Source organism: Vitis riparia, chromosome 19 (assembly GCF_004353265.1).
Source record: "Vitis riparia cultivar Riparia Gloire de Montpellier isolate 1030 chromosome 19, EGFV_Vit.rip_1.0, whole genome shotgun sequence".
NCBI classification, from domain to species: Eukaryota; Viridiplantae; Streptophyta; class Magnoliopsida; order Vitales; family Vitaceae; genus Vitis; species Vitis riparia.
In genome coordinates, this window is record NC_048449.1 from 4,472,156 (window position 1) to 4,616,334 (window position 144,179).

General features: G+C 33.8%; 10 protein-coding genes, 2 long non-coding RNA genes and 1 other non-coding gene across 16 annotated transcripts; 5 read left to right on the top strand and 8 right to left on the bottom strand.

Annotated features, from left to right (window-relative positions):
* The first annotated feature begins 1,871 nt into the window (after nucleotides 1-1,871).
* Nucleotides 1,872-3,560, top strand: LOC117909588 (transcription initiation factor TFIID subunit 11). 2 transcript variants are annotated; one of them, XM_034823647.1, is made up of 2 exons: nucleotides 1,872-2,692; nucleotides 3,064-3,560. In XM_034823647.1, the coding sequence occupies exons 1-2, from the start codon at nucleotides 2,123-2,125 to the stop codon at nucleotides 3,391-3,393; spliced, it is 900 nt and encodes a 299-aa protein (XP_034679538.1). In that variant the 5' UTR covers nucleotides 1,872-2,122; the 3' UTR covers nucleotides 3,394-3,560. The 2 variants fall into 2 exon arrangements, with proteins under 2 accessions (XP_034679538.1, XP_034679539.1); XM_034823648.1 differs by having other exon boundaries at nucleotides 1,876-2,692; nucleotides 3,067-3,560.
* Nucleotides 3,561-5,866: 2,306 nt separating this feature from the next.
* Nucleotides 5,867-9,208, bottom strand: LOC117908686 (disease resistance RPP13-like protein 4). Of its 2 annotated transcripts, XM_034822363.1 has the most exons (3): nucleotides 9,069-9,208; nucleotides 7,325-8,527; nucleotides 6,978-7,058 (listed from the first exon to the last, which is right to left on the bottom strand). In XM_034822363.1, exons 2-3 carry the CDS (start codon nucleotides 8,522-8,524, stop codon nucleotides 7,050-7,052), a joined length of 1,209 nt encoding a protein of 402 aa, XP_034678254.1. In that variant the 5' UTR covers nucleotides 8,525-8,527; nucleotides 9,069-9,208; the 3' UTR covers nucleotides 6,978-7,049. The 2 variants fall into 2 exon arrangements, with proteins under 2 accessions (XP_034678253.1, XP_034678254.1); XM_034822362.1 differs by having other exon boundaries at nucleotides 5,867-8,527.
* A 3,658-nt stretch (nucleotides 9,209-12,866) lies between these two features.
* Nucleotides 12,867-12,948, top strand: TRNAS-AGA. The gene has a single exon. It is a non-coding gene; the product is annotated as a tRNA-Ser (tRNA).
* Nucleotides 12,949-14,652: 1,704 nt separating this feature from the next.
* Nucleotides 14,653-15,783, bottom strand: LOC117908537 (protein SPOROCYTELESS). The gene is made up of 3 exons (XM_034822175.1): nucleotides 15,703-15,783; nucleotides 15,172-15,351; nucleotides 14,653-15,027 (listed from the first exon to the last, which is right to left on the bottom strand). The coding sequence occupies exons 1-3, from the start codon at nucleotides 15,748-15,750 to the stop codon at nucleotides 14,800-14,802; spliced, it is 456 nt and encodes a 151-aa protein (XP_034678066.1). The 5' UTR covers nucleotides 15,751-15,783; the 3' UTR covers nucleotides 14,653-14,799.
* An 8,735-nt stretch (nucleotides 15,784-24,518) lies between these two features.
* On the bottom strand, nucleotides 24,519-35,038 carry LOC117909218 (tRNA (guanine(37)-N1)-methyltransferase 1). The gene is made up of 9 exons (XM_034823163.1): nucleotides 34,107-35,038; nucleotides 32,024-32,122; nucleotides 30,368-30,487; nucleotides 30,116-30,282; nucleotides 26,749-26,819; nucleotides 25,799-25,941; nucleotides 25,188-25,299; nucleotides 24,940-25,052; nucleotides 24,519-24,800 (listed from the first exon to the last, which is right to left on the bottom strand). The coding sequence occupies exons 1-9, from the start codon at nucleotides 34,962-34,964 to the stop codon at nucleotides 24,657-24,659; spliced, it is 1,827 nt and encodes a 608-aa protein (XP_034679054.1). The 5' UTR covers nucleotides 34,965-35,038; the 3' UTR covers nucleotides 24,519-24,656.
* A 601-nt stretch (nucleotides 35,039-35,639) lies between these two features.
* LOC117909351 (uncharacterized protein At5g23160) lies at nucleotides 35,640-37,122 on the bottom strand. Its single transcript, XM_034823363.1, has 2 exons — nucleotides 36,701-37,122; nucleotides 35,640-36,601 (listed from the first exon to the last, which is right to left on the bottom strand). The coding sequence occupies exons 1-2, from the start codon at nucleotides 37,001-37,003 to the stop codon at nucleotides 36,041-36,043; spliced, it is 864 nt and encodes a 287-aa protein (XP_034679254.1). The 5' UTR covers nucleotides 37,004-37,122; the 3' UTR covers nucleotides 35,640-36,040.
* Nucleotides 37,123-42,998: 5,876 nt separating this feature from the next.
* LOC117909638 (ubiquitin carboxyl-terminal hydrolase 14) lies at nucleotides 42,999-78,864 on the top strand. The gene is made up of 20 exons (XM_034823724.1): nucleotides 42,999-43,294; nucleotides 44,431-44,602; nucleotides 45,583-45,695; nucleotides 45,801-46,137; nucleotides 50,418-50,512; nucleotides 66,403-66,536; nucleotides 66,715-66,771; nucleotides 66,913-66,990; nucleotides 68,246-68,300; nucleotides 68,383-68,424; nucleotides 68,851-68,931; nucleotides 73,317-73,515; nucleotides 73,593-73,650; nucleotides 73,871-73,993; nucleotides 74,478-74,566; nucleotides 74,691-74,780; nucleotides 76,771-76,941; nucleotides 77,090-77,220; nucleotides 77,322-77,448; nucleotides 78,257-78,864. The coding sequence occupies exons 1-20, from the start codon at nucleotides 43,187-43,189 to the stop codon at nucleotides 78,433-78,435; spliced, it is 2,439 nt and encodes an 812-aa protein (XP_034679615.1). The 5' UTR covers nucleotides 42,999-43,186; the 3' UTR covers nucleotides 78,436-78,864.
* A 361-nt stretch (nucleotides 78,865-79,225) lies between these two features.
* LOC117909639 (basic proline-rich protein-like) lies at nucleotides 79,226-84,962 on the bottom strand. Of its 2 annotated transcripts, XM_034823725.1 has the most exons (3): nucleotides 83,992-84,962; nucleotides 80,593-80,689; nucleotides 79,226-80,233 (listed from the first exon to the last, which is right to left on the bottom strand). In XM_034823725.1, exons 2-3 carry the CDS (start codon nucleotides 80,611-80,613, stop codon nucleotides 79,319-79,321), a joined length of 936 nt encoding a protein of 311 aa, XP_034679616.1. In that variant the 5' UTR covers nucleotides 80,614-80,689; nucleotides 83,992-84,962; the 3' UTR covers nucleotides 79,226-79,318. The 2 variants fall into 2 exon arrangements, with proteins under 2 accessions (XP_034679616.1, XP_034679617.1); XM_034823726.1 differs by lacking the exon at nucleotides 83,992-84,962 and having other exon boundaries at nucleotides 80,593-81,307.
* Nucleotides 84,963-88,386: 3,424 nt separating this feature from the next.
* LOC117909097 (formin-like protein 5) lies at nucleotides 88,387-89,466 on the bottom strand. Its single transcript, XM_034822998.1, has one exon. It carries the CDS (start codon nucleotides 89,464-89,466, stop codon nucleotides 88,387-88,389), a length of 1,080 nt encoding a protein of 359 aa, XP_034678889.1.
* Nucleotides 89,467-94,539: 5,073 nt separating this feature from the next.
* Nucleotides 94,540-95,400, top strand: LOC117908659 (formin-like protein 16). Its single transcript, XM_034822326.1, has 3 exons — nucleotides 94,540-94,689; nucleotides 94,781-94,841; nucleotides 94,997-95,400. Exons 1-3 carry the CDS (start codon nucleotides 94,570-94,572, stop codon nucleotides 95,356-95,358), a joined length of 543 nt encoding a protein of 180 aa, XP_034678217.1. The 5' UTR covers nucleotides 94,540-94,569; the 3' UTR covers nucleotides 95,359-95,400.
* Nucleotides 95,401-99,590: 4,190 nt separating this feature from the next.
* LOC117908661 lies at nucleotides 99,591-101,013 on the bottom strand. The gene is made up of 2 exons (XR_004650234.1): nucleotides 100,894-101,013; nucleotides 99,591-100,835 (listed from the first exon to the last, which is right to left on the bottom strand). It is a non-coding gene; the product is annotated as an uncharacterized LOC117908661 (long non-coding RNA).
* A 20,461-nt stretch (nucleotides 101,014-121,474) lies between these two features.
* LOC117909099 (basic proline-rich protein-like) lies at nucleotides 121,475-123,396 on the top strand. Its single transcript, XM_034823001.1, has 4 exons — nucleotides 121,475-121,560; nucleotides 121,652-121,712; nucleotides 121,868-121,992; nucleotides 122,356-123,396. Exons 1-4 carry the CDS (start codon nucleotides 121,540-121,542, stop codon nucleotides 123,394-123,396), a joined length of 1,248 nt encoding a protein of 415 aa, XP_034678892.1. The 5' UTR covers nucleotides 121,475-121,539.
* Nucleotides 123,397-127,132: 3,736 nt separating this feature from the next.
* Nucleotides 127,133-128,389, bottom strand: LOC117908660. Its single transcript, XR_004650233.1, has 2 exons — nucleotides 128,219-128,389; nucleotides 127,133-128,093 (listed from the first exon to the last, which is right to left on the bottom strand). It is a non-coding gene; the product is annotated as an uncharacterized LOC117908660 (long non-coding RNA).
* Nucleotides 128,390-144,179: the final 15,790 nt, after the last annotated feature.

Sequence of the window (144,179 nt, forward strand, 5' to 3'; positions counted from 1 at the left end):
TAGGCCCCAAAAAGGAAAGGAAAAAAAAAGTAGTAATTAATTAATAACCCACTTGACATAATTTTGATATTATGATATCATTTGATTTTTTTTTCTATTTTTAAAAATAGAAAAGTATAAGTTTTTGGAGACTTACTTTAAAAATATTTCAAATTTAAAAATTATTTTTAAAAAATTTACTATTTCAAATTTTAAAATATATTTTTTTAATTGCATAAGATAAGTTCATGTTTTTATATAAAAATTATTATTATTATTTAAGACAGCAAAATGGAAAAGGTCTCCAAACATAGCTTTTCATGTTGGGCTACTTGGCCTACTTTTACTTAAAACCAATTTAAATATGTGATATTTGAAGCAACAACTCAACGTGAGACATTTTAATTAACATTTGTTTGGATTATATTCTGATAAAAGAACTTTGAGCTTCTACCACTTTTATTGATAAACCTTCCACCCAAAATGCTTTTAGAATGTTTTTTTTATTATAAAATATTTTTATAATACTTTTGGTAATATGTCCCATAAAAATTATTTATCAAATGTTAATTAATGAAATTCTCTATGTTTTTAAATATCTAGGCCTTATTTAATAACCACTTTCAAAAACAATTTTTGAAAACTATCATTTGATGTCTCGTTGAATAAATATCAAATCTCAAATGTCTTTTAACCTATTTTCTATATTTTTAAATATATTTTAGTGTTTTATTTTTAATTATTTTTTATATTTATATAATTATTTTTTAAAATAATGATCAAGTGAAAACAATTACAAGATATTATAAAAAACTATTTTATATTTTATATTTTCTAATTTTCAAACATATTTCTAGATAACTAAAAATTATTTTCAAAAACAGTTATCAAACGGATACTAATTTTTTTAAATAAAAATATTTCCAATATTATCAAAATCATTTTTAAATATCTTATAAAATTATTGTTGCAAGTGAAATATTTCAATTACCACCCATATTTAGAGGTGGATGACGATTAACATCTAATATAAGTATATGAGTAGGTATCATAGAATAGAAATTTCATGGAAAAAAAAAAGAAATAAGAAATTGGATAATGATGGATATATATATATATTTAATAAATAAAATAATAATAAGAAATTAGAATGTGGAGAATGGAAAATGGAGAGTGGAGATTAGGTGTGGGGCACACACCACACCAGTGTGGACATCAACTTTGAGTAGTCTCATCTTTGGAATTTGAAACCTGCCATGCCATGCACCTGTCTGGGTGCATGGAACCTAACGTCTCTCCCCCTCCACACAATCCCCTCTGCCTCTCCATCTCCCACACCCACACATTCTTCATTTATTTCTCTCCCTCTCTCTCTCACGTAACCTACCAGTTCCACCTCACCACTCCTCTACCCCTACACTCAATCACCTCCTCCCACGTAGGACTCCTTCACGTGCTTTCGCCACGTGGCTAAATTTCGCAATCCCTGGAAGATGCCCTGAACGTGGCGGTGCTGCTGCCACGACTGTCTGCCCAGCCCGCCAGCCCATGCCTGTGGAGTTTTTTATTTTTTATGGGAGGGGATAGAGTATAAAATTTGGAAAAAGGAATTGAAGATTTGAATAAAGGAATTATTGACGGCCGAAAGACGAGGTGTGGTGTGGATAACAGTAAGGGTGGGGGCCACGGGTACACGTCGGATGCTGAGTGGAGGCTCAGGTGGGTTTCACGTGGGTATCCCCCACGGTCCACCTGCTTAATTAGTAATTGGAATTTATAATAAAGTTTTTATGGGCAGGCAAAGCAGATATTGGATTGATAAAATATCAAGAGAGCAGGATTATGAGTAAAAACACGGAATAGTAATAATAAGGTTGTGGGAAAATGGTCATGTGCCTGGCACATGGCGTGCCCAAAATCAGGCTATTGACCCCTTTGCCTCCCCAACCTGCTTTGAACAAGTAACTGACTCTGAAACAGCCGCTGAGATTTTTATTCCCAAATGACAGCGCCAGGCCATTTAATCCCTTGCATACCGCGTAATTAACCCATGTAAAATTTGGGAGAATCTAGGATATTTCTGTGAATTGAGGAAAGCCTCTTCTTTCATCTTGGAGTTACAGACGAAAGCGGATTGAGAGAGATGAAGGAGATGAAGGAGTGCGAGCTGTGTAGCTTTCCGGCCAGGATGTTCTGCGAGTCGGATCAGGCGAGGCTGTGCTGGGACTGCGACGAGAAGGTTCATGGGGCCAACTTCCTAGTGGCCAGACACTCCAGGAGCCTCCTCTGCCACGCTTGTCAAGCTCCCACTCCCTGGAAAGCCTCCGGCACCCGCCTCGCCCCCACCGTCTCTGTCTGCGAAGCCTGCGTTCTCCGTTGCGACAAAGACCGACATCGGAGCTCCGGTGAAGACCGGGAGAGTGAAGGAGGTAATACCGATGACGAGGAGGATGATGGTGATGACCGCGATGACGATGATGAGAACGATGGCGATGAAGGTGATGAAGATGATGATGTTGAAGAAGAGGAAGATGGAGAAAATCAAGTGGTTCCTTTGTCATCATCTGCGGCGTCTCTGCCTCTCCCTCCCGATGCCAGTTCTTCGAGCAGCGAAGATGGGGAGGCCTCGAGCAGGTTCTCTGCCAGAGGCCGCGGAGGTGTTTCGGCGCTGAAGAGGACGCGTCAGAATGCAGATCTTGATCTCGATTCCGAGGTATGCTTCTCGTTTTCATCCTCTTACCAACGTTACTGCTTCTTAGATCTGTTTTAATTTTCCGATTCCAAAATGCATTTGTGGTGTTGAAGACCTTTTCCTGTCACCCCGACCCTTGGTGTCTCTTGTTTGACTCTGTTTGGTGTGCGAGAAAATACCGGCACCTGAAAGAAAATGAATTTCTGTATCTTAAGACTTCATTATCTAGAATATGACTAGAGAAAACGAAAGCTGTTAGGCTCAGCTGAGTTGGCTATTTCTTTAATTTTGTAGAGACGGAGACAAAATTTTCTTCTCTTTTCTCAAGCTTTCTCGGGAACCAAACTGAGTACTCTTCAACACCTAACAGTCAGTTTGTTCTTTGACTAAAGCAGGATGACATTGGCTGCTGCTCCTGGCAACACAACCACAAAGCTTCGAGAACAGCGTACGACGAAGAAGATACTTCTTTGAGCTCCCGGAGGCCATGTTACGAACGGCAACCTACAGAGCTGAACCGATCGCTAAAGCTCGAAGACCAAGGCGAAACAGAGTCAACATCGACGGCGATCATAGGCTCCATCAAGAAGTTCCAGAAGAGCATTATCTCCGGCGACGAAGCGCCGGCCATGATTCTCGGAATCTGCAAGTTAAGCAAAGATCCCAGGGCCGTTGATCTTCGTCCTACCGCTAACCCGACAATTCCTTCCCGTACAGTTTGAGGTTGCTTTTTTTCTTTTTCTTTTTCTTTTTTTTTTTTGTTATAAAAAAAATAGGCTAATTTATCTGTTAATTTTTATCCCTAATTAAAGTTGATATACCTCTGTAACACTCTCTAAATCATTTGTTTCTTCTGAAATGGTTAATGTTTGTAATCGTTTGCCTTGTATCTAAAATTTCTCCCTTCTAAATCCCTAATAATTTTTTATTTAAATTCAAAAATTCCACCCAGCTTTCGCCTACAACAACCCTCTGACAGACTTATTAAGTTCCGTGTTATGATGTGTAATGAGTAATTCCAAGAAAATTGATTGCAAAATAGGAAAAAGAAGGGTAGGCATCTGACATGGGCCACAACGCAAGGTGGCAAAACCTGGGCCATCTATGCAGAACAAAAATGGGGTCAGGCGCAGGAGTGGTGGGGTGGGTGCAGTGGTGGGTGTGCCAAACGTCGCACAAGGGCTGGAACCCGGGATCTCTCTCCTAATCTCCCACGCAGCAAGAGAGGCCCACAATCCCCACAACCCAAGCAGCAAATTGCAATGTCGTTTTGAATTTTAAGCGTCATCATTATTGCACTTGCACCCAAGCTTCCTGGTTGGTTCATGGCTGGGAGCTGCAGGATGGTGTCTGGTGTCCACCCTACGCTACTGGTAATGTGAGGTTCAGGAAAAGGGGAAATAAAAAACCCAAAATTGTGTGGCTCACACTCCTCCACTTGAATATGAATAAACAATGAGTAGAAATCAATTTAATTAAGTTTAATCATGGGTCCTTGTGAATCTTGTGATCAGGCTTTCTTTTGGCTTAGTCGCGAGATATTTTATGGGTTTTTTTAATAAGGTAAAATATCTCGGGATTGGGTTGATCATCTCCATCCCAATACGCAGGCTAGATAAGATTGAGCAACAGTTAGCTGCTGTCTACCATGGGTTTTATGCTTTTATTCTAATAAGAATATTATATTAAAGGGGTTTGGTTGTGTGGCCAGCAATCACATCAGGTGGAATTCACAAAGGTCCATGTTCCTCCCCCCTTTTTTTATGACTCTCCACCGTCCTATCTTAACCGACCATTACATTTAGTTCCAAGGACATCTCAGTAGCTTAATGCAATGAGTATAATTAGTACTCCAATTTCCTTAAATTTGGTTGTACGACTGAATGTTGAGTTCAGAGCTTGAAAGGGATTAGAAATTGATCTGAAGTAGATGTGAGGGAGGGCGTGGTAATTGTCTTTGAATAGGGAAGGACAGTGGCGATGGGTCCAAAGAGAAGTTGGTGGAGGCGTCTACAAGAAGTCCATGGGGGAACAAACTTTGCCCAAATGCCTCATGAGTAGTGGGCAGGTTCAAAAAATGGTAGGTTCTCATTCATTTGGGAAGTGTTTTCCACATCTCGCCCTCTTTAATCAGAAGACCCGTTCACGTTGAAATTTATGGCAATGCCTCACATGGTGGTCCCTTCCATAACCTACTCTTTGCAAATTGCAACTCCATGTCCTGTTTAAAAAAAAAAAAATTCATTCGAATCTATACCAAGTACTGCAAGAATGTGGATTGGGAAAGATATTTGTTGACCCATTTCATTCGAATGTATAATCTCAGGAACCTTCTCAGAACAAGCAGCCCCATTATTTGTCACATTTCTTTACGTTTGGAAGTGAACACGTTTTGAATCAAGTGGGGGAAAACACTAAACATCATCATTGGGCCATGACGCGTACATAGAAAAGAAGACAATGAAGCTTTTGGATTAGCATGGACAAATAATTGTACAATTTTGAATTAAGCATCTAAAACACGTTCTCTTCTCTGTCAGTTCTCCTCGTACCAAAATGGAAGCCATCCCTCCAATGGGTCGAACTTAAAACATGGGCGACCTCAGTTCTCAGAAGAGACCAAGAAACAGCAACTGAACAGTGTAGCATGAAGCAGAGGAAACCAAAAGGCAATTCAAATCTTTAGATATTAGCATCTTTCATTGGACTATTTAGACGGTGGGGCACAGCCAATGCGGTGAAGCCACTACCTAGGTCTCATTGTCGACCAATTAAGAGAAGTCACATGTACATTGAAGGCAGGTCTCATTGTTGTGTACTTAGTCGTGCATCTAGTTATCATTATTGTACAACCAATTACGTGAAGTCACATGTGCATTTAAGCCTACATGTGCATTTAAGCCTCATTGTTGTGTATTGAGTTTGATCTTTTGTTTTTTTTTTTTTTTTTTTTTTTGATAACTATGGATGTCCGGACCAGCTTACGCACACCTCGACTAATCCCACGGGACCCTGAAATTAACAATCGGGTAAACCTCCAGTGACCCTTAGGGGACTCCAATTGGTGACTATTGGGGAGCAAACCCAAGATCGGACCAACTGAGCTACCCTTCAGGGTTGTATTAAGTTTGATCTTATTGTTTTTAGCTAATTTCGTTCTTTTCTATCTTGATTCCATTATTTACATGAAGAGCATAAAACAACTTGATTTTATGAGTTCATAAATGTGATGAAAAGAAGCATGATTCTACAAGATAAATGACTTGAGTGATGATCTTTCAAGTTTCATCCTTTCTTCCATTGCCCCTCTCGGGTAACATCAAAGGGAAAAAGCTTGAGCTTGGGACACACTTGAACCTTCATATGTTTCAAAAATGGCATTGCCCCTTTTATCATAGGCCATTCCTCATCCAGTTCATCCAGATACATAAGCACAAACACCTCTAGTTTCCATTTCACATTCTGGGTGTCCCAGAAAATGGGGTTCAAGTGCACAAGTCTCTCCGAGAAAACAATTGAAAGATGTGGCAAGTTGGGAAGGGAAGTTGGATTGAGCCATGTTGGAGTGGTAACTCCTTGTAAACCATGAAGCCTCAATTTTTCCAGCTGTTGGAGGGAAGAAAACCAACCATTAATCTTACCAGCCAATCCACTGCTTCCATTACTGGCTTTAATCTTCAAGTCTTGCAGTTGTGATAATACGTTCAACTCACCTTCTACAATTTGATCCTCTGACTTTATTTCAATGAAAAGAGTTTTGAGTTGATTGAGATGCCTCAGCTCTGCAACCCGGCATCCATCTTTGTGTCTCCAACTTCCAGGTGTAAATCCCCACAGAATTTGAAGGTTATGGAGGTTACTGAACCCCTTTGGCATGCATTCCAATGAATCACAACCAAATATCTGCATTATGTTCAGTTGTTCCAAAGTAGTAACGCTCGGTGGGAGTCTTCTCAAATTAGGCCAATTGTACAGGCGTAGAATTCGAAGCTTGCGAAGATTTGTGATTGAATTTGGGAGCTTTTTCATTCTACAATTTTCTATTTTGAGACAAATCAGATGCTGCAGCAACCCAATCCTGCTTAAAACATTCTCATCAATAAGATCAGCATCAGATGTTGCTGAGAGTAAAAGGTCTAAAACCCTCAACCTCTTCAGTTGGGACATGTTTTGACCCATAGTTTTGAGGACAGAGGGCTCTATGTGCATTCCAACCAAAGTCCTGAGCGACTTGGAATTGACCTCAAAGCTCTCCAAATTTATGCTCCTCAATATGCCTCCTCTGCGTGATTGAACACACAACGAAGGCTGTCCTTTGTCATCCAGGCACATGAAATTTTCTTCTCTTGCAATTTTTATGACCATGTCTCTTACCATGTCATGCAATCTGCAGTTAAAGAAATTAGTTTCAAATATAGTTTTGGATGAGCCTAGTAATAGACATCTGCAGAACAGTTCATTAATGCATTCTTCTCCAATCTCAAATGCTGTCTTTCCATCCCTTTCCCTAATGAAGCCCTCACCAATCCACCAATGTATCATTGTATGCACAAAAATTTCAGTGTCCTCAGGAAACATGGCAAAGGACAGAAAGCAAGGTTTCAAATGTGTAGGCAACTCCTCATAGCTCAAACTAAGTGTGGAGAAAATCACCTTATCTTTATTATGAGTAGCCAACTCTTGTTTTAGATGCTTTGATATTTGACTCCATCTGTGGGCACTTTTTTCTTTACCCACCATCATTCCCCCAGCAATCTTAATTGCCAGGGGAAGACCCCTGCATTGGGAAACTATCTCCTTTCCAATAACCTCCAAATCCATATTTGGGCATTGACCCCCATCTCTTTCAAAGACCACTTTAGAGAACAGTGACCAGCCATTCTCCTCTGAGAGGAGTCTGAGATGATGTATGCATCTGTGGGTGGCACCCATTGATCTAGCTACTTCCTCATCCCTTGTCGTGACAATGACACAGCTACCAGCTCTGTGAGGAAAACCTGACTTCAAGCTTTCCCACCACAACCCTTCATCGGCTCCCCAAACATTGTCCAATATAATCAAGTATTTCTTGTCCAGCTTGCTATGCAATGTCCTTAACAGATCAGCAGTATCTCCTCTCATGGAATCTTCACTCTCATTCAATTTTCTTAGCATAGTCCTGATGAGCTCTTTTAGTTCAAAACTTTGGGAGACAGTAAGGAAGATTGTGTATCCATATTGTTCTTTCAAGCTCCTATCATTGTAAATTTGTTGTGCAAGGGTGGTTTTCCCTGTTCCACCCATTCCAACAATTCCAATCACTGTCAAATGGCCACTTGCTTCCAGCAAACACTCTCCAATCTTCCATTGGTCCTCTGCTAGCCCAACTGTTCCAGCTTCATCAACTAGTATTGGGTTTCTTAACGGTTGCCTTCCCCATTCTGGCCATTGACTTGGGAGGGCTAGAGCACACCCCAAGTATGGGGTCATTCTTCCTCTAGCTTTGGTCATTCTTTCTCTCACCATCCGCAACCTCTTTCCTATTTCAAAATAGAACTTCATTGAGGACAATGAAGAAAAGCCCATGCAGTGCAGCTTATATCCTCCATGGCATTTTAAGCGGTGAAGCTCAAAGTCTTCCATTATGTCTTCAACATCATACACCATCTCCCTCAAGTCTTGCATAATGGTTCTCAGCATTTCCATCTGATTCACCTGCTTGACCTTCTCAGCATCTTTGAGAAAGCTGTTGATGTATAGAAGCTCAGTCCTCGCTTCCTCAAACTCCCTATCAAATTTGATGAACTGAAGGCCTTGGCTTGTGAGCACTTGCAGTAAACGATCCAAAGCTACTGCAACAACAGCATCCACCATTCTCTGCACAACTCAAATCATGAGATCATTCCAGAAGAAATGAAAGAGTGGAAAATCAAAATCCATCTTCATAATCTGAAAGTCCACACTATTTTCAAACAACAATCTAAGAGAAGCAAGAAAAATGGTGTTGACACATACTGTTCCGAGTATTTCCAAAATTTTCCAAAGGATCAAATACCTTCCCAATATATGATTCTCTGAATCACCAGGTTCAAAACATTTTCATGAAATTAAGGGGAATATCTACTTGAAAATCTATCATATCTCCTCAGATAGCTTCAGCAACAATAATAAACATTTTCATATCTACAATTTAACTTTCCCCCATTACAAAATTTTCCTGGAAAAACTTGTCATTTGATGTATATACACACATATATGCTGTGGAATTCAATTACAGCAAGCACTTAAAACAGACATTAAAGGGCAACACCATCAGAGAAGTTCTCAAAATCAAGTAAAACGAAGCAGAAATCACCAAACTGTAAAAGAAAATATACCCAGAAAACTACATAGGAAAAACAACTTGCTCTTAACTCACCTTCAAATAAGCAAATCTTATGAAGTTTATGCTTGTACGTAACCCATCAAATGACCAATCTGCAACGACCCAAATCCTCAAGTCGTTTGAGAGAATGGTATGATATTAAAAGAATAGAAGAAAGAAGGGAAAAAATGGGTAAAGTGAATTTTAATTTGAATAGGAGACAAAGGTTGACTTCTGTATTTTTGTTGAGGCAGTCTACGTTTCTCTTCATATAGTAATGGTAGCTCAATCCTTCTTTGCAGTTATATATATATATATATATATATATATATGATATTTTTAATTTTTATTAGTATTATTTTTCTTTTTTATCTTTCTTTTCTCTCCCCTCTCTCTTTCCCACTTACCCCCACCTGCTCCCATTCTCTCCCCTCCCATACCTCACCCAAAATCCCCTAGACCACCTCCCAACTCCTTTCCCCGACTTTTCTATTTTTACTTTATTTTATTTTTTCTTCTTGAAGCTACCTACTTCTCTTCTTTTTTTGCCCACAGATTTTCTTCCCTTTCCTTCCTCACCCATACTTCCTCCACCCACACGACCTCTTCCTTCTCTCCCCGATTTTCTCCCATTCTCCATCCACCCACTTGCAGAGAGACACCTCACAGGGACACCACCCTTCCTTTTTCTCCACCCCTCTTCTCCCATTTTCCTCCTCCCATTTTTTCATTATTTTTTTTATTTTGTTTTTTGTTTTTTCAAAAAGCGATCAACTCTTACTATACAGAACCATCAACCAGTCATTGTCGACGAGTCATCGTTGGCGAGCGATCCCTTTCTCTCTTCTCGCATTCTCTCCTCCCCTCACTTTCCCATTTCACCCATTTTCCATTAGTATTATTATTATTATCATTATTTTATTCATCTTTCTTTTTCCAATTCTACTGGCAATTTTTTCCCACCGATGCATTCATGGTCTCAAAAAACGTGTGGATTTATTTTATGTATTTTTTATTTTATTTCATTTTTTATTTAGATTTAATAATAATTGTTGTGTTTGTGATTTAGATTATTAAATTAATATGAAATTTATGCTTTGGAATTTTGGTTAATTTATATGGAATTTTGATTAATTTATTATTGGTAAATTAATATGAAATTTTAGTTCATTTATTGTTAATGAATTAATTTAGAATTTATTCATTTGGGATTAGATTAGTTGATAATTTATACGATCGATTGAATTATTTAATTTGAATATAACATAACATTGTAGTATATTTTTGTTACATTTGAGTTATATACGTTAAATTGGGTTGATTTTTATTATAGATTTGAGTTTGTTTATTAAATTGGGCTTGAATGATGAAATATTAAGTTTAAGCTTAATGGAATTTATTTTAGTTTATCATATTTTAGGTTTAATTAATTAAGTTTATATTTTGGTTATTAATTATGACTCATTTTGATTGATGAAATTTATTGGACTGATTTAAAATTTGAATTTGAGTTTGAATATTTATTTTAGATTTTGTATATTCACACTTGGACTATTTTTATTTTTATATGAACTCATTTTGTAATTTTGAAGCACGAAATTTTATAAAAGAAAGTAAAACTCGAAAAGTTATAGGAATATATTAAACTTGTTGTTAACTTATTGGTAAATACGTTTTATTTTCCAATACTATTTGGTTTATTTTTATTACTTTCTATAAAGGACTGAATAAGTAGTCAAGTATTCATTTATTATTATCATGTAATAATAAGATTATTTTTAAATGGTTAAATAAGTAGTTCAAGCGGAATATCCCCAAATATTTAATTTTTTTATAAGGGTTTTAATTATTTTAATAATTATAATGATTGTGATTACAAGTTGATACTCTCATATAAAAATAAAATTAATCACATAAATGAACTTTGGATTTAATATGAAAAAATTAAGTGTTCGACTTCTCATAAACTCCGTAAATGTAAAAAACCATACAAACTTAAACCATCGCAAGTAAATCCACTAAATATGTACAATTTTATTTGATTTGTTGCACTTACTCCTTGAGATCTTATACCAAATAAAACTTTCATTAATCTTTCACATTCTTGATGCAGCACCTCCACTCCATGTTGAAGCTAGTCGACAGAACACCTTATTTTCGTCACTCAAGAGTTCTTTCAAAATCCTTTTTGAAATGTTCAGAGGGAATACTATAAAGACCAAGAAATAGCTAGCTATGCTAGTTTTCTTTTTATTTTGACTAGAAAACAATCATATTTATACTAAAAACCTATGTTACAGTTTTTGAAGAGCAATTCTAATTTAAATTTTACAAAAATACACTTGAAAATATGAAAAACAAGCTTAAAACGCATAAAATAGGCTTGATTATATGAATTTGGAGGGTCAAGCATTTGAACGAGGAAATGTCCAAATGCTAGGTAAAACGTTTAGATATTCTTTTATAAGAAATTGCCCAACCAATAGAGATTGCCAACACTACTACTAGAATTCGTGTATCAACCTAATAAACCATAGATCGAGCCCAAGCATCTAGCCTAGGGGTAGAGTTAGTGGCCTGGGTCTTGTTGAGGGGCAAGTGCCCCACTGAAATTAAAAAAAAAATCTCCACTTCTTAAAATGGGGGACTCACCTACCTCTTGAAAAGGGGAAATTCCACTCCTTATCATAAGGACTTGAATCCAAGACAACTTCTGAGGCAATTGTTGCAGAGGTATAGTTACACCTTAGTATAGGCAGTTAGAGGCAATCCACGTTGGTATGGGTACTTAGACATAGGGATAACAATAAGTCGAGTTTGGGATGGGTCACCTTCATCCTAACCTCGTCTCGTTTATTCAAAATAATTCACATCTTCATCCCATTTTAAAAATAAAACGGGATGGGGTGGGATGAGTATAATAAATTCTCATACCCGCTTTTTTTTTTTAATTTTAATTTTTTTTAAAAAAATTACTTTTAAAATTTTTAATTACATTAAAATAAATATATTTTATAAATAATTAAATTATTATATTTTTATAACTTATTTTATTAAAAATATTTTTTTATTATCTATATATTAAAAATAGTAAAATAAAAATTAAATTAAATTAATTTTATATATAATTAAACTGGGCAAGACGGGATAGGGGCAATACTCAGACCCGTCCCGGGTTTTAAAAAAAATTTCAAATTCATCACAAACCCATTTATTAAAATTGAACTCCGTCTTATTAGGGGCGGGACGGATACCGGAAAAAACCCCCCCTTGTCATCCCTACTTAGACACCATAGAAGTATCAATTAGTCCCTATGCAAGGCAATACACCTTAGTATGGGCACTTAGAGGTAATAGAAGTAGCAACCAATCACCATCCAATATTGTTGGATCAAATTAGAAAATGACATTGTCGACGAGTCCTTGCACCAACAATAATAAAGAGATATATTTTCTCTTTTATTTTTTTCATCATTCTCTTAATTGAAATAATTAGGCTAAAAGCTCATGAAGAATTTATGTTGAATTTTAAGCTTCTATTCATTCCGTGTAGGGTTCTTTGGAATAAAATAATTTCGAAACTTATAAAAACAAAAAAAAAAATAATGCCACAAAAATATCGTATCGAAATTTTGTATCCTAGTCATGGTGATCTTATTCTTACCCTAATCACATTATGCTTATCATTTGAATCAATGCTCAAAAAACCAAAGCGTAGCTGTTTCATTCAGTTAAAAAGACGAAGCTCAATGACTTTTGAAAACAAATTACAATGAGTACAGCATTCGGTTTGGACATTTCCTTTTGAAAAATTTTAGATTGATAATCTGTGAGAAGCCCCACAACACAAAAGTGGACGTGCCGGAGTGGTTATCGGGCATGACTAGAAATCATGTGGGCTCTGCCCGCGCAGGTTCGAATCCTGCCGTCCACGTCTTTTTGGCGCTGTATTCCCACAGTTCCACGAACTTATGAGCCTGTTCCAAAACAGGCTTCCTATATTAGCTTTTTTGCATGATGAACAGATTTTTCATGGCTCAGTCTGTTGATCACTTTTTTCTTGACAATCAGGCTTCAGCATTTTCAAGGCTGATTCTGTTGATCACTTTTTCCTTGTCACTATGAATAATGAGTTTGAATCTGCATTTTTCTCGGTAATATTAATTTTGTTTGCATGATAAACAGGCTTTTCATGGCTGATTCTGTTTTCACTTTTTTCTTGACAAACAAGCTTCATAAATTAACTTTTTGCATGATAAACAGCATTTTCATGGCTGATTCTGCTGCTCGCTTTTTTCTTATTAGCACTATGAATAATGAGGTTGAATCTGCATTCATCACCCAAAACGGCTGAAGGAGCAACACCCACATGAAAATGCCATAGCCATTTCTGTAAAAGAAATGAAGGAGGAATGAAAAAGCTGATCACTGGTGTGCTGGTCATGAGTCTGGTGACTGAACCTCCAATCAGAAGGGAATACAAAAGGGGCTTCCAAACACCGGCCATACTTCCACTGAGAGATTACAGACTAGCAGTCTCATGCATATTCACATACCCGATCCAGAATGTGCTGTTGGGGTTTGTGCTGGTGTGCCCGGAATCAGCCTCATCCACTGACTCATCATATAAACACCACCCTAAGAAGGTTATAACTTATAACCCACTCTCCTCTTCTACTTTTCTCCTTGTTTTTCCTCTCTATCTGCTTTCACTTTTTTCAAAGCATTCCAGAAGGATTTATTCACTCCCATAAACAGAAATGTAGAGATGGGTTCCTTGCGTTTCAGAACTTAGAGAGATTAAAATCAAACTCTAAAACAGCAAACCCTACCAACCCCAGAAACAGCAAGACAGTGTTTCTTACTAGGGTTTTGAACTTTGTAGTAAAAGCTTCTTTCTTCTATCTAAACCATGGAAGCTAGCTGTGGGTTTATTGACATATCTCAAAGAAAAACTTCTTACTAATCTCCATTAGAAATCACTTCAAAGAGCTGAATTTACTCCAGGGTGGTCTTCTGTCCAATCTGCATAACAGTTTATCAGTTCTAGCTAGGCTTGACCTCTTTTCCAAATTGGGATTTATCAACTTAACCGACCCATCTTTGTTTATAAACACATAAATTTAATGGGCATATAAGAATCTAAAAAACTGTTTCCATCTCTGAAGAAACCTGCAGGCTCCTTGCTTTATATTAATTGAGTACAGAGTTCCGCCTAAGTGACTGCAGACAGATAATGAAGCACCCAAGAAAGGGAAACTGAAGCGAGGGGGAAAATCATAATGAGGTTTGCTAACTCATTCAACATCAGTTGGTATCATACAATGATGAATGTTATGCCATGAAAATACTGCCTACTTCATGGAGACAAGCCATTAAGGTTATTACTAAAAGCAAGTATAAGCAATCAACAAACAAATGATCAAACAACATTAGCACATTAATTTTATGTGACATAAAAGTGGTTGGAATTATGGTACATACCTATCCAGAGCCATAACAGATTCAAAAGAACAATATGGATTAAATGAGAAATAAAGGCAAGATCATAAAAGGCCTACTCACTGACACAATCAGAGAGAGAGAGAGAGAGAGAGAGAGAGAGATTTTGCCAAGAATCAGAATATGTATTGGTCAATTTGGGTAGGGGTATTAGCTTTTCACAAGAAAAGGGTAATGAGAAAGCTGTGAGGTTGGGTTCTGGATCACATGCATTACACACAAAAGTGAAAACATGATAAAACACAAAAGCAAAAACAACAAAAACAGATCCTTCTTTTGGCTTCTAATATGAAAGCTTGAGGGACAAATCAACAACATTAGAAGCATTCCTACTACTAGTGGTAGTAGCAGCTTCAGCGGTTGGTATTGCAAGAGAAGCTTCACCACCACCACCACCACCACCAACCACTGAAGTTGAAGGTTCTCCTTTCCCCGGAAAAAACTCATACTCCATAAAAATTCTTCCATTCACAGAGTTTCCCTTCCTATGAACTGCAACAACCTCCGCATCCTACAGTACCAATCACACATACCCTATTCAAAATTCATGATAAACAGATGAAGCAATCAAGAAGGAATTACCCATAAAAGATGAGCAATCAAATTCTTGAAAACTTTCTAAACAAGCTTCAATGAAAGCCATTCAATGATTCACCTCGCTGTGGTTGTAACAAGCGTAAGTAGCAGTCATGGGTGATCGTCTACGGCTTAAATCTCGGTTCTCGTCATTGGCCATGTCCAATCCCAGAAAATCAAAGCTGTTGATGGGTGGTGTCTCTGCATACTTCTCTCTTCCTCCACTAAACCCTAAATTGTCAGCATTCATTCTCTTCTTCTGCAAAAGAATAACAAAACCTTAACTAAAGAAAAAATAAATATGGGAATATAAGGAAGAGGAAATGCCTTAAACCCCAATTCTCTTGCTTGGTTGCTGAGAAAACGTAGGACACTTGGGATCTTAAACTTTTGAGTATTTAGACTTAAAACCCAAGAAAAATCGAAAACTCAATTGAGCCTAGACCAACTTTTTGCCTGAGCTGTGTTTTCTCCGTTTTGCTTTTTCTCCTCAAACCCAAACAATATCATAAAATATAAGATTGAAAAGATCATTTTCCTTGCTTTTCCGCGTTTTCTCGGCAGCCAAACTTAGGTATTAACTACCAGCACTGAGAAACGAACTCATCACCTTAAAGCAGACATCACAGCGATCAAAAACACAATCCATCTTTGGCATTGAAGAGAGCTCTCTCGAGGCCTCCGTTACAGTCCCCACAGCTCCATCATTTCTGTACGGATCCACCACCCTGAACCCACCACCACCACTAAACCCATGAAACCCACCACCCCCAAACCTTGGAACCCACCCCGGCGAGCCCAACCCCGGCTGCACCGGACCACTGGCCGGCGCCGGAGGCGGCTCCGCAAACTGGTAGGGAATCTGATACCGAAAATGACCGGGAAGACTCATTGGTTGGAGATGGGTGATCCCAGTCATCTTCTTCCACTCTTCCACCCTCAACCTCTCCAACTGGGCCACACCCATTCCTCTCTGGGGCTGCTTCTTCTGCGCTGAAGCGGCCTTTCTTGCCCGCGATGTTGAAGAACGGTTGGGCATGGTGGGTTCTGTAGAAGCCATGAGAAGTAATGAAGTGGCCAGTGCTTCCTGTGGGTTTTGTATAGAGAGAAAAGTAGAGTTGATTTGGTATTTATACAGGAAGATAGAGGTCCCAGTTGCCATTGATGCACACCTTTTTCTTCCCAGGTTTTTCCTCCCCTTTTTTTTTTCAAAACAAATAAATTATATTTTCGAAAAATTCCCCTTTGTCCACAGCACCCCGGACACAAGTATCTTAGAAGAAAAAAGAAAAGCTGTTCATGATGAGATGTGATACGATACTGGCGGTGATCAAGTGGTGTGATCATTGGGGGTATGATTGTTATGGTGGGGTGCGCAACATTTGAGAAAAGTCTGTTGCAATCATATATACTAAGATTTAGTCATGAAGATGTGATTCCCCCTATCCTATAGGTCTGTAATCAATAATCAGTTTCTGAATACAAGCCAAAACCTTCAACCTCATGCGCCACCTTCCATTTTCGGAATAATTTCAAAAAAAAAAACTCATAAATTTTAAATTTCCTCCCTTACTCATTGGTTTTGTGTGGGAAATAATTTTAAATGTTTTGACTATTTGTGAGAGAGTTGGTACTCCATATGTTTAAATAGAGATTTTTTTCCTAAAATATCAATGTCTGAATTTGTTTCATATTTAATTAGAAACCAAATAGCTCTAGAAAGTAAAAATAAATAAATAAATAAATTCATTTTTGTGTTAAGAAAAATATCAAAAAATAAAACTTAAATAATCTTGTTGATCCGTTTCACTAAATTTTTATGATTTTGTTTCCTTTACAAATTGAATCTTTCAATAATCATATGAGACTAGTCAAATATGAACATGTGAACATAACTTATTTGTTACATAAATGATACCACATTGAGAAAAAAAGGCTAAGTTGGATTATATATGAGTTGATCAAATAACCCGTTTATATGATTCTAACCGATTAAACTCATTAGGATAATTTTAATCCATTAAACCTATTAAACATGGCAATAAAATTAATACTCGTTTAACTTATTTAACATTTTAAATTTATAAATATAATATCTAAAAATGCTTTTTAGTTGCTTTATCAAGTTTAATTTTTATTATATTATGTTTATAATATAAAAAGTAAATTAAAATTTTAGTTTTCATTTGTTTATTAGTTTATTTAATGTTTTAATTATAAAATAATTATATATATATATATATATATATAATTAGTTATGGCCAATTTTAGATGATTAATAAACAAGACTCAAAATTTAGACATTTATGAGTAATGAAATACCTGTTGAAATATTAGAATTTAGAAAAGTGGATTGAGGCATAATTAAAAAATAAAAAATAAAATTCTAAATAGGAAAATCGATCAATTCAAATACCACTATAATTACATCGCTAAAAAGCTAATTCTAAGATGATAACAACCCCAATGAAAAACCACCACATTAGTAGTCAAGGTCATCAAAGCCAAAAGATTTTGAGAAAAATCCAAACCACGTGAACAACCAAAGTGTGGGGTCTTTGCATCCCTCTACCATGGCATTTCCTATGCAATGTGCATCCTTACCCGTATAAGAAATTGGACGACAAAAAACAACTTGAGCACCATTTATTGCTATTTGGCGGATATTAAATACTAAAGCTCTAAATATTGTAACCATTAAATCGTGGGGCTATTCATGAGCATAAATGTATGATGTTAAAGAAATTGTTATGCACAAGCCAGTTATTAGCCTTAAAAACATGGGAAATGCTACAACTTGACTAAGATAAATAGCCATTAAACATTAGAATCCAAGTATGCACCAAGTTCCCAAAAAAAAAATTTGTCCATCTCTTCCCTAGACTAACTTAAGCTTTGAAAGGCGTGCCTGAAAAAACCATCTAGACACTCTTTGTTATAGGTACATTTGTCATTCACTCAAAGGACACTAGCCGAACGTAACATTGTTGGTTATGCACCAACACAACACATTTTGTTGATATACACCGTACAACTCAATAAGAAACAATGTCGTTTTCAGGGTTAGAAATGAATCTAAATGTAATTAAGTTTTGTGGGGCAAGTGGACTGTAATATGAACAATATGGTGGAGGTGGTTGTACGAAGAAGGTGGATAAAGGCGGTTGGGTAAGAGTGACATTAAGCAGAATGGCAGACGAATGGTGAGAAGACACGTGGGAGACAAGGGGAGTTGGTTTAGGGCACATGGTGGATTTTGGGGTTTTTTGAGAACAAGATATGTCACTACTTGGAATGATTGGGGCGACTCTATTTTGGGCTCCACTTTACACTTGCCCTTCTTTGAAATTACAAAAATATTTTCTAATTTTACTTTTTAAAAGTTCAAACTTGAAATTTAAAAACCCTTCAAACAATGTCATTATTCTTCGAGTGCGTTTGTTAATGATTTTAGGAAATATTTTTAATTTTTTTAATATTTAAAAAATTTTTTATCTTTTAAATAATAGAAAAACTAAAAACACTTGCTAAACAAGATTTAAAATTTAAATGTTTATGAGTAATGAAATATTGGTTTTTAATATTGCTATTATTGCATGGCTAAAGGCTAATTCTAAGATGGTAACAACCCCAATGAAAAATAGTCACGTTAGTAGGGAGTTGTTGATACACATTGGAAAACTCAGCAAGGAACGATGTCGTTATTGGGATTGGAAAGGAAACTGAATGCAATTGAGTTTTGTAAGGTGCGAGGACCATAATGAGGACGGTGTGGTGGAGGTAGTCACATGACATAAAAGCGACATTAAGGAGGATGGCAAATGAATAGTGGGAAGACACATGAAAAATAGAGGGTGTTGGTTTAAGGTAGACATGGTGGATTCTCGGGTTTTCTGAGAACAAGATATGGCCCTACCTGGAATGATTGAGAGACGGCTCTACTCCAAGCCCTACTTTACACGTGCCCTTCAAATAATGTCATTATTCTTTATCCATTTCCTTGGTTGAAACAGTTTTAACTTCTACAATTAGAGATGTTTTTTAATATATATTTTATAAATTTTAATTTAAAAATAAAATGATTGATTTTTATTTTTATTTTTTACCAAATTCTTCAATTAGATTAATGGATTTTTTTTTTTTTTTTTTTTGTGATTTGTATATATTATGAAACCTTCTCAGAGGATTAGTTTTAGCTTGTAATAATTGACAACCCACAACCCAAACTAGTGAATCACACTGCATTTGGAGGATAACATCAACAATGAATTCCAAACTATAGCCAAATAAATAAATAAAAATGAAAATTTTGGGAAGAGAGTGGGGAATAGGGAATGGGTTACCGAAAGAAAAGTTGAGGATAGAGTAACTATAAGATCTGCCTTTATGCAACTAGTGTACAACTCATTTCAAATTTGGATCAAATATATCAAGATTCCCCTACTTCATCTATTTCTTAGCCTTTTCCCATATTTCTTATAATTGAAACAACCAAAGAGACCTAGAATCACCCTCAGGAAGAGGCCTAATAATTAATATATGAGTCCAAAACTCGAAGATACTCTCCAATCTCTCTATTTTTCTCTCTCATCTTTTATTTATCATTTTGCCCTCTTACCAAAACATTAGGACAATTAAATCTAAACCATCTAAAAGAGTCAAATTTTCCCAAAAGCCAAATATATGATTTTGGGTGTTTAATGAAATACTCGTTGAAAGATTAGAATTCAAGAAAGTGGATTGAGGTATAATTAAAACATAAAAAAATCAAAATAGGAAAAGCAATCAATTTAAATACCGTTATAATTGCATGGCTAAAAGACCGATTCTAAGATGGTAACAACCCTAATGGAAAACAACCACATCACTAAGGATTCCAATTCAAACCATCGAAGCCAAATGATTTTGAGAAAAATCCAAACTGCATGAATAACCAAAGTGTGGGGTCCTTGCATGAGAAACACTATTTGGGCACCATTTATTGCTATTTGGCGGACAATAAATATTAAAACTCTTAATGTTGTAACCATGAAATCATGGGCTATTCATTAGCATAAATGTCTGATTTTAAAGAAACTATTATGCACAAGCCAATTATTGGCATTAAAGACGGCTAAGGCATATGGGAAGCCTTACAACTTAACTAAGATAAATAGTCATCAGACATCAAAATCCAAGTATGCACCAAGTTCCTAAAAAATTTATACCCATATCTTCGTTAAATTAATTTAAGCTTCAAATAGGCATGCTCGGAAAAACCATCTGAACACTCCTTGTTGCAGGTGCATGCGTTGTTCACTCAGAGAAGGCTAGTCGAATAGAACATTGTTGGTCATGTACCAACACAATGCATTCTATTGATATATGTCATACAACTCAACAAGCAACGACGTCGTTTTCGAGATTAGAAAAGAATTTGAATGTAATTGAGTTTTGTGAAGCGAGAAGACCGTAACAAGGACGCTATGGTAGAGGTGGTCATATGAAGAAAGTGAATAGAGGCAGTTGGGTAACAACAATAAGGAGAAGGATAGCAGATGAATGGTAAGGGGTGGAAGGAGAGAATTGTTGGTTTAAGCCACACATGGTGGATTTTGGGGTTTTTTGAAAACAAGATATAGCCCTACTTTGAATGATTGGGGGTAGCTTTACTATGGGCCCCATTTTACACTTGCTCTTCTTTGAAATTACAAAAATATTTTCTAATTTTACTTTAAAAGTTAAAACTTAAAACTCAAAACTCAAAAACCCTTCAAACAATGTCATTATCCTTCGAGTGCATTTGTTAGTGATTTTAGAAAGTGTTTTTAATCTTTTTAACAGTTAAAATTTTTTATCTTTTAAATAATAGAAAAACTAAAAACACTTGCTAAACAAAATTCAAAATTCAGATGATTATGGGTAATGAAATATTAATTTTTAACACTGTTATATAACAACCCCAATGAAAAATAGTCACATCAATAGGGAGTCCGATTAAGCCCGCAGAAGCTAAAAGATTTTGAAAAAAATCCAAACGAATAACCAAAGCATTCTACTAATACACATCGGACAACTCAGCAAGGAATGACGCCGTTTTCAATATTGGAAAGAAAACTGAATGCAATTGAGTTTTGTGGGGCGAGATGACCACAATGAGGACAATGTATGGAGGTAACCATACCAAGTAAAAACGATATTAAGGAATATGGCAAACAATTGGTAGAAAGACATGTGGAAGACGAGGGGTGCTGGTTAAAGGCAAACATGGTGGATTTTGGGGTTTTCTGAGAACAAGATATGGCCCTACTTGGAATGATCAAAGAGCAGCTCTACTCCGAGCCCCACTTTACCCGTGCCCTTCAAATAGTGTCATTATTCTTCATTCCTTTTCTTGGTTGAAACGGTTTTAACTTTTACAATTAAAGATGTTTTTTTTATATATTTTATAAAATTTAATTTAAAAATAAAATGATTGATTTTTTTTTTTTTTTACCAAATTCTTGAATTGGGTTAGTAGATTTTTTTTTTATGATTTTTATATATTATGAAGCCTTGTCAAAAGACTAGTTTTAGCTTGTAATATTTGACGGTCCACAACCCAAACTAGTGAATCGCACAACATTTTGAGAATAACACCAACAATGAATTCCAAATTAAAGCCAAATAAAAAAAGATTGAAATTTTGGGAAGGTAATGGGAAATCAGGAGTGAGTTACCAAAAGGAATGAAAGGATAGAGTAATTTAAAGGTCTGCCTTTATGCAACTAGTATACAACCTATTTCCAATTTGGGTCAAATATATCAAAATCCCCTTCCTCTAACCAAAACACTAGGACAACTAAATCTAAACCATCCAAAAGGGACAAATCTGCCCAAAAGCCAAATATATGTGTTCGGGTGTTTTATGAAATACCCGTTGAAATATTAGAATTTAGAAAAGCGGATTGAAGCATAATTAAAACATAAAAAATAAAATTCAAAATAGGAAAAACAATCAATTTAAATACCACTATAATTGCATGGCTAAAAGGTTTATTCTAAGATGATAACAACCCCAATGAAAAACAACCACATCAATAAGAAGTCTGGTCAAGATTGTCGAAGCCAAAAGATTTTGAGAAAAATCCAAAACACATGAACAACCGAAGTGTGGGGTCCTTGCATCCGTCTAGCATAGCCTTTCTTGTGCAATGTGCAGCCTTACCTGTCTAAGAAACTGGACGATGAAACACTATCCATGCACCATTTATTACTATCAAACATTAAATACTAAAGCTTTGAATGTTTTAACCTTTAAATCGTGGGACTATTCATGAGCATAAATGTCTGATCTTAAAGAAATTGCTATGCACAAGCCAATTAGTGGCATTAAAGATAGTTAAGGCATATGGGAAATGTTACAACTTGATTAAGATAAATAGCCATCAAGCATCAAAATCCAAGTACACACCAAGTTCCCAAAAAATTTATATTCGTCTCTTTCTTAGATTAACTTAAGCTACGAATGTGCATACTCGAAAAAACCATCTGAACACTCCTTGTTGCAGGTGCATTCATCATTCACTCAAATAAGGCTAGTTGGACATAACATTATTGGACGTGCACCAACATAATGCATTCTATTGATATACGTCGTACAGTTCAGTAAGAAACAATGTTATTTTTGGGATTATAAAGTAATTTGAATGTAATTCAGTTTTGTGGGGCGAGGGGACTATAATGAGGATGGTATGGTGGAGGTGGTCATACAAAGAAGGTGGATAAAGGCGTATGGGTAAAAGTGGCATTGAGAAAGATGGACAAATGGTGAAAAAACACCTGGGAGACAAGGGGTGTTGTTTTAGGGCACACATGGTGGATTCTAGGGTTTTTTTACAATAAGATATGACCCTACTTGAAATGATTGGAGGTGGCTCTACTTGGGGCCCCACTTTACACTTTGAAATTACAAAAATATTTTCTAATTTTACTTTTTAAAAGTTAAAACTTAAAACTTAAAAACCTGTCATTATTCTTCCAGTGCACTTGTTAGTGATTTTAGGAAGTGTTTTAAATTTTTTAAATATTTAAAAAAAAATTTCTTTTAAATAATTGAACGACTAAAAACACTTACTAAACAAGATTCAAAATTTAGATGTTTATGAGTAAGGAAATATTGGTTTTTAATACCGCTATAATTGCATGACTAAAAGGCTCGTTCCAAGATGGTAACAACCCCAATGAAAAACAGTCATGTCAGTAGAAGTCAAAAGATTTAAAAAAATCCAAACTGTGTGAACAACCAAAGCATTTTATCGATACATCGTACAACTCAACAAGGAACGACATCACTTTTAGGGTTGGAAAGGAAACTGAATGCAATTGAGTTTTGTGGCGCGAAGGGATCGCAATGAGGACGGCATGGTGGAAGTAGTCATACGAGGTAAAAACGAGATAAGTCAGATTAAGGAGGATGGCGGACGAATGGTGGGGAGACGGATGGAAGATGGGAGGTGTTGGTTTTGGGCAAGCATGATGGATTTTGGGGGTTTATGAGAACAAGATATGACCCAATGATTGAGAGGCAGCTCTACTCCAAGCCCCACTTTACACATGCCCTTCAAATAATGTCATTATTCATCTCTTTCCTTAGTTGAAAGGATTTTAACTTTTACAATTAGAAATGTTTTTTTATATATATTTTATAAAATTTAATTTAAAAATAAAATGATTGATTTTTTTCTTCTTTTTTTTACCAAATTCTTCAATTGGGTTAATGGATTTTATGTTTTATTTTTTTTGTGATTTGTATATATTATGAAACCTTAGCTTGTAATAGTTGACGGTCCACAACCCAAACTAGTGAATCATACTGCATTTGGAGAATAACACAGACAATGAATTCCAAATTAAAGCCAAATAAAATAAATAAATAAACTAATAAAAGGAAATGAAAATTTTGGGAAGGTAGTGGGGAGTAGGGGATGGGGGGTTACCAAAAGGGAAGTAGGGGATAGAGTAACGGTATGGTTTTACTTTATGCAACCAGTGTACAACCCATTTCCAATTTGGATCAAATATATCAAGATTCCCTACTTCCTTTATTTCTCAGCCTTTTCCCATGTCTTACAACCAAAAGGACCTAGGACCACCCTCAGGAAGAGGCCTAATAATTAAGATATGAGTCAAGGACGCGGATACTCTCCGGTCTTTCTCTCATCTTTTATTTACCATTTTGCCCTCCTACCAAAACACTAGGACGACTAAATCTATACCATCCAAAAGGGTCAAATCTACCCAAAAGCCAAATATGTACGTTTGGGTGTTTTATGCTTTACATAGCCATCCTGCTTCTCTCTTTCTTTTCTTTTTTTCTTTTTCCTTTTCTTTCCACTTAAAGACAAACCCAAAAAAATTTGTACAACTTTTCTGTAACTAGGCCTAATGAGGGCCTGCACATTCCCATTTGTACAACAAGCATTATTATTTAATTGTCAAGTATAAAAATAAGGAACAATAATGAAGTCAATTAATTTGATTGGCAAACCAGATTATGGAACAAAGCTCTAGTTTATGATTCCCCTTATTCTAAATCTAATCTACTTACATATATAACACTGCTTTTGCAAATACCACACTCTTGGGGAGGATGAATGATGCCCGCAACATCCATTTTCCTGGTGCAACCAGTCGAACCCTGTGCATTTCTACATCAACTGCAACCTCTGAAAGCGCAATTCTTATCCGCTGCATTAACATCATTGAAGAGAAAAGACGATGAATCATTAAGTGAAGAAAATATATAAGAAGTAAAGGCATATTCTCTCTAGTTAACCACTGTGTGCCACAAGGTCTTCATTTTTTGTGAGACTTTTCAGAACCAAACCTGATGGAAATCAAATTCTGGATCTTGAGCTTTAGAGAACCCATAAACATGGATCATTGGTAATTTCAGTTGTTTATCCCTGGACTTCTTTCTGAATATTCCCCTGAAGGCATCTGGCAAGTGATAAGAGAGACAAAATTTAGAAGATTGCAATAGTTCTGACAATATTGAGTGAAACCTGGGCAGTTCTGCACTTTCTATTTCAAATCGAAGTGAAGAACAAGTTGTCCCGGAGAGTAACGACCCACCTAGAAACTCGGCAGCATCATTAGGCAAATTCATAACAACTTGTGTGATCGACTCAGCCTTATCACTAGTAAACATGGCATTGATGAACCTCCTTCCATCCATGTTAAATACCTAGAAAGCAACAGAGAAAAGTGATTTTCCATCAAGAAGGAAACTCTCTAAAACCCTAATATTACAACTTTAAGTTCACAGTTTGATGTACATGCATATTAAGAACTCAAGAATATTCCACCACATTCCAGTGACACAACTATTCCTTTTTCATATTTTTGTCCATGATGCTTGAACTCAAACAAACTCATGATGCACAATGCTTCTCAGTTATCAAAATTTTAAAACTTAGCATTTCGGTAGAAGCCAATCCCCACTAGTGTTGAATGTTCCAGAGGACTTATGCCGATTAAAAAAATGTTTTGAAAAAGGAGTTATGTTCATGCCACCATCTCCATTATTCAGGCACCACAAGAATTTCGCCCTACTAAAAATTTGATGATGGTAATCACGGAAAAATAAATGGACTTAGTTTGTTCTTATTATTCTTCTTTCAACTAACAGAATAGAAAATAGATACTGGGGAATGGCCCTTGCAAGAAAATGAACATATTCATACCTTGATCTTCCTCTCAAGTTTGTTGAGAACACTATTGCTTTCCAGGTATTCAATTGCATAAGGGTTTAAGTCATTAGCATACACACGCTTTACTTTCTTTGCTGCTGAGATAGCTATTGGACCAACCCCAGAGAAGACGTCACCTGTTGATTGCACAAAACAAATGACCACACATGTAAAAGCACCTCAATATTGATATTATTTAACATTCTTGGCCACAGAAATCAAATATTTTGAAAAATTAGAAGCTGGCAAAAGTAGCTGATGAAAGATCCAATATGAAGACATTACCCCTATTAAAATAAAACCAGCTTTCAGAGTCAAGTATCTGAAATTCAAACAATTCTCAGAAACCCAACAGTTCCCACCAGCAAGTCATTATTCATGAAAACTAACATTGAGAACAAAGTAAATCACTGGGTAATAACTGAACCACCACAAGGTCCACAAAACCCCAGTTCCCAATTGAAAATGTCAATCAAAAGGAAATCCTTCCTGTAATGGAAAATCGAAAGCATAATCAATAAAGAATGGGGCTGCAACTTGATTCAGGCCCATCTCTCAACACTCGTATCCACTGGTCAGCATGCACCTCTTTTGAGTATTTTTTAAATGCAACCGATACCTCTGATTTCTCTCAACTTTTTGTGTGGGTTACTGCATAAGTTTATGGAAATTACCCTTGAACTTTAATTAAATAATCATAAATGATGCCATCAACAAATAAAAAAATGGGGGATACGCAACTTTGATCAAAATCCAAAAGCATAAACACAATAATTATTATAGGACAGATAGAAGAGTAAAAGATTAAAAATCGGCAGACGTGATTTAACTGATGCCAAGAGAAAAGCAAACAAGCAATCATTGCACATAAAGCAATTCAGGAGCAGAGTATAAAATTGATATCTGCACCAATATGATTGACAGAGACCAAAATCTAAACATACAAACAACATCATTGCGCGTAAAGCAGTTCAGGAGCCTTTGTCTTTCAGTTGCAAGCCTTGAATTCCAATACCTGCATAAAAGATTAAGAAAATAACATTAAATCCTTGTTGACTCTATTTTTTTCCTTTTCCCTTTTTCTTAAACATTACTCTAAAGTTGAAAACTCAAATTATATGGTTCATTGTGAAGAATAAATTTTCATGTGTAGACTTGTGAGGCCTGGCTTCGGTGGCAAGGGGATGGGATGGGGATGAGGGAGGTTCTGGTCATGATAGGTTATTAGAGTCCTAGTAGAATAGGTTGGTACTTAAACTTCCAAATGGCATGACCTAAGCAGATCAGGTGTATGCTGCTAACCATGCCTATCAGCAAAACTAAGATAAAGGATAAATTTCCTAGGGAAACATAAAAGTATGGATGACAAGGGTTTGGATATGTCCTTGTTGTTAGGTATAAGCATTCACTTATAAATATTGTAACTCACTTGAAGAGGCCTCCTACAGGTAGAACCAGTATTATGTTGAGATCATTTTTCATTTTTTAATATACATGGGAATTAATAAAAGCAACAATTGGGATGGAAACCATGTCAAACAGAAAATATACTTAGGACTATGCCAAGTGAGGTTGTACATAGAGAAGGCAAAAAAACAAAAAAAAGAAGGAAAAAGACCTTTAATCAAAAGTACAACCCAGATTGATGACAACATCCACAAGGCAATGCCTCAACTACCCACTGTCCAGGACTACTAAGAATGATACTCCCTGAACTAATTTTGAGAGACTATTGAAGTTATTTGTAGGGTGTATTGATTGCTGATCAGTGAAGGTCTGGAAAATTTTCTGGGCTATAATGTTATAGACTCATGCTACCACCGCCATGGATATGCAAAATCCTCAAAAAGTCTTGCATGAGAAGTTCCTATGACACTGTGATGAGGATGAATATTCAAGATATATATCAAGAAAGGGAATTAGTATTAATTGTAATTAAAGTAGGATTATTATTACTTGGAATTAAATTAGGATTGGTATTTGTTGGAGTCTAATTAGGATTAGCTAATTGAGTTATAATATAATTAGAATTTGAGTCATGATAGGTTATTAGAGTCCTAGTAGAATAGGTTATTAGAGTCCTAGTAGACTTTGGATTTCTTAGAAAAGCCTATAAATAGGCTAATCAATGTAAATCAAAGGAATGAATTTTGATGAATAATATTATACTTTCTTTCATTGCAAGGTTGCAACCCTCAATGGTGAGACTCCATTGATTTTCTTCTAGGTGAGACTCCTAGAAGGCCTTAGTGAGACTCTAAGGTTTTCCATCTTTTCTTCATTGTTTCTTCTTTCTCTCTATTTCTTATCTTATAATTTTCTCTACCATAAAGTTTATTCCTTGTTCTTCTCCTTACACCCTAAAAATAAAACCCTAGCCCACCTACCCTTGAGTGTAGGCAACCATCCTAAGGTTGTCCTACATCAATTTTGGTATCAGAGCGAAAATTCTTGGCATGAAGGCATATGTAATTGAGGAGTGGAGCAACGTATGCAAACATGGTTGAAGGCTACAACTTTTTTATGCAGCCATTGGTGAACATACCAAGGCTAAATGAAGAGGAGGATTGGCGACGTACTAGCATCTTCCAAACTCGTGTTGCTTGTCAAGGGAGACTATGTACTTTGATTATTGATGGAGGTAGTTGTTCCAATCTAGCTTCAGAGGAGCTTGTTGAGAAGCTTAATCTAAAGACAGAAGATCATCCAAATCCCTATCAAATAGCATGGGTAAATGACGCATCTATTTTGGTGAGTTCTCGTTGTCTAGTGACGTTTAATTTCAGTAATAATTTTGAGTTATCAGCATGGTGTGATGTTTTGTCGATGAAAGTTGCCCATATTATGCTTGGAAGACCATGGCTTTTTTATGAAAGGGTCCAACATGATGGCTATGAGAACACTTACACACTTGTGCACAATGGGCGAAAGAAGATCCTTCGTCCAATGAAGGAAATTCCACCACATAAGCAACCAGAGGAAAAAGTAGCACCTTTGAAACTAGAAGAGCCATCAAATATTCTTATTAAAAAGCAAGTCGAAGTTACTAGAAAGGACGAAGAAATCATCAATGATGAATCTAGAAAGCAAGAGGTGATGAAACTAATCTTAGATCAACCAATAGAAGAGCTCAAAGAAGTTGAAGAAGTTTCAGAAGAATCGATGTTTGACTTCCCAAGGCCAAACATTATCGTGAGTGGTGGGAAACATGAAGAATCTGCTGAAATTTCTTTTGAATATAGGGAATTCAAGAATCTTATTCTTCCACAAAACAATTTACAAGAAGAGTGTGGGAAACAACTTCCCACAAGTTTGTTGAAGACACATAATTATTTCGAGAATTATCAACTTGTTGTACAACATTAAAAAGTTTTTCGAAGTCCAGTATTTGTCTTGCATGAAATTGAAAAAGTTCAAGAGATCTTGAGATCTTGTCTTACCATGGGAAAGAGACGACGAAGAAAGAAAGGGTGGAAGGCATTGCTCGGAATTTCAATTGATCGTGGAAAATCACTAAAACTCGAGGTCGAGTTTTTTTCAAGTCAAGGGGAATTGATGAGGATGAATATTCAAGATATATATCAAGAAAGGGAATTAGTATTAATTGTAATTAAAGTAGGATTATTATTACTTGGAATTAAATTAGGATTGGTATTTGTTGGAGTCTAATTAGGATTAGCTAGTTGAGTTATAATATAATTAGAATTTGAGTCATGATAGGTTATTAGAGTCCTAGTAGACTTTGGATTTCTTAGAGAAGCCTATAAATAGGCTAATCAATGTAAATCAAAGGAATGAATTTTGATGAATAATATTATACTTTCTTTCATTGCAAGGTTGCAACCCTCAATGGTGAGACTCCATTGATTTTCTTCTAGGTGAGACTCCTAGAAGGCCTTAGTGAGAATCTAAGGTTTTCCATCTTTTCTTCATTGTTTCTTCTTTCTCTCTATTTCTTATCTTATAATTTTCTCTACCATAAAGTTTATTCTTTGTTCCTCTCCTTACACCCTAAAAATAAAACCCTAGCCCACCTACCCTTGAGTGTAGGCAACCATCCTAGGGTTGTCCTACAGCACACTGTCAATCCAATTCAGCACACAGAGGCTGCAACAGGGAAAAATATGAAAATGGGAGTATCCTTGCTATACAGCTATACTAAATTAATGGAAAGAGAATGGCTTTTGGTCACTGGTCAAAAAAGAGAATGACCTTCTAAGTTATGATTTGACAATTTTCCACAATTGAGAGTAAAACTGCCACTAAGTTTAATTGAAATCTCTACTAACTTGTAACAAAGGGAAAACATACACTGTTGCTAGATCAACCTGAAAACGCATTCCATTCTCAACTACTGTAGTCACAAGGGAACGGTTTCCAGCCAAAACCTCAAGCTGCATTGTTCTGTAGTCATTGTGGATGGCATCAGTCTTATTGACAACTGTTTGTATCTTTGGCTTGTTTTTATCCAAAACTACCTGAAAGGAAAGGAACCTTTTTCTGTTACAAGTTCATTTCTGCAATAACTAATCAAAGGGTAATAACCTTTCTATAACTACACACCTTTGCAATGAGCTTCTTGTATGGTAGATGCTCATCTCTGAGGTTCAGGTGTGCAATATGCCCAACCATTTCAAAGGCTGAAGGAACAATCATACCTTCAGGCAGCAAGGCCTCTAAGATCTGCAAGAAACATACAAAACCTTTTCATTGTTTTACAAATTTCTCAAGCCAATTTTCAGAATAGCAAGTCCCTATAATCTAAGGGCATGATCGATAAATTCATTTAAAAAGCCTCGGCTATTATGAGCAATCTGTGACATTTAAATGTTTAGGATGTACTAGGAAATATAAAAAGCCGTATCCTCACTTTAGATATATTAAAACAGCCTAACAACATAAAAATAGAATGGTGCTTCACTTGAGCCTTTATCTTTTCCTTTTGGGGGTAATGCCGAGGTCCTGGGAAGGTAGGTGGTTTCATAAATTTTTGAACCTCAAATGCTCATTCTCTAGCTAATTAAACAAAAAGTATTCAACTTTGACTCACTTAAAGCAAGAGGAAAAACATAAGCCCTCCTCCCTCTCCCACAACCTGCCCCATTCTCCTTTCGCCACCAGTAGTCATGCCACTATCATTTCTGATGTGCAAAACTTGAATTGATATTCTTTCATGCATAAACATCAGGAAGAAGTACCGGAAATTTAATGGCTAGATTTGTACACAAATTTCCAGCAAACTTTCTCCTTTTGCTTGTTATAATAAAAGTTGTCTTGCTTCTCCTGTGTACTTGGGTTTGCACTCCTTTTTTTTGTTAGGTGACTCCTAATACACACTCTCTCTCTTCAATTTACCTATCAAATACACACTCTTTTTTTTGTTAGGTGACTCCTAGCACTTTCATACTACTACCCAAATAATTAAATAAGTTAGGAATTATTTAGGTAGTCAATAATTTTCAAGCTGGACTCAATTATTCCAGAAATAAAATGTTTTACCTCAATTTTATCTAACTCAAATTTTCTTCAAAATTATAACAATTTTTCATTCCAATGCCTTCTTAACTTTTTCCATGATGTTGTTCCATTAATTTTAAATTTCAAAATTATTCTAGGATCTAAATCATCCACAAATCCCAAAATTTTCAAAGTTGCATTAAAGATGCAATACAACATAAATTTTTCAAAGTCAACTATGGTTTAGGGAGAAAATGAGAAGAAATGATCAGGGCGGATGACAAAGAAGAAAAACCAAAAAAACTAAATTTAGAAAGTCAAGACATCTATTTAGGAACATCCCAGGTCTCACTAAGGGTTTTGGTGTTGTAGAAGCTAAAGATTGAAAAGAGAAAAAGTTGCTTTTTCCATCAAAGAAAAAGTAAAAAAATTTCACTTTTCCCATTAAGACAAAATTCTCTCACAAAAAGTAACAAGTTACAAACAAATAGCAATAAAATGTCTTAAAGTCTGAGAGCAATTTCCTTTCATACTTGAGAAAACAAACAAGGCTTAACTCTTTCTTCCGAAAGGTAGTAAAACATCATATCTGAAATCTGCTTGAATTTAAGTTCATCATCACTAATTACAAAAAATAGAAACAAAAATAGTTCATGGAAAAAGACAGCTGGAAGAATAACTTTGCAGTAAATGTGTAAAACTAGGCGTGAGAACAGATAGAGAGAAGGAAGACGCTTAAGAATAGCATCTTGTGCGGAGCACCTCATTCATCTGCCAGTAATTATAAAACAAGGTCAGCTTGCATTTCACAAGCTCAAAAGTTGATGTCATGCTTTGGCCAGTATCTTCTTTCAACACTGCCTGAAGAACACATTTAGCATATTAGATGTAATATCAATGACAAACTAAAAAGTAGGACAAAAACAACTCACAATAAATATATTTATAAGCAAAAGGACAACTTTTAGATAAGCATTAGAACATATGAAACTTTCATTTCAAAATAAGACAACACAGATACAAATGCAGCAACAAGCTAATGCAGTACCAATGGAGACAAGGCAACTCCATCCATGTCCTGGAGAGCTAACAAAAAGTTTTAAGCAGCACTTCCAGTATACAGTGCAAACAAAATTCCACTTGAAGCACCAAGGAATAAATTTTCAGCTTACATGCTGCATCCCAGTGTATCGGCAAGTTTCCACATGTGTATGGGCCCTATCCATGTGGAATGCTTGCAGCATTAAAGGAATATTGGACTACCAGCAAGGAAATTTTCCCATGACAAAATCCTCGTCCAGCAGTGATATAATATCATAAACAATAAAATTAATTTAAAAAATCCAAGCACACGAACATCTACCTAATAAATGGGCTAGTCAAATTCCATTACCAATACACTGCAAGAGAACTCAGAAAATTTGGTAACAGTCAATTTCTCCCTAAGAAAATGGTTCAAGCAATGATATATAAACTTAAAACTTATACCAAATGCCCATGCTAGCAAAGTAACTTTGCCCCTTCCATTTTAAATCAAATTCACAGGAGCACTCCTGTTGTCAAAAGGGCCCATCCCACTAGAATAGACTTTTAGTAACAATTGTTTACCAAAAACAAATCATTTCCAAATTAGTTCCAAATAACCTGTGCACTAGCTATTTCCAAGGATGCTTAGGCGAAAGATGTGTGGAGTGCCACTGAGGGAGGGGGGAGTTGGAGCCCGCTTTTCTCTAGACCTTTCAATGATTGGGAGGTGGATGAGGTGTACAGGTTTTTATTAGGCCTCAATGGGAAGAGCGTTCAGCTGGATGTGGAAGATAGGGAGCTTTGGATAGAGACTAAATGTGGGAAGTTTTCATTAAGTCTCTCTACAAAGCATTAGGTTCTGGCCCTTCAGTCTCTTTCCCTTCGAATGTTATATGGAAAACTTGTGTGCAGCCTAAAGTGAGTTTTTTTGGGTGGGAAGCAACATGGGGAAAAGCTCTTACTTTGGATCAACTCCAGAAAAGAGGATGGCCTTTAGCGAATAGATGCTACCTTTCTCAAATGCATGAAGAATCGATATATCACATCCTCCTCCATTGTGCCAAGACAAGGACTTTATAGGCATTGTTTTTTTCTCTCTTTGGGGTGCAGTGGGTGATGCCAGCCATTGTTAAGGAGACGTTGTTGAGCTGGAACGGGTCTTTTGTGGGAAAAAAGAGAAAGGAAGTTTGGAGAACATATCCCTTATGTATTTTTTGGACGGTTTGGAAGGCAATGAATAGTATTGCATTTGAAGATGATGTGCTATCCATCCAAAGACTTAAGAGTTCTTTTGTTTTCTTGCTTTGGTCAGAGACAAAATTGTTTATAAAAGATGGTCCTTCGACTTTAGTTGGTTTCATTGATTGGGTGGGCTCTCGTTGAGGGTGGGGTTTTTCTTGCTCCTCTGTGTTTGATGGGGGAGGTGTATCTTCTTTGTATACTTTGAGTAGCTGTTTTGGCAGCTCTTTTCAATACAATTTTATCTCTCTTATCAAAAAAAAAAAAAAGATCAGTTTCACACCCATGGTTCAAATGTAATCAAGAACAATGCTTCCATGTTTTATATGGACATGATGCCACCGATTTGCTCATATGGTCCATTCATCCCTTATTTGCCCACTAGAAAGAGAGCAGAACAGAAAAGAAATAAGTGACCAGCAGGGGTATCGTGTATCCAGAAGAACAAAATGAGAGGCACAGCTCTAGCAGTCCCAATTATCCTAAATAGCAATCAAACCTACAAACTTGAATGCAATACAAAATGAATGCAAAAATCTAACCAACTCACAGAGCATCACCAAAATATTGGAACAGCCACCTTAATTGCCTCGGGCAACTCTTCCACGCCTTTATCCGCATACCGCTCATCCAGAAGCAACAACCTTGTTGAGCCTCTCCACCTCTTCCTTTTAAATTCCTCCCCCAGCAACCCTCTCAAATCTTCCCCCTCCTCCCCGTCTTCAACCACTTCCACCATTGCAAACTCATTCTTCCCAGTGCGTTTCTTCCCCTCACTCCTCTCCTCCTCCTTCCTCCTCTTCTTCTTCTTTGGCCTAGACAACTTTGCAAGATTCCTAAAATTCGCAAAACCCTGGGAATCAAATGTCTTGGCAAGCGTATCCCTGTACAAAACTGGACTCAAGATTTCGCCATCTCCTTCCGCTTTCCCGTAAATTCTCCTATTCAGTGAATCAAAATCCCCTTCACTCTCACTCCCATCACTACTATTCCTTTTCTCTCCCAACAATTTCACCAGCCCATCTTCCACCTCATCCCCTGGAACTCTAGCAATGTTCCGAATTCGAGGCCAGTTCAGAAGGTGCCCTCGGAGGCGGTTTTCGAGGGCGAAACAGTCCTTTGAAGGTACTCTAATGGCTGTAAGGTTGAAAACCCTAGTGAAGGCTTCTTTATCAAAAACACTCTCTTCTTCTTCTGGAGTTGCTGCAATTAATTGGTGATTTTGGTGATTTAATGGTTTTGTGCCTTTGTGGAGAGACGGCCCATAGGAGAGGTTCGGGTCTAGTGTCTGGGTTAAGGTCGGGATTGGGGTGGTTGCGGTGGTGGAGAGGAGACAGAGAGTAATAGGTTTAGAGAGAGAGGTCTTCGGGAACAAGTGGATTCCAGAGAGAAGTGTGAAGGAGAGAGAGTGAGGTCTGAGGAAGAGCTTGGTGACCATCGTGACCGAGATTCTCAACTCTCGGAAATGGTAGGGTTTTAGCTGGTTAACAGCGAATGTCAATTTTGCCGCTAAAATGCATCTTTGGATAACTGAAACTCATTTTCCAGAGGGTTATTTGGATAAAGTGTGAAAATAACCCCCATATTTGCCAGAATAACCCATTCTTTAAAATATAAAAAAATATATATATATATCGATCGAGACAAAAATACCCTTTTTTTTTTTTTTCTTTCAATAAACTTTTACTTTTCCCTCTATTTTATAAATTAAAATTTTATTTTCTTATATAATCATCCAATTACTCTTTCTCTTTATTTTCTTATAAAAAAAATTAAATTCTTATCATTATTTCATCTATTTTTTATTCTTGATCACTTAAAAATATAAATAATTAATAATTTTTTAATATTATTATATTATTTTTTTCAGTCTCCTACCTCACTTCATAATAATTGGACGAACAATGGTAATTATTTGACATTATAATGTCCTAAAATCAATGATTTTGTATCCATTATGATGCTGCCAGCCTGCCACTCTTTTCCAAAACCTTCAAATTTAGGAATCTTGGAATAGACGCTAGTTTTTTTGAAATAAAATATTGACTAGTCGTAAATCATTAGTTGAAGAGTGTATAGTTGTATTAACTTATAAATAATATACTAATGCATGAACAAAAATTATATGACATGAGTCAGCTCAAAAGGGCATCACACATTGTTCCCATCGTGCCATCTCCCTCAAACACAACAAAATTTTGTAAGATTTCATTTTCATTTCTTCAAAGAAACACGTGGATGAAAGGAGAATCTCTTTCATCTCCTCCGAAATGCGACAAGGAATCAGCCATGTAGTAGCCAATTGAACCTCTCACCCGGTAAGAAAAAGGAAAACTAAAATAACCACCCGACTGCTTACAAACAAGAACACGATAAAATAAATATGTACACGATAATTTGAGAAAAAATCACATCAAAATTTGGTGGGCCAAAACGACGCCGTCTGAGTGTTCCGCGTTACGGTTCCACTCCAGCAATCCTCCCATGACCACCTTATTCTTATGCTTCACAGAGTCAACATCCGGCGACTCGTAGTGCTCCGGCGACTCGCAGATCCGGCGACTCGCAGTGATCCGGGGCCTCGCAGTGATCCGAGGCCTCGCAGTGATCCGGCGACCAGATTCCGTGATTATAATGCGGTACCAAGAACAACCACGTTGACGCACAGAAGATAGCGCAAATCTTACCCCAAAATACCAAAGCGAAGAGACTCACTAGAATCAAACACAAACAAGTGTACGAAGCGCGTTTCTGATTCAACTCGGCCGTGTTATGTCGAACCGACGCACTCTTCAGAGACGGAGCGCTTTTCCGAGGCAAAGCGCTCGGCTTTGATGTTAGAGACAAGGAACAGTTCGGGTGCATTGATGCTGAGGACAGATGGTCCGCACTTGCGGAACGCCGAGGTGTATGCGAGGTGGACTTCGTTCTCCGATCATCGGTTCCGTACTGAAATTCCAACGGTTCTCGCTCCGACAAATTATCGCGAACGAGGTTAGAAAAATTCTCGTTTTTTGCAGAGTTAACTGACCGGAATGAGCATTTTCGTGATTTCCGGCTTCGGATCCTCTTCACCTGCGAACAAAACAGAGCATCGATCAAAACAAAACGAAAAGAATGAGATTGAAACCGAATATTCGAGTGTAATCGACCATCAGATGAGATGAAAATGACCAGCGATGTATCGAACAAAACGGCCTTGAGAACCCTAGAAAAGTGACGAGTGAAGCCTCGTTTTTTCCGGCGAGTAGTGTTGAACTCTCGGCCGGAGGCTTTGTAATTGTCATCGGGCAAGGTTGAGATGATGGCCGGAACAACGACGCCGCGGTGGTCCTTATCGCTGACGGCTATATAAGCCAGAACCTGATCAGTGGAATGGTGCTGAGATTGGTCGGGCTTGAGAGAACCGGCCATGGGGAGCGGTCTGAAACATAGCAGGAACCTGTTGCTTCGGCCGCGGTGGTGAAGAGACTCCATTCAGGCACGCAGACTAGGGTTTTGTAAGGGCGGTTGGTGGCCTGCGGTTTCCGTGAATTTAGGTGTGATGTTAGTTAATATCTAGGAAAACGAAGGTCTGGTTTTGTTTTTTGGGTGGCGCTTCGGATTTGCAGGCCGGCAATGCCGGACTTAGTCTGTTATACCATTATTTAATATAAAAAAAGTGGGGTATTTCCTCGGGTGACTTTTGTTGTCTCAAGGCCAATCACTATTCAGGGTCACGCATGCGAGAAAAGCAAAAAGTAATAAATAAGAGGGCAATTTTTAGGTTTTACATTTTCAAAATGCATAATTTCAGGAGCCTGATATTACAAAAATTTTTTATTGATAGAAAATGTATTCAATAAATTTATTTTATTTATTTAAATAAATAAATAAAATTGATGTTACTAATATTCCAAATACGTATTTTGAGATGAACAAATGGGAGAGAGGCCGCAGGTAGACAGGAGGTGAAAATACGGGTGGTGATTGCGTAATGGAAGACGTTAATGAGGGAGGCTGGCAGTGGTGATGACGCCCGTGACAGTCAGTTGAGACGCCTTTAATATCTGTGAGAACTGAGAAGAAGAAGCCCTTTTCGCTTTACGTGTACGCCCGGAGACTGGATAGTCTACAAATTGAAGATTGTTTTAATTTTTTGTTGACGCTTTTTTTTGTTTTTTTTTACTTTTGACTCCGACGAAGACTTGGATCTGTGCTCGTCACGTAGCCCACACGCCACTCGGGAGCACCCACTCACCCCTTTGCCGGTTTTTTTCGGGGAAAAAAGAAAAAGAACCGTTAATAGGGAATCCGCATGGGGCAGAGTAAGAAGCAAGAAGCACTCATTTTCTTTAATATGTCGAATAAAAAAAAGAGAAAAAAATATGTATTAATAATAATGAATTAATCATATTAGATTTTTCTATGAAAAATATGAAAAAAAATACCCAATATAATTAAAATTTATTATAAACTTACACATTTTTAAATTTTTTAATTTTTATATAAAAAAAATTTAAGTATTATATAAAAATAATTTATCAACTTTTATTTCAAGTACTTTTGAAATATCTTTGACACTTTGCATGTAGAACACTCATCTAAGATATGAGAAATGTCAAGTTCTTCGTGATAATTATGATAAATAATTATGTAAAATATTATATTTTTTAGTGTTGTAAATGCTACAACAATTTTTTCAACTTTCAAATTTTTCCATGTTTTTCTCTTTGGAATATTCTTTTATTTATTTCGATTATTATTTTTCATTTTTCTTTAAATTTTAGTCATGGTATCAAAACCACATGAGACTAGCGTCGTGACTCCCACCATATCCATTGTTGTAATTTCTACTACAATCACGGATCTAACAATTACTTCATCCTCTTTTGTTAGACTTGTTCTAACTATTTCATATCTCGGCTTTACTTCCCAATCAAGTTGGAGAGAGGTAATTACCTTACATGGATCACAAATCCTTCATGCTCTCAAAAATGATGGTATTGATGGTTTTGTCATAGAAGTGAAACCTTACCCAAATAAGTTCATCAATGTTAATGGTATTGACGCTCGGTATTAATAAAATGCTAAATCCATAATAACCTTATTTTCAAAGACTAAAAATGCATTTAGAAGTGATTATATAAAATATTTCTAAGAGTCTGTTTGATAGTAATTTTAGAAAGTATTTATAACATTTTTAACTCTTAAAAATTTATATCATTTAAGTGTTATAAATACTATAAATGTTTTCTAAAATTACTATCAAACGCATTCTAATATTTTTAACACTTGTATAAAAAAAATTTTAAAGTATTAAAAATATTAAAAGTGCTTTCTAAATGTTGTAAACTGTAGACATAATGCAATTCACTCACAATCTGAGAATGAATCTTATTCAAATCAAAACAAGTTACGGGCTTATATAAGCCTTACAAAAGAGATTAAAAAGGAAACAAACAGCCCACGTAAGAACGTGGTAAATGGCTAAGGAAATAGTCAAATCCTATCAACATGTCCCAAAAACTATGAACTATTAACAGAATGAAATTCTAACAACTTTGACTACTTTAACTGAACATCCCAACACTAAAATCACTACTAAATGGGTTCTAAATCAATTAATCTTTTGTTGAATGATTGTCTCAATGCTGAAATGTGGTGTTGGTCATATCATAGTATGTGCCACTTCAAGAAAAGTTTGGAAGCAAATAAATGGTAAAGTTTGTTTGGAAAATAAATTTAATTTGCCATAATCATATTTTAATTATAAATTAAAGTTAATTTTGGTTTTAAGTTTTTTAATTTAATTATCTTATAAAGGAGGAAACAACATGCTTGCTTGTCTAGTTTGCTTTAATTAATAAAATCAAAAGTTATTTTGAAATAATAATAAATAGGTTAATGAATTCGGGATGGGCTTGTTTGTGCACTTTGAGCACACTAATTGATTAGACTTTAGAAGAACAAGAATAATTAGAGCATGCTAATTAATTGAAGTATATAAGTGTGCATTGGGAATAATGTTTAGTCACTTTAATTTTGACTTCAAACTTGCTAGTGATTATAAAAAACAAAAGTTACAACAAAATTACAATGCATGTTGTTGTATAGTTATCAACATATCATTTCTTTCTTAGATGCATGTAAGTGAATTAAATTTATGTGTTATTTTAAACTCGTTTCATTTTTTAAATTATTTCATATAAACATTAAATAATTTAAAAATGCATAAGGTTAATATTAATTTATATTTATATTTTCATAGTAAAACCAGATATACCAAAATCAATTTTTTTAATATTTTGTATTTCCTTGATATTTTTATGGAACCAAATATAATAAATAATTATCTATTTCAAAATTTTTTAACATTACAAATAGTGACCCATGAATTTTCACAATAACTTCTCAAATTTTGGATTTTTTTATTTTTATTTTCATTCATTTTAGCCCTTATTTTGCATTTCTCTAAAACCATAAAATATTAAATTGTAGCCTTATTATTATTGTGGTATTTTTTTTTTTTTTTTTTTTACATTTAGACTTGGTTTGGTTATTGGAAAATGCAAGGGAAAATATGAAAGAAATAAAAAGTATAAGAAAAGAAATAGTGAACGAAAATATAAAATAGATTTAAAGTTAATATATTATTATTATATATTGCTTTTAACTCATTTTACTTATTTTATTTTTTTATATAAATATTAAATAATTTAAAAATATAAAATTTCTAAATGATTTTAATTTTATATGGTTTTAATGACATTTTCTTTAATAAAATTAAATATGCGAAATCATTTTTCTTAATAATTTTTTTCTTTGTTATTTTTCGGGAATCAAATACCACCTTAGTAATTTATAAGCTTTATATTCACATTTTCTCCTTAAAAAATTATTATCACATTTTCAAATGATATACGTGGAATAATTTAAAGGGAGAATTACCCTTAAGGGTAGGCTGAGAAAAAAAATTACTGAAAAGAGTGGGTAGATTTGATAATTCTTATGAAGACCTCACATTTTTATTAGACCAATTTACCTTAAATTTCTTAAGTCCATTTACCAATTGAGAAGTACATCTTCTTTCCTGACAATTAATACAAATGCAATATAGTTACAATGAAAAAATATTAACATTATGATATATTACAATATACCAAAATGACAAAATATTGAATTCGTTTTTTACTAAACTAGCATTTCTAGGCTATTATGTTGTATTCCTATCATAAAACATCCTTGCAAGCCAAAATTAAAAAAAAAAACAACAAAAATACACTATTATAATTTCAATACATGAAGTTGTTGATGGTAATCCAATGATGTATTAATATATATATATAAATATATATAAATGTATAATAAAAATACACTGCAATTACAATATAAATTATAATAACATTACGATAAGGTAAAATTTTGAAACTTTCAAATTTCTTATGAAACTGGGCAGTTGTGGGGTTTTTTTTTTATATAAAAATATAAACATACAATAAAAATACACTACAATTACAAATACAATAACATTACGATAAGGTAAAATTTTGAAAATTTCAAATTTCTTATGAAATCGGGGAGTTGTGGGTTTTTTTATATATAAAAATATAAATGTACAATAAAAATATATTACAATTACAATATAAATATATTAACATTACGATACATTATGATAAAGTAAAATTTTGAAAATTTCAAATTTCTTATGAAATTGGGCAGTTGTGGGTTTTTTGACATATACATGTCTAATATACAACAAATATTATTTTTTTATTATATAAAATATGTCTCAATTGATTATAATTTTTAGTTTTCAATGAAAATCCAAATATATTCATAAATACCCAAACAAAGTGGTTCAAAACAAGCATGAAACAACTGAATTTTTTTTTCTTGTACCATGTTAAATAAGTCTCAATAAAAAAACTAAAGGACAAACATTTTCAATGGAAATCAATAATAATCATATCAAACAACCCACCCAAATAAAAACACATCTTCAATATGACCAAAATAATATAAAAAAAAAATTCAAAAATAAAAAAATAAATAACATTTTACACAAAAAGTGTAATTTCTTTCTCAAAAACCCCTTCAATATTTTAGATCTACATTATTAAAATTATTTACATTTCGCTCCTTCAATCCAAAATTTAAATTATTTATTTATTTGCATAAACTGACGTATTTTTTTATATTTTTAAATCTTACCTTTAATGGATTTCTTGCTAGATTCACACAAAAATACAAGTTTTGTGGAGACCGTTTCAGATCATAACCTGAAGTGCTGGAGTTTTTTCCTCTTTCCCTTTTTTCTTCTTTAATACCGACATAAGGAAACCAATGATACTAGAAGGCATTTTAATGTTTACCAAATGAACAAAGAATTTAGAGATGTGGTCTGCAAATTTATGCACAGGAGCTTTAGCCATTTAGGCGGAGTTGTGGTTGGTTTGGGGGTCCTGCGACGAGGGTTGTGGTCAGTGGGATCATTCAAAACGTGCCAGCTGCGACAACGTTGGGTGGGATCATCATTCCGGTGTTTCCGACGGCCATATGGGTACAAGTCCTTGTGGGGCCAAACTGCAGCTGGGTTAAAGAATATTTTTGTTTTTTTTTTTTTGCTGTTACTTTTCACTTATCATGGATAGTCTTGGCATTTAAACAAAATAAGGCATTTTGAAGAATTATCATAATTTCACCTTACTTTTCAGAATAATTATTATATATACTTGCCATTCTCGGTCATATATTTCCTCAGCCTACCCTAAAGGGTAATTCTCCCTAATTTAAATGTATAAATGAACTAAGCTGCTTGAATTTAAAAAACTTTATAGGATTGAAAAAAATGTGAGTTTGAAATATTAGTTTTAAAGGGACCAGAGAAGGGTAATTATGTCTTTTTGTAAATTTAATTATGTGTTAACAAATCACAAATATAAAAATGTCTCATTTTTTTTCGTGTCTTGAAAATATGAGCAATTTAATCATGAAAAATAATGGAAGTGTTAATTTATTAGCTCTTCTGAATTATAAAATAAACATTCAATATATTTGTTAATTTTCAATTACAAATTTTAAAAATAAAAACTTTTAATTTAATGAAGCGTACAATATTTTTAGAATAAAATCCATCATTGAATCAATCGGTTCGCGGTTTAGTGATCGAACTATGATGAAACTGATGAGATCATAAATATATAATTTAATATATTATATACAATTAAATTAAATTATAAGAAATTTGGAATATAAGAAATTAGGCTCGCTTCTCACTGACCCGCCCGGTTCTAACTGTGAACCGCCCGGTTCAGGCCAGTTCACATCCGGTCTGACTTGTGATCGGGTTAATAACGTGAATTGAACCGAAAAACTCTTCGATCGACCGGTTGAATCGATGGGCCTGATCCGATATTCAAAACACTGGAAGGGTTACGCAGAAAAGATTGGGTACCGTACAAGTATAAAAAGGGCCAAGGGACCTTCGTTGGGACACCCAGGCTTCTTTGAAACACACCGAAAGCACACCAAAAGCGTGACTTGCTATTCACTCTCACTCTCCAAACATTTTCTCGCACTTTCTTTCGGCGCAAACACACTTTGCTATAGCTTAGGGCAAAGAACCTATTCTCCTCCCCTCCTCTTTCTCTCTTTGAAACGCGGCGTCTTGTCCAGAGAATGTTGGACCCCATGGACCTCCTTCGATCCAACCTCTCTCGTGTCCGAATTCCTGAGCCCACTAATCGCATCTACAAGCAAGAATGCTGCGTTTCGTTTGCTACTCCGGTAATTCTTCTGTTTTTTTTTTTTTTGGTCATTCGTTTCCTCTGTTCGGTTGCTGAAAAAGTGCGGGGAAATAGGAAGTATCGCAATTGTTTGGATAGTTGGATGGTCGTAAATCGTGAGATTCGGGATTTTTATTTTTGTTTAGTTTAGTTTTTATTTTTATTTTTATTTTGAGCTGGAAAACATAGAGGGAAAATGTTTTGCTCTGGAGTTGTGTGTTTATTGGAGATTTTTTGTTCTTGTCTTGTTATTTTGATGGTTTTCTATAATTTGTTATCCGATTGACTGCCGACGAAGTGTGGGAAAATGAAATTTGTTGCAATTATTTGGTTTAGTTAAACAGCTTGTGACTCAAGAGTCTGGATTTTGGTTTTATTTTATTTTCCGTTGCTTTTCTCAGCTGCCAAACTTAGAGGATCGCTGAAAGAACTGTGTTCTCGTAGATTTTGTGTTTGTTTTACATTTGTTATCTATTTGGCTCCTGAGAATTCTCCAAGTCCTGATAGTAATGATATTATCATCTTTTTGATATTTCTGTTCAGTTCTTGAGAAAACATAGCGTAATAGACGAAAATAATAAGAACATTTGATATAGATAAGGAGAGATTTCCATTCTTTTCTTTTTCTTTTCGTATTTAGGAAATTAGAACGGCATCAAACATAAGATTTAGCCTATTCTTTTCTACTTCTTCTAGTAAGTTTTCCCCTAACCAAGAGCAAATATTTTGCGCGTGGAAGCTCTTATCATTTGAACGTTATGTGTTATGATAGTGTTATGCTGCTTTTACCAGGCTTGGCTGATTAGGCAATTTCATTTTCTTGTGATCCAAATAATGAAAAATCTGAGATTCAGGATTCTATTTTCTCTATGTTTTCTTAAGATTTTTAGCTAAATTAACAGAGGGTTAATGCTATCAATTGGGTAAGGCTTCATTTTTCAAAGACTTTGTTTGTTGCTAGTGTTACTAATTATTTAAAAAATCTGAAGGCCAGATTTTTCATTGACACGAGTGTATTTCTTGCTTTTCTCAATAGGGTTGCTGATTATTTGTTTGTTGAACAGATAAATGCTGTCAATGGTTTAACTCAGCATTTCTCAAAGATTTTGTTTGTTGATTGTGTTGCTGATTTTTCAGAAATCCGAAGGTGGATTGTTCATTGACATGAGTACGTTTCTTGCGTTTGGGAAGGACTGTGTGGACTGGAACTATGAGAAGACTGGAAATCCTGTTTATTTGCATATAAAGCAGACCAAGAAACTAGTTCCTGAAGATCGGCCTTTGAAGAAACCGACACTTTTGGCTATAGGTATGTAATCGTTGACGGTTTATACTCATGTTGTGAATGAGCTTATCTACTATTGTTTTAGCTGTTTAATACCTACTCGTGGAGCTTGAAGTGTGTTACATTGTGAGGTATTTTCAATTTCTGCCACTGGGACCTCTATTAGAGATTTTCAATAACAGGAACCTTTCCACTTTGTGGTTCTCTTCTCTTCCCTCTGTTACTTGGTTGTGCTGCTGCCATGTAAATCGAATCATTTATTCCTTTTGCAACACATCTTGACTCCATTTTTTTTATGGTGTTTATGATGAGTTTAGTTCATTTTATATTTTATGTTCTTTTCTAGGTCACTTCTGGACGTCCAGTGGAAAGTGAATGGCTTCACTGTGTTTTACATAGAATTTGAAGCGTAATCCACTATCTAGAATTGGCCCATGTAAAAATTGGGGTCTTGCACCAGAACCGATAGCCTAGGAATTAATGTTAGAATTCCATAAATAACACAATTTTACTTTTGCACTATCATTTGGAATCTTGGATGATGGCTGCCTTGTATAATTGCAATGATCGGTTTGTACAACACATAATATGGAAATTGTAAGACAGAAATCCAGTTTTCAATGTATCTTCTGTGCCTTTATGATTGCAAGAAAGAGTATTTTTGGTGGTGATTTCAATGTTGTGCCAACACTTATCTTTTTAGTAATTGCTCGATTCTAAAGGATATATTTGTGTTGTTAAATAGAAAACTAATGGAATGCAATGTTTTCATAGTTCAAATCAAGTGTTCACACAAGCTTCTTGCTTCAGTTCACATATGTTCACCATACTGTTACAGATGTGCATTTTGATTTTGCATTGTTTACATTTATCTCAAATCTGTAACTACTATCATGGCAAATTATTGTCATGATAGCCACTCAGATTTTTAGATTCTCGATTGTTAATTTGTGGGAATTCTGTAGTGGAGAAGCATATTTATAGCTACCTGGTTTGAGTTCCAGGTGTTGACGGGGGATTTGACAATAATGAACCTGAATATGAAGAAGCTCATAATATAGTCATATTGCCTAGTTACGTATCTCTTCCATTTCCATCTGTGGAGTTGCCGGAGAAGGTTTGTGTAGTTTATTTCTTAAGTGATGATATAGTAATAGATCCACTGTTTCTAATAGAATTTAGTTTGATGCAAGCTTTGATTTCACATTGATCAAACCTGCAGGTAAGGTTGGCAGTTGATGCCATCTTAATGGCTGAGGGTGCTGAGAGAAAAGAGCAACTTGCATTGTGGACAGCTGATAAGAAGGAAATCAGTGCTTATGCCATGAGTCTGCAGCAGATTGACAATGGTGTCATTATTCCTCGATCAGGGTGGAAATGTTCCAAGTGTGATAAAACTGAGAATCTTTGGTTAAATTTGACTGATGGAATGATCCTTTGTGGGAGGAAAAATTGGGATGGAACTGGTGGCAACAACCATGCCATTGAGCATTACAAGGAGACAGGCTACCCTCTTGCTGTGAAGCTTGGTACGATAACTGCTGATCTGGAAGGAGCAGGTAATGCTGTCTTTCATCTGTAGGAGGGGGCATTTAGTTCAAAATATTACACATCATTATTAATAATGTGTTTTCTAGTGGTTATGACTAAAGCTATTTCATAATTGAATGGACATGAATATTTTTTTAACAAAATAGTTTTGTTCAGTGTTGTAATAATCAATTATGCCGGACTGTTGATTGCCTCTTTGCTTTAAAGAATATATAGGAGAGGAAATAATGTTTCTCCAAAAAATCCATAAAGTCTAATGAGCTAACTGTTCATAGTGAGGAGGCTAAAGAAATTTAAAATAATATAGATTTTTTCATGAAGATTGCATTTTAACTGGCTGAGAAGTGTAAGTGGTTGAACCTTCAAGACTGTCTGTGGAGATGGAACCAATTGAAGAGCTGTTTTTACACTTTGTTTCTAACGAGTGCAAAGAGCCATTTTTGTCTTTACTTTTTTTTGCTTATCTCTAATTTCCGACATGGCTGTTGGGCGTCAAAAAGTCACTAAAGAAACAATTATTGGGGCGGCCTAGACAGCATGAATCAACCATATGAGTCCTTTTCTTGAAACTCAAATTCTTTTTGTTTGGCAAAGAAAAAAAATCTTATTTGGTTGGTCCAAAAGATTTATATATTTTTGTATCTATTAAGTGTAAAGAGCCATGTTTGTCTTTAAAAAATTATCTCTCATTTTTCCTATATTTTTTTTTAAGTAAGCAAGGAAATAATAAATACAGTACAGGAAAAAGAAGTTGTGCACCAAGGTACAAAGGCTGCATACAATCAGGACCAAAAGACTTAGCCAAAGAGTGAGAGGGAGAGCACAAAAATAATTAATCCCTCCGTTAGCTAGATCCCATCCAATCTACAAAGATTTGACAGAGAAGACGTCATTCCTAGAATCCATCTATACCACTCTGTCAATCTCTTCCCTCTTCATGGACCTTCCTTATAGCCTTGAGAGAAAAGCTTCTATGTTATCTAGCTTTCAATCATTCAAGTGTCTAGTGAAACAAGCATTCTAATGTCACCCCTCCCCCCTCTCCCACCTGGATCATCCTCGACATCTACCACCCAAGCCTCTTTTGATGATGCTAGGGCATACAAGGAGGGGAAAGACATATATGAGGGTTGGTCCCTGCACACCTATCCTTCTAAAACTTTAACCTCCTCCATTTCCCACCTCAAAGGATATTCTAGTGTCAATTAGATCCCATCCCTTTTTGATGTTTTTTCATATCCAAACCCCATATCCTTCCCTCACTTTGCAAGGTGCCAAGGACACCAACCCCCGTTATCCTCTCCATACTTTCCTCGAATGACCTTTTTCTAATAGGGCTTCTTCATTTGAAGCATATCTCAACACCATTTTCCCTCCATGAAATTGGATTGTACACCCCAAAGAAAACCCAAACAAAGCCATCTTTGATACTCCCAAAATGTTGAAATTGAAACCTCCTCCCACCTCCATGCCTTTAGGCTCCAAAAGCCTCTTATCCTAGAAGACTACCACTCCCCTGACTGCACCTCTAGCTTCTAAATTCCCAATCTTAAAAACTTCCCACACCTAAGCTCCTCAATATCTCCATTGACATATTCTGAATTTCTATTTCTTGTAAACACACCAAAGTCTGTCCTCTGTGATCGAATGGGAACTTTGTAACATTCCTTTGTCTTTGTCGTTTGCTCCTCTAACATTCCAAGAAAGAATTCTTAACTTCATTGGCAAATTATAGCCAGTTCCCACCCTTTCTTTCCATTCTCTTTCCCTTCAGCTTTTCCTGTCTTGTAAGTCATGGAAAATTCCAACCTCCTACTTCCCTTTCAAATCAGAAAGAACAGTTTTTCTTCTTCCGCTTCTCACTGATATGGGCCTTTAATTCCTTTCTCTCCTTCATCTTTTTAAGAAGAGCCAAAATTTCTGGTTCAAATGCTTTTGTCTACAAGCCCAAGAAATTGTTGAAATGCTATTCCATCACCTGAATGAAATATTACCTCCCCTTATCCTTCCACCATCTAGAAGAACTGGAGGAAGTTACTGTGAATTTAGATGAAAAACGATGGAGATGAGGAAGAAAATATTTGATTCTTCTGCTATCTAGCAAATGAAGTCTTTGAAATTGATAATGAATTCTATTAATCTGACTTGGTCCTATTGTGAATATCCAAAAAGCTTTTGATGGAACAAGATTGTGTTTTTACTGATAAAATGAGATATAGGAAAGAGGAATGGGAGGTCCCCGCTTTATAGTGGGGAATGGGAGAAAGGTCAAATTTTGGAAGGATTTGTGGTGTGAGGACCAAGCTTTGAAGGATGCCTTCCCTAACTTATTTAGATTGGCGGTCAATAAGGATCAATGGGTATGCGATGCTTGGGAGGAGGAAGGAGAGGTGGGAAGCTGGAATCCTATGTTCTCAAGACGCTTTAATGATTGGGAAATGGAAGAGGTGGGGGGCTTGCTCCGAAAAATACACCCTTTGGTTTTGCATAGTGATGTGGAGGATGTTTTAAGCTGGAAGATTAGTAAGAATGACTCCTTCTCTGTTAGATCTCTCTACCGATCCCTCACATTTACCTCTAGTGAACCTTTTCCTTGGAGCATTATTTGGAGATCTTGGGCTCCCATGAGAGTTAGTTTTTTTGCTTGGGAAGCGTCTTGGAACAGAATTTTGACCACTGATCAGCTTAAAAGAAGGGGCTGGATTCTACCAAATAGATGTTACTTGTGTAAAATGGAAGAGGAAACTAGTGACCACTTGCTCCTTTTCTGTAAGAAGGCTACAATGTTATGGAGCTTGCTTTTCTCCCTTTTTGATGTGCAGTGGGTCCTGCACTCCTCAATCAAAAGGAATTTGATAGCTTGGCATGGTGCTTCTGTGAGTAAGAGAAAGGAAAAAGCTTGGAGGGCTGCTTCCCTTTGTTTAATGTGGACATTATGGAAGGAAAGAAATGAAAGAGTGTTCAATGACAATGAACCTACCGACCAAGCTATAAAACTCTCTTTTTTGTACATTTTTGTGAATTGGGGTAGGGTATATTTAGAGATTCATTCTTTGTCCTTGTTTGACTTTATAGAATGGCTTTTGTCTAGATAGAAAAAAGGTTTTTCTTTTTGGCCTAGCTCCTTGGGCGTTGCTTGTATACTTCGTGTGTACTCTTTTCGCCTTTTCTAGGCTTTTCTAATACATTCTATTATTTGCCTATCAAAAAAAAAAATAGGAAAGAGGAAAACCTATAAACTGATGAAAATACTAAGTCGTGGAGGACTGGTTGTTTGAGAAAAGAACCAAGGAGACATGGAAGTTTGATGTCTTTCATAACCAGTGATTCTCTTTATGCATCATGGGAACTTGGGTTGGAGGGAAGCTGGCTTGAATCAACATTTGACTGCAACATAAGAATAATATTTTAAATTTGGAGGAAGGAGTTTGAGAGTGAGAGGCTGGTTTAGGGTTGGTTGGTTATAGGGTAGGGTTAAGTTAAGGACACCATAAGATTTGGGAGGAAATTTGTTAGGAGATATGCCACCTTCAGTTGACTACTTGATGTCCTTGGTTGGGCATTATGAAAACTCTGCAGCTGAACCAAGTCATAGAAGATTCAGTTGAGGTTGTATAGAACCATATCTGTAGATACAGTGATTTCATTGAAAAGGTAATGTACGTGTTTATTGTTTGGAGCTTCCTGATAACTATTGAGTTATGATTAGTTATTGGATGTGAGGTCTTTGGTTTGGAGTATATTCCTTGTACTGATATTTTGATAAGCTTGCTACTTAGAAGATGAGTTTTTTGGGATAAATTGTGGGGAGGCTGGTCCTCGTGAAGTATATTGACTTGTTTGATGGTTCTTCACAAGATTTTGATTGTCAATTTGTAGGATAGATGTTAGGGCTGGGTGTTTGTAGGTCTCTTCCCCTGACTTTGTTGAGGAGCGAGGAGTTGAGTGGTTGAATTGTTTTTTATTTTTGTTTTGATTAGAGTTGAATTCCTTTTTGTTTGTTTCAGGTTGTTCCAACAGTTTTTGTGTATAAATGATTTAATAAGCATTTATCCTTAAAAGCTCTTATTTTTTTCAAAAGAAGTGTTTCTAATCTTTACCCAGCTATCACAACTGATTTTTAGGATCTTGCTATTTAAAAGTGCCTCCTAGAGCTGAATAAGTGCTCTGATAATCTGAAGTAATTGATGCCTAGTGTAGTCTTCGAAGTTTGATCAAGCATGCAATTGATTTTGAAAATTTTATTTTATTTCTGTGGTAATCTGAATGGTATATTGTGGCAGCTCAGATGTTTTCTCTTATCCGGAGGATGATAGTGTTTTGGACCCCCTTCTAGCACAGCATTTGGCATTTTTTGGTATTGATTTTTCATCATTACAGAAGGTTAGTCTTTCTTTTGATCTGCATTTATCCTTACAACTTTTATATACATGGAGTTGCCTTCGTTAATACATATTTAAAATTCAATTGTGACCTCTTTGTAACAAAATATTCTTAAGAGCCTGGAAAAACTAGATGTGAGAAATATACCAAACATACCCTAAGAAAAAATCTTGCATGCAAAAAACCATCCAAGTACTATTGGATATGAGAAGCTCAAAAAAAAATAAAATAAAAATCTTTTATATCATACGCCCAACCATTAAAGCATTGTTAATCACTATGTTAAAGGAGCCTATGAAAAAATTGTTAGTCCATGGGCCCATGCTAAAAGAAAAAATTTCTGAACATGGTTGCCCTCACTTAAGAGGATTGCCTTTCAGAGGCTTAACAAACAACCTCTGTTAAAGTGGCCAAAAGGGGCAACCCTGGCAGATAAGGGAAGTATACATAGGATCACTAAAAATCATCAACCAACACTTAGAAGGATCCCTCACTCAAACTTATCAACAAAATAAAGAGGAGACATTCCTCCTTCTCCAAATGCATCCAAAGGTCATGTTACTATGACTAGCAAACAATTATATCTTTAAGCTTTAAGGCAGAGAGCTCAATCTCTTAAAGAACTCTTTGATTCCTCTCTTTCTCTGAACATCGGAAAATGCACTAAGGAGACATCCTCCAAACTTTATTCCCTTTTCCTTGATAGCTGAACATAAAAATGAATTTCTAATTCTCATTACTGCAATGTACACATGATCTACTATCATATTTATATATACAATGGTCTACATTTATTTAAGGGAATGACCTATTTACAGGAATATGGATAATAGTTTCCAATTTTCAGCCGTGAATTCCCTAATTCTCAGCAGTGAATCTAAACCGATCCACACCCCCTCAAGTTGGCTCGAAAATATCATTCATACCTAGCTTGAAAGTTATGCTATTGAACTGGCCCTTGTGTAGCCCCTTAGTAAAAACATCTACCAATTGCTAGATTGTAGGAATATAAGGCATGCAGATAAGTCCACCATCTAAATTCTCTTTGATAAAGTGTCGGTCAACTTCTATGTGTTTGGTTTTATCATGTTGAACCGGATTATGTGCTATATTGATTGCTGCTTTATTGTCACAATAGAGCTTTATAAGCATAGGACTTGTCTCTTTGAGGTCTTCAAGTAACTTTTTCAGCCATAAAAGTTTGCAAATCCCATGAGATGTTGCTTTAAATTAAGCCTTCGCACTACTTCTAGCTACCATAGTTTGCTTCGTACTTCTTACTCCTTCAAGTCACTAGGTTGCATCCAATCAATGTATAGTAGCCTGATGTAGATTGTCAATTTGTTATGCTTCCTTCCTAATAACATCTGTTTAAGCTTTGATTGGTGAGTGGCCATGATTCTCGAACATTAAACCCCTTCCAAGTTTCCCTTTTAAATACTTGAGAATTCAATTGGCTGCTTCAAAACGTTTTTCACTTGGTGAGTGCATAAATTGACTCACTACTACACTCATTGCAAACGCTATGTCTAGTCGGGTATGAGATGGATAAACGAGTCTTCCAACTAACCTTTGAAATTGCTCCCGATTTACCATCTTATTTGCACTTTGTGGTTGTAGCCTAAGATTGGGCTCCATTAGGGTTTCTACTTGTTTGCAACCAAGTAAATTGGTCTCCTCAAGTAAGTCAAGTACATGCTTTCTTTATGATACAATATTCATTCTTAGACCTTGCAAACTCCATGCCTAAAAAGTATCTTAGAGCCACAAGGTCTTTAATCTCAAATTCTCTTTCAAGGAACTTCTTTATGACCTCTAGCTCCATTATGTCATCATCGATAAGGATAATGTCATCCACATATACAATGAGTATGACTATCTTACAAGTAGTTGAGTGTTTGTAGAACAACGTGTGATTGACTTGACTTTGTTGATGTCCATACCTTTTGACAACCTTGGTGAATCAATCAAACTTACTGAGGTGACTAGGTCTATAATGTTTACTATGGGGGTTCCAAAGTACTTTTGGGATGAGGTTTTTCCCACGACATTTTACTTAATTAATATGATGCCCACCAAAGTCTTGAAATTTGGCATCCTCTAAATAGATTACTAGCCATTTTCCCACATATTTGCATTTTTACTTCTCTACATCTGAAAATCTTTGGTTGCACTACATTTGTCCACATCCACAAACAAAACTGTTCTAAACTCGATCCTCAATCAGAAAAGTGTGTATTTGTTGATTATTCTACTTAAACAAAAAAGGTACAAGTGCTATAATCCTATTTCAAAAAAGGTACACATTACTTGTGACTTCTTTAACTTACATACTTTTCTAGCTCCAAGCATGCTTTTAAAACCTGGTGGTAGGTCCATGAAGACCTCCTCCTCTAGCTCTCCATTTAGAATAGTATTCTTCACATCAAGTTGAGGCATCGAGCGACTCAAATTTGCAGCAAGGATAGTAGTACGCATATCGAATCAGCTTCTGCAATAGGGGCAAAGGTCTCCTGATAGTCAATTTCATAAGTTTAGGTGAATCCTTTGGCAATAAGCCTTGCCTTGTACTTATCAATGCTTCTATCTGCTTGCTATTTAATCATAAATACCCATTTACAACCCACAATTCTTTTATCTCTTGGTAGTTCAACAATTGTCTAGGTACCATTCTTCTTAAGAGCATTCATCTCTTCCATGATTGTCATCCTTCATTAGTGTGACCCAAGGCTTCCTATATAGTTTTAGGTAGTGAAACACTAGAGAGATTAGAAGTAAAGGCTCTATATAGTTCTGAGAAAGTTTATAGTATGAGACATACTTTGTGATAGGATGCATAGTGCAAGAACATGTGTCCTTTCTAAGTGCAATGGGAACATTGAATTCATGTGAAGCAATGTCTAGATGACTAGATTTAGGAGTTGAACATAGGTTTGGCAAAGAGATACCTGTTTCGTTCAAAGGGCCACCATTTGGAGGAGTTGTTTGGCTTCTGTTCAGCTGTGACTCTCCATTTTGATTATTTTTCCTTTGAGAGTAGACACATAACTCAGTTTGAGTTTGTTTTTGTAGTGGTTCTCCCCCTGGATTTGAATCCATAATGCTTGGTCCATTAGGGAAAGGTTGGATAATGGGTAAAGGTTCGGCGGGTAATGTTTCTGAGTGGTATTTTTGTGGGTCACTCGATAATGACATGGGTAAGGTCCCATCACTTCGCAAAAAGGATCTTCTCTCTCAATGCTCCCCCTTTAAAGATGATTTTTGGTGAAGTAGGGTTGGTTTTCAAAAAATATCACATCCATAGTCACAACAAGTTTATTTGAAATAGGATTATAGCATTTGTACCTTTTTTGTTTTAGAGAATAATCAACAAATACACACTTTTTTGATTGAGGATCGAGTTTAGAACTGTTTTGTTTGTGGATGTGGAAAAATGTAGTCTAACCAAAGATTTTTAGATGTAGAGAAGTAAAAATGCAATTATGTGGGAAGATGGGTAGTAATCTATTTAGAGGATGCCAAATTTCAAGATTCTGGAGGACATCATATTGATTAAGTAAGATGTCGTGGGGAAAACCTCACCCCACGAGTATTTTGGGATCTCCATAGTGAAGATTATAGGCCTAGTCACCTCAAGTAAATGACGGTTTTTTCTCTTAGTTGTACCATTTTGTTGTGGAGTATTAAAGCATGTGGATTAGTGGATCATTCCCTTTTCTTTAAAGTATCTACTAAGAATAGAGTGGAAGTATTCCTTTCCATTGTCAGTTCAAAAGACTAGTATTCGAATGTAGAACTGGGTTTCAATCATGGAATAAAACTCTTTAAACACTTCCTCGACATCGGATTTTTCTTTTAAGAGCTATGCCAAATAGGCGTTGGTATGATCATCAATGAATTTAGTAAACCACTTGGTTTTGGTTATGCTTGTGACTCAAGAAGGTCCCTATACATCACTGTGAATTAGGTAAAATGTTTTGGATTCTTGGATAAGGATGAGGCAAAGAATGAACATGGTGACGTTTAGATAACTGGCAAACTTCTCATTGAAATATTAAAGGATTCAAATTTTTGAATAGAGTAGGAAATAATTGTTTCAAATAAGAAAAATTAGGATGACGTAACCTATTCTGCCATACCATTATTTCGTCTTTAACAGGAATAGAAGTCACACTATTACTTGTAGCTTGAGCTTGTCCACCTTTGAGAAAGCTGTTATCAAAATAATTTTTTTGATCAATAAGTATATAATTGTATTGCAAAGAGGCGCTAAAATAGCAATCCAACAAATTACAGTATAAAGGAACTTACCCCCTTACAAAAGGGCCCATACAACAAGGGAAAAAACAAAAAAAAAAATCCTCTCCCTTAACACATACACACCCACTCTATAAAATCTACTAAGGTCGAAGGACCATCTTTTATCCACAATTTGGTTTCCGACTACAATAAATACACAAAAGATACTTTCAGCTTTTGAATGGACAGCCCGCAATCCTCGAAAGCAATTGAATTTCTGGCTTTCCATATAACCCAAAACAAACATAACGGTCCCAATTGCCACGCCACCTTCCTCTTCTTTCCCACAAAAGAGCCCCTCCAACCTAAAAGGGTTTCCTTGACTGAAAGAGGAAAAACCCAAGAAACTCCAAAAAAAGAAAGGAACAACATCCACACTTCCCTTGTTTTTTCACAATGAATGAGAAGGTGGTCAATTGACTCCTCACACGTATGGCATAAAAAACATCTATTTGCCATAACCCAACCTCTCTTTTGCAGACGATCCAAGGTTAGAACTCTCCCCCAAGAAGCCTCCCACGCAAAAAAGCTTAGTTTGGGCTGCACACAAGAGTTCCAAATAATCTTCGAAGGGAAAGAAGCAAGAGACCCCGACTGCATAGTCCTATACAAAGATTTTACCGAGAAAACCTCATCCTTTGATTCCATCCACTTCACCCTATCCTCCTCATCCACCCTAACCTTCTTCCCTTCCAAGCAACAAAACAACCTTTCCGCTTCTTCCAACTCCCAATCGTTGAAAGGTCTATTGAAACAAGGGTTTTAACTTCCCCTCCTTTCTCCCTCGGCTGTCCACACTTCATTTACCCAAACCTCTTTGTTCGAAGCTAAAGCATATAAAGAAAGAAAAGCCTCGCACAAAGGGATGGTTTCGCACCACTTGTCTTTCCAAAACCTCACCTTCTCACCATCCCCCACCACAAAGCCAAAAGAAGGGGTTACTAGATGTCCCATTTTACTTATTGCCTTCCACAACCCGCCTCCCTAGTCTCACAAGATCTCCACCCGTATTTCCCTCTAATCACTTGGTTCCAAAGTGCCTTTCTTTCATTTGCAAAGCGCCACACCCATTTGCCAAGGAGAGCCCTATTGAAAGCCCCAAGACTCTTGACCCCCAACCCTCCGCTTCTTTTGTCTAAACACACAATTGGCCACCTTACTAAGTGCGGTTTTTGCTCAAGAGCCCCACCACCCCACAAAAAGTCCCTTTGGATCTTCTCCAATATGATTCTAACCACCCTAGGCATCTGGAAAATAGACATAAAATAAATCAGCAGATTGGACAAGGTACTTCACACTAAAGTAATCTTCCCCCCTTTTGAAATGTACTAACGTTTCCACATAGCCAATTTCTTTGTGAATCTTTCTTCTATTCCATCCCACGCTGCAACACATTTAAGCGGAGCACCTAACAGCATTCCTAGGTAAGTGGAAGACAATTTTCCCACCTTATAACCGAACTCATCAGCCAACTCATCCACATTCTCAACTCTATCAACCGGAATCAGCTCACTTTTCTCCAAATTTGCTCTTAACCTTGAAATTGCCTCAAACCACATTAATAGCCAACACAAGTACAACAACTGATCCTCCTTTGCTTCACAAAATATCAACGTATCATCAACAAACAACAAATGCGATACCTGGACCCCTTCGCCTCTTCTTCCCCGAATCAAACAACGCGACGAAAAACCCCCAACCACTGCTCTCTTTAGCAAACAACTAAAGGCCTCCATCACAACTACAAATAAGTAAGGCGATAGGGGGTCTCCTTGCCTTAACCCCCTTGAGCTTTGGAAAAAACCAGTAGGGTTTCCATTTACCATAACTGAATACCTAACAGTGGATAAGCATCACTTTATCCACCTGCACCATCTTTCCCCAAACCCCATCTTCTCCAACACCGCTAAAAGAAACGCCCGGTCCACATGATCATAGGCTTTCTCAATGTCTAATTTGCAGAGAATCACCCCTCTATTGCTTTTCACAATGGAGTCAATCGCTTCATTAGCAACCAACACTGCATCCATGATTTGCCACCCCTCCACAAAAGCATTTTGGGACATTGAGATCACCTTAGCTGTTATCAAAATAATAGAGTCCATCAATCATCCTAGACTTGCCAATCATCCTCCTTGCATTTTTACAAAACAGTTAGAATCTTTGTTTAATTTGCTAATTGACAAAAGATTGCTAGAAAGATTGGGAACATGGAGGATGTATTTGAGAATTAGATTTTCACAAATAATTATAGAACATAGGGAATAAGTGGTAAATAATCATGATTGATTGGTCATGTGATCAGATGCACTAGAATCAATGATCTATGGTATTGAATTTAGGGAACTAGTAAATGCATTACTTGTTGGAGCCAAAGAGCCAGAGGGTACACTTGAAAGTTGGACATGATTCATCATTTTGGAGAAATACTCTAGTTGTTCTTTGCTAAAAGGAATCTCGATTTCTGCTATAGCTTGCATTTCACTGCCAATCTTTTCTCTAGGTTTTCTTTCCTTTTAATTTTTTGGTTTTCCATTCAATTTCCAACACTTCTCTCTAGTGTGCCAAGGCTTGTTGCAATAATCATACCAAACCATGGGCTTTTCATCAGGATTCTTTGATATCTGGGTTGCAGGTCTTTGATTGTATGTTTCTGTAGCAGTTTTATTGGCTAGTGTAGTAGGTATTAAGTAATGAATTCTCACTGTTGAACAAATTTTTTCCCATCATCACTCCCCTGTGACTTTCTTCTCATCTAACCTCAGAGAATGCTTTACTGATTGAGGGCAGTGACTCTTTTCCCAGAACACGACCTCTCACTTCATCCAAATCCATGTTCAGGCTAACTAAAAATTCCATAACATGGTCCTTCTCTACAGTCCTTTGATATTGAGCACTGTCTTTAGCACATGCCCATTCAGGGCCATAAAACTAGTCAAGTTCTTGCCATAAACTTTTCAACATATAATAAAACTTGTTTTTTTTTTTGATAAGTAAAGCAAGATATATTAATAAAGAGGCGGAAAGTTACAAGTATACAGGGGGTATACAAAGCAACAACCCCTCACAAAAACCAAAAAAAAAGAACAACAAGGCTCACCACCCCTTAGTTGGACGCCAACCATTCCAAAAACCCTATAAGGGACATACGCTCCTCACCAATATACAATCTAGCCCAACTCCACAAACTACAAACAAAAGAATTCTTAAGCTTTTGTATATCTAACATTCCCCCCCTAAAAGCTAGCCTATTTCTTTCCTTCCAGACCGTCCAAAAAATACACAACGGAATGGATTTCCATATCTTTTTCCTTTTCTTTCCCACAAAAGGGCCCCTCCAGCTAGTTAAGACCTCCTTTACAGTTTCTGGAAAAACCCACTGCACACCTGATAACCCAAGAACAATATGCCACAGAACTCTGACCACTATACAATGAATAAGAATGTGATTTACAGTTTCTTCTTCACAACCACATAGAAAGCAACGATTGGGTAGCTGCCATCCTCTTTTCTGAAGTCTATCAAGAGTAAGCACCCTCCCCCAAAGTAGCCTCCCAAGCATAGAATGAGACCTTGGTTGGAACTGAATCCACCCAAATGCATCTAGAAGGAAAGACAAAATCATTGGGTCTTGCCACCAATCTATAGGCTTCTTTAACCCTAAATTTGCCATTCCTTCCTCCCTTCCAACAGACTGCATCTTCCTCCATAGAAGGCTTGTAATCCCTCAGAACATGCAACAAGTTCCCTATCATATCCATCTCCCAATCATTAAAGTCCCTCAAAAATCTTAGATTCCACCCCCCTTGACCAAATTCTGATCCCACATCTCCTCCACCATCGCATTCCTATGAGCAGCCATAGCAAATAAATGGGGAAATTTTGGGACAGCCTTGTACCCTTACACCATACATCAGTCCAAAAATTGATTTTGCTTCCCTTGCCAACTATGAACTCCATGTTATCCCAACACCAATCGGTTTCCTTCCATATTTCCTTCCATACCCCCACACCAAAAGCCCCATAAGCCCTCTTTGCTCTCCAACCATGACCCTCTTGCCCATATTTCGCTGTTATCACTTGCTTCCAAAGATCATCTTTATCATAAGCAAATCTCCAAATCCATTTACCAAGCAAGGCTTTGTTCAAGAGCACTAGCTTCCTTAAGCCTAGTCCTCCTTTGCTCTTATCCTCACAAATCGCCTCCCACTTGATTAGATGAGCTTTCCTTTCCATACTTCCCCCTCCCCAAAGGAAATCTCTTTGAACTTTATCTAATCTCCTAGCCACTGACTTAGGCATTCTGAACAAAGACATGTGATAGATTGGCATGCTAGCCAAAACGCTTCTTATGAGAGTGATTCTCCCCCCTTTTGATATATATTGCCGTTTCCATCGCGCTAGTCTTCTTCTCACTTTCTCTTCCACCCCATCCCAAACTGAGGTGGCTTTATTAGGAGCCCCTAATGGCAAGCCCAAGTACTGAGAGGGTAGAGAGCCCACCCTACATCCTAATTCCACTGCCATCTCCTCAATCTCCTCCACCACACCAACTGGGATAATTTCACTTTTGTCCAAGTTAATCCTTAAGCCTGAAGCTACTTCAAACCACAAAAGAATCCAGCTCAAATATGTTAAGTGCTCTTTGTTAGCCTCACAGAACACGATTGTATCATCAGCAAAGAATAGATGGGAAATTTTTAGATTGTGTCTCCTATCCCCCTGAATAGTGCACCCTGAAAGGTAGCCCCCCGTGACCGCCCTCCTAATTAAGGCATCTAGCACTTCCATTCCCAAAACGAATAGGTAAGGAGATAATGGATCCCCTTGACGAAGCCCTTTAGAACTCGAGAAGAATCCAGCTGGAACCCCATTAACTAGAACTGAAAACTTGGCTGAAGATATACAGCTCCACATCCACCCCACCCACTTTGAGCCAAATCCCATTTTGTGAAGAGTCTTCAGCAAGAACTGCCAGTTGATGCTGTCATACGCTTTCTCAATATCCAACTTACAAATGAGCCCTTTCTCTTTTCTTTTCTGCCATGAGTCTATCACCTCATTCGCAATTAAAGAAGCATCAAGGATTTGCCTACCCATCACAAATGCATTCTGAGTTGGGGCTACCACTTTGTTTAACACTCTCTTGAGTCTATTAGCTAACACCTTAGCCAACAATTTGTATAGCCCCCCCAGGAGACTAATGGGTCTAAAATCTCCCAAATCAGCCGCTCCCCCTTTCTTAGGAATCAGAACCAGGAAAGTATGATTGAGGCTTTTGAGAAAGGAGCTTTGCTCATGAAACTCCTTAAACATCTCCAAGATCTCCCCTTTCACAAAATCCCAGCAACTCTGCCAAAACGCCATAGTAAAGCCATCCGGCCCAGGAGCTTTATCCCCACTCATCTCCATTAAGGCTGAATGAATCTCATTTTCAGAGAACGGGATCTCAAGGCCCTCTGCTTCTTGCTGGCTAATTTGATCTAAATGGATCCTCTCAATATCCGGCTTCCACCCCAAATCTTCTGAGAGCCTCTGTTGATAAGCATTTGCAATCCCCTCCCTTACCTCCTGCTCCTCTTCCAACCAAACCCCATCAATTTTAATTCTGTCCAAAGAGTTGTTGTTACGGTGAGCATTCGCCATCCGATGAAAGAATCCCGTATTTTTATCCCCTTCCTTAAGCCAAACCTCCCTTGAGAGTTGTCTCCAATGACTTTCTTCCAAAAGGACCCATTTTTTATGGCTTTCCTTTGCTTCCTTTTTCAATTCTGTCTCTTCCAAAGACAAACTTCTTTCGCTTTCCACACGGTCCCAATAATCCACTTGCTGCAGGGCTGCACTTTTGTTCACTTCCAGATTTCCAAAAACCTCTCTATTCCAAGCTTTCAATTTCTGTTTGAGCTCCTTCATCTTTGCTGCCAATCTATAGCTAGCAGTGCCTCTGACCTCAATTTCCTCCCACCAATTCCGGATAAGGTCTAGAAAACCCTCAACTTTTAACCACATATTTTCGAACCTGAAGGGAGATGGGCCTCTCCTCAGCCCACCTCCTTCAAGCAGAATGGGAAAGTGGTCCGAAACAGGACGAGACAGCCTTCTTTGATTCACCCCACTGAACTGATCTAGCCAGCTAGGAGAAACCAAAAACCTGTCCAATCTTGCCCAGGACTGATTATTCAGGCCCCCGCTCCAAGTAAACACTCCCCCTTGCAACGGTAGATCTACCAGCCCTAATTCATCAATAATATGAGCAAATCTCCTCATGGTTGGGGTTATTCTCCCTTGGCGACTTCTTTCACTTTGGAAGAGGGTACTATTGAAGTCACCCCCTAGGCACCAGGGCTCGTCCCAGATTCCTCTAACAGCCCCAAGCTCTTCCCACAGGCATTCTCTTTCCTCTTTAGTGAATGGGCCATAGACACCCGTAAACACCCAAACAGCCCCATCTTCCACATTCTTGAATCTACACGACAGGGAGTACTGTCCCTCCTCCCAATCCACAATTTCCAACGACCTTTTATCCCAGCAAATCAACAGACCTCCCGCCGCCCCCTCCGCATCCAAAGCCCTCCAATCTAAAAATCTTCCTGTGCCTAAACTTCTCACCACCCCCTCTGACATTGGCTGGATCTTTGTCTCCTGAATACACAGTAAGTCAACTTTTTGATTCCTTATAAAAGTCTTGATAATCTTCCTCTTGGCCCTGTCATTCGCCCCCCTCACATTCCAACTTAACAGCTTTAGCTTCATTAATCTACTGCAAGCTGATCCCCTTTGCCCTGTGAAAGGCTTTTTTGCTTACACCCTTTCTCAAAATTAATTGAGCACTCCAGTCTCTTCAATTCCCTTTCAAATTTTGACTTCTCCATCACTTCTTTGCTATGAATTCTCTCCCGTCTCTTTCTTATTTTGATCAAGAAGTTCAAAATTTCCCTTTCCAACCCTTCTGTCGAAAAACCCAAAAAATGACTGAACTTGGCCAAACTGCTTTCTTCCCATCTATCCTCTTTCTCAGTTCTGACCTCTTGAAGTTCTGTCCTCTCTGGATTCCCCTCCACCCCCCTGGCCAAAATGGGGTCCTTATTGAATTCTACCAAGTCCCAGCATCCATTGCCATCCATTCCGAGACCAACTTCATTACTTTCCTTTTGCAACCCAGAATGATCGAAAGGCTCCCCCCCGGGAGTCCGATCAAAAGAATACAAGATGAGATGAGAAGACCCATATCCCCTTTCCCTCTCTATCCTTAACCCTGAAACATACCTCATAGCTTCCTCTGCCAACGCCTTGTCTGTTGCTGAAATAATGGCTTTCTCCCTTGTCTTCCTTGCTTCCTCTGGCTCCCATATGACTAGGTGCTCTCCCTCTGAAGAGCTTCCGTTGCTGGCAATTCTACAGTCCAGAAGATTTCCTTTCTCCAGGGATCTTTTACCTTTGATTTGGACCATGGACTGACTTGATCTGGCCTCTTCCAACTCAACCACTGGGCCTCTCCCGACATGAGCCCATCTTTTGGGCTGGTTGGTCTCTGGTCCACCAGGACTGGCCATCCCTTCCTTTAATGTCAGGCCCCTCGCTATACTCAGCCCACATGGGCTTTTCTTCTTCTCTTCCCCCCTTATCATTGGCTCCTGGGCCTGATCTACTTTTCCCTTCCAGCCCAAATAACTTTCCTGCCAGCCCAGCCTTTTATTTGAACTTACCAACTCCTCGGGCCGTTCAAGGAATGACTCTTGGATCGTGGGCTGAATGACCCCATTCATAAGGCAGCCTTCCTTGTCAAAGGCCCAACTCTTGGACGGCCCAGCCTCTATCCCCGCCCCCTCTTGCATCACTCCTTTTAACTTTAGGCCCAACTGTTTCGGCCCACAGACCCTTCCTTCATAACCCATGGGCGCTGATTGTTGGGCCCGGTCAACTCTCCCTTCCCAGCCCATGACCCTCTTCTGTCTCCCTGTCCCCTCATCTGACGATAGCAGCTCCTCGGTATTTTCAGCGTCCGATTCTATCTCCACGCGCGAGTCGGAGCGTGATATATTGTCATCCCTGACCTCCCCCCATCTTCGACTATCAACCCTAAATTTCTTGACTGACGGCCTGAACTCCCACCAGAGGGCAAGAGTGAACACATCCTCCTCGATCCCAATCTCCAACGTACTCGGTTTGTCTCCGCCGTCCGTCCTAACCAAAATCCTGGCCCATTGGAGCTCTTCCAGATTCTTCGTCTTCGAGTCGGTGTCAATGTAACCACCGCATTCATCCCCCACCCTTCTCAACACAGTCGAGTTCCACAACGACACAGGCAGTCCAAAGATTCTAACCCAAACCTCATTACTTTCGTTCTCCTCCTCCCTGCATCCACTCCATTGGCTCCATTTCTCGAACTTCAGTCTTATCTCTCCCATCATTTTTTCACCTGTTAGGGAAACCCTTTGCGCTTCTTCCAAATATTCGAATTCCAGCAAGATTCTGCTTCTCTCCAGTTTTGCCAGCCCTAGGCTTCCTTTCAACCCCCAAGATCTCGACAGAAATCTCCCCAATTTTTCCAAATCTTCTTCCTCTCCAGACCTAGGGTTCCAACTCCCGACAACACAATACTCCAATTTTTCTAGATTTCTTTGGATTTCCTCCCTCCTTATCTTCACCTGAACTGAGTTTGTAACCCTACAGATCGGTCTCTTTACCACTTCCGCGAAACTTCTCTTCAGATCCATGTTTCTACCTACTTTTTCTTCTTGCGTATTGTTCTTTCTATCGATTGACCTGCGCAGAATCTGTAGATTTCCCGCCATTGCAGTCCATCCCTTTTTTTCCCCTCTACCCTTTGGGATGTATATACAATATTGTTTTCGTTCCAAATCCGTTACTCCTAGTCGGATGAAGCACCCCGCTCTATTTACACTTCGCAGCAGAGAGAAGGATCTCCCCTGTTCCTTCCATTCCGTCACCCATCTGTCTTCCTTCTCATCCCTTATACAGTGGTTTAGGCCTTCCATCAGGAACCCTAAACTCTCCACTCCCATTCTGACCCAAGACGAGACTCCCCCTTTGCTTTCCTCTATAAATATTTGGGGTTTTCCTCTTCTCTCTAGAAGCTCCAGCTCAAACACCTTTGATTCAACTGCGAACCTGCTCCCCCTTCTCCTTCTTCGAGGCTCCTCCTTATCTTCATCTCCCTCGCCGGCGTAGTCTCGCCTATTTCCTTCCTCACGAGCTCGCTCGCTGCCGCTCTCACTCTCTCTCACTCGCTCTCTCTCTCGCTCTCTCTCACCCATATGTGCACAAGTCACAAGGTAAATTGAAGATTATCACTTTTTAACATATAATAAAACTTGTTACAGACATATTCCCTGACATTGCATTCCTGATCTTCGCTTTCAACTCATAAACTTGTGAGGAATTGCCCAAATCTGAGCATGTCTCACTTACTGCATTCCATAGTTGTTTGGCAGTGTCAAGATGCATATATGTTTGGCCGATCTCTGGTTCCATAGGGCTAACGAGCCATTATAAAATCATAAAATTCTTTGCATCTCAGACATGGTATGTAGGATCACTAGATTTTGGGGCATGTTTTATACCAGTCAAATAATTGATCTTACCCCTTCCTCTCATGAATGACTTCACGGATTGTGACCACTGCAAGAAATTATGATCATTCGGTCAAGGTGTAGTGATATGTAGGATTGGGCTTTTAGTAGCCCAAATTAATGAAATCTGACCATTCTGAGAAGTCTAAATGTTAGAGGAATCTACAAGGTTTCATCAGAAGATACCCCAGATATTGTAGAGAAATAGTTTAAGGAAGAGAAGAACTAAAGATGAATATATTGCTTCTGCAAATCTGGTTAATGAACCAGATTGAGAAATAAACGAGAAATCTGGAATATAAACCATATCAAGAAAATAGAAAAAAATCTGGTAGAGGATCGGATAAATGCTGACTTTTTTTGTGAGTGGTTAGCTTGACACTCAAAAGCCTGTCCTAGGGTTTAGGGCGGATCTGATACCATGAACACAAAGATGAATTGAGAATTAATTTCTGATTCTTATTACTGCAGTGTACACAGGATCTACAATCATATTTATAGATACAATGATCAAAATCTATTCAAGGGAGCAACCTATTCACAGGAAATAATTAAAATTAAAATTTAAAGAATAAAATATACTAAAATATTCTAAATATGGATAATATTTCCTAATTTTCAGCGGTGGATCTCCTAATTTTTAGCAATGAATCTGAACCAATCTTTCAGCAATAACCTCTTCATGACACCATAGACCTTTAGTAGAGCCAAACATTGTCTAAAAACTAAAGCCCAAATGCATCTTGCTATTTCACAGTCAAGGAGAATGTGATTTGCTGATTTTACCTCCTGCTCTGTTTTTTAATTTTTCTTTTTTTTGGCTGTGGGGGGTGGTGTTGGGTGGTTTATAAAGTACAACAGTTCACCGTAATGAAGCCCCTACTTCTCAATTGTTCTAATATAAAGTGTCTTTCTTAAACTGTTTTGCATAAAAAAAACTTTACCTTGGATGATGTACAAGAACACTATATGGTTGACACTGGAAACCTTACTAAGATCAAAGGTAAAAGGGCTTTAAAGAAAGAGGAGAGTGAAAACTCTTCTTTGGTGGGTTCCAAACATGTGTATCAGTCTTCTCCTTACTAGCATGCTTCATGTAAATGAGCATGGGAAAACTCTCCATCTCATTTAGTGCCAATCTTGAAACTTGTGATAAAAAACTTGTATTTCAATGACCGATGTTGCCTTCCTCACACAAGTAATTACTTACTCAAGCCTCTTTGTTAATTCTCTGAAGATATTTCCTCTTTCTGATTGTAAAATACTAGCATATCTCAATCATATTTGTGCCAGAGTAATACCTGTATTACACACTTTTTCGATGTTTTTTAAATAAATTTTTCATTTGCTTATATATAAATTAATATTTAAGGAGGTTTATCTGATTTAAAAAAATATATTTAAGGAGGTTTGCATGATAGATTTGATAGCAAGAGTATAAGAGGTGTATGGAAGTTAAGTTTCCTTATATTTTATGTGAATTATTGGGAATGAGGAGAAATGGAGGATGTTCTATTTTTATTTTTATTTTTTATTATTTCTTTATTTATTTATAAATATTAATAAAACAATAGGTTATGAGTTGAGGACTTCTTTAAAGGGGGTGCTGGACAGCATGGAGCTTAAGCTCTTGTTCCTGGACACTATGCTGTCTTTGGACTTCTGTTTCATTATGTCAGTGAATCATGTAGTGGTTCTTAATGCGGTTCTCTCAAAGTTCAAATTAAGCATATTCTGAGTTGTAGCATGTTTTTGATTGATTGCACCCATGCTGTTCATGACTTCCCTTTTTTATTTTATATTTTATTCTATTTTTAATTTTTGAATTTTTTAACAAATATAGATTGTAAGTCTAACCTACACAGTTTGTATTATTTCATTTGGTTGTGATAGTTTTTTTTTTTTTTTTTGATAAATGATAGTTGTTGCTTGAGAATCAACATTGTTTACTTACATTTCATTAAACCTTAAGCTCAATATACATTTTCTTGTTTCCAGACTGAAATGACTACTGCTGAAAGGGAACTTGACCAGAATACCAATTTTGATTGGAACCGAATTCAAGAAAGTGGACAAGAAGTTGAACCACTATTTGGACCTGGCTATACAGGACTTGTCAATCTTGGAAACAGGTAATAGGTCCTTGGGATGTTGCTGGGCCCAATATTGTCATTTCTTGTTTCTTGCTCCTGAGGCCCGGCTTAGGTGGCAAGAAATTGGATGGGGATGTTGAGGCGCAAGGTTTAACTCAATGTTAACAAAAATACCTATAAAAATATTGTTCTTCTTTGCTCATTTAATTTCTTGCAGTTGTTACTTGGCATCAACCATGCAAGTTGTGTTCTCAACACAGTCCTTCTATTCACGGTCAGTTTATTTTATATAACCCATACGAATTAATCTTATGCTTTTGGTTTTGGAGTTATTAATATTATTATTATTATTATTTTTAAATTTTTATGTCCTGTTTCTTATTTTTGATTTTTTCTGGTGTATTCATTTTATTAGATATTACTTGAGCCAAAGTTTGAAAGCAGCTTTTGAGACTGCTCCTGCTGATCCAACTGTAGATCTGAACATGCAATTGTAAGTAGCCTGCATGTCTTTGTTATCAATAGAAAATTTCTATACTTTGTCAAGTTCACTACTCATTAAAAGGTGTTAAAGATGGGCTTGCTTCTTAATCAATTCATTTGTTTATCTATGATATTGTTTATTATTATTCTGATAGAACACTTTAATATTTTCTTTTTTGGTTTGTTAAATGTTTGCTAATTGGCCTTTCATGACGGAACATCTAACAAATGGAGGAAAAAAAGAATTGTTTATTATTATACTGATAATAATAAACAATTCTGTTTTTAATAGAGGTTGAGAAAGTAGAACGCCACATGATTATTTTATTATACTCTTTAGGCTAGATTAAATAGGATCGAATCTTCCAATTATGTTTTGCTTTAAAAGCTACTCTTTTGCATGTTATGGCTGTCTGTTGTTACTTTCCCTCTTGGATGTTACAGTTGCCTGAATTCAACAGCTTTTTTTTTTTGATCAGAAACAAAGAAGAATATATTAATAGAAGAAAAGATACAGGAGAAAGAAAAGTTACAAAAGAAAGAGAAGAAACCAAGGGAAGGATGAGAGGTCGTTCCTACACAAACTGAACAAAGGAGAAAACTCCCAACAATAGAACTCTAAAAACAAAGAGAAACCCCAACAATCTTCAAACTTTTGAAGCGCAAACCGCAATCCAACAATAGAATTCAACAGCTTTTTGCAGCATTTCTTTGATGGAAACAAAAAAAATGCTTTCCCAGCTTTTGATTGCTTAATCTATGTTTCTCACTTTCCTGCAATTCATTTGTTCTGTCATATGGTCGAACATCCAACTGCTTGTAAAGAAGTAAATACGATGGATTTCAAAATAGTAACTATGTGACATGCTATAATCTTTATTTGAGTGAGATGGAAATGTTGACAGGGTCATCAGGTCCAGACCGGTCATTGTTGTGTTTTGATGGCTGGGTTACTTTCAACCAGTTGGACTGTAAGTTACATGGTGGACATGGTCCAGGTTGCAAAATAGATAAACAGTAAAAGCCTGAAAATTTATACACAATCTCATGCTAGCCTATCACCTGGAAATTCAATTTAATTGTTAAAGACACAAGTTTTGATTTTCATTATGGGCATCATCATTATGTACAAAAAAATATGTAATTCCCATCTTTTGATATGACCTGGACCAGTTGTCAGGCCAGATTGCTGGCTTGCTGCTCAGCCTAGTTTACTCATCTGGGTTTGACAACAATCCTTTTAACACTTTTAAGTTGTATGGCAGGACAAAATTAGCTCATGGTATGCTATCTGGTAAATACTCATTTCCAGCATCAGAGGTATGTGGACTATAGAAATACACCGTCTTTGTTATTTTGTTTCTTCATTTGGTGAAATAATGTCTTCTTATTTGTCATCCAGAAAATTGATATTGCAAATGCTGCAGCCCCCATGTCAAGTTCTGTAAGCTTTCTTGCAACCTTTGCCTATTTTATGAGTTGGTTTGATCATGGCATTTTTCAATTTATACCATAATACCTGCTAATGCCCGTTGGTACAAGTTTGCTTTGCATGATTCTGTCATCACCTTGATGATACTACAAGAAAAATGCTCTCTGATGCAACTTATCTGTGTTCTGTTTTGCTTCCTCAACCTGTAACTCAACAACTCTCGAGCAAGTGATGGGCTGTTCTGCCAGTTGTTCATATTTTTACTTAGTTGTTTAGTTATACATGGTCTAAAGTTACAAAAAATTTGTAGTCATCATAGCCATATAATTTGGTCCTATTGATTTGATCCTGCATCTCTTTGTCATTGCTGATGATTTTATCTTCTGACACATCTCCTTTGAATTTTCCTTTGTTTATCCTATTCTCTCCATCTTTCAGAAACAAGAAGGCATACCCCCTCGTATGTTCAAGGCAGTTATTGCTGCCAGCCATCCTGAATTTTCTAGTATGAGACAGCAGGTATGTACACCTTGCTTCTAGTTATATCTTGATAAAACACGCTTTTGACTTGCTTCATTGTGGCCGAGACTTATTTTGATGACCTCATTTACTCTCCTTCCTTTGATGGATGTGCCACCAATCTAGAGTTGGATTGGTGGCTTCTGAGAGCTGGGTTAATATTGCATTTAAACCTCAAAATTTAATTTAATGTATGTGGATCTGGTTTTTCTCCCATCTTTAAGGGAAGAAACATCTGGTTTCAATGAGAAATATTTCCTTTCTTTTTCTAGATAAATTGCAAATAAGAATGGTACCCCTTTTTTCTGACATTTACATGGTATCCATTTTGGATATGCACCCATGTTTTTGTTGCCAGTTATATTGTAAACTTTTTGGATTCATATGCCATGCTGTTACCCCGTTTTTTTTTTTTTGATAAATAAGAAGACAAATATTATAAATAAAAAAAAAGAGCCATGTCTTCGTTAACATTGACATGTTAGAAACCCCATTTCCATTTTGGATACTAGCACCCTTAGTTACCTGGACTCATCAATTTACTTGTGTTGACATGATATCATATGGTATGAATATGGGTATGGGATCTTGCATAGATACACTATTTTTCTTCATATATGGCTATTTGATTTTTAATTGATTTCTTTTTAACTTTCAACTTCCTTAATGGGTGGTAATATTGAAGATAGAGAAGAGTTTGTTGGAATGTGCACTTCTATGTTTGTATTTAGGGATGGGAGAGAAAAGATAGATATAGAGAAAAAAAGGGGGAAAAGGTGGAGACTAACTAAGATTGACAATTTTTCAATCAAATCCTTATATAGTTTGGTTGAGCTAGGGTGAGCAAGCTTTTTTTTTTTTCCTTGCTCAGGATGTTTGGGTCTCACTGGCACCTTGTAGAGTCAATTTCTATGCTTGGGAAGTCGTGTGGGAGAAAATTCGTTAGGTGAACTTATGAAAAGAGTTTTCAGTCATTAGTGATTTGGGTTTTCCTTTGCAAGAAAGGTTTAGAGTTGGCTAATCATATTTTAATTCATTGTAGGGTAATTCACAATTTATGGTTTTTACCCATTAAAAATTCACAATTTATGGTTCTTGTGTTTTCTTTATTTTGGTCTCATGAGTGCTTCCTTGTTCACTTAAGGAGTTATTTTTTGGTTGGCACAAGCACCATGCCAGGAAGGGGAGAAATAGGTTTTGTCAGATGGCTTTTCTGGTTCATTTAAAGGGAATGTAATAGGCGGTGTTTTGACAACATGGAGTGCTTGGAAGTGTTATTGGAGAATCTCTTTGCAAATGCTTTGTTCTCTTGGTCTACTGTAGATTCAGATGTTAATGTTGGTTCCATTCTTGACTTCTTTGATTGTGTTGGTAGCTCCTAAGATATGGTTAGTTGCATGGGTTGTGCCCCACTTTCTTAGGTGCTTTTTTTTTATGTATTTAATCTTTGCCTAAAATAGAGAGAGCAAGAATGAGAGAGATAGAGTTCTTATCAAGGATATCTTTGCTTTTTGGTTGATTTCTAACTGATTATTCCTTCTCTCTGTTTTAGCATGTTAGTCTACACGTCGAGACGAGTTATTAAGAACGCAATCCTATGCAACGTAGCTTGCATCCATGTCCTTGTGACATAGTTGATTTTAGCACATTATCAAATCTAAACTTTGGAAACCAACAATACAAAGCCTTTGTTCCACAGTGAAGTGTCTTCCCAGAAGAAATTAGGGTCATCATCATCATCCAATACCACCCCCTACTAAATGTATTTTTTATAAGCACAATAATATAAAAGGGTCCAAGCCCAAAGCGAGGACAACATGCCCGGGAAAGCTAATCAATCTATTTGGTGAAATTAATGTATCATCAAATGATTGTTCATCTTCCAATTGCCAGTTCCATTGGATTCTTGAAATTATTTAACAATAGTGCCTGGAAAGTTCTCTGACTTAAGAATCGCAGTCCGGTCTGTGGTTGTACAATATTCTTACTGAGAACTATCTAGTCATGAGGTTGCAGACTATTATTGTGAGGCATGTCTACACAGAGTTGTTCAGTATCCATGCTGGCTGGTGACATCTCTAGGCACATGTTTTATTGCTGATCAGCTTTTCCCTTGGTACCATTGATTTAAAATACCTACCAAAGGTCTAATGTGGGCTGCAGCTGGTCTAATTCAGGGTCCCTTTGGTACAAACTATTGGAAGGAGAGCTTTTGCCTCTGGATCTTCTGTTAGAATTTTTAAAGAAGTACTGTTATTAAAATGCTTTTTTTTTTTTTTTTTTTTTTTTATAGGTAAATGCAGATTGTATTAATATTTAAAAAGTATACACGACGTATACATAACAATAATAAAAAAAAGAAGGCGTGACTACACAAAAACCAGCAACCGCCTCCTACAAAGAGCCCCAGTCCACAAAATCTAACAAAGTAGATCCATCCCAATGTACAATTTGACCCAACCCCAATAGTTATACAAAAAGGAACTTTTAATTGTTTGGTGTTTGGCTGACCCAATCCCACTGTTATAAAAATGCTGTTAGGTGTTTGGCTATCAGTTAAATTAGTGCTCTTAAGATTGAATAGATCGTTTGGCAACACATAACAATAAAAGTGCTTTTAGTAGCGCTTGATTATTAGCAAATACATGCAATAGATTTTTCATGCATAAATATTTGATGATATATTAATTGTTTCATAAATATATTGCTTACTATGTTTAATATAAATTATTTTTAAATATAGTTTTATCTTAAAAATGTATGGCATATTCGGGACATTGTGAACAAAACAAAAATTTAGTACATAAAACAGGGAAAATACTTGTTAATTTAACAAACTAAAAAAAAATAAAATTATATAACAAAATATTGATTGTTTATTTGTTTATTCATTTATTTTTTTGATTGGTAAAACAAAGAGTATATATTATAAGGAAATGACTAAACAACATCCCAAATTATACAAGAAGTATATATTGACCGCCAAAATGCTTAACCAAGTGGGGGAGGGAGAGAACAAGAAACTTCACTTGCCTTCTTTTAGAACCTTGCCAATTGATAAAGCTAATAAGAGAAGTAGGGCCCACATCTACAAACACCCTAGTCCAAGACCACAAATTACAAACAAAAGAGTTTTTTAATCTTTGGACCGATAACTCCACATTATCAAAAGCAAGCATGTTCCTTTTGATCCCAACATTCCAAAAGATACATAAAGGGGTAGCCTTTGAAGGCATTTTGTGACCTTTACTGAAAAAGGACCCATGCCATCCAAGGAGTGTCTCTTTAACTGAAGAGGAAAGAACCCAAGACTCTCCAAAGAGAGTAAAAAGCAGCTGTCAAAGAATCCCTGCTTTTGCACAATGGAGAAGAATGTGATCAACGATTTCTTTTTCAGAGTGGCAAAGAAAATATCTATTTTCCAAAGAAAACCCCCTCCTCTGGACATGATCCAAAGTTAAAGGCTTTTCCTTAAGTCACCTCCCAAGCAAAAAAAGCCACCTTGGGTAGCATGCAAGAACTCCAAATGATGCTCCCCGGGAACAATAACGCCGGGCTCCAAAACTAAATAGAGGAATTTGATCGAAAACTTTCCACTCTTTGAAACCATCTGAATCGCCCTATCTTCCTCATCTTTATACACCCTTTTTGCTTGAAGGTTCAATAGAAAGTGTTCCACACTTTCCACCTCCTAATCATTAAACGACCTAGAGAAGCGAGTTCCACCCCCTTTGACTGTTGAGCTCCACATGTCCGCCAACCATGCATCCTTAGAAATGGCTAGGGCAAATCAGGCGGGAAAGGAGACAAAAAATGGCTCGTCTCTATACCACTTATCCTTCCAAAATCTCACTAATGATAGGTGAAAGGAGAGGCATGATGAACACATGTTGTATTTGGGGTTTGTTTTGAAATGCATATAAGGGATTTAAGAAATTAGTTAAAGGTGATAAATAAAAATTAAAAAATTATTAATGCACATCTAGAGTGTTCCGCTTAAGCTCAAATTTCGGACTTCTCAAAGTCTGAAATTTGAGCTTCTCAAAGAAGCCCAAAATAGCTTCTTAAATTGTACAAACACACTTATTTAACTCCGCAAACAGTTACTTCTATTTTTAAAAAGAGGTTTGGATCCTTGAGAAGAGCTGTTTGGTAACAAAAAGCCCATACCAACCAGAGGCTTAGCTGGTGGCTGCATAGGTACAGCCGCTTACCTAGGCTTAATGCAAGGCCATATGTGGTCTGGCTTGGTGAAGGACAATCCAGGTGACACTTTTACATATAACTGTTACCAATCTACTCCAGTTCTATTATTATTATTGCCTTTGTTCTTGTTATTCATCTTTTATATCTTACATAAATACTTGACACCAACTTATCTCTAGGATGCCTTAGAATTCTTTCTGCATTTGCTTGACCAAGTTGAACGAGTTAATGCTGGGCACCCTGAATTGGATCCCTCAAGGAGCTTCAAGTTTGGTATTGAGGAGCGACTTTTTTGTCCATCCGGAAAGGTTGCTTATAATAGAAGGGGGGATTATATTCTTTCTCTAAATATTCCACTGCATGAAGCTACTAATAAAGGTAAGTTTTTGCAATTTTCAATGTTGGTTCACATGTCTAGCATTATTTTCTGATGATTCTAATGTTTGAGAATCCAGATCAGCTAGAAGCCTTTAACAAACTGAAGGCAGAAAAGAAAGCAGAGGGGAAAGAAGTGTGAGTTCAGATGGGCTCAAGTTTTTGTTTCTATTATTTACACCTCTTATTAAGCACATCTAGTTCTATTTTTTATTTTTATTTTTTGATAAATAAGCAAAAGAATTGTATTATGAAGAGGCGCTAAAATAGCGACCCAAAGAAGCACATCTAGAGGCACTAAAATAAGCACATCTAGTTCTATTACACATTTATTGCTAAGCATATCTAGTTCTAGCAGATCTGGTGATGAAATCGTTCGTCCAAGGGTGCCTCTTGAAGCTTGCCTAGCAACCTTTTCAGCTCCAGAGGAGGTTCATGGTTTTTACAGCACTGCCTTGAAGACTAAAACAACCGCAGTCAAGTACGTTTTTATGATGTTTCTATATTTTGAATTCTAATATCATGTTCTACACATATCTGCAACTGTTTTTCATTTTTCATTTTTTTTTTTATTGATAGATATATTGGTGTATCTTCTTCTTCCTTTTTCTTCTTCTCCTTCGTTTTTATTTTTAAATTTATTAAAAAACGAACATGGACAGAACTGACTTACTTATTAGGCCTGAATAGGGATTGTTTCACCAACTTGTCTAATATCAGCTCTCAAGTTGGTGGCTCACCTGTTATGCTGGCCATTGTTGGAAAGATTTGAGAAAAATTAAGCTATAATTGAATGGAATTTTTTTTTGAGGAACTTAATAGTACTCTTCATTTCTCATTGATGGTGTTGGAAATTAAATGCTCATTTTTAACACCACTGCCCAACCCCACTCCACCCCCAGAGTGATTTTGGTTGGTTTTTCTATTATTACCAATTTTTGTTTTTTTAAATTTTCTCCATGCAGGACTGCTGGTCTAACTTCATTTCCTGATTATTTGGTGTTGCACATGCGGAAATTTGTTATGGAGGAAGGCTGGGTGCCAAAAAAGCTTGGTATCTTTCATGTGCCTTTATTTGCCTCCTTGCAAAGCAATTTTTTTAACATTATTACTTTTGTTTTACTTGAAATGTGCAATTATTAATTATTACTACGTTTTTATCATATTTGACTGTCCAGATGTCTACATAGATGTTCCTGATATCATTGATATTAGTCACATGCGTAGCAGGGGCATTCAGCCTGGGGAAGAGCTATTACCAGAGGCTGGTATGTCTTATTGTCTACTATTGCCAAATTCCTAACTAAATCCAGTTCACATAAAACATCATATGTGCATTTGCTTTTCCATAACATAATTTATGTATTTTTTTTAATTTTCCTAGTTGGTATGTGTAAACCTTGTAAATTGTGCCAAACTAGTAATTTTGATTGCTGAAGAACCTTATGCAATAAGCGGAGTTCGAAAATGTAGTAGTTAGATGCAGGGCTTTTATTTTTTCCCATTTGATGAATACTCTTTCTTCTTTTCTGTCTTTTGTGTTTTGCTCTCTCTCTCTCTCTCTCTCTCTCTCTCTCTCTATCTTCTTCTTTTTTTGTTTTTTATTTTTTGGGTACATGTAAACCTGGTCCTCTCTTATATGCATCACAAACTCTTTCTGCCCAAGCCATACCTCAGGCCATCTAGATAATACTGTGAATTATTGCTTATACTTGTCTATGATTAACCTTGATAAACATTTTTTATCACTCTGACCAGAGTACTGAGAGACTTGCACTTGTCTGTGACTCTTGCTTCTGGACCCAATATAAAGAAAATAATGTGGTTTTTTTAATCTTTGAAATTGATGAATTAGTTTAATTGCATCCATAACATATGTCATCTATGAGTCTTGCTAATGGGTCTGATATAAAGCAACTAATCTGGTTTTTCTTAATCATTCAAATGATGAATGAGTTGATAGTAACAAGTGTCTAAGCCATAATTTGGATGATTCTTGAGCAACTTTTCAAAAAAAAAATTCTTGTCATAAATACTCTTCCCTGTTTTCTCTATTTTTACTTCCATATTCTCTCTGGGAGATGTGATTACTGTTCATGTTAACAGTTCACGTTTTAGGCCAGTACTTCTATGGATAAGGTAAACTGGGATTTGGTGCTAGAGGTAGTAGATATTAGATAATGGACCAAGTGCAAGGAATAGAGTGTGCCTCTTAGGAGGGAAAATCTCAACTAACATAAGCGGCCTACCAAGTTTGTCTGCATACTTTATTTCATCATACAATCCTGATGCCTTCTTAGTTTGCCCTTGGAGCAAAGTGGGATTTGGGGTTAAGACCACTGGTGAAATTGAATCAATCTCTTTTCAATGCTAAGTGTTATGGAGATTTGCAGCTGGACGAGAGTGTTTGCATATGGATGCAGTAGCTTGGAACTTGGAAACTTAGGCTGGCAAGGGGTAGGTAAAGGACTAATGAAGTGAGGAGATCTCCTCTGGGGTAGGTGTTGGGAAGGATATCGGAGGCAGGATTGACAATTTTGGCAAATGAATTGGGTTCATGGTAGGAGATGGGGGTAGAGAAGGAATTTTTCTTTCTTTTTTTAGGGATTTCTCATCCCTTATCCATTTGTACAGATCCTTACTTTTATCTAATACAAGACAAAGTATAATTTCTTTGTAATAAATACCAAATAAATAAAGTTCATGTTATGGAACTGATGTATGTGGTTAAGTTGATCCTGGAATTTTTCCAGAATACTTGCAAACTATTCTGCTTCCAGCGCAATAAAATTGTTACTTTGTCCATAAAAGATTCTAGATTTCTGAGAATTGAGGAAATGGAGTTCATTTATTTAGTGTAGAACTGCTTTATGGGACATTGGCTGATTAATATTATGTAAATTGTGCTTCATGGTCCATTTTCGATTTCATTGATTGGTTGGGTTGTAAGTAAGGGTTTTTTTGTTTTTTCTCTCCCTTTGGCCTAGTTGCCTTGTATACTCCGTGTATACTGTCAGGTGTACTTCAGGCTTTCTTTATACAATTGTTTTTACTTATCAAAAAAAAAAAAAAAAAAAAATATTATGTCTTTAAAATAATTGTTTTGCTATAGATATCTCAATAACTATGAGACTTGCCTCATCTGCCTCTGTTGCATCTTGATAATTCTGACACTATCCCATGGTTGTATATTGGAAAATTGTGATTGACGATTAATACTACGCTTATTATTTGGCATTTGTTATTTTTTCTGTGCAGTTGATGAGGGTAAGGTGGAGTCAGAAAAGCTCTTGGCCAATGAGGAGATAGTTGCTCAACTTGTGTCAATGGGATTTAACCATCTTCATTGCCAGAAAGCTGCTATTAACACGTCTAATGCTGGAGTGGAAGAGGCGATGAATTGGTTGCTATCACACATGGATGATCCAGGTATTGCAAATCAAACAGTTGCAACAGATATTTGCTTTAGCAGAAGGCAAATACTTAGGAAGCTCGTGCCTTGAAGATTGTGAATAACTTGATGTGTTTATGGTAGACTGAGGGGAATGATACTGACGGACACTTTTTTTTTTTCCAGATATAGATTTTCCCATTTCTCAAGAGGCAGAAAATGCTGAGGCCTTGTCATTTGTGGACCAATCAAAAGTTGATACTCTGATTTCATTTGGTTTTCAGGAAGACATTTCTCGGAGGGCATTGAGAGCATCGGTAAAATTGCAGTACCTTAGTTTCTTTTGGGGATATGAACGTCATGTGTCATTTTTCTTGTGGTAGGTTATGGGATTTGCCTGACTTTTGGGGATTGGCAGGGTGGTGATATTGAGAAAGCAACTGATTGGATATTTAGCAATCCTGATGCTGCTAGTTCATCAGATATGGATGCTACAACAAGCAGTACTCCTACTGCTGATGCTGGATTGCCTGATGGAGGAGGAAGTTAGTTTCTTATATACCCTTCTGTTATTGTTTTGTTTTATACATGTACATGCGTTTGATGATTTTACAACTACATGGTAATGCAGCTGCATTTAGCTTCTTGTTTATCGATGTGGAAGAGGTAAAAAAAGAAAAGTAAAGAATCAAATATGGTAGCAGGAACATTCTATTTTTTAGGATTTCCTTGAATGTAGCTGTTTATATCATGTGGAAATGATGTTCACCCTGGCCTGATATTAAATTTTTGGTTGTTGATTTGGTTTTTCTCAGTTTTTTGTTGTTAGTCATTGATGTGTGGTGATATGAATATAGTCATCATTGAGAGGATTAAATTTTAGTGAACCTTGGAGGATGTGATTATAGTCATCAGAGGATAGCATTTCACTGAAACTTTTATTTGTTTTTATTTTTTCAAAATATTGTTGTGATAATATCTATTCTTCCACACCATGTTGGTAAAATTATGATAATTTCGTACTTTGATATCCACTTTAGACCCATCCATGACAAATTGGCTTATGTTGTGGCATTTCTGAATTCGTCTTTTATTTTACTTCTGATTTAATTTAATAAATTCAATTTTATATTTTGATTTGGAAGAGATAATTTATGAAGACAGTTTTAATGCATGTTTCTTCAGTTATGAATGATATAATTGCTATTATGATTCTGAAATACTGTTAATAAGGGGCTGTATGACATGATGGCATAGAGATATTTCGATATTTCATAGAAAACAGCCTATTAAAATTATGTTCTTGTTTTCACCCAACCTATTATAATCCAATTGCTATGCTTTCCTATGCAGGATACCGACTTATTGGGCTAGTGAGCCACATTGGAACCTCAACCCAGTGTGGTCACTATGTTGCTCATATATACAAGGATGGAAGGTGGGTTATTTTCAACGATGACAAGGTTGGGGCTTCTATTAATCCCCCCAAGGATATGGGATATTTATATTTCTTCGAGAGACTCAGCAGTTGAGTGACATGAAAGATTGTCGACATTTGCAAGATGCTGTGAGTTTCTGGAATCTCAGTGGTACTTGCTTATGGTTGTTGCCTGTAGAATGACTGAAGACAGCACTGGCCGGGTGGTGTGATAAAACTCTTTCCCCTTTGCTTTGCAGTACTTGTGAGTTTCTTCAAATGCAGTGCTCTGGAAATAGGGTCATGGTTTTTTGGGCTTATGACTATTTCTGAATTCTTTTTTAATTAAATTGTGGGAATAACAACTTAAAAAAGGCCGGAATGTCATTCATGAAAATTTTTGTAGCCATGACTTGTTTCTGTCTGACCAGATTTGATCAACATTTTGCCGGATCATCAATTGAAATGGTATATTGTAAAGTGGGAGCAAATATTGCATAAATGTTGATAACTGAGTGCCCTGGTTGGTGTCTACTCAAAGGCAGTATCTAGGTTTCAAAATCAACCGGGACTGGAATGTGCTACATGTGTTGAAAATTACTTTCCTTGGGTGACAATTTTCGTAGTTTTTTGAATCTAAAATATGAACATTAGGCCACTTATTTGTTTGGGTGCATAGAAAACGGGGACTTATGAGCTCAAGTGGTTTTGACTTGCTTATGATTGAATGAATGTTTTCCAGACAGCACTGTGATTGAAACTCTGAATCTTTAATTTCAATTTGCAGTTCAGCCTGGTCCTAGAGTATGTAGTTTCGTGTAAACCTTGACCACGGTTTATTTCAAGATTTACTGACGCTGAATATATAGGTAATTTTTTTTTATTGTATTTAGTTTCTATACACAAGTCTGACCATGCTATATATTCAATCATTTCATCTAAAAACAAAGTCCACTGTAAAAGGGGGTTTGAAACATTGACGGTGAGTAACAAGCAGTCTAGAGTATGCAGCAGCCCGGCTCCTTAGGAATGGGAAAGCAGCCTTTACCTCCCTCGCTTGATGAACTCTGTGTGACAGAGCTTGATGTTCCTTCACTCCCTCCCGTTGTCTCTGAGCTTAATGCTCCTTGACTCTCTCCTTTTGTCCCTGAGCTTGATGCTCCGCCACTGTTTGGTGCAGTTGATTTTGGTGGATAATATGGTGGTGGCTTTTCCCCAATGCATAGTGTTGGTAGAGGTGTAGTCATACAAATAATAGGATAAGGTGGAGATCTAGGCGGAGGGGGAAGATGAATAGCTGGAGGTAGCGGCGGAAGATCTGGTGGTGGTGCACCAGGACCACCAGGATTATGGGGTGGTCTAAGCGGAAGACCAAGTCGTGAGGGACCAGAACCACCGCGTCTATGTGGAAAACCAAGTGGACGACCATGTGGTCTAGGCATAAGATTACCGGGTGTTGCTGCACTAGTACGGCGAGGTGGTCTTGGAGGAAGACCAAGTGGTGGTGAACCGGGACTACCACGTGGTGGTGCGCCTCCAGGAGGACCAGATGGTGGTGCGCTGCCATGGGGATCAGTTGATGGTCCGCTGACAGCAGGACTAAGTGGCGGTGTGGTTCCAGGAGGACTGGGTGGTGGTGTGCTGCCAACAGGACTAGGTGGTGGTGCACTTCCAGGAGGACCAGGTGGTGGTGCACTTCCAGGGGGATCCGTTGCTGGTCCGATGACAGCAGGACTAGGGGGTGGTGCGCTTCCAGGAGGACCGGGTGGTGGTGCGCTGCCAGCAGGACGACTAGGTGGTGGTGTACTGCCAAGAGGACCAGGTGGTCTGTCTGGTTTTGGTGCTTCTGGGCTCATAACCACCTCCCCTTTATACTTTGCCAGTAGCTCCTTCATGCTTTGATGTCCACCCTCCTGCAATGTCCATTTGGTTACTGAGAAAAGAAAAGAAACCTAAAGATTATATTTTCTTGGTTTGCAACCCAAAAAGCAAAGGTTTGGGCACCACGAAGCAGTGATGGTGTTACTTTGGATGGCCTGAACATACTGAACTCCATATCTGCCACTATAATCAAACTCTTTATTGATAAAAAAATGTAGGGGACAAAAAAAAATCTCAAACCTTAAAAAATCTAATTAAAACCCAACTTTTCTCCATTTTCTCTGCAAGATCATGGAAAAGAAAACTGGGAAGAAAAACTATAGACGAATAAAGAGACTAATTACTGGTTTAATTTCCGAGTAACTTACAGAATTTGTAGAATTAATCTTACCAAAAAGGTGTTGTCCCTCATCCTTGGAAACAATATTTTTCAGACAGCAGATAGCAAAAGGTTTGAGATTTCCTTTCACAATATTGTCCAGCTTTCTCTGTACAAAGAAGTGAAAGAACATAAAAAATCAAACAAGAATATTACTGAGAACAGAATTTTTCACCTCCTCTATTTGATTCCACAGAAAACGAAGAAAAAACAGAACCAAACAAGTAATCTTATTCTTGAGGAACCCCCAAAATTTGAGACCATGCCGTGTTCAAAGATTTTGGGTCCTTCCATTTCCCAACACTTTCTCTCCAACCAAACAAGACCTTTAGCCTTGTGACATACTGGGTGGAGTGTCAACCGTCCACATGAAGCTATCATAGTTATTCATGGCAAGATAACTCACAAATGGACTGATTTTCTCGCAATTTGAGGGATGGATGAATAAAGCAGTATACCAAGAAACCAAGAAATGCATGCATTCATAATTAAAAAGATTATTGGAAAGGAACAGAAAAAACAGAAAAGTAAAGACTGTTCATCTTATTGGCGTAACCTTTATTATTGCATTGACGTGATGATCTGCAAGTTGGAAATTGCGATTCTCCCTGTGGTTTTCGATGGGCATGCATTCAGCTGATACCGGGTTGAAATGTTCGTGGACAGCATGAGCTTTCTGTGGGAGTGGTGATGGGTACAAAACGATCTGTAAATCTATGGACACTTTTTCTCACTTTGAAAAGTATTTATTAAAGAGGGACCTTTTACATTTTTCATATTGATATATGTTAAAAAAAAAAAAACATTGAATTTACACTAAAAACACGTTTCAACTTATATTGTTTTTTTGCATGTTGTTTTTAATAATAAAAAATAAAAAATAAAAAATAAAAAGTTTATTTAGATAAATTATTTTTAAAATAATTTTTTATTTTGATTTTATAAAAAGATTATCAGTGCAATTTATATAATATTAATTAAATTTAGTGCCAATATTATTAAAAATAAAAAATAGTTTTGTAATTTAAAAATACATAGTTTTTAATAAAATATAAATAACAATATTATAATAAAATAATAATTTATATATATAATAGTACTATTTAGTATATGTTAGAAATAGATGGATATTAACATCTTTGTAATTTTTTTTTCTTAAAAATGAAATAATTTAAAACATATCAATTATTAATAATATTTTATTTAAAATGAATACCAAATCAAATTCAACTTTTTTAAACAAGTAAAATTTTCATTGTATGTACACATTTAATAATCAATCACGAACATAATATTTTAAAATATTTTGATTTAATTATAATTAAATGGGTCGGTTTTTTAATTTGAATTCTAAATTATTTTTAAAAATTAAAATATCCATTAAATAATTTAAACTATAAATTAAATAAAACATAATTTATAATCTACTTACCTAGTGACAAAATTGAAAAAATATCATTGTGAAAGAAAAAAATTTCATAAACCAATAAATTACTATATGAAGATTAATATAAAAGTAAATTATTATAAGAAGGATGATACCTCAAAACAAATCTTCTAAAATTCTCAAATTAGAAGCTTAATCATGTTACCATTATATAAAATTTTGGTATGACATTTGATGCTATAAAATTTTTCTCTTATAAAAACCACCAACTTCTACTCCTACTAAAAGCATGAATTTTATTAAAAAAAAATATTTATTTTTAATTTATTCATAATTACAAATCTATTTTTATTTTTAAAAATATTTGAATTAAGTTTAATTAATATTATATAAATTGAATTTACAATGTTTTTATAAAATCAAAATAGAAAAATTATTTTAAAAATAATTTATCTAAATAATTTATTTTTTTTATTGTTAAAAACAAGTGAAATAATTTTAGATGTTGTTTAGTTGTTTTCAAGAACTATTTTTTTTTTCTTGAAAATAAAAAATACTAAAAAACACATTTGACAAAAGGAGTTATTTTTGTTATCAATATTCTTTTCAGAGAACAAAAAAACTTGTTTTCCTTGTTTTTTCAATTGTTTAGAGAACAAAAACAACAATCTTGCTCTCCATGTTTTCCAGCTGTTGTTCTCCCTGTTCTCAGTGCTCCCTGTTCTCACTTTCCGTTCTCAGTGCTTCCCATTCCAACAGCACGAGACGAAGGTCAGCTCCACGAAATTCATATATATTGAAGTTTTCTTTTTTTGCTAGATCCGAGAAATTTGTTGGGGAAACGTGATTACCATATCTATATGAGAACTTTTGAATTTATGGAAGTAGAGCTCTCTCTCTCTCTCTCTATAACAAGAGAAATGGAGAAGATTCATAAATCATGCTAATGGCTTGGGGTGAAGCAATGGATGGGCAGATGGATCTAAGTTTTGGTTGATCGACATTGAATTTATGCTCCGGCCTAAAGCATGTATGCAATGCCTAGTTTTATTTTTGTGTGTGGTTTGTCCTTTTATCTTTTGATTTATCTTATTCTTTTTATGTATATTTATTGCGTTAGATCCTTCATTGTCTTCTAAAGATTAGCACTGACGAGAGGTGATTCAAGGCCTTTGTGCAAAGGGGTTGACAAAATAACCATTTATATATCTAGGTTGCTGCATGTAAGTTGTAACACATTGCCATAGAGAAAAGAATATCGGAGATGATGGGTGCTTGGGGTGAAGGAGAAGAGAGACTTGAATGGAGAATATAAATCAATGGCAACATACTGTACTAATATTATGATGAGTAGATCTTTGAGCTTGTTTTTACCATCTAGGTGTAGGGTAGTGGTCATAAAATGAGATTATTGGAGGATTGAGCAATGGGTTCCAATCCATTTTGTACGGAGACATTGAGATTTAAGGAAACCCACAATGGATGAATTCACATGCAAAAGTATATGATCAGAAAATATCATGATGCCAAAGGAATGGAGAACATAAAAAATTTGGGTGTTGATTGTGAACGAACCAAAGTAATTAATACATTACATTGTTCAAACATGTTTTTTGTTTTCCTTATTCTAAAAAACTTTTTTTCTTAACTCAACCAAAAATGTTATTTATTTATTTTTTGTTTTGAAGAACAAAAACTATTTTTCAAAATTCAGTTTCTAAACGCAATTTTATTTTTGAAAACACTAAAAACTGTTTTTAAAACCTATTTTTAAAAGCTATTTTCTAGAACAATTTTCAAAAATAGCAATCAAACTTGCCCTTATTTTTATAAAACACCAAAACATTGTTTTCTGTTTTTTAAATTAAAAATAGTATTTAAAAACAATGAGAAGAAAACACAGTGAAACAGCCCAAAGTTTTTTCATATATATTTTGCTAAGAAGCACAGCTATACACTTTGATACACTTTGTGACATGTATAATTTGATCAAATAATTTGACATGTATAATTTGGTTACTCACCAGATAGAAGCCAGACTGAGGTGAATTTCCCGCCGACTTGGCCGTCTATATATTTAGAATGATTTTCAACCGTAAGTTTTCTTGAGAACCAAATACCAAGATCAAGATCACCGAAGAGATGGACTTGCGCCCATCGCCACTGACACAGAAAGATCAAGCTGTCAACTAACATTGCAACACGGTTTCAGAAGAATATATGGCCGTTGAAAACAGGTGAATCTCAAATTTCCAACTTGATGATCTTCACGTCCATTAACCTATAAGAAGAACAATCTTTACTCTTCTTGTTTTTTCTTTTCTTTTTTAATAATCTTTTTAATTCTGATCACATGCATTTACGTTTCAAACCATCTAGCTTTCCCTGTACAAGGAAGTGGAAGAACATCAAAAATCAAACAAGAACATTACTGAGAACAGCAATTTTCTCACTCCTCTATTTCGTTCCATACAAAACCAAGAAAAAACAGAACCAAACAAGTTATCTTATTCTTGAAGAACCCCAAAATTTGAGACCATGCAGTGTTCAAAGATTTTGGTTCCTTCCATTTCCCTACACTTTCTCCCCAACCAAACAAGACCCTTTAGCCTTGTAACATACTGGGTGGAGTGTCAACCGTCCACATGAAGCTATCATAGTTATTCATGGCAAGATACCGCACAAATGGACTGTTTTTCTCGTAATTTGAGGGTTGGATGAATAAAGCAGTATGCAAAAAAACCAAGAAACCAAAAGATGCATGTCAGAATCTTTGTGATTATTAAGAACGAAAAGAAAAACAGAAAAGTGATGCCTTTATGATTGCATGGACGTGAAGGGAATCAAGCTGGAAACTCCGATTCTCCCGGTGGTTTTCAATGGCCATGCATTCATCTGGCACCAGGTTGAAGCACTCGTCGAGAGCTTGATCTTTTTGTGGCAGTGACTGGTGCAAGTCCCGTTGGGCATGCGGAAGCATTCGTGGTCAACATGTATTTCCAATAGGAGGACGACCTAAACCTTGAGGTCCTGCTCTATCGCTGAATATATGCAATTAAGAGAAAATTAGGTTATAGTTAGTTGAAGATAAGATAGGATAAAGAAGAAAATTAGGTTATGGTTAGTTGAAGATAAGATAGGATAGGATATATATATATCCATACATATCCTATTAATATAATATTTTAAAGTAGCATAGATAATGAGATATTTTATGTTATATTATACTTATATTTAATTAATGAAATATATATTATTTTTAATGTTTAAAATAATTTTTTTATCACATTTTTTTATTTTCTATTTAAAAAAAATGAAAATTGTGTTATATTTAATAATATTTATGATTAGAATATTTAAATTTTATAAATAGTTTTTTTATATTTATTTTATATTATGCTATTCAATATATAAAAATAATTTAGACATCATATATTAATGTCATTTTATAAATATTTTTTTAGTTTTTTTGTTTTAACCATAAATTTAATTTATAATAAAAAAAATTTATTTTACAAAATGAGTATATAAAAAAATAAATTTATACTACAAGGATATGCATATACTATATCTTAGTATAAGATTAAAATATCCCAGAATAGTAAAATAGATTAAAAAAAAATGGTGGAAAATATATCTTATCACTTATCCTATCCCATATTTGGTTGAACATAGGATGAGATAACTTATTTTATCCCATCATCAACCAAAATATAAGATAAGATATAGTTTTTTTTTTTTTTTAATCCTATCCCATGCTAGTTTGGTTGACAGATATGATATGATAGAATATTTATATTTTAGGATATCATATCCTAGGATATGCATATTCTATATTTGATTTCTAATGGGATAATATCCCATGGACATTTTAAAATAGTATATAAATGAGATATGTTATATTATATTATATTTATATTTAATTTATGAAATAAATAAAAAATAATAGGAAATATATATATATATATATATATATATATATATTATTTTCAATGTTTAAAATAAAAATTACATCACATTCAAATATTTTCTATTTCTAAAAAATTGAAGTTTTAGTTATATTTAACAATATTCATGATTAAAATATTTAAACTCTATAAATAATTTTTTTATATTATGGTATTTAATATATAAAAATAATTTATATATCATACATGATTATTATTTTATAAATATTTTTTTTAGTTTTTATTTTTTAATCACAAATTTAATTTATAATAAAAAATTTTATTTTGTAAAATGAGTATATTATTATTATAACAAAATAAAAAAATTGATAAAAAATAAAATTTTGATATATAGGATATGTATATACTATATCTTACCATGAGATTAATATATCTCATGTGAAACAAATAAAAAAAATAGGATGGATAATATATATTACAATTTATCATATTCCATGTTTGGTTTAACATCAAATATGATAAGTGATGTTATAACTTATCATATCCCATCACCAACCAAACACTAGCTATGATATAATATCATATCTCTTATCCTATCTTATACTATATTCAACTAACTAAACATGACCTAAGAGGATTAACTATCGCCTTCTTGTATTTGATTTGTAGAATACAAGTTGTTTAATATATTGTGTTAATTCTTTCTTAGGTTTCCATAATCATCCATTTCCTGTGTTTGCTTTCTTGGAATAAAGGTTGCTTGGTCCAAACATGGAATCTTTATTTCTCAATGAAAACATATCCAAGAACTTCTCTAAGAGACAGGTAACTTGACATAAAGTCCATTAATACTTTGATAGAACCAAACCACAAGAGAAAAGGAGGAAGAGAAGTTGGTTTATTGATCAGATATAGCCAATGTAATAAGTGTTGTAAGTTTGTTCATGTACGCATGCTCTATTTAAATCACATCTTCATGCTATTTAGAAAATTATTAAATACTTGAAAGACATATCTGACTTAATATCTTTTACTCCAATAATAATATTGGGTTGAGGTTAGGGCTTGCATGGATGCTGATTGGGTTGGATGTGCAACAGATAGGCGGTTAACTACTACTTATTTGAACTTCTTAACAAGAAATTTTGTTGCATCGAAAAATAATAATTCGTAGTTGCTTGGTGTAGTGTATTGAGGGAATTTAGGGTGTGACTCAAGGGATATGCTAATTGCTTTAGCTTAAAATAATATTTTTCAGGTTTGAAATTGATAGTGAAGGAACTGATGATGGTATATATACTAGGACAGTAAAGCAGCTACAAATATAAGCATCATGACCAAACTAAACATGTAGAGGTTGATAGACGGTCAACTACTAGTTATATATTGTAACTTCATAGTAAGGAACTTTGTTGCATAAAAAGTAATTAATTGGTAGTGGCTTGTTGTAGTGTATCAAGCGAATTTAGGAATATGGGTCAAGGGATATCCCAATTATTTATTTATTTTTATTTTTTTTGCTAAAATGATATTTTTTTAAGTTTGAAATTGTCAATGAAAGAACCAATGATAGTATATACATATATATTGGGATAACAAAGAGGTTGTAAACATAAGACATAATCTAATGCATCATGCCTGAATCAAACATGTAGCAATTGATAGACATTTCAAAAAAAGAAAGTAGACACATGACAAGTCCACACTCCTTATGTATTATCATCTTAACATCATTAGACCTTTGATAAATATTTTTGCATCAACTTGAGAGAAAGTATTAAAGATATTGCATAACTTGAGGGAAAGTGTTGAAAATGTTGGTTGAGGGAAAGTATTGAAGATATTGCATAACTTGAGGGAAAATGTTGAAGATATTGGTTGACTCTTTCTTAATGCGTGGAAGGTTGGCAAACATCCCAAATCATGGGTTGATTCCTCACAATGGGAAAGTTGACAAATATCTCATGTATCTATTAATAGTGGGCATGTAATTTCTTAGTTGTATGCCATAAAAATAGTTTTTTATTGTATTTATTTTGTAAGGTTAATTTCATTTGAATCTCCCAAAGTTTGATCTAAATACATCTAATCATTATTGGTTTTAAATTTTGATTAGTGGGCACCCTTGTAAATTTATTTTATTCATAAAATTTATTTTTGAGACAAATTTTTGATAAAAAGATTCTAAATAGGTATGTTTAACAAATATTTTAGGTAGGTGTATTTTAAAATTTCCTAAACACTAAATTTTATTTATAAAATACATAGGTGCTAACCAAGAAATTTGAAACCAACGATTGACTTAGTGTATTTCCATTAAACCTTTAAGGTACCAAGGAAGTTAACCCTTATTTTCTATACATGGTTGTCCATAGTTATTCAAAAGAAATAAGAAGGAATTGTTTTCCTACCCAAGTCCGACCGAGCTATTCAATCATTTCATCTAAAAACAAAGTCATGACTATAAAGGGAAAAGGAGGTGAGAAACATTTATTGTGGGTAGCATGCAGTCTAGAGTATGCAGCAGCCGCACTTTTTAGAAACAGAAAGGCATCGTTGTTTTTCTGGAGGGTCCGCCGGCAAAGCACTTGCAGGATAAGGCTTAAGCTCCCAATTCCTTTGAGCGGGAATTTGTCTATTTTCTGTTTCATTGGTTTTACCTCCCTTGCTTGATGAATCTTGTGTGCCTGAGATTGATGCTCCATGACTCCCTCCCTTAGTCTCTGAGCTTGATACTCCTCGATTCCCTAACTTTGTCTCTGGGCTTGATGCTCCTTGACTCCTTCCCTTTGTCTCTGGGATTGATGCTCCTCGACTCCCTCCCTTTGTCCCTGAGCTTGATGCTGGCCCCCTATTCGGTGTAGTTGATTTTGGTGGATAATATGGTGGTGGCTTTCCCCCAGTGTATGGTCTAGGTGGAGGTTTAGACATACGAACAATATGAACAGGTGGAGATCTAGGCGGATGACAAGGACGAATATGAAAAGGTGGAGATATGGGCGGATGACAAGGACGACGAGCTGGAGGTCTAGGCAGAAGCCCAGGTGGTGATGCACAAGCTAGAGCTAGTGGTCTAGGCGGAAGATCATATGGTGGTGCACCAGGACGAGCTGGTGGTCTAGGCTGAAGACTAGTTGGTGGTGAATCAAGACGACGAGGTGGTCCAGGCAGGAGACTGAGTGTTGGTGCACCAGGACGACGAGGTGGCCTAGGCGGAAGATAAGGCGCCGGTGCGCCAGGAGAATCAGGTGGTGATGCAATTCGAGGACGACCAGGTGGTGGTGCTCTGCCAGGAAAACTAGGTGGTGGTGGGCTTACAGGATGATCTAGTGGTGGTGGGCTTACAGGATGATCTAGTAGTGGTGGGCTGCCAGGAGAACTAGGTGGTGGTGCGCTTCCAGGATGATCTAGTGGTGGTGGGCTGCCAGGAGAACTAGGTGGTAGTGCGCTTCCTGGACGATCTAGTGGTGGGCTACCCGGAGGACTGGGCGGTGAGCCTGGCGTTGGTGTTTCTAAACTTATCATCTCCTCCCCTTTGTACTTTTGCCCTAGTTCCGCCCGGCACTGAAGTCGACCCTCCTGCCATGTCATATTTGGTTGCTTGAGGAAAGAAAAGAAAGAGCAGAAAGAAAAGAAAACTTGGAGTAATTTTTTTTTGGGTTGCAACCAAATCTAAAATAACCACATTCCGATTTTTAATAATACGTCTATACAATAGATCCAAATTATAGGGAGTGTATCCACAAAATAATGGTTGACTAGGATTTGTTACTTGACTTTCCATTCTTCTTCACCCTCTACTCATTCAGCACCCAAGTTGCGAGGAAATGGATCCATGTGTACAACGGCTCGCCATGAATAAATCACGTAAATGTTTTTTAGTTCTAAATATTAATTTAAATATTTTTTTTTTTATAAAAAAAACTTAACATAAACATGTGTAAGAATCCGTGTTGAATTGATAGCAACATATTATCCCTATCCATATATATATATTAAAAAAAGGTATATATGCAATATGCAAATGTTTTTAGGTCTAAAAATATCAATTTAAATATTCAAATTCATTTAACCTACATGTACACGAAAAAACAAAATTAGGGTAAGCTTGGGTTAAATGTCCAACAACCCTTCGAAACCTGAACTTGTGCATTATTATTATTATTATTATTATTATTATTATTATTATTTTATTATATAGAAAAAAAAACTATTAAGAGGTATGATACAAACTAAATGAAGATTAATATGAACATAATTTACAATAAGAAAGATCTTATCTTGACATAAATCTTAAAAAAATTCTCAAAATTAAAAGATTAATCACAGTACACATAAAATTATCATAATGCAAAATTTTGGTATGACATTCAATTCTATAATTTTTTTTCTCAAATGGAAACTATTTACTTCTACTTCTATTACTATTTAAAAAAAAAAAAAACACAAAGTAAAGTGTATTTCAAATATACCCTTAATATTTTAAGATATTGTTAATTTTAAATATATATTAATGATGCAATTATTTAGTATAAATCTATAATATTTAAAAATTTTAATTATAATATAAAGAAGTATTAAAATAAAACTAATGGGGGATGATTTTGCATTTAATATTACTAAATAAATACTATAAGTTAAGAATTTAAATAATTTGTTTGAAAAAAGTTATAAAATTTGAGTTACTAATTTGAAGATCAATTTTATATTTTTGTGGTATTATTGTTTATTAGAAAAGTAGGTAAACTACCTATGCATTTTTTTGTCCCATCATCAAGGCTTTCCAATTCCATTTTCTTATTATTAACCTCGAGATCAAGAAAGAAGCCTGTTTATTTTCTATACATGGCTATGGATTGATCACTAGTCGAAATATGGTTAGAGTTCTTATGCGTCTTGAACTTATATTAAATGTAATTAATATAATTTTCATAATATTTTTTGTTATATGTATATATATATATATATCAAGGTGTAAAAATGTGACTATGTCCATCCCGTTTGAATCATATTTGTAAGGAAAAAAGAAAGAAGGAAAAAAGTTAGAAGAAAAACCATAGATGAATAAAGAGACTACTTACCGCTTAAATTATCTTGAACTGGCCATTTCAGTCTTCTGGGAATCTGAAATTCCATGTGAAGTTTCTTCTGTGATACTTCTCTTGCTTTCTGGGTTACAAACCAAGAAAATCAACTCTTTAGTTTTCTTTTTTTTTTTTTTTTTTTTGTTTTTCTTGTCTTTTCTTTTCTTTTCTCAGCATCCAAATGGCACATGGCAGGACGGTGGACTTCAATATATACCTGGAGGAGCTAGGGGCAAAATACAAAGGGGAAGAGGTCATGATGAGGTCAGAAGCATCAAAGCCAGACGCACCACCACCCATCATTGTAATTCATAGCATAAGAAAGATTATGAAAAAAAGAAAAAATAAATAAAAGAAAGGAAAAAACAAGGAATTGAAATTGTTCTTATTGGAGTAACCTTTACGATTGCATGGACGTGAAGAGGTTGAAGTTGGAAATTGCGAAACTCCAACTGGTCTTCATTGGCCATGCATTCATATGCTAATATATAACGGCATAGCCAGTGGGAAATTCACCTGATCAGTCTTCTACTGCAGATTGCAGTGACCAACCAAATATTGCCAACTTCATGATATTTTTATTAAAACTTCTATACGATGAAGAGTATGATTGATAATGATTTTAGAAACCGTTTTTAACATTTCTAATATTTAAAATTTTTTATCATTTAAGTGTTAAAAAAGCTAAAAACATTTCTTAAAATCACTGTCAAATACACTCGAAATGTGTTAAAGCATATAGCTCAACCCCACCTTATTATTTTTTAATTTTTAATGAAACCTTAAATCATAATAATTAATTAACCTTAAAATACAATTGTTATATGGGCAAAATTATCATTCAACAAATTAATTAAACAGGAAGTGAGAATATTAGCATATTCTAATAATATGACTTACTAAGGTTATATTTGAAATTAATACACTCTACTTTGTGTGTGTTATTTTTATTTATTTTATTTTATTTAAAGTATGTAATAGAAGGAGAAGTAAGTAGTTTCCATTTGAGAAAAAATTTATAGTTATAAATATCATATCAAAATTTTACATTATGATAACTTTATTTGTATTATGATTAATCTTCTAATTTTGAGAATTTTTGTAGATTTATGTCGAGATAAGTAAATTATGTTTATATTATTAATCTTTATTTAGTTTATATATATATTGAAAATTAATCTCCATGTTTGTATCATACTTCTTAATAGATTTTTTTTTCTACATAATATAATTAGAAAAAAAAATTAAATTAGAGGATGAATTCTACTAATTTTAATAACTAATATATTTTTTCCCTTATTTTATTATGAAATGAATTTTGTAGAAGTTGATTTTTTCTTAGTATTTAGAAGTAGAACTAATTTATTTATTGTGAGCCACTGTGCAAATGGATCCATTTCCTCGCAACTTGGGAGCTGAATGAGTTGAGGGTGAAGAAGAATGGAATGTCAACTAACAAAATCCTAGTCAATCGTTATTTTTGTGGATGTACTCCCTATAATTTTTAAATAATATACATGAACTAGATAACTTTTCTATTGTGACGAATCAACCCATGATTTGGGATGTTTGCCAACTTTCCCATTAAGAAATAGTCTAGTAATATTTTTGACACTTTCCCGTAGGTTGATGTAATATCTTTAATACTTTTCCTCGAGTTGATGCAAAGATATTTATCAATGGTAGCTTTATTAATTTTTAGACTAATGAATTGTTCATTTTTTTCCAATTATTATAGTATCTTTGATAATTCAATTTTGAGTTTATGAATAGTTATTTATGCTAAAATAGTAAATGGTAATTTTCTTTTATGATTTTGTGGCATTTAGCTTTTAGAGTCTATTTGACATCAATTAAAAAAAATGAGGCGCTTGAGAAAATTTAGGAAAAATTTATAATTAGAAATTTATGGATAAAAATTGGATTACAATAACTTTATTATTTCTTTTTTTATATGTAATTATATTTTTATAGATTCTCACTAAAGAAATGAACTTCATATCAAACAACACTTTGGATTCAATTTATGAATACGTTTAACAATTTTTAAAAATAATTTGGAACTCAAAAATTAGATTTAATAACTAAAAAAAAGCAATAAATTAGAATTGATATATTATGAGTCATAACTTAAATTAGAATTGATATACTATGAGTCATAACTTTAGCTTTATTGTTTCTCATATAAATACAATGATATTTTTAAAATTTTATCACTAGATAAGTAGATTATAAATACTTTAAATTCAATAATGTAATTTAAATATATTTAAAATTTTCAAGAATGATTTGAAATAAAAAAAAAAATGACCCAAATGATTATAAATTAAATAAAAACATTTTAGAATATTTTGTTAGTAATTGATTATTAAATGTGTGAAATTTTGGCTTATTTACATCTCAAAAAAGTCTAACTTCATTCATTATTCATTTTAAATAAAATATTATTAATAATTATTATATTTAAATTATTATTATTTATTTTTAACAAAAAAAATTAAAGATATGTTAATATTCATATATTTCTAACATATATTAAAATAGTATATTTTTTTATAAAAAAATATAATTTATGATTTTATTATAATATTATTAATCATATTTTATTAAAAGCTGTTTACTTTTTAATTTATTTGTAATTATAAAACTATTTTTTATTTTTAATAATATTTGAATTAAATTTAATTAATATTATATAAATTTACAATGTTTTTATAAAATCAAAATAGAAAAATTATTTTAAAAACAATTTTTTTAAAATAAAACATTAAAAACATTTTTTTTTCAACTTAAAAACAGTTTTTTAAAAAATGAGAACAAAACATAGTGAAACGGCCCAAAGTTTTTCATTTTGTAATTATGGAATAACTAATTTTGCTTATGTGGCAGTATTTGGTTGGTCAGTGCAATCTACCGCAAAATCTCGCCAGAGACTCAGGTGAATTTCCCGCCGACATGGCTGTTTATATATTGATCCTCCAAAACCAACTAATAATTAACCAGTTAGAGAGAGAACTCTTAAGTTTTCTCGAGAACCAAACACCAAGATTACCGAGAAGATGGACCGAGAAGATGGACTTGCACCGATCAACACTGCTGCAGACAGATCAAGCTGTCGACAAGCATTTCAACCGGGAGAATTGCAAGTTCCATGCTGATGATCTTCACGTCCATGGAATCATGAAGGTTACGCCAATAAGAAGAACAATCTTCACTTTTCTGTTTTTTCTTTCCTTCTTTATTAATCTTTTTAATTCTGAGTGCATGCATTTCTTGGTTTCTTGGTATACTGCTTTATTCATCCGTCCCTCAAATTGCGAGAAAATCAGTCCATTCGTACGGTGTCTTGCCATGAATAACTATGACAGCTTCACGTGGACGGTTGACACTCCACCCAGTATGTTACAAGGCTAGAGGGTCTCGTTTGGTTGGGGAGAAAGTGTAGGGAAATGGAAGGAACCAAAATCTTTTAACACTGCACGGTCTCAAATTTTGGGTTTCTTCAAGAATAAGAGAACTTGTCTGGTTCTGTTTTTCGTTTGTTTTCTCTGGAACAAAATAGGGGAGGATAAAAATTGCTGTTCTCAGTAACATCCTTGTTTGATTTTTGATGTTCTTTCACTTCTTTGTACAGAGAAAGCTGGACGATATTGTGAATAAAAATCTCAAACCTTTCGCTATCTGCTGTCTGAAAAATATTGCGTCAAGGATGAGGAACACCACCTCCTTGGTGAGATTAATTCTACAAATTCTGTCAAGTTACTCCGAAATTAAACAAATCATTTTTCACAAACTTCTTGTTGTGATCTGATTGAGAGCAGATGGAACCCAAAGTCGGAACTTGCATAAGACAGAAATGGCCAGTTCAAGATAATTTAAGCGGTAATTAGTCTCTTTATTCATCTATGGCTTTTCTTCTGACTCTTTCCCCCCCGTTTTCTATGAACTTGCAGAGAAAATGAAGGGGAAAAAAAAGAGTGGGGTTTTATTTAGATTTTAAGTTTTGAGATTTTGACCATTGAAGAGTTTGATTACAGTGGCAGATATGAAGTTAATTATGTTCAAGCCAGCACTACTTCTTGAGCCATCACCAAGTCCTCCTGGAAGTGCACCACCAACTGATCCTCCTGGCAGCGCAGTACCACCACCTGGCAGTACCGGTGCGACACCACCAACCGGTCCTCCTGGCAGTGAGCCCTCACCAAGTCCTCCTGGAAGTGCACCACCAACTGATCCTCCTGGCAGCGCAGCACCACCACCTGGCAGTCCCGGTGCGCACCACCAACCGGTCCTCCTGGCAGTGAACCACCACCTAGTTCCCCTGGCAGCGCACTACCACCTGGTCTTCCTCCTAGCCACCTCGTACTCCTGGTGCACCATCATCTGGCCCTCTGCCTAGATCACCTCCTCGTCGTAGTGCAGCAACACCTGCTAGTTTACTACTTAGACCACATGGCCGTCCACTTCGTTTTCCACTTAGACGAGGTCGTCCTGGTCCCTCACCACTTGGTCTTCCGCCTAGACAATCCGATACTCCTGATGCACCACCACCATGTTCTCCACCAAAATCAACTGCACCAGACAGGGGGGAAGCATCAAGCTCAGGGACAAAGGGAGGGAGAACCAGTGAATCAGAAAATAGAAAAAATCCCACTCAAAGGAATTGGGAGCTTAAGCCGTATGCTGCGGGTGCTTTGTCAGCGCCGCCGACAACTTCAGTTAATCATCCTCGTCGTCCGCCTACATCTCCACCTTATCGTATTACTGGTACGTCTAAACCTATACCTACACCATACACTGGTATAAAGCCAGCACCATATCATCCACCAAATTATCCACCAAAACCAACTGCACCTGTACCTACACCATACACTGGTAGGGGAAAGCCACCACCATATTATCCACCCAAATCAACTACACCAGACAGGAGGGAAGAATCAAGCTTAAGGACATGGAGAGAGAGTCCAGGAGCATCAGGCTCAAGGACAAAGGGAGGGTGTCAAGAACCATCAAGCTCAGTCACACAGAACTCATCAAGCGCGGGAGGTATAACCAATGAATCAGAAAATAGGCAAAATCCCACTCAAAGGAATTGGGAGCTCAGGCCTTATCCTGCGAGTGCTTTGCCGGCGGACCCCCCAAAAAAAAAACAAGTGCAATTGCTGCACGCAATAGACTGCTTGCTACTCACCAAAATCAACTGAAAACCACTTAAGCTCATAATGACTTCTTAGTTCATTTCATTTTTTTTGTTTCTCTGTCCTACTTTCTTCCCAGTTTTCTATGCACCCAAACAAATAAGTGGCGTAATGTTCATATTTTAGATTCAAAATACTATGAAAATTTTGTCACCTAAATACTTAAAAAGAAACTAATTATTTTTAATATTTTTAACACTTGAATGATAAAATTTTTTAACTGTTAAAAATATTATAAAAGTATCATAAAATCATTATGAAACGGACTTGCTTTAAAGTATTAGAAATACTATAAATGATTTAAAAAATCACTGTCAAACATACTAAAATTAAGTATAACACCACTTATAGCATTTTATAACATTTTTAATTTACATTTTTGATAACATGTTCTGTTATTAACATTAATGAAACTAAACCACTAAATCACTTCACACATGAGAAACCACTAAACCAATTGATAAATTACTCAATCACCTATGAAAGTAATTTCTTTTTTCCCCTAAGAAGCATATTATATATTTTTAACACACTTTGTCATGTACAATTTTGATTTAAAAAATTTGTGCACATGGCAATATTTGTTGCTCACTTCAATCTCCGACAAAAGACTCACGACAAAGAAGCCAAACTCAGGGTCTGAATTTCCTTCCCACTTCCCACTATACCCATATATATATAACCGCCAAACCCCCAACAACCATATTATAACTAGTTAGAGAGAGAGAAAGATGGTGTTTTAATCACTAATCAAAAGTGATTTTGTATTGTAATTTTTCTCGAGAACCAAACACACCAAGTTCACCAAGAAGACGGATTTCCATCCTGTGCACCCATCACCACTGCCACCGGAAGAGCAAGATGAAGATCTCCACGAACACTTCGACGTGGTAGTAGATGAATGCATGGCCAATGAAAACCAGTTGGAGTTTCGCAATTTCCGACTTCAACCTTTTCACGTCCATGCAATCATAAAGCGTACGCCAATAAGAAGAACAATTTCAATTCCTTGTTTTTTCTTTTCTTTTTTTCATAATCTTTCTTACGCTGAATGCACGCATTTCTTGGATTCTTGGTATGAATTACAATGATAGCTTCATGTCAATGCTTAAACCCAGTTGGAGTTTCGCAATTTCCGACTTCAACCTCTTCACGTCCATGCAATCATAAAGCGTACGCCAATAAGAAGAACAATTTCAATTCCTTGTTTTTTCTTTTCTTTTTTTCATAATCTTTCTTACGCTGAATGCACGCATTTCTTGGATTCTTGGTATGAATTACAATGATAGCTTCATGTCAATGCTTAAACCCAACTGGTCATTATGTTTGTTTGGTGAAGAAATGTAGGAAAGAGAAGGAACCAAAATCTTTGAATACTGTATGGTCTCAATTTTGGGGTTCTTCAAGAATAAGATAATTTGTTTAATGACAATTTCTATACCTAGTAACATTCTTATTTGTTTTTTGAGGTTCGTTCATGTCTTTGTACAGAGAAAGGTTGAAGATGTGGAAGAAAATCTCAAACCTCTTTCCATCTGCTGTCTGAGAATTGCTTCAAGGATGAGGGACGACACCTTCTTGGTTCATATATAGATTTTTGGTAGGAGTAACTCTACAGATTCTGAGAAGTCAATCGGAAATCAAACATATCATTTTTCACATACTTAATCCTGCTGTGGTCTAATGGAGCAATGATAATTATTATTTATTTTAATTATCATAATTAATTATCTACCATAATTATCACAATTAAATTTTCTAGTAAAAAATCTTATTTATTATGATAATTATCATAATTAATTAATCATGATGATTATAATATTTATTTGATTTTTTATTAGATTACCTTATATGACATGTTAATATATTATTAGCCAATTACTGTAGCAATTAATGAGTCAACATAAAATTTGTTCCTCTACAAATCCCTTCAAAAATTTGAAAGATTTGAAATAATAAATTTTATTTGGCTACAATTTTAAGCCAAGGAACAAGTTTTCCAAACTTTTATTTTTTTTCACTATTTTTATTTTTCTTATTTTGAATTTTGATTCAAATTTCTTATTTATTTTTTTTAAGCTTTGCTTTTACTACTTTATTTATTTATTTAGTTTGATTTGTTTTTTTATTGGCAACTAGAAATCCTAATACCAAAAGGACTTGAAATAAAAAATTTAATTTGACCCAAAATTTTTTTAAGCCAATGAGCAAATTTTTGAAAAAAAAAATTAATAATTAGAAATCCTAATGCCAAAAGGATTTGATGTGTGAAATTTTATTGAAACCAATAAATTTAATTAGACATAAATCTTAAATTTCTCAAGTCTCTAAAAGCAATCAATTTGATTGGTGTTATTTATTTTTTATTTTTTTATTTGCACCTTATATATTTTAAGATATTTTCTAATTTTTTTACTCGTCCAAGTTAAAATTTTTGTATATTTGGCAATATGAATAAAAAAATTAGATGTTATTATACTATGAGAAAGCTTAGTTGAAAGCTTATGTTGTTGTGAGGTATTTGTTTCTTCCTTTCTCTCTTTTTTTTTTTTTTTTTTTTTTTGTAACATATACCTTCTTCATTAATGGTGTTTTTTTTTTCATAGTCATTCTTATGCAAGGAAATTATATTCCTTCTTGTTCAAGATCGTTAAAGGGGAAGTGAAAATATAAATTTTTTATTTCTTTAATTTTGTTCTTTTTTCATTAGTGAAATTTAAGGATTTATTTCTTCTTTTTGTGATTATGGAAAAAGAATTGCAGAAAAGCAAGTGAGCATGAAATTGTTTCCTTTTGATTTCATAGTGATATTATCCTTACAGCCTACAAATAAGGATTTATGTATTAATAAAGGGAGACCGAACAACTAAGATATCTTCTCATAAATTTTTCTAAGAAATAAATACTTTCTAATGTACAAAAAATTTGAAATTCAAGGGCCAAGGTTGCTCTCTCTTCTCTTATCCTAATTAGGAAAAAAATGGTTTAATAATTAAGGTAAACTCTATCTAATGATCATTTGAAAAATGTAAATTTGTGTTTTAGCATGATTAATTCAAATACTATTTTCCTAATTGGATTAATTCAAAATTACTCTTAAGCTTCAAATACCATTTTAATAAAAACATTATAGAAAATTTAAAACTTAGATGAACAATATCTACAATATAAAAAACTATTATCATAATATATATATTAAAAATTCTTTTAAATTACAAGAGATGGTACAAAGTATCAAAATTAAAAATTTGCAATGAAGAATTTGTTTTCGGAATTACAACAATATAAAAAGTGCAATTTTTATTCAAAAATAATAATGAAAGGTTGTTATTATTATTGAGAGGTTATTATTGGGAAGAAATTTTTATACCTGAACAAGATAATTCTCTAGATTTGCCTTTAACTTTCCAACAATACAAATGGGAGTAGACCATGAACTCAAAAGCAACATGACCAAGAACACACCACCTAGTGGTTTGGGTGCACCACCACCTAGTCATATGTCTAGACATCCACCTAGACCATAAACTAGGGGAAATTCTATGCCACCACCATATCATCCATTGATGAATCCTAGTATGGTGTTGTTTTCCTACACAGAAAAGGAGGATAATATGGTGGTGGCTTTCCCCAGTGTATGGTGTTGCTGCAGGTTTAGACATACCAATAATAGGATAAGGAGGATGAATAGATGGAGGTGCTGGTGGAAGACCTGGTACAGTGGCGTTGCACCAGGACTTGTACTACCGGATTGGCTATGTTTGGCTATGTTGTTTTTGAGCTTATGGCCACCTCCCCTTCGTACTTTGCCGCTAGCTCCTTCATGCATTGAAGTCGACCCTCCTGCGATGTCCATTTGGTTGCTGAGAAACGAAAAATAAATGAAAGAAAATTACAGGGTATATTTTCTTGGTTTGCAATCGTCACTGCCACAGAAATATCAAGCTGTCAACGAACATTGCAACACGGTTTCAGATGAATATATGGCCATTGAAAACCGGGTGAATCGCAAATTTCCAACTTGATGATCTTCACGTCCATTAACCTATAAGAAGAACAATCTTTACTCTTCTTGTTTTTTCTTTTCTTTTTTAATAATCTTTTTAATTCTGATCACATGCATTTACGTTTCAAACCATCTAGCTTTCCCTGTACAAAGAAGTGGAAGAACATCAAAAATCAAACAAGAACATTACTGAGAACAGCAATTTTCTCACTCCTCTATTTGGTTCCATACAAAACCAAGAAAAAACAGAACCAGATAAGTTATCTTATTCTTGAAGAACCCCAAAATTTGAGACCATGCAGTGTTCAAAGATTTTGGTTCCTTCCATTTCCCTACACTTTCTCCCCAACCAAACAAGATCCTTTAGCCTTGTAACATACTGGGTGGAGTGTCAACCGTCCACATGAAGCTATCATAGTTATTCATGGCAAGATACCGCACAAATGGGCTGTTTTTCTCGTAATTTGAGGGTTGGATGAATAAAGCAGTATGCAAAGAAACCAAGAAACCAAAAGATGCATGTCAGAATGTTTGTGATTATTAAGAACGAAAAGAAAAAACAGAAAAGTAAAGCCTTATGATTGCATGGACGTGAAGGGAATCAAGCTGGAAATTCCGATTCTCCCAGTGGTTTTCAATCGCCATGCATTCATCTGGCACCAGGTTGAAGCACTCGTTCTCCCAGTGGTTTTCAATCGCCATGCATTCATCTGGCACCAGGTTGAAGCACTCGTCGAGAGCTTGATCTTTTTGTGGCAGTGACTGGTGCAAGTCCAGTTGGGTATGCGGAAGCATTCGTGGTCAACATGTATTTCCAATAGGAGGACGACCTAAACCTTGAGGTCCTGCTCTATCGCTGAATATATGCAATAAAGAAGAAAATTAGGTTATAGTTAGTTGAAGATAAGATAGGATAAAGAAGAATATTAGGTTATAGTTAGTTGAAGATAAGATAGAGGATAAAGAAGAATATTAGGTTATAGTTAGTTGAAGATAAGATTGGATATATATCCATACATATCCTATTAATATAATATTTTAAAGTAGCATAGATAATGAGATATTTTATGTTATATTATACTTATATGTAATTTATAAAATAAACAAAAAATAATATGAAATATATATTATTTTAAATGTTTAAAATAAAATTTTCTATCACATTATGATATTTTCTATTTTTAAAAACTACAAATTTTGTTATATTTAATAATATCCATGATTAAAATATTTAAATTTTATAAATAGTTTTTTTATATTATGCTATTCAATATGTAAAAATAATTTATATATCATATATTAATATCATTTTATAAATATTTTCTTTAGTTTTTTTGTTTTAACCATAAATTTAATTTATAATAAAAAAATTATTTTACAAAATGAGTATATAAAAAAATAAATTTATACTACAAGGATATGCATATACTATATCTTAGTATAAGATTAAAATATCCCATGTAGAACAGTAGAATGGATAAAAAAAAAATGACTGGAAAATTATAAATATTTTCTAATATTTAAATACAAGGTTTTACCAAATTCTAGAACGTCAATCATCTATCGAACCATTTGTCTAGTACCTTTTGAACTTTAGTTTTACATGATCATTGTCATATTCATCCACATTTGGAAGAGAATGACTTAAATATTAAGATAAACCATATGTGATGATCATTTAATAATGCTTTTAAAATTTTATCAAATGTGAAATTTTCACAAAAAATATTGAAACATCCTATCTTGAGGTATGGGTTAAATATATATAAAGTATCAAATAGTTATCTTCCTATATAAAATAGGAAAAAAAACATATTGATTGTGCATTTGATACTAATATTGGAAAACATTTATAACCTTTCTAACACTTGAATGAAAAAATTATTAAAAATATTGGAAAAGTCTCTTAAAATCATTGTGAAACTTCCTTTTAAGTATTAGAAATACTATAAATGCTTCAAAAAATTACTATCAAACACAATAAAATTAAGTATAACACCACTTGTAACATTTTTTCATTTACATTTTTTATAACATGTTATGTTATTAACATTAATGAAACTAAACCACTAAATCCCTTCACACATGAGAAAAATCAGTTGCAACGAATTGATAAATTACTCAATCACCTTTTACTCCATATGAATATAATTTTTTTCCCCCCAAGAAGCATATTATATGCTTTAACACACTTTGTCATGTACAATTTTGATTTAAAAAAATTGTTCACGTGGCAATATTTTGTTGGTCACTGCAATCTTCAACAGAAGACTCACAACAGAGAAGCCAAACTCAGGGTCTGAATTTCCTGCCGACTATGCCCATATATATAACCGCCAAACCCCCAACAACCAAATTATAACTAGTTAGAGAGAGAAAGCTGGTGTTGTAATCACTAATCAAAGTTGGAGTGGCCAATGAAAACCAGTTGGAGTTTCGCAATTTACGACTTCAACTTCTTCACGTCCATGCAATCGTAAAGGGTACGCCAATAAGAACAATTTCAATTCGTTGTTTTTTCTTTTTCTTTTCTTTTCTATTTTTCATAATCTTTCTTATGCTGAATACATGCATTTCTTGGATTCTTGGTATGAATTACAATGATAGCTTCATGTCAATACATAAACCCGACTGGTCATTATGTTTGTTTGGTGAAGAAATGTAGGAAAGGGAAGGAACCTAAATCTTTGAATACTGTATGGTATCAATTTTGGGATTCTTTGAGAATAAGATAATTTGTTTAATGACAATTGCTATACCCAGTAACATTCTTATTTGTTTTTTGATGTTCGTTCATGTCTTTGTACAGAGAAAGGTTGAAGATGTGGAAGAAAATCTCAAACCTTTTTCCATCTGCTGTCTGAGGATTGCTTCAAGGATGAGGGACGACACCTTCTTGGTCCATAAATAGATTTTTGGTAGGAGTAACTCTACAGATTCTGAGAAGTCAATCGGAAATCAAACAAATCATTTTTCACATACTTAATCTTGCTGTGGTCTGATCGAGCAGATGGAAAAAATGAAGGAAAAGAAAAAAGAAAAAAAAGATTGGGTTTTATTTAGATTTTAAGGTTTGGGATTTTGATCACTGAAGAGTTTGATTCTAGTGGCAGAATAAAATCAAGGAGTCATCCCTCATCCTTGAAGCAATTTTCAGACAGTAGTTAACAAAAGGTTTGAGATTTTCTTTCACATCTTCTACCTTTCTTTGAAGAAAGAAGAGAAAAAATAAAATCAAAAAATCAAAAAATCAAAAATCAAACAACAAGGTTCATGAGAACAGCAATTTACACCCTCCCCCATTTGCTAGCTGAGAAACAAAGAAAACAGAACTAAACAGTTCATCTTTTTCATGAACCCCAAAATTTGAGACCATGCATTATTCAAACATTTGGTTCCCTCCAATTCCCTACACTTTCTCACGAACCAAACACAACCCTTTAGCCTAGTAACATACTGACCGTGGTTTCAACCACTGACATTAAGCTATCATTGTCATTCAAGATGAGATACCTTACAAATGGATGGATTTTCTCCCAACTTGAAGAAAGAAAATAAAATAAAAAACAAGAAAGAATTAAAGATTGTTCTTCTTATTGGCGTAACTCTTATGATTGCAGAGACGTGAAAAGGTTGAAGTTGGAAATTGCAATAGTCCAAGTTGCCTTTAATAGCCATGCATTTAGCTGCTAACACGTTGAAGCGTTCTTGGGGAGCTAGCTTCATCTTCCTGTTGAAGCGTTTGTGGGGAGCTAGCTTCATCTTTGTGTAGCAGTGGTGATCGGTGCAAAGGGCGGACACCCATGCATGTATAGAGAAGAAGGGTTAACTTCCCTCCCACCTCAAGGTTCGTTGGTTTCAAATTTCTGGTTTAGCACATATTAAAAGTGCGTTTGATAGTGATTCTAAAAAGTATTTTTGACATTTCTAATACTTAAATGATAAAAATTTTCAAATATAAAAAAAATACTAAAAGTATTTTTTAAAATCACTACTAAACGCACTCCAAGTACTTATAATCTTTTTATCTAAATCTATCTCAAAAATAAATTCTATAAATAAAATAAATTTATAGGGGTGTTCACTAACCAAATTTTAAAACCAATAGTAATTAGATGGCATACAACTATTTTTATAGCATACAACTAAGAAATTACCTATCTACTATTAATAAATCATCTAGTAATTCGTGGGTAAGTTTTAATACAGAGCTACATAATAAACACGAACTAGATACATAAGATATTTGTCAACTTTCTCATAGGAATCAAGCCATGATTTGAAATGTTTGCCAACATCTTCAACCTTTAATTTCCCTCAAGTTAATTCAAAGATATTTATTAACGGTCTAATGATGTTTAGATGATCATATATAAGGAGTGTAAACTTGCCTTGTCTCTACTTTCTTTTTTATGAAATGCCTATCAACTTTGACATGTTTGGTTCGTGATGTATTAGATTATGTCCTATATTTATAGCCTCTTTGTTATCCTAGTATATATATATATATATATATATATATATATATATATATATATATACACTATCATTGGTTCTTTAATTGACAATTTCAAACTTCGGAAAATATTATTTTTAGCCAAAGCAATTGGCAAATCCCTAAATTCCCTAGATGCACTACAACAAGAAACTACCAATTAATTACTTTTTTTATGCAACAAAATTCCTTACTATGAAGTTACAATAACTAGTAGTTGACCCCTTATCAACCATATTTAGTTTGATCATGATGCTTATACTCATAGCCACTTTATTGTCCTAGCATATATGATGCTTACACTTATAGCCGCTTTATTGTCCTAGTATATATGCTATCATCGATTCCTTCACTATCAATTTAATTCAAACCTAGAAAATATTATTTTTAGCCAAAGCAATTGGCATATCCCTTGAGCCATAGTCCTAAATTTCCTTAATACATTACACCAAGCAACTACCAATTATTACTTTTCTATGCAACAAAATTCCTTACTAAGAAGTTAAAATAAGTAGTAGTTAACTGCCCATCTATTATACATCCAACCCAATCAACATCCATGTAAGCCCTAACTTTTATTATTAGAATAAGAGATATCTATCTAATGTTTCTTTCAAGTATCTAATAATTTTCTAAATAGCATGACGATGTGTGATTTATATGGAGCATGCACGAACGAACTTACAACACTTATTACATTGGCTATGTTTGGTCAACAAACCATCTTCTCTTCCTCATTTTCTCCTAACTTGTGGTTTGGTTCTATCAAAGTATTAATGGACTTTTTGTCAAGCTACTTGCCTCTTAGAGAAGATATCGGGTATATTTTCATTGAGAAATAAAGATCCCATGTTTAGACCAAACAACCTCTATTCCAAGAAAGCAAACAAAGGAAAAAGGTGGCAATGGAAGCCTAATAAAGAATTAGCACAATATCTTCAACAACTTGCATTCCGCAAATCAAATGCAAGAAGGTGACAGTTAATCCTTTGCTTCTTTCTTGGATATATTCAGCAATATCAAGTATAACTATGCACCATTCAACACGCATTAAAAAGAGTTAGATCAATAGAGTGGGACCTCAAGGTCTAGGTCATCGTCCTATTGGAAATACCTGTTGGTTTGCTTAAGTGTTATTCTTTTAACACTATTTTAATTGATTATAGAGCAGAGGAGCTGAAGATACAAAAATATCTTTGGGAATAAAGGTTTTTGTAGTAGGTTGAGGTCAAAGTGAAAGAGGTGTTCCCAATTTTTTATTCTTGCCATTGCATGAAGGGGTTGGGGAGCCTTTATACGTTTTGTTCTTCACGAATCTTTTAGAGTCTTGCAACATGTAATTTTTAAATCTTTCAACAACTTTTAGATGAGCTTGTGACTTATGTCTGAGATAAGGTGTGCACACACAAATTTTTTCAAATAAAGAAATTGTGGTCAAAATTATAAATTAGATAATTTAAGGGACAATCTCAAACATGTCCTCTAATTCTTCTTACGGAAGGGGTTTCATCCACAAACAATAGATTATGAACACTTAAAAAAAACAAAAAACTCCAAATTTTTCTTCGATCTTCCACTAAGTGTCTTTTGGATGGGAATTTTATTTTGATCTTATCTATTGATTTTCTAGACATATGATAATTATTATTTATTTTAATCATCATAATTAATTATCTACCATAATTATCACAATTAAATTTTCTAGAGATAAATCTTATTTATTATGATAATTAATCATGATAATTATAATATTTATTTGATTTTTTATTAGATTATGTTAATATATTATTAGCCAATTATTACGTGGCAATTAATGAGTCAACATAAAATTTGTCCCTCTACAAATCCCTTCAAAAATTTGAAAGATTTGAAATAATAAATTTTATTTGGCTAGAATTTTAAGCCAAGGAACAAGTTTTCCAAACTTTTATTTTTTGTCACTATTTTTATTTTTCTTATTTTGAATTTTGATTCAAATTTTTTTTTTTTTTCTTTTTAAGCTTTTCTTTTACTACTATATTTATTTATTTAGTTTGATTTGTTTTTTTATTGGCAACAAGAAATCCTAATACCAAAAGGATTTGAAATAAAAAATTTAATTTGACCCAAAAAAATTTTAAGCTAATGAGCAAATTTTGGAAAAAATAAATAAATAATTAGAAATCCTAATGCCAAAAGGATTTGATGTATGAAATTTTGTTGGTAGAAAATTTAAACCAATAAATTTAATTAGACATAAATGTTAAATTTCTCAAGTCTTAAAAGCAATCAATTTGATTGGTGTTATTTATTTTTTATTTTTATTATTTTATTATTATTATTTTTTTTGCACCTTATATATTTTAAGATATTTTTCTAATTTTTTTAGTCGTCCAGGTTAAAATTTTTGTATATTTGGCAATATGAATAAAAAATTAGATCTTATTCGAAATATACTCGAGAAAGCTTAGTTGAAAGCTTATCTTGTTGTGAGGTATTTGTTTCTTCCTTTGTTTTTTTTTTTTTTTTTTTGTAACATATATCTTCTTCATTAGTGGTGTTTTTTTTTATTGTTTTTCATATTCATTCTTATGCAAGGAAATTATATTCCTTCCTGTTCAAGATCATTAAAGGGGAAGTGAAAATATAAATTTTTTATTTTTTTTATTTTTGTTCATTTTTCATTAGTGAAACTTAAGGATTTATTTCTTCTTTTTTTGTGATTATGGAGGAGGAATTATAGAAAAGCAAGTAGATGACTTATTTTCATTCTATCCATCAAAATGATCAAAGAAAGTGAGCGATGGAATTGATTCCTTTTGATTTCATAGTTGATTACTACTCAAAAAGTACTATTTCATAGCTTGTGATTAACTCTTTTAAACACTTTTGAGTAGTAGTTACCACCTTTTAACCCAATTAACATATTAAGGACCCTTGTAATCAATTCTAATCAAATTGTGTTAAGTTTTGGTGTTTTGATAGCTTTTTGATCACCAAAGCAATCTGTGATTGAGGAGAGTTCTTTGGAATCCATGGCAAAGCAATGGAAAGCTCAGAAACATGAAGAACTGAAGCTTTGAAGTCCTTTGCCATAAGCAAATCCGGAATGCAAGGAGCAAAAGATGTCCGGATAGGATGGCGGCGGAACATGGTCTGTGGCAAGCTGTCCGAATGACGTAGCAAGATTTGCTCACTTTAAGTCAATGATCCGGACAACCTATCTCGATAGGATATACTATCGTCCGGGTGTGATGTTCTCAAGTGCCGTGTGCTTCTCCCTGAGGGAGTCCGGATAGGGGAGCGCGCCACATGTCTTCTTGGGGAATCTGGATAGAGTTGCTCCGTATAGCCTTACGCACTCCGTGTCATCCGGGAGAAGGGTCCCTACACCTTGCACACGCAGACGGTCCCCCTTGCGACATAATTCCTTCCACCCGGGGGAATCCAGATGGAGTTGATCCGAATAGCCTTGCGGCGTGGGATATCTCACATCCGGATGGGAGAGGAGGACGTTTCAACTTCCCCGGTTAGACATGTCCGGATCCTTTGATCGGATATTTCGTATCCGGAGCCTGACGCCGGATGGGAGAGGAAGACGTTTCAACTTCTCCGGTCAGACATATCCGGATCCTCTGATAGCGCTTACCCGGAGAGTTTTTCTCTAAGTATACAGTGCCGCGGTGTTCTCCTGAAGCTTCTTGATATTTCCGATCGACATCTAGAGATATTTTGCTTTAGATATTTGTTGCCTAAATCCCCAAAGTCTCCTTGTAACCCACCTATCATAGGATTCCTTAGTCCTTAAGTAAGAACAAAAGGGTGAAATAACCTCTTATATATAGTTTGTAATTTTCTTTAGAATGATATAGATGGAATCGACGAACAGAGCACTTGCTCTGTTTCTTCTTCATATTTTTGTTTTCTCGTTAGTTTTCTTACTAGTCAATCAAACTCTGAGGATTTTTCCTCAGAGGATGAGAGGCTAGGCTCTTCGTCTCTTGGAGTGAAGAAAGCCGAGTAAGTTTCCTCATGCATAAATTGGAAGTTTTGTTGTTTTAGTTTTTAATGAAGAGAAAGTGTGACCCGTTAATGGTTTTTATCTCTTTAGTTAACTTAAAACGCCTTTAACTCACCTGAGCCAACACTTGATAAGGCAAGTGATCTCCGTTCATTGAGATGCACTAGTTTATCTCTTGAAAGCCTTTGGGAGGTGGTTTGAAGGTAGGATTTTCTAGAATAGCCAACACTTGGTAAGATTTTGGACTCTAAGGAGACATCCATTAGTTATCTCTTGCGAGCTTTTGATGGATAATCCAAGGTTAAGGATCACCTTGAATGGCAATTGCTAGGTGAGAGGCATGAGCCATTGCAAGGTGCATCAGTGAGAGGGATTTAGTGTTTGAACCCATTAAAGGGAAGCATCTGTACCATACCGGTTAGAAAATTAACTATATGTTAATTCTCTAATGCGAGGAAAAGAAACAAGTGACCAGAACTCTCCTTTTTGTATGAGGAACCTGAGCCTAGTGATCTAAACTCCAAGAAACATTTTTCTTAGTAAGAAATTTCCATTACTTTATTTTTGGTTTCACTTAAAAACCAACCTTTGCAAACATCTTTATGTTTTATTTTAGAGCTAACCTTGAAATGAAAAGGCACCAATTCATCTTTAAATTAATATCATTTGTGAAGTGAAAACCCATCCTAGTGAACGACCCTAGAGCCACTATGCTATGCTAGGTAAGGCTATCCTAGTACATGGTGTAATAGGTTATAAATTTTGTTGATTACTCCCTTCTGAGGACCACAATCAAGGGACACCAGTTGGACACGAATCAAATGGCACCACTATCAGGGACCATTGAGAGGACATGAATCAGTTGAGACACCAATTGGGAACGAATCAATAGTGGTATTATCCTTCAGACTATAAATAAGGATTTATGTATGAATAAATAAGGATTTATGTATTAATAAAGGGAGACCGAACAACTAAGATATCTTCTCATCTCAATTTCTTTTCTTCCTCTCCTTTTTTATGTTTATTTTAGAACACCATAAATTTTTCTAAGTAAATACTTTCTAATGTACAAAAAATTTGAAATTCATGGGCCAAGGTTGCTCTCTCTTCTCTTATCCTAATTAGGAAAAAAATGGTTTAATAATTAAGGTAAACTCTATTTAATGATCATTTGAAAAATGTAAATTTGTGTTTTAGAATGAAAGTTGATTAATTCAAATGCTATTTTCCTAATTGGATTCATTCAAAATTACTCTTAAGCTTCAAATACCATTTCAATAAAAACATTATAGAAAATTTAAAACTTAGATGATCAATATCTACAATATCAAAAACTCTTATCATAGTATATATATTTGAAGGTAAAAATTCTTTTAAATTACAAGAGATGGTACAAAGTATCAAAATTAAAAATTTGCAATGAAGAATTTCTTTTCGGAATTACAACAATATAAAAAGTGCAACTTTTATTCAAAAAAAAAAAAGGTCTATTTCAACAAATATCCTAGTAAAATAAAACTTCATTTTTCAAACCTTAAATTTACGTTAATCTTTATATAAAAATTAACGTTATAGTTAATTTTTCAAACCTCTATCTTCTTTAAGATAGAGGATGAAGAAGAATATTAGGTTATAGTTAGTTGAAGATAAGATAGGATAGGATATATATCCATACATATCCTATTAATATAATATTTTAAAGTAGCATAGATAATGAGATATTTTATGTTATATTATACTTATATGTAATTTATAAAATAAACAAAAAATAATATGAAATATATATTATTTTAAATGTTTAAAATAAATTTTTGTTTTCTATTTTTAAAAACTACAAATTTTGTTATATTTAATAATATTCATGATTAAAATATTTAAATTTTATAAATAATTTTTTTATATTATGCTATTCAATATGTAAAAATAATTTATATATCATATATTAATATCATTTTATAAATATTTTTTTTAGTTTTTTTGTTTTAACCATAAATTTAATTTATAATAAAAAAAATTATTTTACAAAATGAGTATATAAAAGAATAAATTTATACTACAAGGATATGCATAAACTATATCTTAGTATAAGATTAAAATATCCCATGTAGAACAGTAGAATGGATAAAAAAAAAAATGAGTGGAAAATTATAAATATTTTCTAATATTTAAATACAAGGTTTTACCAAATTCTAGAACGTCAATCATCTATCGAACCGTTTGTCTAGTACCTTTTGAACTTTAGTTTTACATGATCATTGTCATATTCATCCACATTTGGAAGAGAATGACTTAAATATTAAGATAAACCATATGTGATGATCATTTAATAATGTTTTTAAAATTTTATCAAATGTGAAATTTTCACAAAAAATATTGAAACATCCTATCTTGAGGTATGGGTTAAATATGTATAAAGTATCAAATAGTTATCTTCCTATATAAAATAGGAAAAAAAACATATTAATGGTGCATTTGATAGTAATATTAGAAAACATTTATAACCTTTCTAACACTTGAATGAAAAAATTGTTAAAAATATTGGAAAAGTCTCCTAAAATCATTGTGAAACTTCCTTTTAAGTATTAGAAATACTATAAATGTTTCAAAAAATTACTGTCAAACACAATAATATTAAGTATAACACCACTTGTAACATTTTTTATAACATGTTATATTAACATTAATGAAACTAAACCACTAAATCACTTCACACATGAGAAAAATCAGTTGCAACGAATTGATAAATTACTCAATCACCTTTTACTCCGTATGAATATAATTTTTTTTCCCCTAAGAAGCATATTATATGCTTTTAACACACTTTGTCATGTACAATTTTGATTTAAAAAAATTGTTCACGTGGCAATATTTTGTTGGTCACTGCAATCTTCGACAGAAGACTCACAATAGAGAAGCCAAACTCAGGGTCTGAATTTCCTACCGACTATGCCCATATATATAATCGCCAAACCCCTAACAACCATATTACAACTAGTAAGAGAGAGAAAAATGGTGTTGTAATCACTAATCAAAAGTTGGAGTGGCCAATGAAAACCAGTTGGAGTTTCACAATTTCCGACTTCAACTTCTTCACGTCCATGCAATCGTAAATGGTACGCCAATAAGAACAATTTCAATTCGTTGTTTTTCTTTTCTTTTCTTTTCTTTTCTATTTTTCATAATCTTTCTTACGCTGAATGCATGCATTTCTTGGATTCTTGGTATGAATTACAATGATAGCTTCATGTCAATACTTAAACCCGGCTAGTCATTATGTTTGTTTGGTGAAGAAATGTAAAAAAGGGAAGGAACCTAAATCTTTGAATACTGTATGGTCTCAATTTTGGGGTTCTTTGAGAATAAGATAATTTGTTTAATGACAATTGCTATACCCAATAACATTCTTATTTGTTTTTTGATGTTCGTTCATGTCTTTGTACAGAGAAAGGTTGAAGATGTGGAAGAAAATCTCAAACATTTTTCCATCTGCTGTTTGAGAATTGCTTCAAGGATGAGGGATGACACCTTCTTGGTCCATAAATAGATTTTACGTAGGAGTAACTCTACAGATTCTGAGAAGTCAATCGAAAATCAAACAAATCATTTTTCACATACTTAATCTTGTTGTGGTCTGATCGAGCAAATGGAAAAAATGAAGGAAAAGAAAAAAGAAAAAAAAAAGATTGGGTTTTATTTAGATTTTAAGGTTTGGGATTTTCATTACTGAAGAGTTTGATTCTATGGCAAAATAAAATCAAGGAGTCGTCCCTCATCCTTGAAGCAATTTTCAGATAGTAGTTAACAAAAGGTTTGAGATTTTCTTTCACATCTTCTACCTTTCTCTGAAGAAAGAAGCGAAAAAATAAAGTAAAAAAATCAAAAAATCAAAAATCAAACAACAAGGTTCATGAGAACATCAATTTACACCCTCCCCCATTTGCTAGCTAAGAAACAAAGAAAACAGAACCAAACAGTTTATTTTTTTCATGAACCCCAAAATTTGAGACCATGCATTATTCAAACATTTGGTTCCCTCCAATTCCCTACACTTTCTCACCAACCAAACACGACCCTTTAGCCTAGTAACATATTGACTGTGGTTTCAACCATTGACATTAAGCTATCATTGTCATTCAAGGTGAGATACCTTACAAATGGATGGATTTTCTCCCAACTTGAAGAAAGAAAATAAAATAAAAAACAAGAAAGAATTAAAGATTGTTCTTCTTATTGGCGTAACTCTTATGATTGCAGAGACATGAAGAGGTTGAATTTGGAAATTGCAACAGTCCAAGTTGCCTTTAATAGCCATGCATTTAGCTGTTAAAATGTTGAAGCATTCGTGGGGAGCTAGCTTCATCTTCGTGTAGCAGTGGTGATCGGTGCAAAGGGCGGACACCCATGCATGTATAGAGAATAAGGGTTAACTTCCCTCCCACCTCAAGGTTCGTTGGTTTCAAATTTCTGGTTTAGCACATATTAAAAATGCGTTTGATAGTGATTCTAAAAAGTATTTTTGACATTTCTAATACTTAAACGATAACAATTTTCAAATATGAAAAAAATACTAAAAGTACTTTTTAAAATCACTACTAAACGCATTCCAAGTACTTATAATCTTTTTATCTAAAATCTATCTCAAAAATAAATTCTATAAATAAAATAAATTTATAGGGGTGTTCACTAACCAAATTTTAAAACCAATAGTAATTAGATGGCATACAACTATTTTTATAGCACACAACTAAGAAATTACCTATCTACTATTAATGAATCATTTAGTAATTCATGGGTAAGTTTTAATACAGAGCTACATAATAAACACGAACTAGATGCATAAGATATTTGTCAACTTTCTCATAGGAATCAAGCCATGATTTGAAATGTTTGCCAACATCTTCAACCTTTAATTTCCCTCAAGTTAATTCAAAGATATTTATTAAGAGTCTAATGATGTTTAGATGATCATATATAAGGAGTGTAAGCTTGCCTTGTCTCTACTTTCTTTATTATGAAATGCCTATCAACTTTGACACTCCTTATGTATCATCATCTAAACATTATTAGACCATTGATAAATATATTTGCATCAACTTGAGGGAAAGTATTGGAGATATTACATCAACTTGAGGGAAAGTGTTGAAGATGTTAGTTGAATCTTTCTTAATGGAAAAGTTGGCAAACATCACAAATCATGGGTTGATTCGTCACAATGGGAAAGTTAATTGACAAATATCCCATGTATCTGGTTTATGTATATTATGTAATTCTGTATTAAAACTTACCCTGTGAATTTTTTTTATATAAAATGATTATGGGTAAGTGTATTTAAGAAAGATTTTGGGTAAGTTTATTTAATAATTTTCTAAAAACTAATTTTATATATAAAATACATCTATAGAGGTCGAGACTTAGTGTATTTCCATTAAATCTTAAGGTGTGAAAGAAGTACGTAACCCTTATTTTCTATACATGGTTGTCCATAGTTATTCAAAAGAAATAAGAAGGAATTGTTTTCCTAAGCAAGCCCCACCAAGCTATTCAATCATTTCAATTCCTTTTTTTTTCCTTTCTTTTTTTCATAATCTTTCTTATGTTGAATGCATGCATTTCTAACAATGATAGGTGGTGATGTGTTTGGCTTTGGTGTCTCTCCGCTCATCCTTGTTGGATAGTATTTTAGCTTAATTATTTCATATTATCAATAAGGGTATAACAATCTTGTAGTTTTTCTTGTTAGCTTATATAAAGCTTTTTATGCATTCTCTTTTTCAAGTCTTTCGCTAACGAAATCTTGATTTTCTGTTTTCTCTTTTCCTTCTTCTTTGTCTTTGCAAATCTTACATGGTATCAATGATCAACATAGGGCCTTTGATAGAAGATTTCATGGAAGAACTATGCATTCCATCCATGTTCTTTGAAAAAAAAAATTAGGGGTTTTTCACGAAGAGCTTCTATTAGTTTGAATTTGTTTTGAAAAGGATTTTCGGCAACTTTGAAGTAGTGTTTTTTTTCTTTGGGTTTTCGCAAGCAGATTTTAAGACATTGTTTTTGCAACAGTTTTGAAGATTCGATTATTTGATATTCTTACATGTTTCGATTATATTGTGGTTAGATTATTAGTTGATAATGATTGGCGAAAGAGATGACTCTCCTCAATCCATATGTGTGTTTGTTTGTTTTTTTCATGCTTTTAGTAGGAGTAGAAGTTAATGGTTTTTAGTTGAGAAAAATTTTATAGTAGCGAATGTGATACCAAAATTTTGTATCATGGTAACATGATTAAGCTTTTAATTTGAGAATTTTAGAAGATTTGTATTGTGGTAACATTCTTCTTATAATAATTTATATTTATATTAATATCCATATAGTAATTTATTGGTGTATGAATTTTTTTCTTTTAAAACTATTTTTCATTGTAAATATATAAGATTTTTTCCTTATTCCTTATTACTTATTATACCAAAAAAGTAAAAATGGGGTTTTTTTTTTTTTTTGACTGAAGAGTGAAGATTCAATCTCTAAATTCAACAACTAATAATGAGCTTTTTGTATTGAATCTTTAATCCATGCTAACCCTAATATTTTTGGATTGTTATTTTTCTTGAGGAATACAGAGTTGGGCTTGTACACATTAAGATGATTTGAGTAATTAATTACTCAATTGAGGCTTATGATCAATTAAATTGATTTAAAGGATGAATTCCATTAATTTTAATAAAGCAATATATTATCATACAATTAAATTAAAAATATAAGTGGTACTCCTCCATTAGTATTTTTCTTTATTTTATGTAGGAAATGAAATTAGATGAAGTTAAAAAGAAAAAAACACACCAAAACAAAAAAAAAAAAACCAAAAAAACCTTTCTAAGATCCATGGAACGCTCATCCCTCTTACTACTTTCATCTTTCTCTTGACAAAAAAGTGAAAAAAAAAAAAATCAAAAATCAAACAAGACCATTTATCATAATAAAAATTGTCACCCTTCTCATTTGGTTACTAAGAAAACAAAGAGAGAGGAGTTATCTTTATCTTTTCTTGAACCCCAAATTTGACTACATTTTCCTAAATTTTATCACCAACTAATAAAAACCTTTGGGCCTGTAACATACTAATCCGAGGTTTTAACCATCGATATGAAGCTATATCATCATTTTTCATGGCAGGCCACGGTGCAAATGGATCTATTTTCTCACAACTTGGGAGCTAAATGAGCAGAGGGAGAAGAAGAGTGGAATGTCAACTAACAAATCCTAGTCAACCACTATTTTGTGGAAACACTCCCTATAGTTTTGGATCTGATTCTATACTCGTATCATTGATAATGGGAATGTGGTTATTTTAGCTTTTCTAGAATGTAAACCTGCATAAAAATGTACTCTAAGTATTCTAGGTCATCTTCAATGTTGTTAGGAGTTAATTAGGATAAAGTACATATTGGGCTAAGTTTGCCCAACCCATGAAAGTTTCCTAAGCCCAATTATTAAGTTATTTTATATTTGGACATTCTCTAAGCCGAAATATAAATAGCATTAGAGCTTTGATATGTTGGTGAAAAAGTGATTAAGAAAAAGGGAAGAAAATTATGGTTGTTTTCTGAGCACTATTCTTAAGCTTAAGAGTGAAGTTACAAGTTATTTCATCAACCTTTTAAAGAAGTCCATATGGTATAATTTCTTTATAATCACTTTATGTTCCTTGTTTTATGGGGTGATGGATTCTAACTTTAAGCATTGATATATATTTGTATAAGTTTCAAGATAAAGAAATTAGTGAAGACTTAATTATTTATATCCCCATTTAATTGAAGTGTAAAAAATTTTCTCTATGACTTTTTACTTCCAAATGAGAATAAGATAAGAGAGTTGTCTTGGCTGAATTTCAAATCTTTTCTACATTAGAAAGTTGTTTTTTTTATAGAATCTTATTTTAGTGTAATTTCTAATTAAATAGATTGATTTAATTTTATTTCTCCTTCCTACTTTTTGTTTTTTATTTATTAAGGCAAACCCAAGTGTATTCTTGATTGGATATTAAGAGGAGACTAAGATTGTAATTGGTGGTAATCTCAAGTGTACATGGCATGACAGTGATCATGTAAAGCTAAAGTTCAAAAGGTACTAGACACACGATTCGATAGATGATTGAAGTTCTAGAATTTGGTAAAATATTGTATTTAATATTTGATTCATGAATACCTGCATTTCATATGCATAAAACCGGCTAACCATAAAATGACACAAGAAATGCATCCAAAAATCCAAAATTTTGAATACCAAATAAAGAAACGTTTATGTCATATAATGTATGACATAAGAGTCACATCTAAAAACCCAAATCTTGTTGTCTCTTTCTCCTTTCTTTTTATTCTTTCATACCGTCCTCCTAAGAGTGTATACCTGCATTTAATAGTTTAATGAGTTTTAGAGTTCTTATTGAAAATAAGAATTAATTGATGTTATAAAAAGTAAACAAATCTAAGTACTAATGTTTTCGTTTTTCTTTTTCTCATTTTGATATAAAAATAGTTCGTAAAGAATAAGTAATGTTATACAATATCAATGGAAAATGCATACAACAACTAAGGGACTCACCATGCATGATCGCGATACATCAACATAATTCATGATTAGTTATAACACAGAAGTAGTAATTCTCCTCTAATTTCTTCAAATTCTACTTGAGAATATGTTTTTCTATCATCAAACTAATATCACAATAATTGGAAGTATGAAACTATGTACAATTCATTAAATGAGTAAAACCTTTAATGCAATAACTATAGAATCAACAATTATTTCTTTAATGAATCTCATAACAAAGTAGTCACATTTAAACTCAAATAAAAACAATTCAAGAAAATAAAAATAAATCAAAACTACAAAATCAAAATATAAATCTAAAATTTTAGAAATACTAACCTTCCACTTAAAATCTATACTTTTTAAATTTATTTTTTATAATTCATTATGCTTTTAAAAATCATTTTTAACATTTAATTCTTTTTATATATTTTTTATTTCTTGGAAGGATTTTCTTAATTTCAATATTTTTTTAATGTTTATTTTGTGAAATAACAATGTCCATTAAATTTCATCTCAATTATATAAAATAAAATTTTAGTAACAAAATATAAAAATGTTTTCAACTACTAATATGATAAAACTTGGGAGTAATTTGTTTTTGGGTTGCAACCAAATCCAAAATAACCACATTCCCATTTTTAATGATACGTGTATACAATAGATCCAAATTATATGGAGTGTATCCACAAAATAGTGGTTGACTAGGATTTGTTAGTTGACTTTCCATTCTTCACCCTCTACTCATTCAGCTCCCAAGTTGCAAGGAAATGGATCCATGTGTACAACGCCTGGCCATGAATAAATCACGTAATTTTTTTTTTGTTCTAAATATTAATTTAAATATTTTTTTTTTTTTAAAAAACTTATCATTTTATCTTAATAAGTAACATAAAAATGTGTAAGAATCTGTGTTGAATTGATAGCAACATATTATCCCTATCCATATATATATATTAAAAAAAGTTATGCAATATGTAATGTTTTTAGGTCTAAAAATATCAATTTAAATATTCAAAAAACTGTTTTTATTAATGAATAATTTAACCTATGTGTACACGAAAAACAAAATTAGGGTAAGCTTGGGTTAAATGTCCAACAACCCTTCGAACCTGAACTTGTGCATTATTATTATTATTATTATTATTATTATTATTATTATTATTATTATTATTATTATTATTATTATTATTATTATTATTTTCTAATTTTATTATATAGAAAAAAAATCTATTAAGATGTATGATACAAACCAAAGGAAAATTAATATGAACATAATTTACTATAAGAAAGATGTTATCTCGATATAAATCTTACTAAGGTTTTGAGAATTTGAAATTATCATTCAAAAAATTAATAATATGACTTACTAAGGTTATATTTGAAATTAATTAAACAGGAAGTGATAATATTAGCATATTCTTATAATATGACTTACTAAGGTTATATTTGAAATTAATACACTCTACTTTGTGTGTGTGTGTTATTTTTTATTTTTTTATTTATTTTAAAAGTATGTAATAGAAGTAGAAGTAGTTTCCATTTGAGAAAAAATTTATAGTTATAAATATCATATCAAAATTTTACATTATGATAACTTTATTTGTATTATGATTATTCTTCTAATTTTGAGAATTTTTGTAGATTTATGTCGAGATAAGTAAATTATGTTTATATTATTAATCTTTATTTAGTTTATATATATACTGAAAATTAATCTCCATGTTTGTGTTATACTTCTTAATAGATTTTTTTCTACATAATATAATTAGAAAAAAAATTAAATTAGAGGATGAATTCTACTAATTTTAATAACTAATATATTTTGTCATAAAATTAAATTAAAAATATAAGTGGTGATCCTCCATTAGTATTTTCCCTTATTTTATTAGGAAATGAATTTTGTAGAAGTTAATTTTTTCTTAGTATTTAGAAGTAGAACTAATTTATTTATGGTGAGCCACTGTGCAAATGGATCCATTTCCCTGGGAGCTGAATGAGTTGAGGGTGAAGAAGAATGGAATGTGAACTAACAAAATCGTAGTCAACCCCTATTTTTGTGGATGTACTCCCTATAATTTTTAAATAATATACATGAACTAGATGACTTTCCTATTGTGACGAATCAACCCATAATTTGGGATGTTTGCCAACTTTCCCATTAAGAAAGAGTCTAGTAATATTTTCGACACTTTCCCGTAGGTTGATGTAATATCTTTAATACTTTTCCTCGAGTAGATGCAAAGATATTTATCAATGGTAGCTTTATTAATTTTTAGACTAATGAATTGTTCATTTTTTTTTTTCCAATTATTATAGTATCTTTGATAATTCAATTTTGAGTTTATGAATAGTTATTTATGCTAAAATAGTAAATGGTAATTTTCCTTTATGATTTTGTGGCATTTAGCTTTTAAAGTCTATTTGACATCGATTAAAAAAAATGAGGTGCTTGGGAAAATTTAGGAAAAATTTATAATTAGAAATTTATGGATAAAAATTCGATTACAATAACTTTATTATTTCTTTTTTTATACATAATTATATTTTTATAGATTCTCACTAAAGAAATGACTTCATATCAACACACACTTTGGATTCAATTTATGAATACGTTTAACAATTTTTAAAATAATTTGGAACTCAAAAATAGATTTAATAACTAAAAAAAAGCAATAATTAGAATGTATATTCATGAGTCATAACTTTAACTTTATTGTTTCTCATATAAATACAATGTATTTTTAAAATTTTATCACTAGACAAGTAGATTATAAATTCTTTAAATTCAAGAATGTAATTTAAATATATTTAAAATTTTCAAGAATGATTTGAAATTCAAAAAAATGACCCAAATAATTATAAATTAAATAAAAAAAATTTAGAATATTTTGTTAGTAATTGATTATTAAATGTGTGAAACTTTGGGTTATTTACATCTCAAAAAAGTCTAACTTCATTCATTATTCATTTTAAATAAAACATTATTAATTATTATTATTTATTTTTAACAAAAATAAAATAAAGATATGTTAATATTCATATATTTCTAACATATACTAAAATAGTATATTTTTTTATAAAAAAATATAATTTATGATTTTATTATAATATTATTATTCATATTTTATTAAAAGCTATTTACTTTTTAATTTATTTGTAATTATAAAACTATTTTTATTTTTAATAATATTTGAATTAAATTTAATTAATATTATAATTTACAATGTTTTTATAAAATCAAAATAAAAAAATATTTTAAAAACATTTTTTTCGAACAAATTTTCTATTTTCATTTTTAAAAAGAACTTGTGAAGTAATTTTATTTTTATAAAACATTAAAAAAAAATTTTTTTCAACTTTAAAACAGTTTTTAAAAAAATGAGAACAAAACACAGTGAAACGGCCCAAAGTTTTTCATTTTGTAATTATGGAATAACTAATTTTGATTAAAAAATTATGGAATAACTAATTTTGCTTATGTGGCAGTATTTGGTTGGTCAGTGCAATCTGCCGCAAAATCTCGCCACAGACTCAGGTGAATTTCCCGCCGACATGGCTGTTTATATATTGATCCTCCAAAACCAACTAATAATTAACCAGTTAGAGAGAGAACTCTAAGTTTTCTCGAGAAAAAACACCAAGATTACCGAGAAGATGGACTTGCACCGATCAACACTGCTGCAGACAGATCAAGCTGTCGACAAGCATTTCAACCGGAGAATTGCAAGTTCCATGCTGATGATCTTCACGTCCATGGAATCATAAAGGTTACGCCAATAAGAAGAACAATCTTCACTTTTCTGTTATTTCTTTCCTTCTTTATTAATCTTTTTAATTCTGAGTGCATGCATTTCTTGGTTTCTTGGTATACTGCTTTATTCATCCGTCCCTCAAATTGCGAGAAAATCAGTCCATTCGTACGGTGTCTTGCCATGAATAACTATGACAGCTTCACGTGAACGGTTGACACTCCACCCAGTATGTTGCAAGGCTAGAGGGTCTTGTTTGGTTGGGGAGAAAGTGTAGGGAAATGGAAGGACCCAAAATCTTTTAACACTGCATGGTCTCAAATTTTGGGTTTCTTCAAGAATAAGAGAACTTGTCTGGTTCTGTTTTTCGTTTGTTTTCTCTGGAACAAAATAGGGGAGGATAAAAATTTCTGTTCTCAGTAACATCCTTGTTTGATTTTTGATGTTCTTTCACTTCTTTGTACAAGAAAGCTGGACGATATTGTGAATAAAAATCTCAAACCTTTCGCTATCTGCTGTCTGAAAAATATTGCGTCAAGGATGAGGAACACCACCTCCTTGGTGAGATTAATTCTACAAATTCTGTCAAGTTACTCCGAAATTAAACAAATCATTTTTCACAAACTTCTTGTTGTGATCTGATTGAGAGCAGATGGAACCCAAAGTCGGAACTTGCATAAGACAGAAATGGCCAGTTCAAGATAATTTAAGCGGTAATTAGTCTCTTTATTCATCTATGGCTTTTCTTCTGACTCTTTCCCCCCCGTTTTCTATGAACTTGCAGAGAAAATGAAAGGGAAAAAAAAGAGTGGGGTTTTATTTAGATTTTAAGTTTTGAGATTTTGACCAGTGAAGAGTTTGATTACAGTGGCAGATATGAAGTTAATTATGTTCAAGCCAGCACTACTTCTTGGTGCCCAAACCAATATTTCACAGCTGCTGCAACTTCCTCAATTCATTGGAGGAATTTCTCCTCCTGGATCTTTTTACCGGGTAATCAATAAAGAAATAACCTTTCTTTGTTGAAAAATGAAGGAAATTAACATGGATATATTTAAAAATTGTTTTTATTTCAGCAATAAGATGAATCACTATGCTAAACAACTTGCAAATCATCATGTATATATCCTTTCATTCATTATCAGTTTCTTTTCTTTTCTTTTTGTTCTTTTTTTTTTCAATTTCAAAGAAAAAAAAAATCTGGTAACAGAAATGTTTTCTTTTGGTTTCGTTTCCAGACACTGAAGCTACGAAAGTAGTTGTGTCAAATACCTCCCTTGACTTCTTTTGCTTTCTGGGTTGCAAACCAAGAAAATATACTCTTCTGCTTCGTTTTATTTTCTTTTCTTTTCTCAGCAACCAAATGGACATCAATGCCTGATGAGCTCCGATGCACCAAGGCCAGACGCATCACCTGGTAGTCCTGGTCGCACGCCGCCAACTAGTCCTCCTGGCAGCGCACCATCACCTGGTCATCCTGGAAGCGCACCACCACCAACTGATCCTCCTGGCAGCTGCGCAGCACCACCTAGTTCCCTTGGAAGCGCACCCCCACTCGGTAGTCCTGATGCGCCACCACCAAGTGGTCCTCCTGGCAGTGAGCCATCACCAAGTCCTCCTGGAAGTGCACCACCAACTGATCCTCCTGGCAGCGCAGTACCACCACCTGGCAGTACCGGTGCGCCACCACCAACCGGTCCTCCTGGCAGTGAACCATCACCAAGTCCTCCTGGAAGTGCACCACCAACTGATCCTCCTGGCAGCGCAGCACCACCAGCTGGCAGTCCCGGTGCGCCACCACCAACCGGTCCTCCTGGCAGTGAACCACCACCTAGTTCCCCTGGCAGCGCACCACCACCAGGTCTTCCTCCTAGCCCACCTCGTACTCCTGGTGCACCATCATCTGGCCCTCTGCCTAGATCACCTCCTCGTCGTAGTGCAGCAACACCTGCTAGTTTACTACTTAGACCACATGGTCGTCCACTTCGCTTTCCACTTAGACGAGGTCGTCCTGGTCCCTCACCACTTGGTCTTCCGCCTAGACAATCCGATACTCCTGATGTACCACCACCATGTTCTCCACCAAAATCAACTGCACCAAACAGGGGGGAAGCATCAAGCTCAGGGACAAAGGGAGGGAGAACCAGTGAATCAGAAAATAGAAAAAATCCCACTCAAAGGAATTGGGAGCTTAAGCCGTATCCTGCGGGTGCTTTGTCAGCGCCGCCGACAACTTCAGTTATTCATCCTCGTCGTCCGCCTACATCTCCACCTTATCGTATTACTGGTACGTCTAAACCTGTACCTACACCATACACTGGTATAAAGCCAGCACCATATCATCCACCAATTATCCACCAAACCAACTGCACCTGTACCTACACCATACACTGGTAGGGGAAAGCCACCACCATATTATCCACCCAAATCAACTACACCAAACAGGAGGGAAGAATCAAGCTTAAGGACATGGAGAGAGTATCCAGGAGCATCAGGCTCAAGGACAAAGGGAGGGAGTCAAGAACCACCAAACTCAGGGACAAAGGAAGGGAGGCAAGAAGCAGCAGGCTCAGGGACAAAGGGAGGGAGTCAAGAACCATCAAGCTCAGTCACACAGAACTCATCAAGCGCGGGAGGTATAACCAATGAACCAGAAAATAGGCAAAATCCCACTCAAAGGAATTGGGAGCTCAGGCCTTATCCTGCGAGTGCTTTGCCGGCGGATCCCCCCAAAAAAAACAAGTGCAATTGCTGCACGCAATAGACTGCTTGCTACTCACCAAAGTCAACTGAAAACCACTTAAGCTCATAATGACTTCTTAGTTCATTTCATTTTTTTGTTTCTCTGTCCTACTTTCTTCCCAGTTTTCTATGCACCCAAACAAATAAGTGGCCTAATGTTCATATTTTAGATTCAAAATACTATGAAAATTTTGTCACCTAAATACTTAAAAAGAAACTAATTATTTTTATTAGTGAATAATAAGAAGGTTTGTATAAGAAAATATAACATCGAAATGTTTTAATCACAATGTTCTTACTAAAGTGTTTTTGAGAGAATCAAATAGTTTTTTATAAAGCATTATAACTGGTTTTTCAACTTTTTAAAAAAAATTTGTAATTTTTTTTTCCGTATGAATGTAATTTTTTTTTCCCCTAAGAAGCATATTATATATTTTTAACACACTTTGATTTAAAAAATTTGTGCACGTGGCAATATTTGTTGGTCACTTCAATCTTCGACAAAAGACTCACGACAAAGAAGCCAAACTCAGGGTCTGAATTTCTTGCCCACTATACCCATATATATATAACCGCCAAACCCCCAACAACCATATTATAACTAGTTAGAGAGAGAGAGAGAGATGGTGTTGTAATCACTAATCAAAAGTGATTTTGTACTATAATTTTTCTCAAGAACCAAACACACCAAGTTCACCAAGAAGATGGATTTCCATCCTGTGCACCCATCACCACTGCCACGGGAAGAGAAAGATGAAGATCTCCACGGACACTTTGACGTGGTAGCAGATGAATGCATGGCCAATGAAAACTAGTTGGAGTTTCGCAATTTCCGACTTCAACCTCTTCATGTCCATGCAATCGTAAAGTGTACGCCAATAAGAAGAATAATTTCAATTCCTTGTTTTTTCTTTTCTTTTTTTCATAATCTTTCTTACGCTGAATGCACGCATTTCTTGGATTCTTGGTATGAATTACAATGATAGCTTCATGTCAAAGCTTAAACCCGGCTAGTTATTATGTTTGTTTGGTGAAGAAATGTAGGAAAGGGAAGGAACCAAAATCTTTGAATACTATATGGTCTCAATTTTGGGGTTCTTCAAGAATAAGATAATTTGTTTAATGGCAATTTTTATACCCAGTAACATTCTTATTTGTTTTTTGATGTTCGTTCATGTCTTTGTATAGAGAAAGGTTGAAGATGTGGAAGAAAATCTCAAACCTCTTTCCATCTGCTATCTGAGATTGATTCAAGGATGAGGGACGACACCTTCTTGGTTCATATATAGATTTTTGGTGGGAGTAACTCTACAGATTCTGAGAAGTCAATCGGAAATCAAACATATAATTTTTCACGTACTTGATCGTGCTGTCGTGAGCAGATGATAATTATTGTTTATTTTAATTATCATAATTAATTATCTACCATAATTATCACAATTAAATTTTCTAGAGATAAATCTTATTTATTATGATAATTATCATAATTAATTAATCATGATAATTATAATATTTATTTGATTTTTTATTAGATTACCTTATATGACATGTTAATATATTATTAGCCAATTATTATGCGGCAATTAATGAGTCAACATAAAATTTGTCCCTCTATAAATCCCTTCAAAAATTTGAAAGATTTGAAATAATAAATTTTATTTGGCTAGAATTTTAAGCCAAGGAACAAGTTTTCCAAACTTTTATTTTTTTTTCACTATTTTTATTTTTCTTATTTTGAATTTTGATTCAAATTTCTTATTTATTTTTTTTAAGCTTTGCTTTTACTACTTTATTTATTTATTTAGTTTGATTCGTTTTTTTATTGGCAACTAGAAATCCTAATACCAAAAGGATTTGAAATAAAAAATTTAATTTGACCCAAAAAAATTTTAAGCCAATGAGCAAATTTTTGAAAAAAAAATTAATAATTAGAAATCCTAATGCCAAAAGGATTTGATGTGTGAAATTTTATTGAAACCAATAAATTTAATTAGACATAAATCTTAAATTTCTCAAGTCTCTAAAAGCAATCAATTTGATTGGTGTTATTTATTTTTTAACTTTTTATTTGCACCTTATATATTTTAAGATATTTTCTAATTTTTTTACTCGTCCAAGTTAAAATTTTGCTTAGTTGAAAGCTTCTGTTGTTGTGAGGTATTTGTTTCTTCCTTTCTCCTTTTTTTTTTTTTTTTTTTTGTAACATATACCTTCTTCATTAATGGTGTTTTTTTCTTTTTTTTTTTCATAGTCATTCTTATGCAAGGAAATTATATTCCTTCTTGTTCAAGATCGTGGGGAAGTGAAAATATAAATTTTTTATTTCTTTAATTTTGTTCTTTTTTCATTAGTGAAATTTAAGGATTTATTTCTTCTTTTTGTGATTATGGAAGAAGAATTACAAAAAAGCAAGTGAGCATGAAATTGATTCCTTTTGATTTCATAGTGATATTATCCTTATAGCCTACAAATAAGGATTTATGTATTAATAAAGGGAGATTCTCGATCATAAATTTTTCTAAGAAATAAATACTTTCTAATGTACAAAAAATTTGAAATTCAAGGGCCAAGGTTGCTCTCTCTTCTCTTATCCTAATTAGGAAAAACAATGGTTTAATAATTAAGGTAAACTTTATCTAATGATCATTTGAAAAATGTAAATTTGTGTTTTAGCATGATTAATTCAAATACTATTTTCCTAATTGGATTAATTCAAAATTACTCTTAAGCTTCAAATACCATTTTAATAAAAACATTATAGAAAATTTAAAACTTAGATGAACAATATCTACAATATCAAAAACTATTATCATAATATATACATTAAAAATTCTTTTAAATTACAAGAGATGGTACAAAGTATCAAAATTAAAAATTTGCAATGAAGAATTTGTTTTCGGAATTACAACAATATAAAAAATGCAATTTTTATTCAAAAATAATAATGAAAGGTTGTTATTATTATTGAGAGGTTATTATTGTGAAGAAATTTTTACACCTGAACAAGATAATTCTCTAGATTTGCCTTTAACTTTCCAACAATACAAATGGGAGTAGACCATGAACTCAAAAGCAACATGACCAAGAACACACCACCTAGTGGTTTGGGTGCGCCACCACCTAGTCATATGTCTAGACCTCCACCTAGACCATAAACTAGGGGAAACTCTATGCCACCACCATATCATCCATTGATGAATCCTAGACCACTTTCTTTCTTATTTTCCATATAACTTTAAGTTATATTTGGCTCCGAAAATTAAGAAATAAGAAAAAAATATATATATTTTTTAAGGTTTGATTTTACTATAAAAAAAAAAGTAAAAAAAATAATTAAAATTAGTAAAAAAATTATATAATTTTAAATTATTTAGTGTTTATGTAGAAAGACTTAAAAAAGTGAAATAAGTTTGATGTAGAATATAATAATATATTTTCCCTCCAGCTTTATGTGAACCGGATAAGCCTAAACGAAATGAGGAATTGTTTTCCTACACAGAAAAGGAGGATAATATGGTGGTGGCTTTCCCCAGTGTATGGTGTTGCTGCAGGTTTAGACATACCAATAATAGGATAAGGAGGATGAATAGATGGAGGTGCTGGTGGAAGACCTGGTACAGTGGCGTTGCACCAGGACTTGTACTACCGGATTGGCTATGTTTGGCTATGTTGTTTTTGAGCTTATGGCCACCTCCCCTTCGTACTTTGCCGCTAGCTCCTTCATGCATTGAAGTCGACCCTCCTGCGATGTCCATTTGGTTGCTGAGAAACGAAAAATAAATAAAAGAAAATTACAGGGTATATTTTCTTGGTTTGCAATCGTCACTGCCACAGAAATATCAAGCTGTCAACGAACATTGCAACACGGTTTCAGATGAATATATGGCCATTGAAAACCGGGTGAATCGCAAATTTCCAACTTGATGATCTTCACGTCCATTAACCTATAAGAAGAACAATCTTTACTCTTCTTGTTTTTTCTTTTCTTTTTTAATAATCTTTTTAATTCTGATCACATGCATTTACGTTTCAAACCATCTAGCTTTCCCTGTACAAAGAAGTGGAAGAACATCAAAAATCAAACAAGAACATTACCGAGAACAGCAATTTTCTCACTCCTCTATTTGGTTCCATACAAAACCAAGAAAAAACAGAACCAGACAAGTTATCTTATTCTTGAAGAACCCCAAAATTTGAGACCATGCAGTGTTCAAAGATTTTGGTTCCTTCCATTTCCCTACACTTTCTCCCCAACCAAACAAGATCCTTTAGCTTTGTAACATACTGGGTGGAGTGTCAACCGTCCACATGAAGCTATCATGTTATTCATGGCAAGATACCGCACAAATGGGCTGTTTTTCTCGTAATTTGAGGGTTGGATGAATAAAGCAGTATGCAAAGAAACCAAGAAACGAAAAGATGCATGTCAGAATGTTTGTGATTATTAAGAACGAAAAGAAAAAACAGAAAAGTAAACCTTTATGATTGCATGGACGTGAAGGGAATCAAGCTGGAAATTCCGATTCTCCCACTCGTCGAGAGCTTGATCTTTTTGTGGCAGTGACTGGTGCAAGTCCAGTTGGGTATGCGGAAGCATTCGTGGTCAACATGTATTTCCAATAGGAGGACGACCTAAACCTTGAGGTCCTGCTCTATCGCTGAATATATGCAATAAAGAAGAAAATTAGGTTATAGTTAGTTGAAGATAAGATACGATAAAGAAGAATATTAGGTTATAGTTAGTTGAAGATAAGATAGGATAGGATATATATCCAAACATATCCTATTAATATAATATTTTAAAGTAGCATAGATAATGAGATATTTTATGTTATATTATACTTATATGTAATTTATAAAATAAACAAAAAATAATATGAAATATATATTATTTTAAATGTTTAAAATAAAATTTTCTTTTCTATTTTTGAAAACTACAAATTTTGTTATATTTAATAATATTCATGATTAAAATATTTAAATTTTATAAATAATTTTTTTATATTATGCTATTCAATATGTAAAAATAATTTATATATCATATATTAATATCATTTTATAAATATTTTTTTTAGTTTTTTTGTTTTAACCATAAATTTAATTTATAATAAAAAAATTATTTTACAAAATGAGTATATAAAAAAATAAATTTATACTACAAGGATATGCATATACTATATCTTAGTATAAGATTAAAATATCCCATGTAGAACAATAGAATGGATAAAAAAAAATGAGTGGAAAATTATAAATATTTTCTAATATTTAAATACAAGGTTTTACCAAATTCTAGAACTTCAATCATCTATCGAACCGTTTGTCTAGTACCTTTTGAACTTTAGTTTTACATGATCATTGTCATATTCATCCACATTTGAAAGAGAATGACTTAAATATTAAGATAAACCATATGTGATGATCATTTAATAATGTTTTTAAAATTTTATCAAATGTTAAATTTTCACAAAAAATATTGAAACATCCTATCTTGAGGTATGGGTTAAATATATATAAAGTATCAAATAGTTATCTTCCTATATAAAATAGGTAAAAAAAAAACATATTAATGGTGCATTTGATACTAATATTGGAAAACATTTATAACCTTTCTAACACTTGAATGAAAAAATTGTTAAAAATATTGGAAAAGTCTCTTAAAATCATTGTGAAACTTCCTTTTAAGTATTAGAAATACTATAAATACTTCAAAAAATTACTGTCAAACACAATAAAATTAAGTATAACACCACTTGTAACATTTTTTCATTTACATTTTTTATAACATGTTATGTTATTAACATTAATGAAACTAAACCACTAAATCACTTCACACATGAGAAAAATCAGTTGCAACGAATTGATAAATTACTCAATCACCTTTTACTCCATATGAGTATAATTTTTTATTCCCCTAAGAAGCATATTATATGCTTTAACACACTTTGTCATGTACAATTTTGATTTAAAAAAATTGTTCACGTGGCAATATTTTGTTGGTCACTGCAATCTTCGACAGAAGACTCACAACAGAGAAGCCAAACTCAGGGTCTGAATTTCCTGCCGACTATGCCCATATATATAACCGCCAAACCCCCAACAACCATATTATAACTAGTTAGAGAGAAAAAGATGGTGTTGTAATCACTAATCAAAAGTTGGAGTGGCCAATGAAAACCAGTTGGAGTTTCGCAATTTCCGACTTCAACTTCTTCACGTCCATGCAATCATAAAGGGTACGCCAATAAGAACAATTTCAATTCGTTGTTTTTTCTTTTTTTTTCTTTTTTTTTTTTCTATTTTTCATAATCTTTCTTATGCTGAATGCATGCATTTCTTGGATTCTTGGTATGAATTACAATGATAGCTTCATGTCAATACTTAAACCCGGTTGGTCATTATGTTTGTTTGGTGAAGAAATGTAGGAAAGGGAAGGAACCTAAATCTTTGAATACTGTATGGTATCAATTTTGGGGTTCTTTGAGAATAAGATAATTTGTTTAATGACAATTGCTATACCTAGTAACATTCTTATTTGTTTTTTGATGTTCGTTCATGTCTTTGTACAGAGAAAGGTTGAAGATGTGGAAGAAAATCTCAAACCTTTTTCCATCTGCTGTTTGAGAATTGCTTCAAGGATGAGGGACGACACCTTCTTGGTCCATAAATAGATTTTTGGTAGGAGTAACTCTACAAATTCTGAGAAGTCAATCGGAAATCAAACAAATCATTTTTCACATACTTAATCTTGCTGTGGTCTGATCGAGCAAATGGAAAAAATGAAGGAAAAGAAAAAAGAAAAAAAAAGATTGGGTTTTATTTAGATTTTAAGGTTTGGGATTTTGATCACTGAAGAGTTTGATTCTAGTGGCAGAATAAAATCAAGGAGTCGTCCCTCATCCTTGAAGCAATTTTCAGACAGTAGTTAACAAAAGGTTTGAGATTTTTTTTCACATCTTCTACTTTTTTCTGAAGAAAGAAGCGAAAAAATAAAATCAAAAAATCAAAAAATCAAAAATCAAACAACAAGGTTCATGAGAACAGCAATTTACACCCTCCCCCATTTGCTAGCTGAGAAACAAAGAAAAGAGAACCAAACAGTTTATCTTTTTCATGAACCCCAAAATTTGAGACCATGCATTATTCAAACATTTGGTTCCCTCCAATTCCCTACACTTTCTCACGAACCAAACACGACCCTTTAGCCTAGTAACATACTGACCGTGGTTTCAACCACTGACATTAAGCTATCATTGTCATTCAAGGTGAGATACCTTACAAATGGATGGATTTTCCCCCAACTTGAAGAAAGAAAATAAAATAAAAAACAAGAAAGAATTAAAGATTGTTCTTCTTATTGGCGTAACTCTTAGGATTGCAGAGACATGAAAAGGTTGAAGTTGGAAATTGCAACAGTCCAAGTTGCCTTTAATAGCCATGCATTTAGCTGCTAACACGTTGAAGCGTTCGTGGGGAGCTAGCTTCATCTTCGTGTTGAAGCATTCGTGGGGAGCTAGCTTCATCTTTGTGTAGCAGTGGTGATCGGTGCAAAGGGCGGACACCCATGCATGTATAGAGAATAAGGGTTAACTTCCCTCCCACCTCAAGGTTCGTTGGTTTCAAATTTCTGGTTTAGCACATATTAAAAATGCTTTTGATAGTGATTCTAAAAAGTATTTTTGACATTTCTAATACTTAAATGATAAAAAATTTCAAATATAAAAAAATACTATAAGTATTTTTTAAAATCACTACTAAACGCACTCCAAGTACTTATAATCTTTTTATCTAAAATCTATCTCAAAAATAAATTCTATAAATAAAATAAATTTATAGGGGTGTTCACTAACCAAATTTTAAAACCAATAGTAATTAGATGGCATACAACTATTTTTATAGCATACAACTAAGAAATTACCTATCTACTATTAATAAATCATCTAGTAATTCGTGGGTAAGTTTTAATACAAAGCTACATAATAAACACGAACTAGATACATAAGATATTTGTCAACTTTCTCATAGGAATCAAGCCATGATTTGAAATGTTTGCCAACATTTTCAACCTTTAATTTCCCTCAAGTTAATTCAAAGATATTTATTAACGGTCTAATGATGTTTAGATGATCATATATAAGGAGTGTAAACTTGCCTTGTCTCTACTTTCTTTTTTATGAAATGCCTATCAACTTTGACATGTTTGGTTCGTGATGTATTAGATTATGTCCTATATTTATAGCCTCTTTGTTATCCTAGTATATATATATATATATATACACTATCATTGGTTCTTTAATTGACAATTTCAAACTTCGGAAAATATTATTTTTAGCCAAAGCAATTGGCAAATCCCTAAATTCCCTAGATGCACTACAACAAGAAACTACCAATTAATTACTTTTTTTATGCAACAAAATTCCTTACTATGAAGTTACAATAACTAGTAGTTGACCCCTTATCAACCATATTTAGTTTGATCATGATGCTTATACTCATAGCCACTTTATTGTCCTAGCATATATGATGCTTACACTTATAGCCGCTTTATTGTCCTAGTATATATGCTATCATCGATTCCTTCACTATCAATTTAATTCAAACCTAGAAAATATTATTTTTAGCCAAAGCAATTGGCATATCCCTTGAGCCATAGTCCTAAATTTCCTTAATACACTACACCAAGCAACTACCAATTATTACTTTTCTATGCAACAAAATTCCTTACTAAGAAGTTAAAATAAGTAGTAGTTAACTGCCCATCTATTATACATCCAACCCAATCAACATCCAAGTAAGCCCTAACTTTTATTATTAGAATAAGAGATATCTATCTAATGTTTCTTTCAAGTATCTAATAATTTTCTAAATAGCATGACGATGTGTGATTTATATGGAGCATGCACGAACGAACTTACAACACTTATTACATTGGCTATGTTGGTCAACAAACCATCTTCTCTTCCTCATTTTCTCCTAACTTGTGGTTTGGTTCTATCAAAGTATTAATGGACTTTTTGTCAAGCTACTTGCCTCTTAGAGAAGATATCGGGTATATTTTCATTGAGAAATAAAGATCCCATGTTTAGACCAAACAACCTCTATTCCAAGAAAGCAAACAAAGGAAAAAGGTGGCAATGGAAGCCTAATAAAGAATTAGCACAATATCTTCAACAACTTGCATTCCGCAAATCAAATGCAAGAAGGTGACAGTTAATCCTTTGCTTCTTTCTTGGATATATTCAGCAATATCAAGTATAACTATGCACCATTCAACACGCATTAAAAAGAGTTAGATCAATAGAGTGGGACCTCAAGGTCTAGGTCATCGTCCTATTGGAAATACCTGTTGGTTTGCTTAAGTGTTATTCTTTTAACACTATTTTAATTGATTATAGAGCAGAGGAGCTGAAGATACAAAAATATCTTTGGGAATAAAGGTTTTTGTAGTAGGTTGAGGTCAAAGTGAAAGAGGTGTTCCCAATTTTTTATTCTTGCCATTGCATGAAGGGGTTGGGGAGCCTTTATACGTTTTGTTCTTCACGAATCTTTTAGAGTCTTGCAACATGTAATTTTTAAACTTTCAACAACTTTTAGATGAGCTTGTGACTTATGTCTGAGATAAGGTGTGCACACACAAATTTTTTCAAATAAAGAAATTGTGGTCAAAATTGTAAATTAGATAATTTAAGGGACAATCTCAAACATGTCCTCTAATTCTTCTTACGGAAGGGGTTTCATCCACAAACAATAGATTATGAACACTTAAAAAAAACAAAAAACTCCAAATTTTTCTTCGATCTTCCACTAAGTGTCTTTTGGATGGGAATTTTATTTTGATCTTATCTATTGATTTTCTAGACATATGATAATTATTATTTATTTTAATCATCATAATTAATTATCTACCATAATTATCACAATTAAATTTTCTAGAGATAAATCTTATTTATTATGATAATTAATCATGATAATTATAATATTTATTTGATTTTTTATTAGATTATGTTAATATATTATTAGCCAATTATTACGTGGCAATTAATGAGTCAACATAAAATTTGTCCCTCTACAAATCTTCAAAAATTTGAAAGATTTGAAATAATAAATTTTATTTGGCTAGAATTTTAAGCCAAGGAACAAGTTTTCCAAACTTTTATTTTTTGTCACTATTTTTATTTTTTATTTTGAATTTTGATTCAAATTTCTTATTTTTTTTCTTTTTAAGCTTTTCTTTTACTACTTTATTTATTTATTTAGTTTGATTTGTTTTTTTATTGGCAACAAGAAATCCTAATACCAAAAGGATTTGAAATAAAAAATTTAATTTGACCCAAAAAATTTTAAGCTAATGAGCAAATTTTTGAAAAAAAAAAAAAATTAGAAATCCTAATGCCAAAAGGATTTGATGTAGGAAATTTTGTTGGTAGAAAATTTAAACCAATAAATTTAATTAGACATAAATGTTAAATTTCTCAAGTCTCTAAAAGCAATCAATTTGATTGGTGTTATTTATTTTTTATTATTATTATTTTTATTATTATTATTATTTTTTTTTGCACCTTATATATTTTAAGATATTTTTCTAATTTTTTTACTCGTCCAGGTTAAATTTTTTGTATATTTGGCAATATGAATAAAAAATTAGATCCTATTCGAAATATACTCGAGAAAGCTTAGTTGAAAGCTTCTCTTGTTGTGAGGTATTTGTTTCTTCCTTTTTTTTTTTTTTTTTTTTGTAACATATATCTTCTTCATTAGTGGTGTTTTTTTGTTTTTCATATTCATTCTTATGCAAGGAAATTATATTCCTTCCTGTTCAAGATCATTAAAGGGGAAGTGAAAATATAATTTTTTTTTTTTGTTCATTTTTCATTAGTGAAACTTAAGGATTTATTTCTTCTTTTTTTGTGATTATGGAAGAGGAATTACAGAAAAGCAAGTAGATGACTTATTTTCATTCTATCCATCAAAATGATCAAAGAAAGTGAGAGTTGGAATTGATTCCTTTTGATTTCATAGTGGTATTATCCTTCAGACTATAAATAAGGATTTATGTATGAATAAATAAGGATTTATGTATTAATAAAGGGAGACCGAACAACTAAGATATCTTCTCATCTCAATTTCTTTTCTTCCTCTCCTTTTTTATGTTTATTTTAGAACACCATAAAATTTTCTAAGTAAATACTTTCTAATGTACAAAAAATTTGAAATTCATGGGCCAAGGTTGCTTTCTCTTCTCTTATCCTAATTAGGAAAAAAATTGGTTTAATAATTAAGGTAAACTCTATCTAATGATCATTTGAAAAATGTAAATTTGTGTTTTAGAATGAAAGTTGATTAATTCAAATGCTATTTTCCTAATTGGATTCATTCAAAATTACTCTTAAGCTTCAAATACCATTTCAATAAAAACATTATAGAAAATTTAAAACTTAGATGATCAATATCTACAATATCAAAAACTCTTATCATTGTATATATATTTAAAGGTAAAAATTCTTTTAAATTACAAGAGATGGTACAAAGTATCAAAATTAAAAATTTGCAATGAAGAATTTCTTTTTGGAATTACAACAATATAAAAAGTGCAACTTTTATTCAAAAAAAAAAAAGGGTCTATTTCAACAAATATCCTAGTAAAATAAAACTTCATTTTTCAAACCTTAAATTTATGTTAATCTTTATATAAAAATATTAAAATAAGTTAAATGAGTTTAAAGTGGTATATAAAAATAATTTAAAAAATCAATCTTTAATATTTCTTTACTTTTTTGCCCTTTCTATTTTTTTGTTTTCTTTTTTCTTCTTTTACTGTGCTTTCTCTCACATTTTTTTGGAACTCAACATAGCCTAGCAAAATTGTTTTCACAAATATTGAAACATCCTATCTTGAGCTATGGGCTTATATAAAATAGCAAATAGTCATCTTCCAATATAAAATAGAAAAAAGAAATATACTAAGAATGAGTTTGGTAGTGATTTTAGAAAACATTTCTTGTATTTCTAACACTTAAATGATATAAATTTTTAAGAGTTAAAAATGTTAGAAACACTTCCTAAAATCACTGCCAAATAGGCTCTAAGAGCTCGTTGGGTAATGATTATATGAAGTACTTTTAATATTTTTAATACTTGAAAATTTTTATCATTTAAGTATTAAAAATGCTAAAAATACTTTCTAAAATCACTACCAAACACACTCTAAATTACATATAATCACTAATCAAAAGTGATTTTCTACTATAATTCTTCTCGAGAACCAAACACACCAAGTTCACTGAGAATATGGATTTCCGTCCTATGCACCCATCACCAATGCAACAGGAAGATGAAGCTCCCCATGAACACTTCCACGTGTTACCAGTTGAATGCATGGCCATTAAAGGCAACTTGGACTGTCGTAATTTCCAACTTCAACCTCTTCTCGCCCATGCAATTGTAAGGGTTACGCCAATAAGAAGAACAATCTTTAATTCTTTCTTGTTTTTTTTCTTGCTTTTTATTTTATTTTCTTTCTTCAAGTTGGGAGAAAATCCATCCATTTGTAGGGTATCTCGCCATGAATAACAATGATAGCTTCATGTCGATGGTTGAAACCCCAGTTAGTATGTTACAAGGCTATAGGGTCATGTTTGGTTAGTGAGAAAGTGTAGGCAATTGGAGGGAACCAAATGTTTGAATAATGCATGGTCTCAAATTTTGGGGTTTAAGAAAAAGATAACTTGTTTGGTTCTGTTTTCTTTATTTCTCGGCAACCAAATTGGGGAGGGTGAAAATTGCTCTTCTCATGAACCTTGTTTTTTTATTTTTCAGTATATATATACAAGGATAACCAAATAGTTTTCCACTATATATATACTAGGATAACAAAGAGGCTATAAATATAAGACATAATGTAATACATCTTGCCCGAACCAAACATATAGCAGTTGATAGGCCTTTCATAAAAAAGAAAGTAGGCATAGGGCAAGTCTACACTCCTTATGTATCATCATCTAAACATTATTAGACCATTGATAAATATATTTGCATCAACTTGAGGGAAAGTATTGGAGATATTACATCAACTTGAGGGAAAGTGTTGAAGATGTTAGCTGAATCTTTCTTAATGGAAAAGTTGGCAAACATCCCAAATCATGGGTTGATTCGTCACAATGGGAAAGTTAATTGACAAATATCCCATGTATCTGGTTTATGTATACTATGTAATTCTATATTAAAACTTACCCTGTGAATTTTTTTATATAAAATGATTATGGGTAAGTGTATTTAAGAAAGATTTTGGGTAAGTGTATTTAATACTTTTCTAAAAACTAATTTTTATATATAAAATACATCTATAGAGGTCAAGGCTTAGTGTATTTCCATTAAATCTTAAGGTGTGAAAGAAGTACATAACCCTTATTTTCTGTACATGGTTGTCCATAGTTATTCAAAAGAAATAAGAAGGAATTGTTTTCCTAAGCAAGCCCCACCAAGCTATTCAATCATTTCAATTCCTTTTTTTTTTCCTTTCTTTTTTTCATAATCTTTCTTATGTTGAATGCATGCATTTCTAACAATGATAGGTGGTGGTGCATTTGGCTTTGGTGTCTCTCCGCTCATCCTTGTTGGATAGTATTTTAGCTTAATTATTTCATACTATCAATAAGGCTATTTCTTGTTAGCTTATATAAAGTTTTTTATGTATTCTCTTTTTCAAGTCTTTCACTAATGAAATCTTAATTTTCTGTTTTCTCTTTTCCTTCTTCTTTGTCTTTGCAAATCTTACATGGTATCAATGATCAACATAGGGCCTTTGATAGAAGATTTCATGGAAGAACTATGCATTCCATCCATGTTCTTTGAAAAAAAAAAATTAGGGGTTTTTCACGAAGAGCTTCTATCAATTTGAATTTGTTTTGAAAAGGATTTTCGGCAACTTTGAAGTAGTGTTTTTTTTCTTTGGGTTTTCGCAAGCAGATTTTAAGACATTGTTTTTGCAATAGTTTTGAAGATTCGATTATTTGATATTCTTACTTGTTTCGATTATATTGTGGTTAGATTATTAGTTGATAATGATTGGTGAAAGAAATGACTCTCTTCAATCCATTTGTGTGTTTGTTTGTTTTTTTTCATGTTTTTAGTAGCAGTAGAAGTTAATGGGTTTTAGTTGATAAAAATTTATAGTATCGAATGTGATACCAAAATTTTGTATCATGGTAACATGATTAAGCTTTTAATTTGAGAATTTTAGAAGATTTGTATTGTGGTAACATTCTTCTTATAATAATTTATATTTATATTAATCTCCATATAGTAATTTATTGGTTTATGAATTTTTTTTTCTTTTAAAACTATTTTCATTGTAAATATATAAGTTTTTTTCCTTATTCCTTATTACTTATTATACCAAAAAAGTAAAAATGGGTTTTTTTTTTTTTTGACTGAAGAGTGAAGATTCAATCTCTAAATTCAACAACTAATAATGAGCATTTTGTATTGAATCTTTAATCCATGCTAACCCTAATATTTTTGGATTGTTATTTTTCTCGAGGAATACAGAGTTGGGCTTGTACACATTAAGATGATTTGAGTAATTAATTACTCAATTGAGGCTTATGATCAATTAAATTGATTTAAAGGATGAATTCCATTAATTTTAATAAAGCAATATATTATCATACAATTAAATTAAAAATATAAGTGGTACTACTCCATTAGTATTTTCCTTTATTTTATGTAGGAAATGAAATTAGATGAAGTTAAAAAGAAAAAAAAAACACACCAAAAAAAAAAAAAAATCGAAAAAACCTTTCTAAGATCCATGGAACGCTCATCCCTCATTCTTGAAGCAATTTTCAGACAACAGATAGCAAAAGATATGATATTTTCTTACTACTTTCATCTTTCTCTTGACAAAAAAGTGAAAAAAATAAAAATAAAAAATCAAACAAGACCATTTATCATAATAAAAATTTTCACCCTTCTCATTTGGTTACTAAGAAAACAAAGAGAGAGGAGGTATCTTTATCTTTTCTTGAACCCCAAATTTGACTACATTTTCCTATATTTTATCACCAACTAATAAAACCTTTGGGCCTGTAACATATTAATCGGAGGTTTTAACCATCGATATGAAGCTATATCATCATTATTCATGGCAGGCCAAGGTGCAAATGGATTTATTTTCTCACAACTTGGGAGCTAAATGATCAAAGGGAGAAGAAGAGTGGAATGTCAACTAACAAATCCTAGTCAACCACTATTTTGTGGAAACACTCCCTATAGTTTTGGATCTGATTCTATACTTGTATCATTGATAATGGGAATGTGGTTATTTTAGCTTTTCTAGAATGCAAACCTGGAGAAAAATGTACTCCAAGTATTCTAGGTCATCTTCAATGTCGTTAGGAGTTAATTAGGATAAAGTACATATTGGGCCAAGTTTGTCCAACCCATGAAAGTTTCCTAAGCCCAATTATTAAGTTATTTTATATTTGGACATTCTCTAAGCCGGAATATAAATAGCATTAGAGCTTTGATATGTTGGTGAAAAAGTGATTAAGACAAAGGGAAGAAAATTATGGTTGTTTTCTAGCACTATTCTTAAGCTTAAGAGTGAAGTTACAAGTTATTTAATCAACCTTTTAAAGAAGTCCATATGGTATAATTTCTTTATAATCACTTTATGTTCCTTGTTTTATGGGGTGATGGATTCTAACTTTAAGCATTGATATATATTTATATAAGTTTCAAGATAAAGAAATTAGTGAAGACTTAATTATTTATATCCCCATTTAATTGAAGTGGAAAAAATTTTCTCTCTGCCTTTTTACTTCAACTAAAGGGGTTTTTTACGTTATATTTGATGTTTTGTTTTGGTTGAACGTTATTAGATTATCATTGTTTGTTCTTACTGAAATTTTATTATTTTTTAAAGGTTGTTATTATTATTGAGAGATTATTATTGTGAAGAAATCTTTTTACCTGTACAAGCCAATTCTCTAGATTTGCCTTTAACTTCCCAACAATACAAATGGGAGCAGGCCATGAACTCAGAAGCAACATGACCAAGAGCACACCACCTAGTGGTTTGGGTGCACCACCACCTAGTCATATGTCTAGACCTCCACCTAGACCATAAACTAGGGGAAAGTCTATGCCACCACCATATCATTCACCCAGACAAATCCTAGACCACTTTCTTATTTTCCATATAACTTTAAGTTATATTTGGCTCCCAAAAATTAAGAAATAAGAAAAAAAATTATTTAAAAATTTATTTTTTAAGGTTTTATTTCACTATAAAAAAAAGTAAAGAAAATTAAATATAATTAAAATTAGTAAAAAATTTATATATTTTAAATTATTTAGTTTTTATATAGAAGAGTTAGAAAAGTGAAATAAGTTTGATGTAGAATACAAAAATATATTTTCCCATGTTCCCTCAAGCTTTATGTGAATCGGATAAAGCCTAAAAGAAATAAGGAGGAATTGTTTTCCTACACAAGTCTGACCGAGCTATTCAATCATTTCATCTTAAAAACAAAGTCACTAGAAATGGAAAAGGAGGATAATATGGTGGTGGCTTTCCCCCATTGTATGGTGTTGGTACAGGTTTAGACATACGAATAATAGGATAAAGAGGATGAATAGATGGAGGTGCTGGTGAAAGACCTAGTATGGTGGTGTTGCATGAGGACTTGTACTACCGGATTGGCTATGTTGCTTTTGAGCTCATGGCCACCTCCCTTTCGCACTTTGCCACTGGCTCCTTCATGCATTGAAGTCGACCCTCATGTGATGTCCATTTGGTTACTGAGAAACAAAAAATAAATAAAAGAAAATTACATAGCATATTTTCTTGGTTTGCAACCCTCAAAGCAAAAGAAGTCCAGGGAGGTATTTGACACAACAGATTGTATGACTAATGTTACCAAGAATCCATGGGCCAAGAAGGTGTCGCCCCTCATCCTTGAAGCAACAGTAGTTAACAAAAGGTTTGACATGTTCTTTCACATCTTCTTGAACCCTTTCTTTGATGAAAGAAGTGGGAAAAAAAAAAAAATCAAACAACAAGATTCATGAGAACAACAATTTTCACCCTCCCCCATTTGGTGCTGAGAAACAAAGAAAACAGAACCAAACAAGTTTTCTTTTTCTTGAACCCCAAAATTTGAGACCATGCAGCTGTATTCAAACATTTGGTTTCCCCCAATTCCCTACTCTTTCTTACCAACCAAACACGACCCTAGCCTTGTAACTTATTGATTGTTATTCATGGCGAGATACCGTACAAAATGATGGATTTTCTCCCAACTTGAGAGATGGGTGAATAAAGCAGTATACCAAGAAATGCATGCATTCAGTATCAGAAAGATTATGAAGAAAGAAAAGAAAAGAAAAATCAAGAAAGAACTGAAGATTCTTCTTATTGGCGTAACCCTTACGATCGCATGGGCCTGAAGAGGTTGAAGTTGGAAATTGCGATACTCCAAGTTGTCTTTAACGGCCATGCATTCAGCCGCTACCACCATGAAGTGTTCGTGGGGAGCTTCATCTACCCGTGGCAGTGGTGATTGGTGCAAAGGATGGAAATTCATCTTCTCTCTCTCTCTAACTAGTTATCCTGAGTTTCGCTTCTCTGTACTTGTGAGTCTTCTGTTGAAGATTGCAGTAATCGACCAAATATTGCCACGTCCACAATTCTTTTTTTAATCAAAATTGTATATGACAAAATGTACTGTACTTGTGAGTCTTTTGTTGAAGATTGTAGTGACCAACCAAATATTGCCACGTCCACAATTCTTTTTTTAATCAAAATTGTATATGACAAAATGTATTAAAGTAAATTAAAAATGTTATAATAAATGGTTCTAATATTTAATTTACTTTATTTCTTTTTTCTATTTTATATAACAGTTTTTATATTGCAGATGAGTGCAAAAATTGATCATCTAAGTTCTAAAATTTCTGTATTTTTTTTAATTAAAATGGTATTTAAGAGTAATTTTGAATTAATCAGATTAGCAAAATATTTTATCATTCTCATCGAGGGGTAGATAAATCATCTGCATCCAAAATAGTTTTAGACTAATATATTAATGGATCAACTTTCAATGTTGAAACACAAATTTTTACATTTTTTAAATGATCCTTACATAGGGTTTATTTTAATATTTAAGTCATTCTCTTCCAAATGAGAATAAGATAAGAGTGTTGTCTTGGCTGAATTTCAAATCTTTTCTACATTAGAAAGTTGTTTTTTTTTTCTTAGAATCTTATTTTAGTGTAATTTCTAATTAAATAGATTGATTTAATTTTATTTCTCCTTCCTACTCTTTGTTTTTTATTTATTAAGGCAAACCCAAGTGTATTCTTGATTGGATATCAAGAGGAGACTGAGATTGTAATTGGTAGTAATCTCAAGTGTACATGGCATGACAATGATCGTAAAGCTAAAGTTCCAAAGGTACTAGACAGACGATTCGATAGATGATTGAAGTTCTAGAATTTGGTAAAATATTGTATTTAATATTTGATTCATGAATACCTACATTTCATATGCATAAAACCGGCTAACCATAAAATGACACAAGAAATGCATCCAAAAATCCAAAATTTTGAATACCAAATAAAGAAACATTTATGTCATATAATGTATGACATAAGAGTCACATTTAAAAACCCAAAATCTTGTTGTCTCTTTCTCATTTCTTTTTATTCTTTCATATCGTCCTCCCAAGAGTGTATACCTGCATTTCATAGTTTAATGAGTTTTAGAGTTCTTATTGAAAATAAAAATTAATTGATGTTATAAAAAGTAAACAAATCTAAGTACTAATGTTTTCGTTTTTCTTTTTCCCATTTTGATATAAAAATAGTTCGTAAAGAATAAGTAATGTTATACAATATCAATGGAAAATGCATATAACAACTAAGGGACTCACCATGCATGATCGCGATACATCAACATAATTCCTGATTAGTTATAACACAAAAGTAGTAATTCTCCTCTAATTTCTTCAAATTCTACTCGTGAATATGTTTTTTTTTATCATCAAACTAATATCACAATAATTGGAAGTAGGAAACTATGTATAATTCATTAAATGAGTAAAACCTTTAATGCAATAACTATAGAATCAACAATTATTTCTTTAATGAATCTCATAACAAAGTAGTCACATTTAAACTCAAATAAAAACAATTCAAGAAAATAAAAAATAAATCAAAACTACAAAATCAAAATATAAATCTAAAATTTTAGAAAATACTAATCTTCCACTTAAAATCTATACTTTTTAAATTTATTTTTTATAATTCATTATGCTTTTAAAAATCATTTTTAACATTTAATTTTTTTTATATTTTTTATTTCTTGGAAGGATTTTCTTAATTTCAATATTTTTTTAATGTTCATTTTGTGAAATAATAATGTCCATTAAATTTCATCTCAATTATATAAAATAAAATTTTAGTAACAAAATATTAAAATGTTTTCAACTACTAATATGATAAAACATGACATTATAACAAGCATGAAAATTGTGTACATAAGACAAAAAAACCTAATTCATTATTAAAAAATGTTAAGAGAAAAATTAGTATGAGAAAAAATTAAAGAACCTTTCATAAAAATTATTGATTTTTTAAGTCATAACTCCAATTGATTTTATTTTTTTTCTAATTAAAATAATTAATAAAAAATATGGATATGAAAAATATGTTCAAATAAAAATAATAAAAATTTAAAAACATCAAAGGAAAAGGTATTCAATATTTTAAATTTTTTACTTTTAATATTCTTTAGATCAATAAATTATCAAACATCTTTTTCAGAAAAAAGAAAAATGAAGAAAATGAATAGTTTTATGGACGAAATTGAAATTTTTTTTGTAATAAAAGGATTTTATAGAAATTTCCTAACCTTGAAAGGAAAATTTCTTCATCAATATCAAATTACTCCAAAGTTTGGTTAATGCATATAAAAACAATAAAAAAAGGCAAAAATAAAACATATTTTTAGAATCCTTTTGCGGGATATGACAATATTGAGAATAATTTTCTCAAAAATTATTTTCCAAATATGACCAACCAATATCTTCATCACAACATACTATAATATTCTTAGAAAATAAACAAACCGTCTCATTAAAGGAAATTTCATAGAAAATCAAAAGAAAATTATAAAACATCTTATTATAAAAATAAATAAATAAATAAAAAAGGAAAAGTTTTATAGAAGGAATTGAAAAAATTTATGTAATAAAAGGATTGTATAGAAATTTTCTAATCTTGAAAGGGAAAGTTCATCATCAATCTCAAATTACTCTAAATTTTGGTCAAAACATATAAAAACAATAAGAAAAGAAGATAAAAATAAAAAGAAAAAAACATATTTTAAGAATAGAAAAAAATATGAATATAACAAGATGAAATATTAACCATAATAC

What these genes read in the sequence shown, in the direction of transcription:
- LOC117909588 (XM_034823647.1), top strand. Translation starts at nt 2,123, where the DNA reads ATGAAGGAGATGAAGGAGTGCGAGCTGTGTAGCTTTCCGGCCAGGATG. An exon ending in ATCTTGATCTCGATTCCGAG is followed by an intron (nt 2,693 to 3,063) that starts GTATGCTTCTCG and finishes CTTTGACTAAAG; the next exon opens with CAGGATGACATTGGCTGCTG.
- LOC117908686 (XM_034822362.1), bottom strand. Translation starts at nt 8,524, where the DNA reads ATGGTGGATGCTGTTGTTGCAGTAGCTTTGGATCGTTTACTGCAAGTG.
- LOC117908537 (XM_034822175.1), bottom strand. Translation starts at nt 15,750, where the DNA reads ATGCCAAAGATGGATTGTGTTTTTGATCGCTGTGATGTCTGCTTTAAG. An exon ending in GCTGTGATGTCTGCTTTAAG is followed by an intron (nt 15,352 to 15,702) that starts GTGATGAGTTCG and finishes ATTCTTTTGCAG; the next exon opens with AAGAAGAGAATGAATGCTGA. An exon ending in CTTGTTACAACCACAGCGAG is followed by an intron (nt 15,028 to 15,171) that starts GTGAATCATTGA and finishes TTGGTACTGTAG; the next exon opens with GATGCGGAGGTTGTTGCAGT.
- LOC117909218 (XM_034823163.1), bottom strand. Translation starts at nt 34,964, where the DNA reads ATGGTCACCAAGCTCTTCCTCAGACCTCACTCTCTCTCCTTCACACTT. An exon ending in AGTTGCCCGAGGCAATTAAG is followed by an intron (nt 32,123 to 34,106) that starts GTGGCTGTTCCA and finishes TGTGTTCTTCAG; the next exon opens with GCAGTGTTGAAAGAAGATAC. An exon ending in TGATGCTGCCGAGTTTCTAG is followed by an intron (nt 25,053 to 25,187) that starts GTGGGTCGTTAC and finishes ATCACTTGCCAG; the next exon opens with ATGCCTTCAGGGGAATATTC.
- LOC117909351 (XM_034823363.1), bottom strand. Translation starts at nt 37,003, where the DNA reads ATGGAGTCTCTTCACCACCGCGGCCGAAGCAACAGGTTCCTGCTATGT. An exon ending in TTTTGTTCGATACATCGCTG is followed by an intron (nt 36,602 to 36,700) that starts GTCATTTTCATC and finishes TTTTGTTCGCAG; the next exon opens with GTGAAGAGGATCCGAAGCCG.
- LOC117909638 (XM_034823724.1), top strand. Translation starts at nt 43,187, where the DNA reads ATGTTGGACCCCATGGACCTCCTTCGATCCAACCTCTCTCGTGTCCGA. An exon ending in CTGTGGAGTTGCCGGAGAAG is followed by an intron (nt 45,696 to 45,800) that starts GTTTGTGTAGTT and finishes TCAAACCTGCAG; the next exon opens with GTAAGGTTGGCAGTTGATGC. An exon ending in ATTGCCTGATGGAGGAGGAA is followed by an intron (nt 77,449 to 78,256) that starts GTTAGTTTCTTA and finishes TTTCCTATGCAG; the next exon opens with GATACCGACTTATTGGGCTA.
- LOC117909639 (XM_034823725.1), bottom strand. Translation starts at nt 80,613, where the DNA reads ATGAGGGACAACACCTTTTTG. An exon ending in TGAGGGACAACACCTTTTTG is followed by an intron (nt 80,234 to 80,592) that starts GTAAGATTAATT and finishes TGGACATTGCAG; the next exon opens with GAGGGTGGACATCAAAGCAT.
- LOC117909097 (XM_034822998.1), bottom strand. Translation starts at nt 89,466, where the DNA reads ATGACATGGCAGGAGGGTCGACTTCAGTGCCGGGCGGAACTAGGGCAA.
- LOC117908659 (XM_034822326.1), top strand. Translation starts at nt 94,570, where the DNA reads ATGTTCTTTCACTTCTTTGTACAGAGAAAGCTGGACGATATTGTGAAT. An exon ending in TGAGGAACACCACCTCCTTG is followed by an intron (nt 94,690 to 94,780) that starts GTGAGATTAATT and finishes GATTGAGAGCAG; the next exon opens with ATGGAACCCAAAGTCGGAAC. An exon ending in AGTTCAAGATAATTTAAGCG is followed by an intron (nt 94,842 to 94,996) that starts GTAATTAGTCTC and finishes GTTTGATTACAG; the next exon opens with TGGCAGATATGAAGTTAATT.
- LOC117909099 (XM_034823001.1), top strand. Translation starts at nt 121,540, where the DNA reads ATGAGGAACACCACCTCCTTG. An exon ending in AGTTCAAGATAATTTAAGCG is followed by an intron (nt 121,713 to 121,867) that starts GTAATTAGTCTC and finishes GTTTGATTACAG; the next exon opens with TGGCAGATATGAAGTTAATT. An exon ending in CTCCTGGATCTTTTTACCGG is followed by an intron (nt 121,993 to 122,355) that starts GTAATCAATAAA and finishes TTCTTTTCTCAG; the next exon opens with CAACCAAATGGACATCAATG.